This window comes from Podarcis cretensis (assembly GCF_951804945.1).
Source record: "Podarcis cretensis genome assembly, chromosome: 8".
NCBI classification, from domain to species: domain Eukaryota; kingdom Metazoa; phylum Chordata; class Lepidosauria; order Squamata; family Lacertidae; genus Podarcis; species Podarcis cretensis.
This window is the reverse complement of record NC_137177.1, coordinates 65,106,108-65,228,003: the sequence shown is the minus strand read 5'-3', so window position 1 is coordinate 65,228,003 and position 121,896 is coordinate 65,106,108. Positions and strand designations below refer to the sequence as shown.

The 121,896-nt window shown below is 47.7% G+C and overlaps 1 protein-coding gene across 4 annotated transcripts; it reads right to left on the bottom strand.

The window, feature by feature from the left end:
* Positions 1–634: 634 nt before the first annotated feature.
* PHC2 (polyhomeotic homolog 2) lies at positions 635–61,713 on the bottom strand. Of its 4 annotated transcripts, none has more exons than XM_079986861.1 (16): positions 61,659–61,713; positions 44,515–44,737; positions 33,297–33,455; positions 30,937–31,014; positions 30,575–30,739; positions 26,503–26,652; positions 25,902–26,235; positions 23,779–24,200; positions 22,090–22,267; positions 6,706–6,914; positions 5,747–5,902; positions 5,497–5,632; positions 4,759–4,873; positions 3,900–4,041; positions 2,330–2,621; positions 635–1,410 (listed from the first exon to the last, which is right to left on the bottom strand). In XM_079986861.1, the coding sequence occupies exons 1-16, from the start codon at positions 61,673–61,675 to the stop codon at positions 1,256–1,258; spliced, it is 2,931 nt and encodes a 976-aa protein (XP_079842987.1). In that variant the 5' UTR covers positions 61,676–61,713; the 3' UTR covers positions 635–1,255. The 4 variants fall into 4 exon arrangements, with proteins under 4 accessions (XP_079842987.1, XP_079842988.1, XP_079842989.1 ...); XM_079986862.1 differs by having other exon boundaries at positions 26,503–26,586; XM_079986863.1 differs by lacking the exon at positions 5,747–5,902.
* Positions 61,714–121,896: the final 60,183 nt, after the last annotated feature.

Below are 121,896 nucleotides of genomic sequence, written 5' to 3'. Positions count from 1 at the left end.
ACCTGGAGAATCCAGCTGAACGTTCTCCGCCCTAGGAAGCTAAAATGTCCCGGGACCTGCCCCCAACCACCCAGCCCCATAGCAATGAAGCCTTTTAAATACATGGCGTCTTTTTTTTTTTTTTTAATTCCAAAAGGCGTTTATTAAAAAGAGGAGGGGGGGGCAACAGTAGAAAGTCCTTTTGCTTGCAGCCCAGAGGCTGTGGAGAGTGGCCAGCACAAAGAAGGGGGGCACCACACACAAACCGTCAAAAGGGGCAGGGGGGGGTGCAGCTCAGCTGCAATCCCACTCCCCGCAGTTCCTGATCACCCGAGGAAAAAGCCCGTCCACTCTCGACAATCCTGAGGCCAGCCCCATCTTCCAGGGAGAGAGCCGGCTCCTCCTGCCCTGCCTTGATATTATGGGAGGGGGAGAATGGGGGGGGTGAGGTGTTTGTGGCAGGGGCCAAAAGGGCCTTTTATTTAAATTTTTAAGGCAGCTGCAGACCTGGTCCCAAATCAGAATAGAGGCCTCCCCCCAGTAGTCCTGGATGTCAGCCAGCCAGTTTGCACGACTTGCGCTTGGCTACTTACTCCTCCCCTTTTAAAAAAATTGTTTTAAAAAAACCAAAGCAAAACAGTGTGAGGGGGAGCAAAACACCCCTGCGAGACTGGACGGAGATCCCTTCTGCACGATCCCCCATGGGAATCAGGAGATCTATCAGGGCAACTGCTTCCCCCGCTGTGCCTTGGGAAGAGATATAGCAGAAGAGGAAAGGGTGCAGGGAGGGAGGAGGAAACAGGGCACTACCCAGCACCACACGCACGCACACACACGCCTACAAAAAAATTTAAGGCAATGGTCCTGTTTGGCTTTTGAGGTTTCAAGTAGGTGTGTCCGATCCTTGGGGGGGGGGGTCTCTGGGACGCAGGAGAAGCAGCTTCCAGGGCGAGGAAGAGGGTCCTCACCCCCACCACTAAAAAAACAAGGTTGCACGACTCTCTCCATTGCTGCAGGGGGGAAGCTAATGCTACATATTTATGTACAGCCCCGCAACGGCTTTAGCTTACGGTCATCCCACCCGAGTCGGGGTCCCTCCGCGCCCCTCCCGTCGTCGAGGGAGGCTGGGGGTGCTGCCTCTGTGCTCAAGTTGCATTGTGAAGAGTGGGAGGCAGAAGAAAGCAGAGTCCATTTTGTTCCCAGCCCCTCCCAGCCTCCGAGAAAGAAAGCATCCGTTTGCCAGCAGGGCCTCCCACCCGCCCCAGCCTGAAGGCCTCTAGGAGTCTTTCAGCATACAGATGCGGGCGTAGATTTTGAGGGCTGGGCCCAATTTGATGTTCATGGCGCTCATGAGGTGGTCCTCCTTCAGGAGCAGTAGGGCCTGGCCGTCGATCTCTTGCGCCCGGAACTCCTCCGCAATCTCCTGGCAACCTGTGGCAGGAGGAAAGGAAAAGCCCCATCACTGCGAGAAAGTGAGAATACAGGGAAGCAGGCAGAGGGCCTTCTCAGCAGCAGCACCCTCCCTGCGGAACGCCCTCTCGTTGGACGTCAAGCAGATTAAGAATGACACAACTTTTAGAGGAGTTCTGAAATACAGCCCTCTGTCGGGAGTTTTCCATGTTTAATGTTTTATTATGTTTTTAATCATCACCAGAAAACAGTCAGAATTTCTCATAAGAGCTGTTCCAACAGTGGGATAAAGGTAAAGGGACCCCTGACCATTAGGTCCAGTCATGACCGACTCTGGGGTTGCGGCGCTCATCTCGCTTTATTGGCAGAGGGAGCCGGCATACAGCTTCCGGGTCATGGGGCCAGCATGACTAAGCCGCTTCTGGCGAACCAGAGCAGCGCACAGAAACACCATTTACCTTCCCGCTGGAGCGGTACCTATTTATCAACTTGCACTTTGACGTGCTTTCGAACTGCTAGGTTGGCAGGAGCAGGGACCGAGCAACGGGAGCTCACCCCGTCGCGGGGAATCAAACCGCCGACCTTCTGATCGGCAAGCCCTAGGCTCTGTGGTTTAACCCACAGCACCACCCTCAAAAGCTGGTGAGCTCTCCTTGGTTGGAGATTTCTAAGCCGAAGTTGGGTGGCCATCTGCCAATGATGCTTCAGCTGTGGTTCCCAGAATGCAGGGAAGTTAGGGCTAAATGACCCCTGGGATATTTCCGTAACCAAATCAAATCCATCCATAAACTTAACTCCTTAAAGTAGCAACACCGTAAAATATTGGGCTTCCCACCAGACCAGAGAATTGGGAGAGTGGGGGGCAGGCTCACTTCTGCCCAACTTGGACCGCTCCAAGGTTCCCTTCCTAAGCAGGCAGGCGGAAGGCCCTAATCCTTACCGGGCAAGGACCGGATGAACTCGTAGACGTCCTCCACGTTCCACTTGGTGGGCTCGCTGGGCAGGAAGTGGTGCCCAATGCCCACCAGGTCTCGGACGTGCACATCGGGCAGCTCCATGTCGCGCTCGCCCTGGCGCCGGCGGGAGGCGGAGGAGCTGGCCGAGAGGGGCGAGAGGGGCTCTTCATAGCTGGAGTTGTCCGAGCAGCGGCTGGAGTCCTCCTGCACGTGAGCCAGCTGCAGAGACCCAGAGACGGAAATGGGCCCCGAGCCAGGGGGCAGCGATACCGGCGCCTGCAAACACAGAGGAGCACCTCACTTTAGGAGGCTGTGCTATCGCCCCATCCGGCCCAGTGCTGCCTCCTCTGGTTGGCAGCTGCTGTCTGGAGGGCTCAGTCACAACATCTGTATGTTTACTGCGCTAACTCCCTGGGCTCCTCAATTTCTTTGGAGCCACTGCCCCCTTTGGTTCCACAAGCTCATAGAATAGCAGTCTGCATAGCTTATGAGAGGAAGGTAACCACACAATAAAATGCAGAACAGGAACGATTCATTGTTTATTCAGAACCCAACTGGAATTATTTACTTAATTCAACCAAATTGAGAAACCTTTCGAAATTACACTACAATATACCAAAATGTGAATGCAGTACTAATATTAACGAACATCAGCAATGTTAGATTAAGAAAAAAGGGAGAGGAACTCAACTTTAGCAATATCGTCTCCCTTTTGTAATCTTTTTTTGCAGACTGTGCGAAAAGAGCTTCTTCATTTGTCACAAGACAGCTCAGAAGAAACTGAACTGGGTATTCCTGTTCCCACACATCAGCAAGGAAATCTTTCCCTTGGATCTCTGCATAAATTATGGGCAGATTAACATGCAGCAAATAATACCTTTCCCCTGAAGTTGACTCTTGAGATCTTTCAATGATACAAATTTAGTTAAAAAATTATCATTATAACTGAAGCCGGCACTGCCTGAAAGCAAATGTCCACTCTGCAGCTGATAACTCTTCTTCCAAGCATGTGTATCAACCAATTTGTTATCGTGTTCCAGGGGAGACAGTGTGGTGTAGTGGTTAGGGTGCAGGACTAGGACCTGGGAAAGAACTGGGTTTAAGTCCCCTATTCGTTGGTCATGAAGCTCACTGGCCAGTCACTGCTTCTTAGCCTCACCTCTTAGAAAGCCACTTGCTGTGAGGATAACATGGGGGGAAAGTGGTACATGAGACCTGGGTTCAAATCTCCACTTGGTCATGGATAAAGCTTCCTGGATGTGGCCTTGGGCACTTAGCCACTGCCTTCTCACAGCCTAACCTACTTCACAGGGTTTTGAGGAGAGGATTAAATGCTGCAGTTCCTCCATGCAGGACCCTGACAGGGCCCTTTTAGAGGGCAGAAACTGAGGACTCTGGGGAAGAAGAAGAAAGGTAAAACCATGCACTATGCTCCTCTTGGGCCTGTGGCAGGTGTGCTGGAGGGAGGCACAAAGAGATACCTGATGCTCCCAAGTTTCACCTTCGGCATGCGAAAAAGTTCCTTGCCCCTGGATAACTCCAGAAGGCTCTTACCTGCTTCTTGTTCTCTTTGCTGAGCGGGGGAAGGGAGCCCTTGCAGGTCCGACGCCGGCCGTGTGGAGGCGTGTTGGGCTTCTGAAGCTTGCTGCGGTCTGGGTGGAAGAGCCCCACGCGCTTTGTGCAACCCACGTTGTACCTGCGAGAGAGAGACAGAGAGAAGGTCAAAAGCCTGTGCACGGCCAACGTTCCAACCTTGTAATATTAATTATGATTGTTTTTATTTCTACCCCTCCTTCTCCCACCCCGCCAACTCGCAAATTAAAACAACACCGGGCAAAATACAAAAAGCTTAAAAACATACAAGATATTTTATTGGGTTGTTGTTTTTATTTTGATTGTATATTTTGTGGTTTTATGTTTTTATTTTGTTCTGTGAACCGCTCTGAGACCTCCGGGTATAGGGTGGTATATAAATCCAATCAATAATAATAATAATAATAATAATAATAATAATAATAATAATAATAATAATTATTATTATTATTATTATTATTATTATTATTTCTGGAAAGTAATCAGACCCAAACAACACCACAACACTATAAATAGCAACCATGTTAAAATACAGACAATAAAAGCAGTGCAGCCTAGTGTGTGTGTAGAGTAATCAGCTATATAATTTTTTGCTACCCAGCAAAAAATTTGTGGAACGTGGGAATACGCCTTATAATGGAGTCAAACCCTGGGTTCATCTAGCTCAACACTGCCTACTCTGGCTGGCAGTGGCTCTCTGGGTTTTCAGGCAGGGGAGATTCCTAGAGCTGTCAGCCTGGAGATGCTATCAGGACCTTCCGCAAGCAAGGCATCTGCTTTCAAGGAGAAGGGCAGGCAGACGTTTCTGCCAGGGAGGTACCTCTTTGCGCAGGCCATGGAGCAGAACCGCTTTGACCGCTTGAACTTGTAGGCAAAGTCAAGGCGGCCGCAGAGCTCGCATTTCAGCTTCGGGGGTGATCCGTCGTCTTTGGATTCTGGGGAAGGAGAGCAGAGTTTTTTAGGACCCCTCACCTCAAAGCAACAAAAGGCAGCAAAGCCCCCCAAACCCTTGCACCCACATTTAAGAAGCCTTGCTGGATCAGGCACCTCTTAACCACAGAATGGCAGAACCGAATGGGGACCGCAGGGGTCATCTAGCCCGACCCCCAGCAATTGATTGTTGTCTTTCCAGCCAGGTACCTGCGGAACCTGCGGCCACCAGATGTGGCTCCCATCACAGGAACGTCAGGAACTGCAGACCCTTTCTCCCTCCAGCTAACTATTGCCTGCATAGACCGGCAGCGTTTCTCAAGGGTTTTAGACAAGGGACTCTCCCAGTCTGGCTTCCCCCTGGGGCAACTGGTCGGCCACTGTGAGAACAGGCTCATCCAGCAGCCTCTGCTGGTGATCTTATGAGCCCAGAAACATCCACAGGTTCTCCACCTTTGCAGAAGAGGGTTGTGCCAAATATTTGTTCTGCTTTTCTGCACCTTTTGATACGACACCTCTCTGCTGGGAAGCTGCCCCATCAATCCTTGAGGGAGCAAGTGAAAGGCACTCTGCACATGCTCCAGGTCCCCCCCTCTCTCTGCTTACCTAGGCTTTCCGCTGGGCCTACCTTGTAGATAGGGGTCCTCCATTTCGGAGTCGGTGGTGGTGGTTGTGTTGTTGTCCTGGTGCTGGGGTTTCTCGGCCAGGAGGTCCTGGGCATACTTCTGCTTGAGGCTCCCCACCAGCAGCGAAGAGCGCCCCACCTGGCAAAGAACCACAGTCACGTCGAGCAGGAAGGGGACCCCCCGAGCGTCATCTAGTCCAACCCCCTGGAATCGCCTCTGCCGGACGGCCATCCAGACCTCTGTTCTACAAACCTCCAGCGAAGGAGAGATGGGCGAGGGAGGTGCTTCGACAAGGGAGTCGGCGAAAGGCAGCTTGGAAGGCAGCCCCCTCCCCCTTCTCTTCTTCCAGGGAGACCCGGGTGGCCTTGGCCCCGCAGGACGAGGGGAGGGCGAACACTCGACTGACAGCTGCAGCGGGAGAAACGCTTGGCTATATGCACCTTGGAAACAAGAGCGCCAGAAATGGGAGTGCAGGGCTGTGGGTGGGTGGCTCTGGCCTGGCTGGGCAGGGATCTCTGAACAGCGCATTTGGAGGCCACATTCCACGCGACACATTTAAAGCGCTATGGTGCCACCTTGAATTCCCCCCCCCCCAAAGAATCCTGGGATGTGCCGTTTGTTAAGAATTGTTCGGAGACCCTGAATTTCCCTCCCAGAGCTACAGAGTGGTTTAAGAATCAATAGCTCTTCCCAGGGAACTCTGGGAACTGTAGCTGTGAACGGAGGATAAGGGAGTCTCCCCTACAACTTGCAGCACCTGTAACTACGGCTCCTCTAATTATTTGGGGGAAGCCACAGCTGCTTAAAGTGGCATCACAGCACTTGAAACGTGCTTGAGACTTGGTAAGATTTTATATTGCAAGGAGGGACCGGACCCTGGGCTCCCTTGAATCATCCCAACCATGTAAACCACCCCACCACCCCCGGCTCTGTGCTCCGACCAGTTTCTCTGCCCCCCTCCAGTCCCAGCCAAGTTCACTCTCCCCCCACAGCCTTTGTGAAAACAGAAACACCAGGGTGTGGGTGGGTGAAACCCTTTGCCTTCTGCACGTGCCCAAGCACAACCCTCAAGTTTTCTTGCAATGGGATTTCCATGCCCACCCTTCCCAAAGCCGCACAACAAAGGCAGCCCACCAACACCTACCCATGCGCTGCCCTCAGGCTCCCCCACCCCCAACTCACCCCCCCACCCCAGTTTATTGGCTACCTACCGGGAACGGCTCAGCCCCCTCCTGGATCACAAACCCCTCGATGACGTGGGTCAGGATCTGCGGCTTCACGATGGCTTGGGGCGGCTTGTTCTCACCGTTCTGAGGGGCGCCGGCAACGGTGGAGGCAGAGCTGCCGTTGTTCCCCGATGTCATGCCGGGGCTGCCGGGGGCGTCCGGAGGCGTGCGGCGGAGGCTGTCCCGGCCGGCCTCTGCATGGGAGAAGGAGGGAGAGGAGGGAAGCCGAGTGTGACAGGCAAGCTGAGACAAAGGCAGAAGCACCAAGGAGGCTGGACCACCGGCCCTGCCCCTCCGACGCCCTCCCCAACCGCCCGCTCTGCCCATTACCATACAGCTGACTTGCTCCTGCTACAAGCCGCATGGGATGCCTGCCCCCCCCTTCCAACCTCTGTGTGGAGCACACACAGAGAGGGTTGTGGAAGGAAGGAGGAGCACACACACACACACACACAGAGAGAGAGAGAAGGAGTCTGCCAGGCAGTTTGGAGCAGAAGAAATGGCACAGAGGACCCGGCGTGCCCAAGGCAGGGGGGCGCCAACTCTGACGCTCGCAGACCCCTGGCTTTAAATCCATGCCCTCTCTTTCCAACCGGCACAGAAGCCTGGGAAAGACTTGTCTGTGGCATGCGGGAGGTGAGCGGCCGAACTACATACAATCCGTCCCAGGCTTCTACAAATACTTCCCAAGGGAGTTTGCCACCTCCAGTCCTGAACGCCAGATTCTGGAGGGGGCTGCACCAGAGAGCTGCTGCGGTCGCAATTTTATGCGCATGGTGCTTTTCTGTGGAGGGGAAGCCGCACTCAAAGCGGCTCGCGGAGAAAGGAAACGAGGATGCTAAGGGCAAAAGCGATTTCATAAGAACGTGACAAAACAGCAACACAACAGAGAATATAACAATATACCAAAAAAGAGCCCACATACATCCCCTAGCAACCATGATAGGAAGAGAAATATGCTATTGCCCCCTTTTAAATTATTCCTCTGCAATTTGCAAAATGATTTGTGGAGTGGGGGGTTTGGGGGGGATTCACGCTCTCCTCCAATACTCCCCAAACTGCTAACAACTGCAGGGGGTGGGGCTAAGACAAGCACCCTGCCTGGCATAGGTGCCCACTCTGCTGTCCTCATTCTGTCAACAGGTGCCAGGTGGTATAGCCCTTCCTGGACTCTGAAACCACTTTAGAGTCTAAGCACTGGGGGGGGGCTGAGAATTGGACATTACAAGTGCACCCCTTCAAAATGCAATAATTCTGCAACTGTAGAAAGGATTCAGTGGGTGGGGGTCTAGCCCGGACTGACTACAATCAGATACTAGGAGGGAAGGACTGTCTTACAATTAATCTATCAATTGCCTTTTAAACCACCATATCAAGGCAATTTACACAAAAGTTTTAACACCCGCTTCCCCCACCCCCACCCCAAAAATACATTTAAAACAAGTTTAGAAAGCCAGCAGGTAGACACTTGTGGTGAAGACCCTTTTATCCAACTGGGATATTATGCTAGTTTTAATTTGTAGCTAAAAGGTTTCCATTTATGTATCACTCTGGTCGCCTAAATGCCCCCATCACTCCTCACCCAAGAAAGAAAGAGTTGCGAAGTTTGAAAGGTGAAAATTTGTGATTTGTTTATTTTTAATTACGAATCCTTGGACCTTTGCTGCACTAATTCCAGCAAATTAAGCTTTGCATTGAGAATTTTTGGGGGGAGGGATGTACAAGTCCCTTTGCAACATTGTACCAAAGTAAAGATCAACACCCCACCCTCTTCCACTAAGGGAACGGCACAAAAAAACTCAGTAACTAAATAACCTTTCAGCAAAGAATTAGGCTGTCTGCAAATCTGGACAGATTTCCAAGAACCCCTTACGACACACATACGGTCTGTTCAAGAAATGAAAATCAGAGACGTGATGCTATTACCGACAGCATGATCAAATTGGAAGGGACCCCAGGAGCCATCGAGCCCAACTTCCCACAACACAGGAATCACTGTTAATGAAATGACAATGTTGCCCGGACCAGACTGATGCCTTGCACAAACTGGGTGTACACTGATGCCCCAGAATCTTCTGTAACACAGAGAAATTCTTTGGCAGGTAAGTCCATCTGAGAAGGGCTGCTTGTCAACTGAACTCCCTCCAGATGCTTTGGACCATGGGTAGGCAAACTGAGGCCCGGGGGCCAGACCCGGCCCAATCACCTTCTAAATCCAGCCCGCAGACAGTCCGGGAATCAGCGTGTTTTTACATGAGTAGAATGTGTGCTTTTATTTAAAATGCATCTCTGGGTTATTTGTGGGGCATAGGAATTCATTCATTTTTTATTTATTTTTCAAAATCTAGTCCAGCCCCCCACAAGGTCTGAGGGACAGTGGACCGCCCCCCGCCCCCGGCTGAAAAATCTTGCACAGCACAGCCAGCACAGGATGATGGGAGTTGTAGTCCAGAACACTGTATGGGGAGAGAGAGGAGGCTCGGGAAGGCCACATTAAAGTTTTGTAGTGGCTGAATGTGGCAGAAAGCGGCTGAATCCCAGGGACTGTGTGGACAGAGCTAGCAACCCACAAACTTCTCTAGCCAACGCACCTGCACAACACATCATTGCAGGGGCTGGACTAGAAGAGCCTTGGAGTCCCTTCCGACTCTACAATCCTATGATTCTATGATCTGCAAACTCTGGCACGATCGAATGCCGCTCTCAAACAACCAACAGGCAACTAGCAAAGTACATATGCAACACAGGGCTACTTAACACACTGGAAGCAAACGGAGCCTGGACTCCTGTTTTGAGAATCCTTATGTCAACGCATCAAGTTTGTGCTCATGTTGTGCTGAAGAAAAAAAATGTTTCACTGTGGCTATTCCCCTCCTGTATCACTTTGCTTCCCCACCCCAATCTTCTCCACATCTCCTTTTTCATGTCCAAATACGCTACCAGAATCCTAACCGCGACCACCCATAAGCCAAGGCTTTTTACGTGAGAAATACAGAAGGTGGAACAATGAACAAAAGCCAGCTCCACCTCTCCAGCACTTTATATATTTTTCCTTTTCAAAAGATCCTAACGGCTGCTGGAAACTGTCCCACGTAACTTGCTGCCCCTCCCAAGAAGGGCAAGAGCAGAACACACGAAACCAAGCCATAAAATGAACAAGGAACACTCAGTTTTATGCTCTTTCTCGCTCACTCTTGAAGCAGAATCCGGGCCCCCGTTTTTAATCTGCATGTCAACTTCGATTTCGGGGGATGACCAGAGTCGCAGCTTTGCCCGGATGACATCATTTGGAGTGCCAAAGCACTCTGCACACCACAGCTGCCGACCCCACCCACCCCCCGCTAGCACCCCCACACAAGAGGGTCCATAATCCTTGGCTGCTCAGGCGCAGCCGAGAGACAAAACCATTTCTTCCCCACCTCCCACTCCAGACCCCTTTCAATGCCACCTCCTCAGAGACTCTGGGATTTGCGTTCTCTCTCTCTCTTTCCTAGACTGCGGTCCGTTCGCCCAGCCAGCTCTGCATTAAATATTAACCACCCTGGAGGATGTGCTTCGCACGCGGCGCCAAGGATTCAAAGCAAGGCATGCTGGGAGTTGCCGCGCCGAGACCCAACAAAGGGGGAACGCAGCCGCTTCTGACGGCATACAATCCAGCCGCTGGCGGATGAGCAGGGGTGTCAAATGGTACCACAGTGGCAAAACTCAAACCGGCCTCATTTTAATTTGGGGGTTCTGCCTGAGGTCCAAAATGCTTTGTTAGCTTCTGATAAGAGATTTGGTTGGCAGGAACCAGTATTCTGACCCGGCACAAGACATGCTTCCTATGCTCCTGTTTAAATCAGCTATTTATTCAACACCATGAGGACTAGAACCCTGCACATAGCTGTCAACTTTTCCCTTTTCTTGCGAGGATTCCTATTCGGAATAAGGGAATTTCCCTTAAAAAAAGGGAGATGTTGACAGCTATGATCCTGCGTTATGTCGAAAGAAAAGAACCATAACTCACTGACAAGAGCAAAAGGCCCCGTGGTCATCCCCCAGTGGCAGCATCTTCCAGGTAGCACTGGGAGAGAAGCCTGCCTGAAACCCTGGAGACCTATTGCTGCCAGTCTGTGTAGACAACTCTGAGCTGAATGAATGAGAAAGACTGGAAGCTGACTTCGTATTTATTGTAACGGTATGTTCAGTGGGACAGAACATACTTCTGCATATAAAAGGGCTCTCCCTGCTTGCGATTCCAAGAAACTGGTGTTCAGAGGCAGGTTGCCTCCTCCAAGAGTGGAGGCAGAGCGGCCACTGGCCGTGTTAGAAATTAGCCAGGCTCCTGGCGCGTTTTGCAACTGACCGTGTGGAGAACTCTGGATGCCAGGCTGGTGACTGGGGAAAGCAAAATGTCACTTAGAGAAGGATCTGAAATATTCTCCTTGAAGCTCAAATTTGTTTTATCCTGGATTGTTTGATGTTTGAAGGCGTTGCAACCCGCTTTGAGATTTGTTCTTTAAAATATAAAGTGGCACAGAAATGAGTAACAACAACGACAACGCAACTCCACTGTAAAAACAAAACGGCGCCTAGACATTCCATTGTGGTGAACGCAACACAGGTTTAAGGTACCCTATGGCGACTGGCTTATATATCTGAGTTTCTAACACTGGCCACTGGTAGACAAATCCATGGGCAATAAGTTCTACAGTTTAAACTCTGCCCTGAACCCATTGCCCCACGTTTTAGCATTATGAGAGATAGAGAACTTCTCCCTTCACACACAATCTCTCTATGAGAAGGGAGCCTTAAGAAACAAAGGGGTCCTTTCCTATGGCAGGAAACAGCTGAGGGGGAGATGCACACATGATTGAGCAGCTATCCCAGATGACCTGGTCAAGTATTCCAGGCAGAGGGCACAACTGCCAAGTCGCAGGTCAACTGGCACTGCCAAGCGAGAGCTCAACTGATTGCTTCTCATTTGAGCAGGACAAATATTTGGGGGAATCCAAGGCCACTGCGGTGTATTTCAAGTTGGCAGCTCAGCTTCTGAACATTCCCTTGCAGTGTCATTTGCTGGGGAAGGCAGGAGGGCGAGTGGCTCCCCCCCCCCCCGGCAGCAAACAGTACAAACAAAATTCAGGGTTGGAGCCAACCCATTCATATTAATGAACACAGGTCACACCGGCTGACTTCAGCAGGCAATGGGCCTACTCTGAGTAGCAGCAACCCTCAGTGCTGCACTAGGAAGTGAAAATTGGGTTGCAGTTGGTTGCAGGCTTCAAAGAACTGGCCCGATGCCCCTTTTAGAAAAGGCTGTGACACCTGTTTTGCCTGTAGATCTTTTGCCTGCAGAAGATCCTCGAGGTGTCTCCAGCTATATCTGGAAGAGACCCTTGCCTGTATGCATGGAGAGCTGCTGCTAATCCATGCAGGCAACACTGATCTATACCAGGGTTTCCCAAACTTGAGTCTTCAGCTTTTTTTTTTTTGGACTACAACTCCCACCATCCCTAGCTAGCAGGACCAGTCATCAGAGATGATGGGAACTGTAATCCAAAAACAGCTGTAATCCAAAAACAGCTGGAGACCCAAGTTTGGGAAACCCTGATCTAGATGACCAAAGGTGTGACTCAGTAGAAGGCCTCTTCCCACTTAGAGACAGTCCTTTATTCAGAAAAATGAGGACTGGAACCTTGCTTTATTTTTAAGCGAAGGGCCTCTGCTCAGTGGTCGAATAGACACGTTGCATAAAGAAGGTCCCAGGGTCATTCCTTGCAACCTCCGGTTCGGGCCGACAAATTTTCCCTGCCTGAAATCCTGGATAGCTGCTGCCAGTCAGTGTAGCAAATACTGAGGTAGATGGACCACAATGGACTGAGCATCATATACTGCGGTTTCCAAGTTTAAATCAGCCATTTATTTGGAACTGTGCAAATTAGACCCTGGCCATTTTTTGGTAGGGGAAGCAGCAGCTGCTTTTCCCAAGTTCAATCCCCAAACGGCATCTTCAAGTATGACTGGGAATCTCCTGAAAACCCAAAGAGCCACTGCCAGCGCAGGCAGCGTAGACAATGCTGAGATAAATGGGTCATAACGGTCCGACTCTCACATATGGCAGCTTCCTACGTCCCACAAGTGAACAATGCACAGCATGGAAGAGCGCCACCTGCTGTCTATTCCGGAGCTCCTGCCAATCAATCACAAAGGACATGCGACTGATCCTTACAAGGGTTAGAGGAAGGGGGTGGGGAGAGAGAAGAGCAACAGTCCACTCTCCCCCCCCCCCCCATTTCATAATGGGAACAGGCATGGGAACCACCTGACAGGGCATGGACTGCAGTGTGAAACTGGAGCACCTCTCCAGAGAGCGCCTCTTCCCCAGCTGCGCAAGCAGGATCGGGAAAACAGCGCAGAGCAAGCACATGGCATGCATGGGGCGCATGAACACACAAGAGGGGCAAGGCAGGGAAGACAGCAGCTGCTGGAGGAAGAGGAGAAGCTCAGGAGAGAGCAGGCAGGCTCCAAGGCATCAGACAAGGGGCTGCGAAACCCAGGGCTCAAAGTTGGGTTTCTCCCAACCCCCTGAGCAACGGCATCAGGTCTTCTTGCCTGGCTCACCCCCACAGGATCTGCAACAAGGGGGCAGCCAGTAGGATGGCCAGACCTCAAGAAAGCTCTCTCTCTGAGCCACCAAGCTTGCTGGGAGGCCAGCCAGACGTGGGGGGGGGGGGGAGGGATGCATCAGGCACAGCTTCAGTGCTGAGATGAGCTCTCTCCTTCTGCCACAGGAAAAGAGTGGCACAGAAACCCTGGCTGGAATTCTCCCCGCACGGAAGGGAGCTGCCAGCACCATCCAGGCCACCAGAAGGAGAATTCCGAGTGGCTATTTTAAAACCTCCTCAACTCAGCCCAGGCTTTGGAAACTCAGGCCGTCCTACTCATGTGCCAAATAATCTCCTTGCCCCTCCCTCTTTCGCCATGCAAAAACAGAAAACAGCTTATTTTCACATGTTCCTTCTGCGATCTGACAGTTCTCTTCCTCTTTCCACTTATGCGCACCAGGAACACAAACAATTACAGGTATAATGCAGAAAACTGCACGTAATTTGAGATTTCGGCAAGGACTAGAACCTCCATTCGCTTTCTAGGTGATCCGGCATTCCTTTATTGCAGCCTGTTGGATGATGAGGGCTAGAACCCTCTGGACTCGTTTCATATAATTTAGCATTCTTTTATTACAGCAGAACCATTGTTTTCAAAACAACCTTCGTCACATGCCTGGCCAATCTGGAACCACACTTGGTAATTAAATAGCACTAATATGCCTTACTTGTTATTTTAACCCATGTGCAACTGTACTCATTCTGTGTGCCTCTTTCACAGCTTTTTTATTATTATTACTATTATTATTATTATTATTATTATTATTATTATTCCAATTTTCACCTGTTGTTATCAGTGTTCTGCTTTATATACACATTATAAAATGAAACTTAAAAATATTTACCCCAAAACAAAATCACTAATATCCTATCACAATGCTTGTAATCCCAAAGATTAAAGCAAAACCCCTATCTCTGTGCTGAAACACATTCATTACCCTGCACCACCCATAAAAGGGCTTATATTCAAATATCATTTGTACTGGAGATAAAACAGAGGCAGGGGAATAACAGAGACCAGGGGAGAACCACAGCTCAGTGGTTAAGGAGGCATTTGATTTTCATGCAGAGTCCTGGATTCAATCCCTAGCTTCTCCAGGTAGGGCTGGAACAGACCCCTCCAGGAAAGAGCACTGCTGCCAGTCACTGTGTACTGTAGACATCCATGAGCTGGATGGACCAATGGTATGACCTGCTACAAGGAAGCTCTTTTTGTTCCTATTTCAATCAGAACCATGAGGACTAGAATCTTGGCTTGATTTTAAGGGAAGGTCTGTAGCTCAGTGGCAGAGCACCTGCTTTGCACACCGAAGGTCTCAGGTTCAATTCCTGATGTCTCCATGTAGGACTCTTGCCAGCAAAACCCTGCCAGTCAGCGCAGGTAATACTGAGCTGGGTGAACCAGTGGCCCGACTCATAATAAAAGGCAGCTTCCCAAGTTTGGGTGGTGGCAGGGACAGAATGTTTTAAAACCCTTTGTCTGTTCTCAGCCGAGGTTGGCAACTTAGGGTCCCCTTTCAGCCAGGGGATGTCTGGTTGCCAACCTGCTGCATAAGAAATGAGTCACGCGCCAGCCACTCCAGGGAAGTGTCCTTGGAGATGGTACCCAGCTGAAGTGCTGTTATCACAAGCTCCTTAGGCAGCTGCTTTGTTTAGAAAGCACAGCTCATTTGCAGTGGGAGTACGGCAGCGTAGCCAACCCTTTCTGAACATTTCTGTGCTCCATTTCTGGGTCCCAGCCAGCCATTCCTCCCCGCAGAATCCGAGAATCCCACTCCTGCCTTTCTTTTCCAACATTCTGCAGCTACTGAGCATGCTCAGTCACAACTGGGCTTTTGCAAATGAGTAAGCAAGTTCCGTTTATTTTTTGTACTTTAGGGTGATGGAGGGCATGCCATAACCCCACCCCTGGTTTCTCTGTGGCCCCATTTTACACATAGCCCACCTATATGGCTCAAGGAAGTGAGCCAAGCTGCGCCTATTAAAACATTTAAAAACAGAAACAAAACAGAGGTGCAAACATCATTAGGCGACCTTGATAGCCAGGTTTCTTGTGCCTAACCTGTGGCCTACCACCACGTGTTGGCTGACTCCCATCAGGCTTGCCCAGCATGGCAAAAAAGTCAAGGCTCATCATTATTACCATTAATTTATAAATCGCCTTCCAAACCTCCATCTCAAGGAAGTTTATGCATAAAATAACCAAAGAGAGTTAAGAATATAAAAAACAATACATTTAAAATGAAATTAAAACCCCACAGGCTATAGAGTCAGGTGTGGGCAAGCTGTGGGCAAGCTGTCTGGAGGCTTAACAAAAACAACCTCTGGAGGACTGCATTTACTTGTGGGCTAGAGGGACCTGTGATTGGACCAACTTTATTAACGGCCTTCTTATTTTTTCAATATGCATTTAGACCTACAAGTCCCCTAAAGCAACAGTGGCAAGGCCAGCAACCCGCTCCAGTTTGAATGAGGTCAACTATTGCAAAAGTTTCCGCAAAACACTGGTGCAAATGATAACTGGACTTAGGAAACTGAGCCAGGCCACTGGTCCATCTAGCTCAGTATTGCAGGCATTGACTATCAGCAGCTCTCTGGAATTTCAGACATTAAATCTTTCCCAGTCCTAACTGAAGATATTGCCATTGGGGACTGAACCTGGGACCTTCTGCATGGAGAGCAGGTGCTCTAACCATTGAGCAACTGTGCCCTTCCCAATCAGCTTGCTGCCTTGTCAGCAAAAGCGCCTTTTGTTTTCAAAGATTTGCCACCGCTCTGCCTTACTTCTGCTTTTTAAAAGACAAACAAACAACTAAATGACTGTTGACAGAAGTCAATGGGAAGAGCTAGTCAGTCAAATTACATAAATCTACGTAATCAAACTTTTCTGGAAAGTGCAATAATTCATTTCATTTTTTTATTTTAAAAAAAGTTGCTTGGTTTCACAACAGCAGCTAACCAATTTTATGGCTGCAGTGAGGGAAAGCATACTTCGACTGAAATATTTATAAAGCAATATTCTTTTTTGCGATCCAACCGTGCTTCAGAGAACGCAACTGTTGTTTGGTAGCATTTAACAAGTCAACTGACCAAAACCTTTTTCTCTTTGCAAACCGCTTTGAGCTTTTTTAAAAACAAACAAACAATCAATGAACCACCAAAGGCCCACTTGTACTCCAAAGCAGCTAACATCGCATTAAACATTCAGCGGAGCAAGGGAGGGAAACCTGTGGCCCTGCAGATATTGCCTCCAGGCTCCTGACCAGCATGCTCAATAGTCAGGGATGGTGGGGGTTGGGTGTGTGTCCAGCACAGGTAAATGCATGTAGCTTAGTGGTAGAACATTGCCTTGTATGCAAAAGGTCCCAATTTAATGGCACCTCCAGGTAGAACTGGGAGAGACTCCTGCCTGAAACCATGGAGAGCCACTGCTGTCAATCAGTGCAGACAATATTGAGCTAGATGGACCAAGGCAGCTTTCCACAAGTCTCCCAGCCCTGCAATGGAGAATTAAATTTAGGGGATTAAACTCTCTCACACTCATTGTAAGACACAGGAGAGACCCCGAGTGCCCTCCACAAGGCATTCAAAGTCTGGAATCCTGGGAGCAAACCCCACTAAACTCGACAGGACTTGCTTCCAAGAAAACAGGATTGTACTGTTAATGTCTTGTGGATTGGCAGAGGTAGCGCTAGACTCCACAACTCTGGAGAGCTGAGCTGAGAGCCCACCTCCTGCACATGTTTCCTGGGCAGCTTGCGCCCAGCTTTGGCTCTGCTGCTGCCCTCAGTCTGCAGTCTCACCAAAATCAGGACCCATCCCCAACTGGCTGAAATCAGCTCCAGCCCTCAACCGCAAAACAGGAGCGCAAAACAGGAGCTCGCGCATGCTTCTTCTAACTTGACAGGCCAGCCCTCAGTCCCCTTGGGAATCAGTGGGATTAATGTGCAGTTTAAGTACCCCGTGGCTTAGCCATACAGCCAGATCTGATTCAAGAAGTTCAGTGGGGCTTACCCCTGAGTAATCATGCTGCAAACTGCAAGCCTGGGGGGAGGGCAGGGTGGCGGCGGCTGCAAATATTCCTTAAACACATGCTTAGCCCACTTTTATTTAAAAACAGACATGCAACACACTTACAGGTTGATGGTGAAGCAATATAGATTGAATTCATTTTCCATCATTTGAGAGCTGAATTTCAGAAGGGGAGAAAAGATTTGGCCAGACTTACTGGTACTTTCCCAACATGATGGCATCAGGCTATATTTTCTACCATGCCTTCCTGCTTCTGGATTACTCCAGTGCCCAACCTCAACCCCAGGGGGACTCCTACTACTGGGGGGGGAGCTGTTATCCCAGAACAGCCCCTCCTAAAGGGGAAAGTAAGGTAGGAAAGAGCCCCACTGGATCCAAGGCTCATAGAGGCCTGAGTTCACCTTTCCAACAACACTGGATGATCCTGGAAGTCATCCAAGGCAACAAGAGAAGAAGGTCACACACTCCACGGGCTGTCAAATAGCCTGCCCCTGGATATGGAGGTTCTACTGAGCTGTAACAGTTAAGTGCACGATTCTAGACAGCTTTACTAGGAGGCCCATGAGTAGCTTGAGGCAGAGGTCAGAAAGTCAGACTAGGACCTGGACCAGGGTTCAAATCCCCACTCAGCCATGAAGCTGACTGGATAGCCTTGGGCCAGTCACTGCCGCTCAGCCTAACCTGTCTCATAGGGTTGTTGTGAGGTTAAAATGAAGAAGGAGTGCCCTGCACGCCACCTTGAACTCTTTGGAGAAGGTCAGGTATAAATGCTATCAACTGAACAATGGAGCTGACCCCCAAGCCTTACACTCCAGAAAAACAACTCTTACGATAAATAAAAATTACCCCCATAATATTTAGAAGGGAGTTGAGGGAACTCCTTCTTTCTTTGCCTCTAAACCCTGCACAGCCAAGCAATTCCAAACAACACCCTACTTACCCGTCACTTTGACAACAGCCCCTCTCCACCACAAACCCGGGCACAAAGGTCTATTATCTATTTTTGACACACACAAACACCCATCCAAAAAAGGAAACCTCCAATCGCTCCCGCTGAGTGCTTTCCCTTTGGGGACCAGTTCCACTTTCTTGGACTTGGCAACCGTGGATGGGAGAAATATCGTTAATAACAAACAAACAGAGAAGTCTCCACCCCCACCCCCACCCGCCCGCCGCTAACCTGAGTCTCAAGCGCAACAGCAGCAACTCCAAGTCCCATCGGAGGGCGAAGGAACAAAGGCCCCGCGTCCCCGCCGGAGCCCTTACCGTGGCGAGGGCAGCCGGGCACGGCGGCAGGCCGAGGCAGCCTCCGGGCTCCCGCCACGCAGCATCGGGAGTGGGGTGGGGGGGGGAAGAGGCCTGAACAAAGCGGGCAGTCGCGCTCCGCCTCGGCCGCGCTGAGCACCTGTTCGCCCCGGGAGAGGGAGGCGCGCGCGGCGGTGCCAAAAGGGTCCCCTGCTCCGTGCGCCCTGGGCGCGTGCCAAAACGCGCGCCGCTGCGCCCGCCGGGCCTTCCTTCCTGGCTCGCTGGCTCGGGCCGCGCTCTCGCCGCGCCCGGGCTGGCCGGGGAAGGGGAAGCGCAAACAATGCCGCCCGCCGAGGGTGGAGAGGGGGGAGCGGGGGCAGCAGAGGCAGCAGCTGCCGGCCAGCCTCCGCCTCCTTCTGCTCCGCCGCCTCCTGTTTCCCAGGATTGGCTGCGCCAAGAGCCTCCGCCTCCCCGAGCGCGCCTCGGCAGCAGGGAAGGGCCGAGGCCGCAGCCTCCGGAGTGGGGGGCGGGGGAAGGAGGGCTGAGCGGCAGCCACGGGAGGAGCAACCCAGTCTCCAGTTCCCAACAACGGATGGCAAGATGCCCCAGAGAGCCGGGACGGGGAGCTCTCCAGATTTTATAAATTTATTCATTACATATATAGCTCATTTTTCCTCCAAGGTGGTGTACCAACTTGCCCTCTTTTGGGGGCGGAAAGATTTCATTTCTCTTCATAATGTATTTGAATACCACTTTGGGTTGTTGTTTTTAAAAAAGCAATCTAGCAGTGTATACATTTTATGGGATCACAGGCATTGATAAAGGAAAAATGTCGTTTTTGAAATTTTCATTTTATAATGTGTATAAAATGGAACCGTTATAACAATAAATGAAAATTAAAAAGATGAACAACAAAACTATAAAATGGGCACAGAGGAGGAGTACAGCCACACATGGGTTAAAATAACAAAGTCTAAGCAAAGAATATTAGATATCTGATTATCAGCTCCCTCCCCCTTTTCTCCTCACAACAACCCTGTAAGGTAGGCAAGACTGATCTACTGGTTGGCGCAAGGTGACTCCGTGAGCCTTGTGGCTGAGTGGGGATCCACTCTCCCTGGTCTTAGAATCCACCACACTAACCACTACACTTGCTCTCTAGATATTGGGGGAGGGGGAGTCCTGGCAGACATGAAAATTCAGCTCCTCATTCAACTAACAGGATGCCACTGACATCTGGGGAATCCGTGCTGGCTTTTTGTTGTTGTTGTTTATGCAAAAATCACTCTCACTCTCAGTCACTCACTGCTTCCTTTTTTTTTTTTTTTTGACCAGTGCTGAAAAAATAATGGAAAGTGGAAAATCTCTCTCTCTCTCTCTCTCTCTCTCTCTCTCTCTCTCTCTCTCTCTCTCTCTCGTTTCCACTTTCCATTATTTTTTCAGCACTGGACACACAAAAAAGGAAGCAGTGAGAGGGACTGAGAGTGAGAGTGATTTTGAGCAGCTGGGGGGGGGGAGAGAAAGCAGGTGTGTGCTTGTGTGGCCCACCCCCCACCCCACAAAGGGTATGCGGAGGAGAGGGGAGCAGCAGGAGCTGGCCATTGTTCCCGGGGGGGGGGGCGGAATATCCAAGCACCCCCTCCTCTCCCTTGGCCCAAATGCAGATGTGGGGCTCCCCTTCCCCAAAGGAGAAAAGGTTTGCTCCATTTAACTTGATCGAAGGGAATGTGCAGCCAGGTCAAAGATCCAGCTGCAGAGCCTTTTGTCTCTGCAGCAGGCAGGCGGCAAGGGCCTCCCCTCCAGCTTCCCAAGAGTGCAAACAAAAAAAGGAGGGGGCGATCGAACCCTCCCCTCCCCATGGAACTGGGACAAAAAGCAGGCAGGATCAAGTACTACTATGCAAAGATGATGGAGGGAGGGGGGGAGAGAACAAACATTTTCCCTTCTCCAAAACAAGCCCATGCCGAGGGGGACATAAAAGCAGCCCTACCAGGGTTGGAAGACAATAGCCTTAGAATCTCAGAGTAGGAAGGAATCCCAAGGGTCATCTAGTGCAAACCCCTGCAATGCAGGAATCACAGCTAAAGAATCCCTGGCAGGTGGCCCTTCAGATATTTAAATATGGCTCCATCATGTCACATTTCAAAGTTCTCTTCTCCAGGCTAAACACACTCAACTTCTCATGAGACTTGGGTCTCCAGGTCCCCTCGGGAAGCCTAAACCAGTTCTCCTGGTAGAACCAGGTGGGGCAAGCTAAGGAAATTTCAGTTTTTACAGCTTATTTTTCATGAATGTGCATGTTCGGGTGGGGTGGGGGAAATGGAAAACGTGTCTCTCAGAACACTAAAAAAACAGCCCCTGGATCATCAGCGCAGCTCCCCTTTCCTCAACAACAACCGTCTTCCAAGAATGCACAAAATGCCACCCGCACATTTCCATAGCCAGGGGACTAGAAACTTGATCTTTCAAGAGGGAAGCTGAATTTCAAGATTGTCTGAGAAAAGAGTTCCAACCATCTCTATGTAAATCAACCTGTTGCCTTCCCGGTATTTTGGACTACAGCTGCCATCATCCACAGAGAAGAAGGCATAGATGTTTCTGAACTAGGTGGTATCTCCCTAAGGATTCCATACAGTCCAGGATCAACATCCATTCCGTGCACTTCCAGAATTTTTTTTTGGGGGGGAGGGGTTAATCTCAAAGAATACTCTGATTATCTTTTACGTTCATCAAGAGGCAAGTTTCTAGTCCCTGAGATCAGCAACAATAAAACTCTGAGAGGAAAAAAAATTAGTAGCTGGGGGCAGGTAGGGTTTCCAACACCTTCTGGCACAGGGAGAAGATCCGAGGGTTTGGGGTGCTCTCCAGCAGTGTGCCCCTTTCCCAATCAACCAAATCGTAAGAACGACGTTAAGCCAAACCACACACAGAATATATATCAATTAATTCAGCTTGTAGAATTCACCTGTCTTTTAAAAATAGATCCGACAAAGAGGGCTTTGTCTCATCCAGGATACCACTTTCTACAGCAGCCAACAAATAGCATGCTCCCCCACTGCTTGATTCTCTGCAACTGGTACTCAGAGATAGACTGCTCCTGAACACAGAGGCTCCCTTGGAGCCATCATTGTAAACTGCCCACGATTTGGAGCAGCCCTCATAACCCCACAACAACAGATAGGTACGTACAGCACCACTCTGCCCCTGAGTGCCTATTCAGAAGCACTCCTTAGGATTCAGAAGCATTGCTGCAGGCAGAGGCAAGTAGAGTTTGACAACCTTCTCCTTCCTCCAGCTGGAGATTGCAATAAGAAAAACACACCTCTCTGGTTCCTTTTAAAGCAACCCTGCAGGAGAGAAAGGGCTGCAAAGATTCTTCCCCCCCCCCACACACACACATAAAAAGGAAGCACATTTTCCTCCCCAAAGAAAGACCCCTTACCGTGAGGCGGGGTGGTCCCAGTGCCCTCAGAGGCCTGCTGCTCAGGAGGGGCTGCCAGGGGTGGCGTCGTCAAGGCGCCCTGGGGTGGGAGTAGGGGCTGGGTGACTCGTGACTCTGCCGGGGGCTTCTCTGCAGGAAACGGGTCTTTCCTGGAATTCTCCTGGTTGCTGAGTGGCGGCTGCAGAGGAAGGACGAGAGAAGCGAGGGAGGAAAACATCAAGAGCAGGGGGAAATAAGAGGCCCCTGCTTGCCCTGCTGCAGAGGTCTATTTGCTGGAGTTGACAGGAACTGAACCCGGGACCTGCCACAGGCAGAGCACAACCTCAACCCCCTGAAACTGCAGGCTTAGATGCACTGTTGTTTTGCAGGCATTTTGCCCGTCAGAGTGTTTAGTACTTTGCAGAGAAGTGTCACTCCCTAACCATAACAGGAGACAAGCAGGCAGGAGATCTGGAGTGGGGAGGAACTCAGGGGGCACCCCCCACCCCAGCTTGCCAGGGGCCTGGCTACTGGGACAGTGTTCACACCAGGCTGCCAAAGGCAGAACATCAAGTGTGGAGGGGAGCCCCTGTGGAAGCAGCAACCCCCTCAGAGGTAACAGGTCAAGCAGCTCTCCCCAAATGGCTGGTTTCCTTGAGCAAGTGGGTGGCCTCACCCAGAGCAGGATCAAAGACCCATACGTCATCAAAGCAAGGACATCAGAACAGAGGTGCACTTCGTTTGTACTAAAAACTGGGCTTTTAGTGCCACATCTCAAGCCCTCTGGAATCCATGCCCAGCTGAACTTAGACAGGCGTCTCAGCATCATAGCCTTCCCCGAGGCATGACCCAGTCATTAATGAAATAAGAATTGTAACTCTGTAGGGATGTTTTAATTGTTTTTACAACTTACTCCCCCCCCTTTTTTTTTGGTACTGTATTGTATTCCTATGCTACACACTGCTTTCATGGCCTAATTAAGTGGATTCCTAATATGTAAAAATAAATAAATAAAACCAAGAACAGCCCTACTGGATCATGGCCAAAAAGGGCCTATCTAAGTCCTGCATCCTGTTTTCACAGTAGCCAAACAGATGCCTAAAGGGGGAAGCCCACAGGCTTCCAGTTGTTGTTCCCCATCATCTGGTATTCAGAGGTAGGCTGCTCGCAGATGCAAAGGCTCCACTATCACAACAAACATCCATGAGAAGAGCTCTGTTAGATCAGGGGAAGAACAGTCTGAGGCGTTCTGGGGTCAAGGAGGAAACCCAAAGCTAAAAAAGGAGTCAGGGTTTGCCCAACACACCAAAGACATTCTCCTTGCTCTGGGATGTTTTTGTGCGATTCGCAATGCGCTGAGGCGAGGGTGGGGCACTTCCAGCCCAGAGGCTTGCACAGGCCTGACAAGAGTTCTGAATTTGGTCCCTGGGGCTGTTGCCCAAACCACGGCCACCCGTCCCGCATGCAAAGCAGCTTGCCATCGCTCTGAAGCCTGTTTGCAAGCAGCTTATATCAAAACCACTTGCAAGTGGGTTCCCAAAAGACAAGCCCCTTTTGAGTCATCACCTAGCCTCATAAGGGTGACAGGTAGGTGATGGACAGGTGCCTGCCTTGGGAGGAAAGACCGGGGGGAGGGGGGAAAGGATCCAGTTCCACCTCTCTGTCCCAGTCCTCACCCCAAAACGAATGCCCCCCAGAGGCCCAACTCACCGTCCCAACAGCTGGCTGCAGTTGAAGGATGACGGCCGAGGCGTGCTGGAACTTGCGCTGGCCGGCGTGGTTGGGGCAGCCAGCGGGTCTGGCTGGGGAGCCACCTTCCAGCCTCTGGGCCCCCAGCGCTGGGGGCCCAGGGGGATGTGGGATGTGCTGCTGCGAGGGCTGGCTGGCAGCAGGCTTGTGCTGGCTGGGGGCCTGGCAGGCTGGCAGGCTGGTAGCAGGGGCCTGGTTCTGCGAGGGCCCTTGGGCTTGCAGGCTGGGGGGCGCCCCAAGGCTGGGGGTCGGCGGAGGGGGGACCTGCAGCTGCGGAGGCCTGGGCTGGAGGGGTTGATGTGGGTGCTGCTGCTGGATCACAAATTGGTGCTGGATTGGCTTCTGCTGTTGCAACAGCTGGTGGGTCTGTAGCTGGGAATACGCTGGAGGGGAGAAAGGAGCCAGTTAACTAATGCCACTCCAGATGCCCTTTAAATCATCATCATCATCATCAAAATAAGCCAAAGATAAATAACACAAAGAAGTACTGTATCAGCAGGTTGAAAGCAGCATAAGGTTGGACACTGTAACGGAACTTGTAATTCCAATAAAATGCCATTTTCCCCATAAACCTGGTCCATATGTTGTTGTTTTTTTAACAGGTTAGTCAGAGTTACTGTGGACCCAGTTTTCTCAAGCCATCAGTTTTATTTTTACTGGAGGAAATCAAACAAATTGGTAATAAAAAATGAGTATCAATCTGTTTGATTTGCTTCTGTGAGATAAAAATGAATTAATAAAAATAACAGAATAAAGAAAAACACAGTGTGATATATCCACTTAATATTAAGTTAGTAAAGTACTTAAGACTGTTTGGAAACCTTGATTTCTCATTGTCTTGTGGTTAGATGAGTCCTGTGTTTCTGCATTTGTGGTATACAAGATAAAATCCCACCAAACATCATAGACGTTTTCAAGGTCCCTCCTGTCTCTAGCAGCATGTGAGTTTAGCAAATGTTAAACTCCACAAATTTTTATGCTAAAGGGAAAGCCGCGAGCCCTGTAAGGTTTTCCATGTGGAGGCAACTGAGGTTCATGCCAGTGTCCATGTCTAGAGTTCCCGAGAGCTGAAAATTCCTGCAGATATACATCCTCATAAAGCCCTCTCTAGCTAGCATCCAGATGAGCAAGGAGCATTATCAGAGTTCAAGGACGCAGCCCAGCCAGGAGAAAACACTCCAGGAGGAAGCAAAGCAAAATCGGTGAGCTATAAAGTGAGTCAGGAGCTGCCCACAAACAACAGCAAAAGTGGAGAGAAACTCTTAGCCCCAGAGTTGCCGAGAGCTGCTAGGAGACCCCTACAGAAGTGACAATTCCCAGAGTGGTTTAACTATCAATCCCTCTTAGAGTAATAGAGCTGGAAGGGATCAAAAGGGTCATCTGGTCCAAGCCCCTGCAATGCAGGAATCCTTGGTTCAACATGGGGCTCAAACGTATGACCCTGATGAGTCTCATGCTCTACCAACTAAGCCATCTCACATGGAATTCTGAAAAATATAGTAATATAATCACCAGCCAGTTACTAATAAGCGCAAGAAGTAGTCACCAGGTTCCTTGGAATAGCCTTTACCAATCAGCATCCCATTCAGACATTCTGGGTGACGACTCCCATCCGTTGCCACCCAAAACATTTGGAAGGTATCTGGGCTGGCAAAGGCTGCCTTAAGAGTCGGCTTAAGAAATATTACAGTATGATGAATTCATGAGCAGGATTCGAACTATGAGCCACAGTGGGAATTAAGAGATTATTTTATGGTGGTTATGACATAACCATGAGAGAATGTAGGATGCAACAAGGGGGAGAAATTAAAAACACAATGGAAAATGGGAGGGGGAGTCGGGGGAAAAACAAAGAAAAATTTACCATATTTTGGTATTTATGAAATTGTTGATTTTTTTTTTAAAAAAAGAGTCAACTCTAGATGATTTCTCACTCACCCCATGGTTCTCAAAAAGATCCCCCAACCGCAGAAGCAGGGCAAGGGGGCAGCTGACAACCCCCTTCTGCTACTCCACACCCCCAGCTTTGCTCTGCCCCCCCCCCCCGGTGGGCCAGTCCAGTGGAGACAGGGCCAGTGCCTCACCTGGGGCAATGAGCGGGTGAGTCGTGGAGGAGGTCACCGTCCGGTTTGTGGAGCCGCCCCGCCCATCCAGATTCCCAGCTCCCCCGCTGCTGCTGCTGCTGCCACCTCCGCCACCCCCCTCTCCTTTCCGAAGATGCTCCGGGGCATGTTCAGAGACGCCCGCCTTGCCACCGGGAGCCTGCCCAGCCGTCTTGCCCTGAGAAGCTGGAGAGGAGGTGGAGTGGCTGCTGTTGCTCGGGGTGGGCTTCATGGCCAATGTGGGGAGCTGCTGGCTCAGAGAGGGAGCCAGCCCCTGAGCGGCTGCCTGCTGGGTGCGGAGAGATGAGTTTTGTACCTGCAACAAGATGGGAGACGAAAAGAGCTCAGCTGCAGAAGCCTGGTACACCCACAGAGCCTACAGTACTGTCTATACCAACTGGCAGCAGTGCCCCAAGGTTTTGCACCTGGAGGGGAGGGGTCTTCCAGAAGCTGGGGGTTGAACCTGAGATCTTGTGCCTGCAAATCATGCGCCTTAAAACAGTGAGCTGCGGCTTCCCTGCCCTTCTTTCTCCCTGCTAAAACCGCAGAGACACACCCAGACCCTCACCCTCCTGGTTCTTACCTGAGCTGTGGTGGTGGATGGCTGGGTGGTGGTGGCCCCCTCGGGCTGCACCGCAGCAACCGTGGCCGTGGGCGTGAAGATGAGCTGCGGGGAGAGAGGGAGAGCACGGCCTAGGCTCCTAGCTACTTGCACAAGGTTACTCTGCTGAGCCTGGAAATCACAGGAAACGGGTCCCCTTATACATCACCTGTTGCCGTCCCAGCAGAGAGATCATAGCGTGGGGGGGAGCTGGGGGGGTGGAGCAGCCCCAGGAAACCACAACCATGCGGGACGGAGGGGAGGGATGCACCAAGGAGCATGCTCAAGGACTCCATGCGTTGGGGGCTTTGATGCTAGATTACTGCAATGCACTCTATGTGGGGCTGCCCTTGGGCTTGGGTTCAGAAGCTCCAGCTGGTGCAGATTGCTGATGGGGGCATCTAGCCAGCAACACATGGCACCACTGTTGAAGCATCTGCACTGGCTGCCTGTCCACTTCTGAGCCAGGTTCAAGGTCCTTGTCTTAATTTACAAAGCCCTTAGGTCCAGGGTACCTTAGGGATCACCCGAAACCTTCTGTCCCAGCTAGATCACCAAGATCATCTGCTGGAGCATTGTTGGCTATTTCCTGATTTCGCAAAGCTTGTTTGACAACCATGAGAAACCAAGCCTTTAGTGTCGCCAGCCCAGTCCTATGGAACAGCCTGCCACCGGAGATTCAGCAAGCGCCTTCTGCTTCAACTTGTAAACGCCTGGTGAATACTTTTCTATTCCATCAGGTCTATGCAGGCAGTTAAGAATACATCTTTCCATAACAGCTGATTTCCGATGTTAACTTTTTATTATGGCTCTTACTGCATGGTTTTTAGGTACTACTCCACGAATATTTTTTGTGCATAGCGGTATATACTTTCATATCATGTATAAATAAAGTGGTTGCCTCTGAACTTTGGAACACTCTTTCCAAAGTTACACCAAACGGATCAACAGAAATGAAGAATAGGGATTAAAAACGCATATGCTTATTTCTTATATTTTTCCAGGAAGGTGATACAATGGAGCTTAAAATCAGAAACAGATTTTTCACAGACCACCTTAGTTGTGCATTTGGGATGTGCAGTGTTTCTTAAGTTAACAAACCAAGATGCCACCTCACCCAGGAAAGGAAGCAAAAACAGCAAAAGGCTATTAGCTGCTTCAGTAAGACACAGGAGGGGGTAATTTCTCCTGGAGCAGACTGTAAGGGGAAGAGTAAAGCATATACTGCAACACTTCACAAGGCAACACATTTGCAAGGGTAACTAGAGAGGTCATAATTTTGACCATTACCAAAGTGTGACCATATTTTTTTTAAAAAATATGCCAGAATTGGAGTGTACTGACTAGGTTAAAAAAAACCTAGTGTGTGCATGTTCCACATCCAAAAATAGAGGCCCACTGTCCAAATTCAAACCACAGTTTATTCCATTTTAAGAGCATTTTCCCAACTGTTAATTTCTGCATTATATCTGAGCCACTTCAGGAAATATGGTGGAATACTGATACGGAAGGGGGGGCATGTCTTCTTCACCTTCTTCTTCGCTACAACATATCCATTTATTTCCAATTGTCAATGTCAAAAGGGACTAAAATCTATAAAATTCATAGAAACTCAACGTGCCAATTTGCTCAATTTCTCTAGGACTCCATGACACCTCCCCTGTCCTCCATAATCCCTCAAGCAAGGTGTCAAGACCCTAATCCTGTCAAATCACTCTGCCAAGCCTTTCCTCCATGGACCATTGTCTTCTCCTCACCTGTACTGTGCTTATCTGTGCATATCTCCAGCTCTGCATATTCCCCCCTCCCTCCTCCATATGTTAATCCTGTGTAACCCAACCTCTTCTTAATGTATTCATGATGTAACTGGGATGTATTTTGCACTGTATTCTGGGACATGGAGGGAAGTTTCAAAAGTTCATGTCACCCCTTTCTCGCTGTTCAATCTCGCCTTGAACCTGTTGCGCAATAAACTTGGATCTTCTGCAGCTTGCTCCTGTCTCTGGCTGAGCTCATTTTCCTCCGCAGGGACCCGCGGACTTAGTCCGACGAGCTGGGTGGCAGAGCAGCCTCGCACCCAGATTTTACCGTAACAAATACAAAGCAAGCTTAGCACTCATTTCTGTGTTATTTGCAAATTGTCCCGTCCCCCCCCCCCCCCCGAAGCAAATTACACTGAAATAAGAGCTAAACTTGCCCTTATGTGAAAGCTCATATGTATCACAGAAATTAACTGTTAGGGGAAAGTTGGGAAAATGGAATAAACTGCCACATGAAGGAAGCCACTGTGCATGGGAACTTCTGAATGGGCCTCACTGCAAAACCATGCTCTAGAGAGACTCGGAACCAATTCCGACGCCCTCCACCACCTTCTCCATACCACCACCACATCAAAACTGCAGGAAAACCTGAATCACTGCATTGCACACAATGTGGGCCTTCTTTTGTGCTAGATCTGGAAGCGGCATTTAGTGCAGAATGCTGCAACATGGTTGCTGACAGGAGTGAGGCCTTCTCAGAATATAACAACCACACTCAGAAATCTACACTGGTTGCCGATTTGCTACCAGGCAAAGTTCAAGGTGTTACTACGGTGGTACCTCTGGTTATGAACTTAATCCATTCCAGAGGTCCGTTCTTAACCTGAAACTGTTCTTAATCTGAGGTACCACTTTAGCTAATGGGGCCTCCCGCTGCCACCACGCCGCCAGTGCATGATTTCTGTTTTCATCCTGAGGTAAAGTTCTTAACCCAAGGTACTACTTCCAGGTTAGCAGAGTCTGTAACCCGAAGTTTTTGTAACCTGAGGATTTCTCACAGTAGGAGCAGTGATAGGGCTTGACGCCCAGGTGGATGCACAAATGCTGCGCCAGGTAGGAGGCGTTGGCAAAGGACTTGGAGCAGTGGGGGCACTTGTGGGGCTTGGCCTCTGTGTGGGACTTGGAGTGGATCTGCACCTCCGACTTGGTGAAGAAAGTGAGGGGGAAGACTTTACACCTGGAGACGGTCAAGGACAAGAAGGGGGAGGGGGAGGCGTTTCAAAGACACAATTCTGCATCAAAACATAATCACGACCATCATTTATTTCTTTACTTGATATCTTCAATGTCCTGCAGTGCAGCAGCTTGGACAGGATAACCCTTGGCATCCTCTCCAACTCTGCCATTCCATGATTCCATACAGTGGTACCTTAGGTTAAGAACTTAATTCATTCTGAAGATCCGTTCTTAACCTGAAACTGTTCTTAACCTGAAGCACCACTTTAGCTAATAGGGCCTCCCGCTGCCGCTGCGCCACTGGAGCACAATTTCTGTTCTCGTCCTGAAGCAAAGTTCTTAACCTGAGGTAATATTTCGGGCTTAGTGGAGCCTGTAATCTGAAGCGTATGTAACCTGAAGCGTCTGTAACCCGAGGTACCACTGTATTAGTATATAAAGCCCTTAACCTGGGACCAGTTTACGTGTGAGGTTGCCTTACTCCTGCGGTGCTGGCACTGTTACATGTACCCCGTAATACCCACATTTGTTAAGGAAGCCATATTTTAGAGAGGCAGACCCTACCCTCTGGAACTCCCTATCTATTGATGTCAGCCAGGCACCTTCATTGTACTCTATCCAGCGTCTACTAAAAACAATTTTGTTTCAGCAATCCTCCCCAGGAATGTGGATGTGAGGTTTAATCTGTTTTTAGTTTATTGTTGCTTTTATCTTTTGAACATTTTAAAGAAATGTTTTCTACTGATCATTTTCTTCTTTTTTTAAAATTCTCATTGTAAATAGCTTTTGAGGGTATTTCTCTTTTCAACAGACAGGTGGTGTGTAATTCTATTAAATAAAAAAATAAAACGCCCAGGCTGGTGTAGAATGAGCAGAAGAACAGTCAGGGTAGTACCCAAAAGGGTAAGGTTGTTTCAGCACCTCCAGGATGCTGTTCCCTTCCCAGAGTCTCCCCAGATGTACCAGTAAGGCACACACCATCTCCCAATAGGCTGTCAGCTCCCCTGGAGGTACCCAGCTGGCACAAACAGGGGATTCAAGATGCTCTGCCAACTTACCATCTGAGCCCGCAGGTACATCTGGGCCTGGCTGGCGGTCAGGGTGGGGCTGCTGGCGTTGCCCAGGAGTACGGCTTGCTGAGCTATGCCAGAGGCGGCCGCCGAGTTCACGCCCTGGGCCCGGTTGATCAGCTGGGCGGCAGCTGGGGACGTCGCCAGGTTTATCTGGGATTGGGTGGGGAGGAGAGGGAAGACAGAAAGTGGTGCAGTGAATCTGGACAACGGCATGGAGGAGGAGATGGGGACAGACCCATCTGCACCAGCAAAAGTGGAGAGCATCAGGCCCCAAGATGCTCTGGCTCTGTGGGGCAACAGAAACCCCACAGCAGCCCTGCAGAGAGAGGGACAGACTCAAGGCTTACCGTGGACTGCTGAGGCGGGGTCTGCGTGGGCCCATTGTTGCTGGACGAGGTATTCTGCCTGTTGGCTGCCAGGCTTGCCTGGAAGGGCAAGCAGAGGAGGAATTAAGCAGAAATCAGACATACTGAATCCATATTGCCGTGATTCCTGCAATGTGGGGGGAGGAGTTGGACTAGATGACTCTATGATAAGAACATTTGCCCATTTACTTCACCGGTCGGCAGAGGCTCTCCAGGCTTTCTGGTGTGGGGCATTCCCAGCCCTATACCAAGGCTTGAACCTGGGACCTTCCCAGGGTCAGAATGTAAGAAGAGAGCTTGCTGGATCAGACCAAAGGGGGCACATCTAGTCCAGGATCCTGAACCAACAGATGCCCCAATGTGAAATCTGCAAGAGCCCTCTCCCCTCCTGTTTGTGTCAGTTTTGGAGACATTATAAAAGGAAATTTTAAAAAATCTTAATGAACATAAATGGCATGTTGTACCTTATTTTGCCAATGCGCCTTGAGACCTTTTGTTGCACAAAGGAGCTGACAAATGAAATCACTATTCTTATCATTAATAATATTAATAAGAACGGCAATGCAGACGTGTGAACGACCCAGTATAAATGATCCACTGCTCATGTACTATTCTTGCATTTAAAAAAGTTATTTGTTTCCATTTCATATATGCTGCTCAATCGTAAGAACCACAAAGCAGTTCACAGAAAGTATGAAACAATCAAATTATAAACAAAACCAACCTCGAAAACAGATATGTAATAAATTCAAAGAATGGTTAAAATCAAAGATAAACTAAAAAATAGATTAAAGCACATGTCAGCTTCTATATACCTGAACAGGCTTGGCGAAACAAAAATGTTTTTTTGCAGGTACATAAAAGAGGATGGCAAAGGCACCTGCCTGGGGTCAATAGGCATGGAGTTCCAAAGTGTGGGCGCCAACACACTAAGAGATAGATTTCTTACAAATGCAGAACCCTATGTGGCACCTGTATCAATGCCAGTTGATAAGATGACGATTTTTTAAAATCTCGTGAAGATAAAAAAAACCAAACAAAGGCGACTTCCTGATGTCCATTACATGCTGAAAGAAAAACAGCTCGCCAGTCTGGAGGGGCCCTTTGCTATTATGTAATCAATCATAGAATTGTAGAGCTGGAATTGGACCCCAAGGGTTGTCTAGCCCAACGCCTGGTTAATTTAATTATTATGCATTTAACAGTTGAAATACTTTATTGTCACTTGTACAACTTGTATACAGTGAGATTACACGTGCACCCCCCACTCAGCTCTCTTAGTCTTAATTCCCCTCATTTACTGACGCACACCCACCAAACCCAAAAGTCAGTTGCTCTGTTATTATCTTTACCCTGTTGGTGTGACTAATCATGCTTCTATATCTTCTGCCCGAGGGCCGGCCAGGGTGTGAATCATCCCTGAGAATTTTCCTCCTCACTCTCCTGAGACAACGTTCTTCCGCAATGTCATCCAGTGGATTCACAGGACAGCCCATAATATCTTGTGCTGTATTCACCACCCTCTGTAGGCACTGCCTATCAGTTGATATCAAACCAGCGTACCACACCGTGATGCATTATGAAAGGTCACTTTCTATTATGGACTGGTAGAAGGAGATCATCAAATGTTGATTGACATCGTTCTTTCGCAATACTCTGAGATGGAGTCTCTGTTGGGCTTCCTTAACCACCTGGGTTGTATTGATTTTCCAAGTAAGGTCTTCACTGAGATAAGCTCCTAGGAATTTAAGGGAAGAGACTCTCTCCACACAGCCCTCCCCGATGTACAGCGGGGCTAGTTCTCCTCTCTTTCACTGAAAGTCCAACGCCATCTCCTTTGTCTTGCTGATATTTAGGTGCAAGTTGTTCCCTAGGCACCATGTAGATATTTTTTTGGACCTCTCCTCTATACACTGATTCATCTCCACCTGTTATTAAACCCATTATGGTGGTGTCATCCGCAAACTTAATAATTGCAGTAGACGGGTCAGATGATGCACAATCGTATGTATACAATGAATACAGCTAGGGACTGAGCACACATTCCTGTGGTGTGCCAGTGCTGATTTTTAAGGAATTAGATGTCACATGTCCAATCCTCACTGTTTGTGTCCAATCTATCAGAAAGTCTTTAATCCAGTCACAGATGGTAGGAGAAAGGTTCATATCAGTCAGCTTTTTTAATGAGGATGTCCGGAAGGATGGCATTAAAAGCCGAGCTATAATCAATAAACAACATCCTGGCTCAAGCAATAGAACAAAACGACCACCTTCCCTGCCCAGAGGATTCCACTTGGAGCAGGACTCCCTCCAGCCCTCTCCCACCGGCCCCAAAGGCCTACCTGCTGGACGGCAGCCAAGCTCTGGAGCTGGGTGCTGCTGAGGTGCTGCTGCTGCAGGGCTGCCGTCTGGAGCATGAGGTGCTGCTGCTGGGCGGCATACATCTGCTGCAGGTATTGTGCGGCTGTGTTGGGCTGGCGGTGCAAGGCCTGCTGGATCACCTGCCGGGAGAAGGACAGCAGGTAGTGAACAAGCTGAGAGGCAAAGACCCAAACAAGAGGAATTCTTTATCATGGCTGCAGCTGGGAAGGGAAAGGGTTAACCGCTGCCCCGCCTCTGGGTGTGTGTGAAGGGGAAACAGGTCACATTCACACCTTAAGATTAAAGAACTATGAAGACACTTCAAAAGTCATGGCTTCTTCCCCCAGAGGATTCTGGGAGCTGGAGTTTGTTAAGGGTGCTGAGCGTTGTTAGGAGACCCACTTGAAGATACAATTCCCAAAGTTCCCTAGGAAGAAGGATTTTTGGCTGATTTTGACCTTATATTTATTTATTTATAATCTTATTTTTCACCCCCCCCCCCAAAAAAAAAGCAGCTTTGCAAATTTTTAACATAGACCTAAATTTACTTTATCCATTCACTTCCAGTCCTCCCCTTCCATGGTTTTCATATCACCCTTGAATGCTGTATATTTCCCATACACTATTCCATACATCCATTTTAACCTATGTATCTTAATAATGAATGCTGCCACTCGTATTTCGAGTCCTGCTCATGTTTTCATCTCACTTAGTAACTCTTTGAATATTCAGTAAAAGGTCTCCCGTCCTCGATGAATTTTCCCCCATTTTGGTCTCTATAATCTTTTTGCTGTTAATCTCGCTGGTTCTGCATTCTGATCTACAGCCTTTTAAATGTGTTTGGGAGGGGGTTCCTGCAGCTGGCAAAAGGCGGGTTTTAAATATCATAATAACCATGGCATATTGAGTCACACCATTGGTCTATCTGAGCATTGTGGCCACCCTGACAGACAGCTGCTCTCTCCAGGGTCCCAGGCAGAGAGACAGGCAGAAATCTTTCCCAGCCCAGCAACCCAAGATCCTTTTAGAACCGAAAATGACTCCAGGGTGGGGAAAGTGTGCAACTCCACTGAGCTAAGGGACCCTCCCCGAAAGGCTGTGTGCACACCATGTGGGATGGGGAGTTAAGTGCAAAGGCAGCTGTGGGCAAAACGGTTTCCCACCCCCACAGAAAAAATAAGGGGGGTGAATAGAGTCTGGGAAATTCAAGCCCCAGGAAAGCATTACCACACCAGGCGTGAAAGCAGCATGTAATCTACATTCAAAGCAATTTGCCACATGGTGGAAGAAGAGGAGAGATGCATCCCATCTTTCTGTGGCCCTTCTCACTGTCACACATTGGGTTGGGGGGGGCACAAATCCCACCCCCTGGCCCTACAAGCTAAAAGCTGGAGGCACTTTTATGCTCAGAAGAGATTTATGTGGAGGATGCTTAAGAATTATTATGCGTGCACACACACACACACACACACACTCATTCAGTATAAAATTACAAAACAAAAAGTATGAAAACAAATTTGCCCCAGAAAGAAAACTTAGACCTCATATTGCCGCCCAAGAATATGTGGACTCAGATTACTGCAGAGAAAAGAACTGTCAAGTTATGTGCTTCTAAGAATGAGGAAAACCTCAGAAATCTCTGCACTGTTTTGTGGAATTCCATTTCTTACGTGCCAAATACAACCAAATAGTGAAATTTGGCTTTCCTGGTGTGTTTTTCTGCTTTTATCTATCTCCATTATCTGCTCTACCTTTACTTGGAAAACGCAACCTCTGTATTGCTCCTGTATTACGTTTTGTAACATTTGGGTTTTTTTGTTTGTATTTTTTGCAATGTTGATGTTACATTAATGAAAATCTACACACACACACTCTAAAAAACCACCAAGATCCAGGAGGGCATTAGAACATTTAAGGCGAGCTCCAGCGTTGAGCCCACAAATCTGATGGGTTCCAAAACTCTCCAGGGGGTTGGGGGGGGCAGAAGAAATAGGAGACACCCTGTTTGCACAAGCAGGAAGTTTGCTCCACAAGCAAGACAGCACAGTAGGATCTCACCGAGAAGTGCAAATCATCAAAACATTAAAACTGCAGAACAACAACAAAACCCTAAGCAAGTTTGAAATTCACATTTAAAAGGGTAATCAACGAGTACATCAACGAGTAATCAACGAGTAATCAATGAGTAATCAATGAGTACAACAGAAAACAGCAACCTTCTCACTGACACACATCAGCAGAATATAAAAACAAGGATATTCACACTGGAGGGAGACCTATTTACTGAGCTGATAAATAAATCGAGACACTTGAAACTACAAAATTTGCAAAGAGACTGGAATCCTCACACTTGCTCTATAAAATAGAAAGGGTGGGATATTCACTCCTGTTAATAAAATTAAGAGTACCACCAACCTAAAGAAAAGTTTGTTACAGCTACGAAAATATGAAGCCAATATACTCTGTGTGTGTGTGTGGATATATAGATATCTATATACGGAATGGCTTGAACCTGTATAAGCAAGACTCATGATATTAATTATTTTTATTATTTCCTTTTATACTTCTTAACAGTTCATATTTTGTCATAATAATGCAGATCCAATATATTTTCATCTATCTATCTAGCTATCTAGCTATCTATCATCTTGAGAATGACAGAATAAAGGTTTGGATGGGAGTTTAAATACCTCATAGTACTGCCAAGCTTCCACCGAAAGGAGCAGTTTTTTGGGGGGAGAGGTCAAAGGTTAACTGGCATCAGCAAGGGTCTTGAGAACTTTGACCTTGCAGAGAATTTCCAAGCTGCCTGCAAGGAACGAAATCCTCCATCCATCACTTCTGCCCTCTGCCAGCATTCATGGATACCCCAGGGAGTCTTAAGCAAACCTTCTGGGCACTCCCCACAGCCCCTTCCTTGCTGGGGGGGGGGGGACAATAGTGCTAAAGCAATAGAACAAAAAAACAGTTCCTCGGAAGCTTCCTTTTTTAAAAAGAAAGACTTATGTGCACCCAAAACAAGCACCCCACGGAGCTCCAGGGGCATGGCAGACAGTTCTGGAGTTGTTGTAAACCAAAATCTGCCCTTTTTCCCTTTTGGGGTATCCAAGAGCCCATATAGAGTCCTTACGTACGTTCCTTATTGGTAGAAGAAAATAACAGAGGCCAACCAGAGAATATTGAGAAGCAAAGCAGCTAGTAAGCCTGACCTTTATTGATCCGCTGCAACAGGGTGCTCCCCTCACACGCAGGTGAGGAGGAGGAACCCAGAACGAGGAACCCAGAACCACGGTGTGCCCGTCCTTACATAGACATTTTAAATTGCCTGCCCTGGAGTCCAAGACCACCCCCAGAAACATCATACATACATCACAGAAGGGGTGTAACCCAAGACCACCCCCCACATACCTACATCACAGAAAAGATGGTCTAAAACAGAAATTTGAATGTTGTTTTTCCTGTTTGCTGGGTTATCTGATTGCCTTTCCTGATTGTCTTTCCTGATAGTCTGTCACCCATTAAAATGCTGATTACTCAATTCCTCAGACAATGTGATGGCTCCCTGACCCCCCTCCCTCCTTGCAGGGAAAACATTTGGTCAGTTTGGGAATCAAAAATGGTTTCAGGTCAGTCTTCCTGTACTGATCTATGTACGTGATTGGTTGGTACATTTACGAACATTTAATATATATCTAAGATAATATATATCTAAGACGCGGGTGGCGCTGTGGGTTAAAAAGCCTCAGCGCCTAGGACTTGCCGATTGAAAGGTCGGCGGTTCAAATCCCCGCGGCGCGGTGTGCTCCCGTCGCTCAGTCCCAGCGCCTGCCAACCTAGCAGTTCAAAAGCACCCTCGGGTGCAAGTAGATAAATCGGTACCGCTTACTAGCGGGAAGGTAAACGGCATTCCATGTGCTGCGCTGGCTCGCCAGTTGCAGCTTGTCACGCTGGCCACGTGACCCAGAAGTGTCTGCGGACAGCGCTGGCTCCTGGCCTCTAGAGTGAGATGAGCGCACAACCCTAGAGTCTGTCAAGACTGGCCCGTACGGGCAGGGGTACCTTTACCTTTACCTTTTAAGACCTTAAAATTCTTATCACAGGGTACAATGCCCGAAAGGGTGACAATATTTGAAGGTTTTACCTTTAAAGCCAAGGAAGAAGGGACATGCTATAGGTGTGTAAGAGCATGCAGGGCACCGAGAAAGTGGAGGGGGGAAAGGTTTTCTCCCTCTCCTCTCCCATCACACCAGAATCCGTGGACATCCAATGAAGCTGAATGTCAGAAGTTTCAGGACAGGTAAAAAGACAGGACTTCTCTATGCAGCACGTAGTTAAACTAGGAAACGCCCTCCCACTGGCGGCAGTGAGGGTCACCAACTTGGATGGCTTTAAAAGAGGATGGGATAAATTCATGGAGAAGGTTGTCCGTGGCCACAATGGCTCTGCTCTGCCTCCATGGTCAGAGGCAGCAATGCTTTTGAATCTCAGTTGCTGTGAATCACAGGAGGGGTTGGGCACTGTTGTACTCAGGTCCTGCTTGTGGGCTTCCCAATTGGGGCACCTGGTTGGCCACTGTAAGAACAGGATGCTTCTCCATCTATTTACAGAGGCTGCCTGACATGGCCGATTTGGGGCATCACTATGGGATAAGGGGAGGCGCAGAATTGAGCAAATAAAACAGGCTACTTCATCCCATCCCAAACCTCTTTCTGGCTTTTTGCAATTTCATCTCCATATCCGCAGCTGCCGCCTACAAACCAGCCTTTGCAGACATAAAGAGGACTAGAAACTTGCCTCAAAAATTAAACCAGAACAAAAACAAAGACCCTCGCTATGCTGAATTCTGAGCCAAGCAGCTTTTTCAATGCAAAATACACGCACCAAGCGGCAATTTAACTAGAGAGCCAAAGGTGCGAATGGGACATATTTCAACCCAGAAACACAGCCAAAGCTGAGGACACACTTTCCCAACCTCCTCCCACCCTACCCCGGGGGTGCGTGATATACTTCACAAGTGACCCCCACAAAACATAGGCACAAGCAAGCAGGCAAGAAAGCCATAGACACAGCTACACAAACAACTTGGATCTTTAGCTCTGCAACAATAACAGTAATAAACCTTCCTCCCCTGGAAGCATCAACATAAATGGCTTGGGGGACCATGATCTTTTCCCACCCTTATAACCCCTCATCAAGGAAAGAATCACACAGGGGTTGCCCCTTTGGTTCCCTTCCAACTCTACAATGCTACAATTCTCACAAACACAATCTCTCCTGGCAAGATACAACAATGATTTGGTGGGCAGAGTACATAGGAAACTGTTGTGATAGGAATTTGAGGTCTTAGATATATGTTAAATGTTCGTAAGTGTACCAACCCAGCACGTACATACGGTAGATCAGCACAGGAAGACCGACCTGGAACCATTCTTGATTCCCAAACTATCCCAAAAACTGACCAAATGTTTTTTTCTGCAAGGTCAAAGGAAAATGGAAAAGCCTCCCCATTGTCTTTTCCTTCACAAATCCTGTCCTAAGGATATGTCTGTGTTTCAATAGGGTGAGCCTGTAACCTGACTCAGTATTTATCATTACTAAATATTTATCATTACAAAAGACTGGCCAGGCTCCCCATGGTATCTAATCAAGTAAGCAGGCAATCCAATCAAGTGACCATTAAAGAGGTAGCCTGTCAGACAAGATAAACAAGTCACTCAGATTTCTGTTTTGTTGTTGTTGTTTAGTCGTGTCCGACTCTTCGTGACCCCATGGACCAGAGCCCGCCAGGCCCTCCTGTCTTCCACTGCCTCCCGCAGTTTGGCCAGTTTCTGTTTTAGACCACCTTTTCTGTGATGTAGGTGTGTGGGGGTGGTCTTGGGTTACAGCCCTTCTGTGATGTATGTAAGATGTATGGAGGGGTGGTCTTGAGCTCCAGGGCAGGGAATTTAAAATGTCTATATAAGGCCTTGCGCGCCATTGTTCTGGGTTCCTCCTCCTTTCCTGCGTGTGAGGGGAGCACCCTGTTGCAAGAGATCAATAAAGATCAGGCTTACTAGCTGCTTTGCTTCTCAATATTCTCTGGTTGGCCTCTGTTATTTTCTCTTACCAATAGGGAACCTACATAAGGACTCTATATGGGCTCTTGGATACCCCATAATGGAAAAGGGGCAGATTTTGTTTACAACACTGCCTTCCACTGAGCCAAACTGTTGGGTCCTTCTAGCTCAGTACTGTCTACACTGCCTGGCAGAGGCTGTCCGAGATTTCAGGTAGGGACTCTTTCCCACCTCTACCTGGAGATGCTGTTGGGGATGGAACCTGGGACCTTCTACATGCAAAGCCGGGCCTCCATCACTGGGCTCCATCCCTTCCCCATTTGCAAGATACCGTGGAGCTTAAAATAGGAAGGCCAATTCACCCCCCCCCTCACTTTTAAGGCACAGAGCTACTTCCCTGCACCAGTTGCAAGCCTGGGAAGGCAACAAAAGCAAAGAAAGGGTTGAGGGGAGAACCTTTTCCCAGCATCTCGACCATCTTGTGGCAGAGAGTTCCATAGGATGGTGTGGCTGGCATGAACACACACACACACACACACCGCTTTTGTTCATAGGACCTGGGAGAGACCAGGGTTCAAATCCCCACTTGGCCATGAAGCTCACTGGATGACCTTGGGCCAATCACTCGCTCTTAGCCTAACCTACCTCACAACGTTGTTGTGGGGTTTAATTGAGAATTTGGACCTGAGAGACCAAGGTTCAAATCCCCACTTGGCCATGAAGCTCACTCAGGGGCCAGTCACCGCCTCTTTCAGCAAAAACCACCACATATGCCACCTTGAGCTCCTTGAGCAAAAACAAATGGCCTATAAATGCAATAAAAGAAATAAACGAACTCTCTTGGAGCAGGCAGGGAATCACATTTGTGCTTCCAATGCTCACACCCCCCCCCCCACTGGGAAATGCAGGACCCTGGCAGCTTCCAAGCCAAGGGAGGGGACCCCATTCCACCCTTTCCACCCCCCAGAATCATGCAGTCTTCTGGACAGAGAAGCTGTCGAAAGCTCTTGCAGAAAATGAGGGTACTTACGCCCCGTGGGGAAGACCCAGGACAGCTGGGCCTCTTCAAGGACTCCGGGATGAGAGGCCTCGGACGATGGGTGGCCCAGGAGGGTGAAGAGGCAGGCAGACCCAGCAGCAAAAGCTAAGAGCCTCTTTGCACAAGGAGATCCTAACACACAGCTTTGGGGGACATGATACTCAAAGGACGAAGGGAGTTCTCCTGCCCGGCCCCCTTGCTGCCATCCACGCCCCCAATTCCTCTGGCCCCAGATTTCCCCCGCTTTCCAGAGGCTGTCTCCAGGAAATCCCCGCCTCCCTGGGTGAAGACAAAGGTGACCCTTGGCCTTTGGCCTCCGACCCCCACGAGCAAGGGGGGCGGGGAGCTGGAGAGGCGGCCCAGGATAAAGTTTCCATTCAGCACCTCACAAGGATGCAGGAGAATCCGAAGCTTGGCTCGCTTCCCACCCACCTCCAGAAGCAGCCTTGACCAAAGGAAATTCCCATTTTTAGATGAAAGCAAAACCAAGAGAGGGGGGGAATCAAACCCACACAGCATGGAAACAAAGAAGATCTCTGCTCAGCAACAAAATAACGGGGGCATTTTTTAAAGAGAGACTGCAATTTGTTTTCCTTTAACAACACAGGTGTGTATCTAGACAAACTGGGACTGCACAAACTGGAGAAGAATGAAATTGTATACAGTATTTAATCAGATCCTTAAAAAAAAAACAACCACCAGAGAAATAAATAGTTTGAAACCCAGGAAGGCTCCTGGCTGGGACAGCTATATAGGAGGGGTTTTATTTTTATACACACACACACACACACACACACACACACAGACATATATATATATATACACACACACACACACACACACACATACATATATATATATATATACACACACACACACACACACATATATATATATATATATATATATATATATATATATACATACATATATATATATATATATACACACACACACACACACACACACACACACACATTTTCCTGGTATTTTGTTTAACGGTATTAGGGAAGATGGACCCACCCTGGGTTCTTGGAGGGACCCCCTATCATTATGGTTCTACCCAACCCAAACAAAGATGTTGAATAAATGGACACCTACAGTCCAATCTCATTATTAAACATAGATCCAAAGCCTTTTCCCCAGCATCCTGGCTGAGAGACAGGCATTGCTTGCTCCCAGCTGCACACAGGAAGACCAAGTTGTTTCATTTGTAAACGAACCATCTCAAACGGATTTTTAATCCAAAACTTCAAAGCTAAGGAAAAAGCAGGCTCTCGTTGTGTATCAGAAAATGAAGAAAAAAACCCCACTATTGTTATTTTAAAAAGGGGGTGGGGGACTTAAAAGCCTTGGAAGGTGACCAACTCTGCTTCATTGGAGGTTTTTAAGCAGAGTTTGGGTGGCCATCTGTCAGGGATTCTTTAGCTGTGATTCCTGCAATGCAGGGGTTGGACTAGATGACCCTAGTGGGTACCTTCCAAGTCTATGATTCTACTATTTCATCTTACTGCAAACTGCCTTGGTAGATTTGGGCTGGGAAGCGCTTTAGGTAAAGGTAAAGGGACCCCTGACCATTAGGTCCAGTCGCGGACGACTCTGGGGTTGCGGCGCTCATCTCGCTTTATTGGCCGAGGGAGCCGGCATACAGCTTCCGGGTCATGTGGCCAGCATGACTAAGCCGCTTCTGGCGAACCAGAGCAGCGCATGGAAACACCATTTACCTTCCCGCCGAAGCGGTACCTATTTATCAACAGTGGTACCTCGGGTTTAGTACTTATTTCGTTCCGGAGGTCTGTTCTTAACCTGAAACTGTTCTTAACCTGAGGTACCACTTTAGCTAATGGGACCTCCCGCTGCTGCTGCGCTGCCGCCACACAATTTCTGTTCTCATCCTGAAGCAAAGTTCTTAACCCGGGGTACTATTTCTGGGTTAGCGGAGTCTGTAACCTGAAGCGTATGTAACCTGAAGCTTATGTAACCCGAGGTACCACTGTACTTGCACTTTGACATGCTTTTGAACTGATAGGTGGGCAGGAGCAGGGACCGAACAATGGGAGCTCACCCCGTCATGGGGATTCGAACCACCGACCTTCTGATTGGCAAGCCCTAGGCTCTGTGGTTTAGACCACAGCGCCACTCGCATCCCTCCAGTTGGCAGGTAAAAAATAAAAAATAAAAAATCCACAGCTGTTGCCAACCAACCAAAACATCCAGATAACTAAATTAAAACTGGGAGAACAAAGCAAACAAGAGAAAGAGAGAGAGAGAGAAGAGAGAGAGAGAGAGAGAGAGAGAGAGAGAGAGAGAGAGAGAGAGGCGCGGCAGGTGACCCTCCTTCCAGGGCAGAACTTTGGCCCATCGGCTGCTTTTTAGATGGCTCAGCCAGAGACATGGCAGAACGACTTGCTCTCAGAGGAGGCTGCTCATTACACTCCTGAACGAGTCCCTGCTCCAAGGTGGCCATCTCCCAACCAGGAGGCATGCTAAGATGAGCAGCTCATGAAGGAGAAAACTACAGCAGGCTCCTCTTAGGATGGGTTATCTCCCAAATGTCCAACATTTGACAGTCATCAAGGCACAAGTCCCCTTCGGTCATTAATTTTGCATGGAGCATCAGCTGTTCTCTCAAGTCAGAGACAAACACACACACACACACACACACACACTCACTCAAGAGGTTACATGCAACTGCTCTCCAAGATCCACTAGGGGGCGATGCTGCCTCACCGATACCAGATAAAATTGATGCGAGAGGACCAGAGAGAACACACCAATATGCACAATATTTTTTAAATAAAATATTCGGTTCAGATTCCATACATTACAGCACAGCCAATTCTGCAGTTCTTGGTGGTTCATTCATGGAAAGGCTCAATGAGTTCAAACTCGCCTTATTATCCCTTATACACCCAGTAGCTCACTGCAGTTTGCGGGAGAGTTTCCGCAGTCCACTCTGCAATAACTCAGAGCAGGGCTTTTAGTGTGGCTGCCCCTGCCCTGTGGAATAGCATCCCTAGGCGCCCACTAGCTCCACTTTCTGGAAACAGCTGAAGCCGTTTTTGTTCTGACCAGCTTTCCCAGCTGGAAAAAAGGGGTCTTTACCATCAGTCTTGTTTTAAATGGATTATGTTGTTTTTGTGTGTCTCTAACTGCTCTTAAATATCTTATAGGTAAATCGCCTTGAGACAGTGGTTTAGAAAACAATTTAAAAATCAATCATAATAAATAGAATAAGGAGGATGACAACAATGACAACAGGAGTCAATAGTCCAGATTTTCCTTGATATTGTGTGTGTGTGTGTGTGTGTGTGTGTGTGTGTGTGTGTGAAAGTAAGTAGGCATTGCATAGGCCTCCCGAATGGGAGTCAGGTTGCCACGCTGCAAGGACTCTATTGCCCTGACCCATCAGGGATGTTCTTGCATTCGAACAGCCCCAAATGGCCCAGGCTGCCTATGCTTTCACACGCTCCCACTTCTGCAAGAGGCAGCAGCATGGTGTAGTGGTTAGAGCGCTGGGCTAGGAACCAGGAGAGACCAGGGTTCAGATTCCTTCTCATCCACAAGGTTCGCTGGGGGACCTTGGGTAAGTTACTATCTCTCAGCCTAACCTACCTCATAGGACTGTTGTCAGGATGAAAAGAAAGGGGCAGGGCGGGGCAACCAAGTGCTTTGCCTTGAGATACATGGGGGGAAAGGCAGCGTATTAATCTACTATAAGTGAGAGTCAATGTTGTGGGGCTAGTGAGTTGGACTAGGGAGAGCAGGGTTCAAATCCCCACTCATAGGCCGTGAATCTCCCTGGGTGCAACCTCGGGGGCCGGTTGCTGACCTCTCAGGCTAACCTACCTCACAGGGTTGTTGTGAGGACTGACTGAAGAAAGGGAGCGCCTTCTATGCCAAGGGCAAAACGGAGACGGGGGAGAAAAGGTGGGGTATACTGTAAATGTAATAAAACAACAATACAATATGCACAACTTCTCAGCTGGATCAGACACAAAGGCAAGCAGGGAGTGGATTATCCTGGTTCAAGCCTGGGGCGTCTTCTCCCCGTCTGCCTTAGCTCCTCCGAACAGGAGGGCCTTTCCGCCCTCTTCCACTTACCTGAACGGTCTGGCGATCGGGGATCCCTCCGTACACAGAGATTTGTGGCCCTGCCTGGCGTCCATTGCTGGTGGCCGTGGCTGCCGTGGCGCTGCTGGTCGGAGGGGGGGCTGGCAGCTGCTCGTTCTCCATGGTAACCATCCAGGGCACCTGAGAGGTGGCAGAGGACGGGCGGAGGCCAAGATGGCGGGGTGCGTGGGTGCGGGTGGCCAACCGGCTACAGCTGTGAGGAGATGAAAAAGCAGGTTACCAAAGGATCCACCCTGAGAGCAAAGCTCACCTCATAAGAACGTCAGAGGAGCAACTGGGATTCAGAAGCATGGCTGCCTTTGACTGTCAAGGGCATTATGGCGAATAGCCATCGACAGCCCTCTCCCTCCATGCATTTGCCCAATCCTCTTTTAAAGCCATCCAGGTTGGTGACTGTCCCTGTGGCAGTGAGTTCCACAGCTTATGCACCGCGTGACGAAGTCCTTTCCTTTATCAGTGCCAAATCTTCCAACGTTCAGCTTCGTTGGATGTCTGAATTTTAGTGTTATGAGTGAGGGAAATAAATGTTTGCCTGTCCGTTTGCTCCATGCCATGTATCATTTTTAAAGCTTCTGCGATGTTGCCGCCTTTTCTTTAAACTAAAAAGCCCCAAATGCCACAACCTTTCCTCATAGGGGAGTCACTCTCCATCCACTTGAAAATTTCCGTGGCCCTTTTCTGAACCTTTTCCAACTCTACAATAATTCTGAGGTGAGGCAGCCAGAACCGTACACAGTATTCTTCCAAATACGGTCTCACTGTAGATTTGTGTAATGGCGTTGTGATATTGGCACTTTAATTTTCAATTCCTTTCCTGATAATCCCTAGCATGGAATTTGCCTTTTGCCCAGCGGCCACACACCAGGCCAACATATTCGCTGAGCTATCTACTACCTCAGCGATGGTGTTGACGGAAGATTTGTGCTCCAAGGCACAAATCAGTCAGGGGCCGGCCCTCCAGAGCTCCTGGCTTGCCCCTCAGAGCTCTCCCCAAACCCCTCCATGGCCAAGCCTTGCACCCTCCTGGAGTTGTTTTGCCTGACTGGAATATGTCCTTGGACTTGGACAAATTCCTCTTGCTTGCCTGGATGGGACACAGATGTGGGAGTCCTGAGAACTAGCTGGCTACGGAAATGACCGGCAGAATCCGCGACCAAGAGAAAGAGACTGTGGAAGAAGATTGGAAGAAATTTAAGATGTATCTTAAGAACTATTATAAGATTGAGGAGTGCTAAAATGCTGAGGGAAAAGAAGACGTAGAATTGCATCAGCAAATTGTGTTTAATTTTAGGGTGGAATTGAAAAGGAGAATGAATTTACATTTAATTGGTTAAGAAGGGTTGCTGAATAATGGTTTAAAATTAAGGATGCAAAAAGGGAACGGTATGGGGAAGTCCGGGAAAAGAGGGTTATGGAAATAAGGTTAAGAAAATATGATTTTTTGTGTTTGTTTTTATGTTGTTTTTGTTTATGTTAAAAAATTTGGAAATTAATAAAATTTTATTTAAAAAAAAAAAAGAGAACTAGCTGGCTACGCAAAGGTAAAAATTCACACTTGCTGCTCTGCCTATTTTTGCCTCTGCCCCCCCTTCCCCGGCATGTGGACCCTGGAAGGCTGACCAGAAGACAATCCGGCCCTCAGACTGCAGTTTCCCCGCACCGCTGGACTAAAGAAGGGAGCTTCTGGTCCCAACCATTTACGGAGCTTGTTGAGCAGCGTAGGGCACACAACCATCAGGGAGGTTCCGGAAGGACAATGCATAAATTCATAGAATCAAAGAGTTGGAAGGGACCCCCAAAGGTCATCCAGTCCAACCCCTTGCAATCCCAGTGAAAGAATTCCTGACAGGTGGCCATCCAGCCTCTTCTGAGGGAGTCCATTCCACTGTTGAACAGCCCTTGCCCTCAGAAAGTTCTTCTGAGTGTTTACTTTCTTGCAATTTGAACTGAGTGGTTTGGGTCCTGCCCTTTGGGAGCAGCAGAAAACAAGCTTGCTCCTCCTTCCATGGGACAGCCCTTCAGATATTTGAAGGTGGCTATCATATCACATCTCAGTCCCCTCTTCTTCTTCAACTCCCTCAACCGTTTCTCATAAGGCTTTGGGTGGAAAAATGCTTTAGAAAGCGCACAGATGCAACAGCAGTTTGGAAAACAGGTAAGGCGGGGAAATGGTTTGCAATGAGGTAACCGGTGTTATTTCCGCAAAAAGACTCTGCTCCAACTGCCAGCTGTCCTAGGGCTGCCAGGAAGACCATCATGGCAAATCCATCTGCCAACAAAAAACAGGCTGCTCCATAATTCCTTTTTTCTTTTGCATCATGCATCTTGCCCCAACCCCTCTGGTACTCGACTATGGACCTGCAGACAGGGACTGCCTTATTTCTTAATATATGTACAGAGTTTAGAAATTTTCAAAATATTTAAATGATACAGGTTTGAGCACCCATATTAGGACAAAACCTTTGTGAGGCCAAACAAAATGCCGTGAAATAGAGCAGGAAGAATTCTTTATCAGGCTAGGTAGTTTCTTTAAAAGTAGCCGGGGGGGGGGGCAGGCTCTTGGTGCTAGGTGAGCCATTAGTGTATGCTTCCGGAAGTGCTTCATAATAATAAATTTTAAAAAATAGACTGTCAGCGAAACCTTCTGAATGCACACACACTAGGGTCTGGACATATGGCAACACATGTCAGAAGTGTAAATTTTGGTGAATTTTCTTAAAAACAGCTTAAGAACTTCAAATTTTGGGCAAAAACACTGTGTCCAGGTTTTCACTTTTTAAAAGATGGGAACCCTAACACATACAATATCTGTTTAATAGTAAGTCTGTTTAGGATCGCAGCCTGACACATCTAATATTCTGGGCACTAGTAAAATGTCCCTAAGCAATTAAAAAAACTTTTTTAAAAAAGCATAAAACCAAAAGAAAAACACATGACAATTAAAAATAATATCAAAATACCAAAATCCAAAAAACATACCCAATAAACAGCAAAATGCATCCAGCAGCAAAATGCATCATTCAGAAACTCATCTTAATCTGTCCAATGCTTGCGTTTGCTTTGCTTTGCTTTACTTTTTACTTAGAGTCAAAACGTCCCTAAAAGCCTGTTAATTAGAACTCAAGATTCACACAAAGCACAGCACAGACCAATGGAATATGACAATGAGGAAGGCAATTGTACAAACAATTGTAGGCAAAAAGGAAGGAATGAAATGGTATAATCTCACCTGCCCCTTGTGGGGAGGGCTTAGCTATGACCTTTAACACCTGGATGGTTTTTTTGGTTTTTTTAAAAAAGTCTTTTATAAGGAAGAAAAAGCGGAGATTAATAAGGTCTTTGCCCGAAACTGGAGTGAAAGATATAGTGGAGCAGGAAAACTCTGGAAAACCGTAAGACATGATGCGCAAGAAGCTGCCTCATCGTCCCTTCAGCCGACCTAGCTGGGCACCAATCTGTTCTAGCCTTCCCCAGCCTAGTGCCCTCCAAAAGCTTTGAGGCAGCGTTGCATAGTAGTGAGAGTGTTGGACTAGGACCTGGGAGGCCGGGCTTCAAATCCACACTCAGCGGGTGTCCTTGGGCCAATCATTCGCTCTCAGCTTAACCTACCTCACTAGGGTTGCCGTATTTCAAAATGTGAAAACCCGGACACAAAAGTTGAGCTCTTTTTTTCTTTTTCTTTTTCTTTTTGCGAAGTTGTTTTGCAAAATCTCAAAAAAAAGGGGTTTTGAGCTATTTTTAAGGAAATTTGCCCCAACCTCCATATGCCTGGACACTGTTTCCGACTGCCATATTCTGGCTACGTCTGGAAAATTCCAGACGTATGGAAGCCCTACCTCACAGGACTGTTGTGAAGAGAAAATGGGATGTGAGGGATAAGAGCTGAGATCCCTGCATGGCAGGGGGTTGGACTACATGTCCCTTGGGGTCCCTTTCAACTCCTCAATTCTGTGATTCTATGAGGAATCCTAGAGCTCCTTAGGGGAAAGGTGGGATATAAATGTAGTCAAATTGTAAATGAAATAATAACACCCTGTTATTTACCTGCAGCATCTGTTACAGTACTCTGACATAGACTGCAGGTGAACATGGGGGGGGGGGTCGTCTTGCTTACGCATCATTGCTCAGAGTCACTGGCAGATGCCTCCTCTGTGAGTCTATCTCAGGCATAGGCAAACTCGGCCCTCCAAATATTTTTAGGACTACAATTCCCATCATCCCTGACCACTGGTCCTGTTACCTAGGGATCATGGGAGTTGTAGTCCCAAAAACATCTGGAGGGCCAAGTTTGCCTATGCCTGGTCTATCCTTTCCTTTCACAGCTGCCACAGCTACTTCTAGTGAGTTCCACAAGTTTATTACACTTCTTAATTCTCTTTCTCCCTCCCCCTGCCTTTACTTCTAAATCTAGTCGTTGCAGATCTTCATCTCCAAGCCTCTTGACTTGCCATCCACAAGCCTCGTTTAAGACCTCCGGCGATCACTTTCCTCCATCCCAGATATCCACGTGGGTGGAAATAACACAATTATCTAACACGTGAAAGCCTAGGAGCCCACTGGAATCCCACTGCCTGTACACTGCCGCAAAATTCTACTCTGCGACCTTGAGGTCTAGAAACTTGCACTGCCCAATAAGGAAGCCCACCAGGAAGCTAACTGTTTCGGGGCGAGCGCACCAAGTAAGCACAGTCCCGGTCCACAACAGCTTGCTGTCATGCGCACCAAAAAAAAGCCTTCAAAGCCAACAGCACAACCTCTTCCCCCAGTTCACAGTCCACCTCCACAGGCTCTCTGCACCTACCTCCAGGCTACCGGGATTTGTGGCGCAAGTCGGAAAGCGTGCAGAGTCTTCAAAGGGATGGCAGGACCCCTGCCCAGGGGTCCCCAGCCTCAGCTCCACGCTCTGCTCCTTCAATCCTCCACATCCCCCGAAACAGACAAGAGCATCCTCTCCAGATGAACCTCCAGAGCAGGCTTGGAAAAGGACCGTTTTAGGCACCCTGGTAGTGGGGCACAGCCTGAAGCTAAGAGGCGCAAATCAATGCACAGCTCCTGGCGGCAGGAGAAGCGCCACCCGCTCTGCTGTCAGTGGATGTCATTTTGGGGAACCGTGTGCCTGAGATCTCCTCCTGCCGATCTGCCTTTGTTCCGCTACCCCCCCCCCCTTTGCACAGCCCAGCAATCGCACAGATACTCCAGGGTTGGGAGAGAAGGGGGGGAAGAGAGAGAGAGATAAAGAAGAGAGCCTAATTTCCTGATGATTATGATGTCGCTTAGCAACCACCAATCAGGGCCTTGCCGTTTTGCCTGCAGTATTTCATGCAAATAGTTTCAGGGGGCTGGTGGCATGCGCACGTTCCTTTTAATCTCAAAGGGTCAGCCAAGCGGCTTAGCATGACTCCCAAGGGACACGTTAAGAGACTGATACGAGCCTGGGGGGGTGTGCGGAAAGACAGAGTGCCCACCTCACCCAGGAGCTTCCCAGCGCAAGGGAGGACCAAGGACCAAGCTCAAGGTAGGCACAACCGCACCGCGGAAAGGTGGAAAGGGAAGGGATGTCCCCGCAGCGGCCGCAATCTATCCCGGTCCAGCTGGCAACAGCACATCTTGGGGCATGGGCACAGAAACCCACTTCTGCCAACAAAGCGAAGGGACCTCTCCAAGTTCCAAGAGCCTCCCTGAGCAAGAAATTAAGATGTTAAAGTATTCACACACACAGGCTTTGCCAATGCAAACTAAAACCGTAACTCAGAAAAAATGAAGCCAAGCTTTATGAGGAACAGCGGAGGGAGTTGGGAGATAGCCGTCTTCAAATATCTAAAGGGCTGTCCCATGGAAGATGGAGAAAGCTTCTTTTCTGCTGCTCGCAAAGGACAGGACCCGAGTGAGTCGATTCAGATTACGAGAGAGGAGATTCCGACTAGACATTAGGAAGAACTTTCTGAGGGTAAGAGCTGTTCAGCAGCAAAAAAGACTGTGTTGGAAGGTGGAGGTTTTTAATCAGAGGTTTGATGGCCACCTGTCCAGGATTATTGAGCTGTGATTCATGCATTGCAGAGGGTTGGACTAGTTGATCCACTCTACATTCTATGATTCTACGAAATTCTGCAACCTGTATTTAATTTTGCAAAAATAAGCAGCAGCTTGATCAAACTGAACCTCAAACTCTCTGAACACTGAAAAAAGTCTTATTCAGCAACCTCTTTTGCTTTGGAGTTTTCACTGGGTCTTGAATCCAGACTGCCTTGAGTAGAACCTTAAGGTCTAGAAACTTGAGTGGCTCTTTTAAAAAAAGAAAGTGGGGAAAATGCGACCTATCAGAAAATTGAATTCTGTGCTTGCCACTATATTTAGTGTTTGTGTGTCCACACTGCAGCCTTAAGAAAGTAAGAAGAGTCTGATGGAATAGGCCACTGGCCCATCTAATCCAGATCATTCTCACAGTGGCCAACCAGATGTCCCGGGGGAAACCTGCAAGCAGGAACCAAAAACAAGACCGCTCTCTCCCCTCCTGTGGTTTCCAACAAGAGAAGCATGACCATGGAGGCAGAGCATAGCTATCAAGGAGCCCTCAGTTGCTCTCTCCTCCATGAATTTGTCTGATCTTCTTCTGAAGCCATCCAAGCCTTGGCTACTGGGGAGGTTTCTCCAAACCACACAGTTGAAACCTTCTTGAAACCCCCAGGAGAAAATAAAGGCAATCACCGCAGAGGAGGAGGAACCCTCCTACACGAGGGGAGGGGAAGGGGCAATGAACCCATATCACTCAAATATGAGGCACTCAAGTGTTCCCCCTGCCCCCCTCCAGTGGGCCCATTTATCGTCCCCTAATTGTTCCGTTTTCATTGCTGGCGCTGCCTCGAAAGGACTTCCATTAGCCGGCCCTGGTCAATGGTGCCCGTAGGATCCCCTATTGATCGGCAGGCGCCATCGATTTCCATCAGGCTACTTAGCATATAAATTAGCCATTTCTGGGAGGGTGGGGGCGGGCGAGGAGAAAGTATTCAGCACAAATTAATTTGAGTTTGCTAGCCCTTAAAAAAAACCAACACGAAGTCCATCTGCAAAAGCATCAAAAAACACAACTGGGGGTGAGGAAGTCAGGGATAATGGGAACTATAGTCCAATGGCACTTGGAGGGCTGGAGATTCCCCACCTTTCGGGGTCAGATCCAAGGCCTCTCTAGTCCAATATCCCAAGTCCCTCGGTGTTTCCAACTGAATGTTCCTGTCCTGAGAAGCTCACAAACACAGCACGAAAGCAAGAGCTCACAGGGCTAGAGCGTGGTGCTGACAACATCAAGGTTGCAGGTTGTAAGGGGCAAGGGCATATTCTTGCCTTGCAACTAGATAATTCCCACTCTATGATTCTATGAGAACTCTCTGCCCTCCAACCACTGGTACCCCAAGAGCAGCACGGTCAGAAACCTGGAAGTTCAGCTTAGCTAGTGTGGGCTGGAGTAGTGATGTATGGAAGTGAGAACTGGACCATAAAGAAGACTGATCGCCGAAGAATCGATGCTTTTGAATTATTGGTGCTGGAGGAGACTTTTGAGAGTCCCATGGACTGCAAGAAGATCAAACCTATCCATTCTTAATGAAATCAGCCCTGAGTGCTCACTGGAAGGACAGATCCTGAAGCTGAGGCTCCAAGACTTTGGCCACCTCATGAGAAGAGAAGACTCCCCAGAAAAAAAACCTGATGTTGGGAAAGATGGAGGGCACAAGGAGAAGGGGACGACAGAGGACGAGATGGTTGGACAGTGTTCTCGAAGCTACCAGAATGCGGGAGGCAGTGGAAGACAGGAGTGCCTGGCGTGCTCAGGTCCATGGGGTCACGAAGAGGCGGACACAACTAAATGACTAAACAACAACAACAAAATGTGGGCTGGTAGCCGTGGAAAAGCCCATCTCCTATAAAGTAGCTCAATCCCACTTTCATGTCATCTTTAGAAACCTGACATCACCACGGCTTAGGACGGTGAGTTCCACAGGTTAATTTCCTGCCATGCAAAGAAGTCTGCCCTGAATCTATGGCTTGCATGGTGTGCTGGAGTTCTGGTTATCCAGAGTGAGGGAGGAAAGGGTTTCTCTTCCTGCACTCCTAGGAAAATACACCTGATCATAGGTCTTCCTCTGCTTTCTCACTGGTTTAACAAACCAGCACTTCCGCCTTTCCTCACTGAAGTAAAAGGACCACCAAGGCTAAGTGATGGACAGGACCTTCAGAAGACCAGGCCTAAGGGGACCCATCTAGTTCAGCATCCTGTTCTCACACTGACCAACCAGACACCCATTGGAAACCAGCGAACGCAAGAGCCCTCTCCCCTCCTGCAGCTTCCAGTAACAGGTATTCAGAAGCATAACTGCCTCTGGACCGCAAAGCCGGAATCGCAGCCTTGTAGAGTTGGAAGGGACCAGGGGCAGGGTCATCTAGTCCAACCCCCTGCAACGCAGGACTTTTTCGCCCACCCTGGGACTCAAACCCACGACCCTGAGATTAAGAGTCTCATGCACTACCAACTAAGCTATCCCTCAGGGCAGAGCATAGCCACCCTGGCTAGTAGCCATTGATAGTGTTATCCTCCACAAATGTGTCCCATCCTCTTTTAAAGCCACCCAGGTTGATTGACATCACTGCCTCCACTGGCAGGGAGTTCCACAGTTAAACTATGTACTGCATGAAGAAGAGCTTTCTTTTATCTGCATTGTTTTTTACACTTCTATCATGGCACCTCATACTCATCCGGCTCAGTGCTGAGCCCCTCCTTTATATGTGGATGGTCCCAATTCAACCTCCAGCATCTCTAGGTAGGGCAGAGAAACTCCCTCCCAAAACCCTGACTAGTCCTGGCCAGTCAGTACAGACAAAGCTGAACTGGCGGGACCAATGGTCTGGCTCGCTACAAGGCAACTTCCTCTTCAAAATCAGCTCTTTGATTCAGAGAAATAGAACCTTAGCTTAACTTTGGAAGAAGGACCAACACTCTCCACTTGGCTTTGCACTTTGAAGCTCCCAAGTCTAGCCGTCAGCATCTCAAGGTATGGATGGGAAAGACCCCGTCGGAAGCTCTGGTGAGCTGCTGCCAGTCAGTGTGGATGATATAGAGCTAAATGGAGCAGGCGTCTTCCCTTTCGCTCGCCTGCCTCCTCCCCTTATTCCTGCCTCCTGAGATGACTTGACCCTCTGCGCCTTCTGAGCTTTTACCAGGCAATGATGCCCCCATTAACCCTTCCACATTTTTACCTTTGCCTCCATATGGACCGGAAGCTTACTCATTCTCTCTATATATATAAAAAAATTTAGGAGTCAAATATATGTAAGCTTCTATAAAGTGCTATTATGGAGCTTTCCATTAGCCTTCACAAATGGCCTCTGTCTGCTTACAAGCTCCATAGCTGTAAATCTTCCGGAAATAGCGCCGGAATCATGGCAGCCCACTCAGCCTGGTGCATCCGCAGCCGGGGTCCCCCTCCCATTTAGGCATTCCCAGCTGCTGCTGCTGCTGCAACGTTTGCAACTTAATGATGATTAAAAACACGGAAATTTATGACTGCTCCCTGATCTGAGCTGGCTGCCATTTATTTTATCTTTTACAAAAAGACCTGGCAGGCCAACGGCTGCTCTTGACTTTCCTTGGCTGGCATTATGTCACATGGACTTTAAACAAGGTGCACAGCTAGCAAGGCCAGCAGAAGAAACTGCCTCTCTTCTCCCCAATTACACTTGCCCTTTACCCTCACAAGAGCAGCAACCCCTTCGCCGCTCTGGAAGCAAAGCCGTGAGGCCATCTGCCGCCAGCAAACGCAATGGTGTTGCAATGCCCTTCAGCACACATTGCTGTGGTTCAGCTAACTGCAATGCACTCTGTTTGGTAGGAAGGGACTGGCTGGAAGACACTATTTAAAAACACCAAACAGAGGCTCTGTTTCACATTCAGCATGCTCAGAAAAGGCTGCAATGTTGGCTCAACTTGCTGATACACTCCCACAGTGCACAAACTGCTTAATGCAACTTAAGTGCAGAAAATCCCCAAAGGTGGAGGCTTCCTGCTGTATCTCTGTATGAATCACTGCTCTGACCTAAGCCTCCGCTGAGCTCAAATGCTGCTAAACACTTCCTTCCCATCAAGGACGATTAGATCACTCCTGCTGCAGGCACAAAGCCCTTCTTTGAAGGGGAAAAAAGGGCTTCTTTCAGCAACTCATGCAGAGATGCAATTCTGGGCTTGCCTTTTTACAGTCTGGAATCACACCCAGAACACCAATTCAAAACAAATACCGTATTTTTCGCTCTATAAGACGCACCAGACCACAAGATGCACCTAGTTTTTGGAGGAGGAAAACAAGAAAAAAAATATTCTGAATCTCAGGAGTCAGGACAGCAAGAGGGATTGCTGCTCAGTGAAAGCAGCAATCCCTCTTGCTGTTCTGGCTTCTGGGATAGCTGCGCAGCCTGCATTCGCTCCGTAAGACGCACACACATTTCCCCTTACTTTTTAGGAGGGAAAAGGTGAGTCTTATAGAGCAAAAAATACGGTAAAACAGGTTATCTATGGGTTCCTCAGAAGACAGCCAATCCTTACTGTTATAGTCTAGCTATTTTCTGAGAAATTGCAATTTCTAGGATTCTTTTAGCCACATTTTAGGTGTGTAGAGATCTGCTGTATTCCAGGCCGTGGGCTACACCCAATGATAGCCCTATTTAGAACTAGGCCCATTGAAATAAATGAACCTGTTAGTCATGCCTCAGAACTTCCAACGGTTATTGTTGTTTCCTTAGTCCAGTTATATCTGAAAACCATCAAAATATGATAAAAAAGAAAAAGACAGGCTTGATCAGGGGAAGCTTAATAAGTAGCAGAACAAACAACAGAGTTTTTGAAAGTGATCTGTGATTATGTGTTTTCCAGTTGTAGCAATGGGCATTTTTGTGGACTGCAAATAAAGAGAGGAGGACCATTTTAAAAAATAGCAAAAACAAAATGTATGGGTAGAGAAAGAAGAAAAACCGAAATTGGGGCAAGGGTGATGGGGAGAGAAAGGAAATATTACTCCAGATAATGAAGGACTCATCCAGAACTCTTCCAAGGCCTACACAACACACATCCACTGAATATTGAACACTGTTCTGTGTACCCATGAGGGCTAGACCCTTGGTTCTTTGTCTTAACTGAATCCCAAAGAAGCTCAGCTTTCCGTTCCTTCAGCTAAACGCTCCCCAAACCTTCACAGAATTCCACATGCATGAAAGGCTAAGGGCTGCCCACTCGCCTCCTTGCCTTCCCCCTATCCTCCAACAAGGACTAATTGCCTGGAAGACGCCGTCTGATAAACATGGAGCATTTAAAAATGTATTAGGGTTACGGAAGCATCTATTTCCGGCAGGAAACACGGAGAGTTATGAGAGGGGAATGCATGGGGTTGGAGGGGGCTGATGTATTTCCCCTCACACCCAAGGTCAGCCCAGCTCTCCAGTAAAACATCTTTGGAGCAATCCGTCGATTGACACCTGCCATCCATCAAACCCACCCGAAGGCCATTGCAGCCGCAAGGTTCTAAGGAGGCAAGGAAAGAAATCAAAAGAGGAGAGGGCCCCTTCTTCCTTCCTTCCTTTATTACATAAAATTTATACACAGCTTGATTGGTCTTTTAAAAAAACAAAAAGACCTCCAAGTGGTTTACAAAGAGAATAACATATATATTTTTAAAGTAAAAAGCAACTTGTTAAAACATTTGAAAGATAAACTCAATAATAAAGAAAAAAAACAAATTAAAACATACACCAACGTTCTACATGTCTGGGTACGCTTGCCTACACAAAAATGTTTTTGGCATGCGCTGAAAGGAGTACAGCAAAGGAGCCTGCCTGATATCAAGAGGCAGGGAGTTCCACAGTGTAGATGCCACCACAGTAAAAGATCCATGCCTTACAAATACAGGGTGTAGCACTCTTCCGGACTCTAACCGGAAGAGTCCGCGACCAGAAGGAGGAGGAGTATCAGGAAGAATGGAATAAATTTAATGATTATTTAGTTAAATTTGTTAAGTTAAATTAACTGGAAATAGCTTGCAGATACTTAATGGGCTTAGGATTTTATTTATGTTAAGTGATGAAGTAATATGTTTAATTCTATATGGTGAAGATTTAAGGATGTTAATGTTTAAGTTAAATTTCATAAAAATTGGGATTTGGAAAACCGTTAAAAGGACATGCAATGAAATTCAACTAAGGGGAAGCGAGGAAGTCACTTAACAAAGTTAATAACTAATTTTCAATAAGGCTATGATTTATGTTTGTTTTGTTTGTTTGTCTTGTGTGTTTGTTTGTTTTTTATAATATTGTGAAAACCAATAAAATTTTTGGAGGAAAAAAATACAGGGTGTAGCAGGGACAGTTCTGCAGATCAAAGGGGTCAAGTGAGTGCATCTCATAGGTAAGGCGAACTCATAGGTAAACTGGTCCCAAGTTGTTAAGGGCTTTAGATACTAATAGTAACACATTGAACTTGGCCCTGTAGCAGATCAGCGACCAGTGCAGATTTCTGAGCTATAGGAGTTTCCAACTGCCAAAGCCTCACTCCTGTCAGCAAGGGAAGCCCCACATGAAGCGCACTGCAGCAATCCAGTCTTGAAATAACCTGTACATGAACTACTGTGGCAAGGCTTTCTGAAGTTCCTTCCACAAGTTCACTGCTGAACGGCTGGTTAGCAACTGCAAGGCCGACATCCCCCTTCTCTGTGGGTTGGAGAGGATGGGGCATCCCTCTATGGCAGGGGTAGAGAACTTGGGCCCCGTAGAAATCGGGGGCACCAACACAGTGCCCATGAAGGCCTTAACTGGAGCCCCTGACCAGGAGTCCCAGCCAGCGCTGAGCTTTCATTAAATAATAAATAAAATACAAGTCTCTAAGTGACTATTGTGAAGTGAGCCAGCCTGGCTGCTCAGTCTTTTTAGCCAGTGGGTGAAGTCAGGGACCGTAGTGAGCTGCTCTTTTCCTTCCTTTCCATCTCATTTTTTCCCCTAGTCCTTGAAATCTCTCTAGTTTGCCCTTCCTTTTGTTCCTGGCTGCCAGGATGCATTTTTCCTGCGGGACTTTGGTACTCCCGAGAAGCCGTTTTCTGCAGCTACTACTTTACAATAAGTGTTCGAGTCCTCCCTGCAAAACTCAAGGGGAGAAACTTTGCAAAGAGGCTTAGGAACAGTCCCCTGCTGTTGTGCATGGGCTAAAGACCAGGCGCTTGTCAAGAATGGGCCATAGAGCTACCTAACACTACCTAACACGAGTCCACACAGAAATACAATGGTACCTTGGGTTACAGACGCTTCAGGTTACAGATGCTTCAGGTTACAGACTCCGCTAACCCGGAAGTAGTACCTCAGGTTAAAAACTTTACCTCAGGATGAGAACAGAAATCGTGCACTGGTGACACAGTGGCAGTGGGAGGCCCCATTAGCTAAAGTGGTACCTCAGGTTAAGAACAGTTTCAGGTTAAGAACGGACCTCCAGAACGAATTAAGTTCTTAACCTGAGGTACCACTGTACAGTGGTACCTCGATTTAAGAACAGCCCTGTTTACGAACTATTTGGTATACGAACTCCGCAAAACCGGAAGTAGTGTCCCGGTTAGCAAACTTTACCTCGGTTTAAGAATGGCTTTGGTTTAAAAACGGACTTCCGGAATGGATTAAGTTTGTAAACCGAGGTACCACTGTAAGTCTCTTTGTGTGCCATGGGGCTTACTCTCACCTAGTTGGGTACAGGATGGCAGCCCAGGTTTTGGTTTAGGGTGGAACACCAGAGTAAAACAAGCGCACCTTCTGGGCCAACTTTTAAATGCCTGCTGAAAAGTTTCCTATTCCTACTAGAAATACATCTTTCCGCAACATTTAGCCAAATTCTGATTATAACGTTTGAATAGATTTATTGCAGGGGGGAAGGTTATTGAAAATATAAAGCAGTATAGAAATGAAATGAATATTAATGATGATTATGATGCTTCTATTGCTGCAAACCGCTTTGATAGTGGCGTAAACTGCAGCGGTATATAAATGTTTTTTGTAAATGAATAAATAAGGAATGGGAAACCAGGAACCCTATTATGCCACCCTCACAAACCCTGGACTTGGGAGCTACCAGACGCTTCCAGACAAGGAGTCAGAATCCCTTCAGCTCATTGTTTGCCATTAGGGAGCCACAAATTAATCAGCCTGCCATATGGGGGGGGGGGGGGAGTAGAGGGAGGAAAAAAGACATCAAGCAAAAATTAAGAATTCAACCTTCCCCCTGCGCTCAACCCCCCCCCCCCCCAAATGCAGCTTACTCATCTCATCTCCATTTCAAGGCAATTCCTCCCACAAGGGACCTTGGATCTATTCCGTAATAAGGGCTTTAATAGAGAGAGAGCCCCTTTTCAAGGCCGATTGCAGCAGACCTTCCTTCTGTTCCCCGCTCAACCCCCACCACAATGTACACACTGTCTCCTGTCTCCCATCCGCACAATACCGTAATCCTGCAAGGTAGAGAGGGTGGTTGGAGGTAATGAATGGGCTGTTCTTCTGGAAAGCCCAGGAAGCCTTGGAGCCAAGCACAGGATATGAACTCAGGTCTCCCTTTAATAAAGGTAAAGGGACCCCGACCATTAGGTCCAGTCGTGGCCGACTCTGGGGTTGTGCGCTCATCTCACTTTACTGGCCGAGGGAGCCGGCGTACAGCTTCCAGGTCATGTGGCCAGCATGACTAAGCCGCTTCTGGCGAACCAGAGCAGTGCACAGAAACACTGTTAACCTTCCCGCCGGAGCGGTACCTATTTATCTACTTACACTTTGACGTGCTTTCGAACTCCTCGGTTGGCAGGAGCTGGGACTGAGCAATGGGAGCTCACCCCGTCACGGGGATTCGAACCGCCGACCTTCTGATCGGCAAGCCCTAGGCTCTGTGGTTTAACCCACAGCGCCACCCCGTCCCTCCCTTTAATACCAACACTCTAACCACTCCATGACACTGCCTCGCTCTCAATGTGTCGCTGATCCCAGCAAAAAAGGCCACCGTGCGAGACTGGAATCAGGGACTTCCCACTTCTGAGGCGCCATCTTTCAGCCACGATGCCAGGTGGCCTAAATCTTTTTGCAACCGCAACCGATACCCCCAATGCTCAACACCACACCAGCTTACGAGGGGCCAAATGCTTGCTGGAACAAGTGTGGCTTGAGGTCCAAGAGCGGGAGAAGCCCTTCATTCCCTCACGCGGAACCTTCTTCTGAGGGCCACATGCGAGCAGCAGGGGGCTAAATTGGGTGGCGCCAATTTCTTAATCTCAGGAACATTGGTTCGAGTCCCATGTTGAGCTAAAGATTCCTGCATTGCTGGGGTTGGACTAGATGACCCTCGTGGTGCCTGGAACCCACTCTGCAATTCTATGATTCTGTTATTCATGTGACACAGTAAGATGTGGTGATGACCATGGCCTTATCTATTAGATAGCCTTCATGACTAACAGATAAGGGTAACAGATGTGGTCAGGCAGCAGTCTGAAGGGCACCCTGAAGGCATCCATCTGGCCATGTTTGCCACAAAGTGCTAGTCAATGTCCTGCCCTCCCAATGTCACTGGACTCCATTTCCCATCAGCCCCTGCTACAGCAGCCAATGGTCGTGGTGGGAAAGTGCTACAGTCCAGTAACATCTGGATAGGGCAGGGGTCAACCACCTTTTTCAGCCGTGGGCCAGTCCACCGTCCCTCAGGCCATGTGGTGGGCCGGAGTATATATATATATATTTTTTTTGGGGGGGGGGGGAATGAACGAATTCCTATGCCCCACAAATAACCCAGAGATGCATTTTAAATAAAAGCACACCTTCTACTCATGTAAAAGCACCAGGCAGGCCCCACAAATAACCCAGAGATGCATTTTAAATAAAAGGACACATTCTACTCATGTAAAAGCACGCTGATTCCCAGACCGTCTGCGGGCCAGACTGAGAAGGCGATTGGGCTGCATCCGGCCCCCGGGCCTTAGGTTGCCTACCCCTGGGATAGGGTGTTACTTTGGCTATCCCTAAATCGTGTGGCCTGATCCAGAAAAGCCACTCACAGTTTCTGAATTTATTTCTACAGGACTCATCCACATGCATGATGCTGCATAGAGGTCAGTAAAACCTCCATTCTCTGCCCTGAGGGCCTTACAATCTAAAGCAGATACCCCCAAAAAGCGCTCTATGAACATTAAGAGTTAGGACTGTCACCATGACCATGCCGTACCTATGCTTGATAAGAGATATTGAAAAAATCTGAAAACCATCGTCCCACCCAAGAACCCAGGAGTCCAGCTGAGCACATCTCCCTTCCCTATGCAATGTTGCATAGGCTGCAATGGGCTGTAGCTCAAATGGGTAGAGGGTCTGCCTTGCATGCAGGTTCAATCCCCAATGGCGTCTCCAGGTAAGGAGAGACACCCTGCTGCTGCCAGTCAGTGTAGACAAGGGATAGCCAACTCACAAGAGACTGCAATCTACTCACAGAGTTAAAAACTGGCAGTGATCTACCCCCTTTTTTGGGGAGCCAAAGTTGTTCAGCTTCTTTGGGGGGAGCCAATGATCTACCAGTGATCTATCGCAGACGTCCAGTGATCTACTGGTAGATCTTGATCTACCTGTTGGACATGCCTGGTGTAGACAATACTGGGATGGATAGGCCAATGATTTCAGCACAAGGCAGCTTCCCGTGTTCCAGTTTAATTCAGAACCTCGCTTTGCATTTAGGTGAAAGACAACAGCTCAGAGGTGGAGCAGCTGCCTTGGTCCCAGGTTCAAACCCCAATGGCATTTCCAGGTAGGGGCTGCGAATGTCTGGAGAGCCGCTGCCGGTCAGTGCGGCCAGTATTGAGCTAGCTGGACCGATGACCTGCCTCGGGAAGAATGCAGCTTCCCATGTTCCTATTGCAAGAGAGCATCGCAAATGACACCTTCCCGACCACCACCAAAAAGGGGGGGGGGGGGGACACACCATTGCAATGCTCAGGCCTTGGAAGAGAAGCAGCAGGAGGAAGGGGAGACACCCCCTCCGCACCCAACGTCCCCCACCAGCACCCTGACAGGCCGCCCTGCCCCCTTACCTGACCTCCACGTGCATGCGCAGCGACCAGCCAGCCTGCCCCCCCTCCGCGCGCGCGCCACGAGCAGCAAATGCAAAAAAAAAAAACCAGACAGCGCGCGCAAGACGGGAGGGGGGGACAGGATTCATTAGCATTCCTGCATGCGTCACGTGCGCGCCCCCGCCAATGGCAGCTCCGGGCCTTTTTGTCCCCGCCCCTCCCTGGACTCACACCATGAAACCCAGCGAAGCGGGGGGGGGGGGGAGAATGCATGTCCCAGACAGTTGCCATAGCAACTGGGGAGGGGAAACCCCACCCTGTGGATCACGTGGCCTTGGATCTCCCCCCCCTTCCATTTGCACCTCTTGGTGGAGATAGTAAATGGGGGGGGGGATGATGCAGTCAGCCCACCCTCTTCTATTTAGCCAGTGCAATGTATTTGAAATGCAAATATATTTAAAAAGCACGCATGCAGCAATCACAAGATGTGATGTCTGGGTTAAAAAAGGGAAAGAAGAGGGGCGGGATGTCTAGTTTGGAGGTGGCTGAAGATTTAGGATTGGGTTTAGAATACAGTTGCCCTAACTTTCAAAGCAAACGAGTGGTCCTCATTATTGGCACATGCCTTGAAATTCCAAGCTATCCATTGTTTTCGTTAATTGCTCCTGGCACACTGGAAATTCAAATCCGCTACCCATATTTAATACTCATTATTACAGTTTCCTTTCTGCCAAGGAGATGGTGGGGGGGAGGGAGTTCTCCTAGTTTTGCATCCTGTCCTCACAACAGCCCTGTGAGGTAGGCTGGCCGCTTGCTCCTAAGGAGGAATGCATCGTTAAAAGAGGACATAAAAGGTAAAGGGTCTCCTGACCGTTAGGTCCAGTCGCAGACGACTCTGGGGTTGCAGCGTGCATCTCGCTCTATAGGCAGAGGGTGGCCCACTGACAGCATTTCAAATAGAGGACTGTCCTTCGTAAAGTAGGGCACATTGGCATCTTGCAGTAATTGACTCCCCACTCCCCACCACCACCACCCCAAAAAACCCACCCAGTGAATGTGTATTTATTCAAAGCATTCATATGCTGCTCTTCAGCCAGAAAGGCTCCCAGACGAGTGGCTTACATAACAATGAAAAATAGCACCGTCTCTGCCCTCAGGGTTACAATCTGAAGAGACACAACACAAAAGGAAAAGGGAGAAGGAGGGAAGAGGAAAAGAAGCAAACTCAAACACCAGCTTCTTATTGCTATATCATTCTTACAGTATCCAGCTGGGATAGTATTATTAGTATTAAATTCATTACCTGCCCTTCAGCAGCATGTCCCAGGATGGGTTCCAACTATTTAAAATTCAGAATCAGAAACAGTTATAACAAACAGGATGGATCCTAATAAATAATTTTTTTTTTAAAAAAAATGTCCACTAGCACCTTAGAGACCAACTAAGTTTGTTGTGGGTATAAGCTTGCACTTCTTCAGATACATGAAAGCTTATACCCAGAACAAACTTAGTTGGTCTCTAAGGTGCTACTGGACAATTTTTTATTTATTTTGACCAACACAGCTACCTACCTGAATCTAGAAGGATGGATCCTAAAAACACATACCTCCAGTGTCAAAAGCCAGGGTAATGTCTTCTTTGTGGTGAAGGCACCAGACTCAGCTCTGCCAGGGAAGAAGCTCCACAACTTGGGGGCTACCACAGAGAAGGCACTCTCCCAGGCTGCCAACCCTTGAGGAGGAATTACCAAGAAAGCCCCCTCTGCTAATCTTGACACCCAAGAGAGTCTGTAGGGAAAGAAGGGGTTTCAAACCCTCCAAGTGTCCCTATCTTCCAGGGACAGTCCCAGATTCACAGAAGCTGTCTAAGATTCTGATTTGATCCTGGAATGTCCTGCTTTTCCTTAAGTAAAAAGGTAAAGGTACGTCCCTATTTTCTTTGGGGAAATGTTGGAGGGTGTGGCGTTACCTGACACCCCCCCCAAGCCATCTGAAGGCAGCCCTGTATAGGGAAGTTTATTAATGTTTATTAATGTTGGGCCTAAGTCATTTATGTGATATCTCTCTCTCTCTCTCTCTCTCTCTCTCTCTCTCTCACACACACACACACACACACACTTTCTACTAATGTTTAATTGCTTTTTCATGGTTGCTTTTTAATATGTTTTTAGCTGTTTGTATTTTAGCCCGTAAGCCGCCTTGATTCCCTGTCAGGGGGAAAGGCAGGATAGGAATAAATATAACAACAACAGCAGCAGCAACAACAACAACAACCAAACAATAAATTGAAGACTTTAGACCACTCAGTCAGTGGAGCATGTGTGATACAGGTTACTGTAGAGGATATTATTTTGGAGGAACAACATTTAATTTAAGATGACTTTATATAGAGCTGTTTTGGGGAGGTTAATGAATAGGGGTAACTGGAGGGTAATTAAGCTGAATTAGTGGGGGAATTTAATCGGGAATAAATGAATTGAAGAACTGATCTGGAGTAAATTAAGTGGGGTGCAAATTAACTGGAAGATTTCTCTTGGGCGATTTGACTGGGAAATGAGTTGTTTCGCCTCCTGGAACATTTAAATTCTTAATTTGCATCTGTACCACACTTGGGGGGGAATACCCAGATGGGGAGAACCTGCCTTCCTTGCTGGGAGTGGGGCAAGGGTTGGGCATTGGAAGAAGCAACAGCAACAAAAGGCAGATCTCTGCCCCAAGGATGTTACATTCTAATGTTTTTGACAGGGAGAAGAGGAGCAAGGCAAGCAGCTGAGTGTGAACAAATGCACCATTTGCAGGTCGGATCTGAGATTAATTCACAATGTTATGAGGATTATAAGGTCTAAGATATAAAATAAATGTTTGTAAATGTACCAAGCAAACACATGCATAAATATATAAACCACATGTCTGAAACAGTACAGAAAGACAGTCCTAAAGCCATTTTGACTCTTTCAGTGACCTCAGATATTCCTCTGCAGTTTGGATGGAAATGGGAAAAGCCTCCCCATTGTCTTTGTGCTCACAAATCCTGCCCTAAGGGCACATTTGGGTATGAATAGGGTGAGCCTGTGACCTGGACTCAGGAATTAAGTATTTATCATCACAAAAGAATGGCCAGGCTCTCCAGGTAAACCCATTAACAGCCAGGTAAATCCATCAACCAGTTTCCTGCCAGTCAGGATTCTGCTGTAGACCACCAAAAGTCTATATGGGAGCTTGCACACCAATCTTCTGCGTTCCTTTTCCCTCCTGCATGTGGTGAGGACCCTGTTGCAACAGTTGAATAAAGATCAGGCTCACTAGCTGCTTTGCTTCTCAATATTCTCTGGTTGACCTCTGTTATTTTCTCCTACCGATAGAGAACCTACAAAAGGACTCTATATGGGCTCTTAAAGGTAAAGGGTAAAGGGACCCCTGACCGTTAGGTCCAGTTGTGGACGACTCTGAGGTTGCGGCGCTCATCTTGCTTTACTGGCCGTGGGAGCCAGCGTACAGCTTCCAGGTCATGTGGCCAGCATGACTAAGCTGCTTCTGGCGAACCAGAGCAGCACACGGAAACTCTGTTTACATTCCTGCCGGAGTGGTACCTATTTATCTACTTGCACTTTGACGTGCTTTCGAACTGCTAGGTTGGCAGGAGCAGGGAATGAGCAATGGGAACTGCCGACCTTCTGATTGGCAAGCCCTAGGCTCTGTGGTTTAACCCACAGCGCCACCTACCGATAGAGAACCTACAAAAGGACTATATATGGGCTCTTGGGTACCCCATAAGGGAAAGGGAGCAGTTTTTTTTTCTTATAACAACAATCATTTCGTATAACAACAACCATTAATATTATTACTGCTGCTACTATTACTTACCCACCCTTCACCCTAAGGTGCAAAGGCAGGATACAACAATTAAAACACAGCTTAAAACTACAGTGGTATCTCAGGTTAAGTACTTAATTTGTTCCAGAGGTCCATTCTTAACCTGAAACTGTTCTTAACCTGAAGCACCACTTTAGCTAATGGGGCCTCCTGCTGCTGCTGCACTGCCAAAGCACAATTTCTGTTCTCATCCTGAAGCAAAGTTCTTAACCCAAGGTACTATTTCTGGGTTAGCGGAGTCTGTAACCTGAAGCGTATGTAACCCAAGGTACCACAGTACTTACAATCAAAGAAATAGTGTGGGTCCAAAACATACACACACCAAGTTTTGAAAGCCAGGGAGAAGAGATGCCTCTTCAGCATTTGCCGGCAGCGGTACAGTGAAGGTGCTTGGTGTGCCTCTGTGGGGACCTAGCCCCACAACTTAGGGGCTGCCACAGAGAAGGCCACTCATACCAGGGCTTCTCTAGTATTGATTTTAAACAGCAGACAGGAGGAGAAAGGTTTAGGGAGTCTGGCTTCTGGCCCAGCAGGGGTGAAGAAATGGCTGGCCTCCTCTTGACTAGGATCACCATGGCACAACTGCGTGCATAACTCTCTAACTGCCCCAACTTGCTGCAGGACAGTCCCTGTTTTCAGGCACAGGTCCCTCAGAAATTGCTGCCTAGTCTTGCAACACTTCCAGAAGGCCAACAACAGAGGAAATTGAAGGAAGATATTGATGCGCCAAAGTATTGATGCTTTTGAATTATGGTGCTGGAGGAGACTTTTGAGAGTCCCATGGACTGCAAGATCAAACGCATCCATTCTTAAGGAAATTAGCCCTGAGTGCTCACTGGAAGGACAGATCCTGAAGCTGAGGCTCCAATACTTTGGCCACCTCATGAGAAGAAAGACTCCCTGGAAAAGACCCTGATGTTGGGAAAGATGGAGGGCACAAGGAGAAGGGGACGACAGAGGACGAGATGGTTGGATAGTGTCTTCGAGGCTACAAACATGAGTCTGACCAAACTGCGGGAGGCAGTGGAAGACAGCAGTGCCTGGCGTGCTCTGGTCCATGGGGTCACGAAGAGTTGGACACAACTAAACAACAACAATTGATGTGCATGAAATGCCCACATGATCATTTGTGTGGGCAGCTGCAAATTTTAAAATGTTGACTCTAATTTGAATAGGAATGTATTTTACTGTCACGGGGCAAGACTGCGACCAGGTGAGCTGTGCACTTGCTCAGTTTGCGGTATGAATGGGTCCTGCTCCCCTTATGCTCTCCTCTCCTGAGATTGGATGTGAACCAGGCAGACATAGGACAGTCTTCTGCAAAAGACTGAGCTTAACCTGCAGCCGGGAGAGGTTAGGTGGTGACACCAGCTGGTAATAAGAGCTGTCCCCAAACCAGGGGTTAGGGTTAAGTGGCATAGTGTCTGGCCATATGTGCTTAAGTCTCAGCAGTGGTAACCCCGAAGTTCATCTCTATGGGAGACGTTGGGTGCAAAGGTTGTGGATTCCCTCCCAGAAGGCAGCCACCTCTGCGTTTTTCCATCACCTTGGGTTGCTCTGGTGTCTTTAAAAGACCACGGTTGTTATGCTCTGCTTCCACCAGGCGGCAGACCAGCACAAGCTACTGTGGCTAGTTTGAAAGTACAGAACGGATGTCTGGTTTGGAGTTTTTATAATTACTAAGCAGGGGATTTGGCTCAGTTCACGCAGTACCTGAATGAACACAGTAATGGGCCTTTGCCCCCTGCCATGTCACCCACACGTGACTTTCATCAGGGCCTGAGCACCCTGTTGGAAGGCGCTGTTGGAAGAGTGACTAGTGGGGTGCCACAGGGTTCTGCCTTGGGCCCGGTCTTATTCAACATCTTTATCAACGACTTGGATGATGGACTCAAGGGCATCCTGATCAAATTAACAGATGACACCAAACTGGGAGGGGTGGCTAACACCCCAGAGGACAGGATCACACTTCAAAACGACCTTGACAGATTAGAGAACTGGGCCAAAACAAACAAGATGAATTTTAACAGGGAGAAATGTAAAGTATTGCACTTGGGCAAAAAAAATGAGAGGCACAAATACAAGATGGGTGACACCTGGCTTGAGAGCAGTACATGTCTTGGTTGACCACAAACTTGACATGAGCCAACAGTGTGACGCGGCAGCTAAAAAAGCCAATGCAATTCTGGGCTGCATCAATAGGAGTATAGCATCTAGATCAAGGGAAGTAATAGTGCCACTGTATTCTGCTCTGGTCAGACCTCACCTGGAGTACTGTGTCCAGTTCTGGGCACCACAGTTCAAGAAGGACACTGACAAACTGGAACATGTCCAGAGGAGGGCAACCAAAATGGTCAAAGGCCTGGAAACGATGCCTTATGAGGAACGGCTAAGGGAGCTGGGCATGTTTAGAAGAGAAGAGAAGGTTAAGGGGTGATATGATAGCCATGTTCAAATATATAAAAGGAGGGAGGGATATATAGAGGAGGGAGAAAGGTTGTTTTCTGCTGCTCCAGAGAAGCGGACACGGAGCAATGGTTCCAAACTACAAGAAAGAAGATTCCACCTAAACATTAGGAAGAACTTCCTGACAGTAAGAGCTGTTCGACAGTGGAATTTGCTGCCAAGGAGTGTGGTGGAGTCTCCTTCTTTGGAGGTCTTTAAGCAGAGGCTTGACAACCATATGTCAGGAGTGCTCTGATGGTGTTTCCTGTTTGGCAGGGGGTTGGACTCGATGGCCCTTGTGGTCTCTTCCAACTCTATGATTCTATGATTCTATGAAACTCCCGGAGCTCTTCAGGACAGAAAAGGTAGGAATTGAATGTGTGCGAGAAACCCTGGGCACATAATTGGTGCGCATGGTCTTGGATTTCACCACCAGGTGGCGCCAGAAGCCTTTGGGTAACCCCACTAAGGGACTTCAGTTCACGCGGACTTGGAAGCTGCTTACAGCTTTTTGCTTCCGCTGTGCTTGCAGTGAGCCGGCGCCCGACAGCGGGAGATCCAGGATGTCTCTGGCCTGCAGCAACTTCGAGGCACTCCCCCGAATTCAACAGTGCAGTTCTCCAGCCAAGTAAAGTGTAGGGACAAGGGGGAAAAAGCATATTCTGGGGTAAAGTGTGCCTATAAATGCACAGCTGGCTACAAAAATGTGTAAAGCAGGCATATGCAATATATGAATTCAGGCACACAAAAATTGCTGATGAGTTTTCATGAGGACATCATCATCATCATTATTATTATTATTATTATTATTATTGCAAACGGATATGGAAATGTGAAGAATTCAAGTAAAGAGTGGAAAAATGAGAAACGGTGAGATCTGAAACTGGCGGATCCTTGGATCCCTAGAAACGGAAATTGACAGATTCACCCATCCCTAGGCACAGCTCACAGGGGCTGGATTATATGATGTCCTAATCCAGTGTTTCCCAACCTTGGGCCTCCAGCTGTTTTTGAACTACAATTCCCATCATCCCTGACCACTGGCCTTGCTAGCTAGGGATGATGGGAGTTGTAGTCCAAAAACAGCTGGAGGCCCATAGAATAGAATCATAGAGTTGGAAGAGACCACAAGGGCCATCGAGTCCAACCCCTTGCCAAACAGGAAACAGCATCAGAGCACTCCTGACATATGGTTGTCAAGCCTCTGCTTAAAGACCTCCAAAGAAGGAGACTCCACCACACTCCTTGGCAGCAAATTCCACTGTCGAACAGCTCTTACTGTCAGGAAGTTCTTCCTAATGTTTAGGTGGAATCTTCTTTCTTGTAGTTTGGAACCATTGCTCCGTGTCCGCTTCTCTGGAGCAGCAGAAAACAACCTTTCTCCCTCCTCTATATATCCCTCCCTCCTTTTATATATTTGAACATGGCTATCATATCACCCCTTAACCTTCTCTTCTCTTCTAAACATGCCCAGCTCCCTTAGCCGTTCCTCATAAGGCATCGTTTCCAGGCCTTTGACCATTTTGGTTGCCCTCCTCTGGACATGTTCCAGTTTGTCAGTGTCCTTCTTGAACTGTGGTGCCCAGAACTGGACACAGTACTCCAGGTGAGGTCTGACCAGAGCAGAATACAGTGGCACTATTACTTCCCTTGATCTAGATGCTATACTCCTATTGATGCAGCCCAGAATTGCATTGGCTTTTTTAGCTGCCGCGTCACACTGTTGGCTCATGTTCCCAAGGTTGGGAAACACTGCCTAATCTATACCTTCTAAAGATGACGCATGACACGTTTCTGCAAAGTCCTAACTATGTCATTTAAAATACAAAGAGATCAGTAAAAGAGCATAACTGCGCAGTCAGATGGATCCCAGTGGCAATCTGCCCCCTTAATGTCAGATGCTGGGAATCACAAGTTGTGGGGGAGCTGCTGTTGTGCTCAGGTCCTGTATTCAAGTCTTCCCACTGGGGCTTCTGGCTGGCCAATGTGAGAACAAGGTGCTGGGCTAGATGGGCCCCCTTTGACTTGTTCCAGCACCAGGGCTCTTCCTACAGTCTTAGGGAAGATTTGCCACAGCTCAGGAGCGGACAATTTGCTTTGCAGGCAAGATGTTTTGGGTTCAATCGCTGACTCAAACTCTCAGGTGCCTGCAGGACTGGAGAGGCCAAAGAGGTGGTTACAAGGCAGCTTTGTGCTTCGTCTGATGTGCAATGCACTCACTTACACATGGGGGCCACCGGGTGATGCGCCCGTATGAGTGGCAGGGTTTTGCAAAGCCGGACAGCAAGTCCAACTCAGGAACCTCCTGGAAGAAAGCTACTACGTGTGTCCCACCAGTGGGTCAAAACCGTTTCGAACAGGATTAACCTTTTTCATAATCGCCACCATCGCTCAGGTGCAAGCATTTCTGCATAAAGGTCGCCGGGGGAAGCAGGGGGTGGAAAACGTGCTGCGTCCTCAGCATCTGCTCAGCGAAAGCACATCTTGTGTGTTTGGGGAGGGAATCATTGCCCGTGTTACGGAAGTTGTAACACTGCTGCTGTTCAGGGGACCCCCACCCCACCCCAAATAATAATATTGCGGTCTTTTCAAAGGAAGAACATCCCTTGCGACAGAGGGCCTCTGTGAACCTTCCCTGTGGTGGCACGACTTGGGTGGCCTGGGCTCTAATGAGAACACCATTGCGCATTAAAACTGCATCAGTATCGCTGCCGCATGGCCGCATTTCGGGCTGACTTGCCACTTATCGCAGCCATGTGCCCGCTCGACAAAGTCTCCAGAAATCCGGAGCGACCTCAGATGATTTCCTGGCGTTAGCAAGGGCGGACTTGGCTAATCTTTTGTAATACAGCACCCTGCACAAGGCCAAACTTTGGTGCCCCAAAATGGATCTTCTCAGTTATGGATCTTCTCAGTTTTGCGCCCCCTCAGCTCAGTGCCTTGTGCGAGGGAATGGTCCCAACCATTCTAAACCCAGTGCTGGGGTTAAGGTGAGTGTGGATGCAGCCCAAAGGTCTGATTCCTGGCCAGGAGAGGCAGAGGTGCTTTGTGCAAATTGCTAAAGGAGAAATAGATTACCACCCCTCTATAGTGGGTTAACCTTCCCTAAATGTTCATCCTGGGCTCCTTTGGGAGGAAGGGTGGGATAATGATAATAATTCATATTCATGAGCCATGCCATGAATATTCATGAGGCCTCCCGCCCACTTCATTGTGATCACATGACCCTTTTATAGCCCCCATCTTCATTGCTGCCATCCGTTAATATTAATTGATAGCAGCTGACAAATGGTCCTTATGCACCCAGCTGCTTATCAATATTTATTGCTTGGCTGCACATCCGTGAATAATAAGTGGCCAAACCCTCCAGAATATGCACATCTAAGAGTTCTCCACCTTTGAATCTGGCTTTTTCCCATTGTTGTGTCTGGATGAAGCTTTGCTTTCAAGAGACACAATGTGAATTTAATTATTATTGTTATTAGGTTTTTATTTCGTATCTGCTTCGCACACACTTCCTCACCTGAGAAAAGCGGTTTACAGATCTTTTAATAAAATAAATATTTGAAACGTTATCCAGATAAGGTGCAATCTGACCTACCCCAGACATCCCATCTGTGTTCCTTTTCTTCTGCCCCAACAATAAATTACTGCAAAATCTTTCCTTTTAAACTTTGTGGCCAGGCTGAGCCTGGGGCTCAGCTGTGTCTAAACAGAAAATCTGTGGCCTTCTCACTCCTTCTCCTTTCCACCACAATTCCCTGTCGACTGCAGCAGATATTTTCGTGCTTGTTTTGGGTTGCAGCCATTCGATCTCAAGCACCATCAGCTTCAGGTGAGTTTATTCTGAGGCACTGGTGTTGCTGCTCTGGCTTCCTAAATATCCAGTGCGTTGCAACCTGATTCAATTCAAGTTTACTCCAAAGTAAACTCTGCTGTGCCAAGCAAGCGTGAGTAGAGTGGCAGACTGACAGCGCAACCTTACACGCATGACTACGCAGAAGCAGCCCCCGCGACCCTCTGCATGTGGCTCCCATCATCGCTGACCATTGACCATCATCTCTGAGGCTAGTGGGAGTTGGGGTCACAGGCTCTCCTTCCCTTCAAAGAGGATGGGACACAGACAGAGGAGTCTTCAGCATCATCACGGCAGTTTATTCTGTTTCCCTCATTGTTAATTTCCGTATTCTACATCAGCTTTCACAGGAGCTAAAAGCCACTTCCAGAAAACTGATGGAGCAGAGTGCAAGTTTGGAGCTCATTTCTGTGATATTTGATTCCGGGGGGAGGGAATTAGTTTGCAGCCCCCCCGAACTGGGAAATCGCAGGAGTAAAGTATCAAAACTTCACGCCATCCGGGTCTTTCCTGATGTTTTCAGGGAGGAACAAGTGTGCAGAAAGCTGCACCCGCTGGTCTGAGTGAAATTTAACGTGAAGTGCTAGTGTATCACAAGAACAGCAGAAATGGCTGGATCAGGCCAATGGCCCATCTAGGCCAGCATCCTGTTCTCAAAGCGGCTGAACAGTTGCTTGTGGGAAACCAGCAAGTGGCACTTGAGCACAGCAACAACTCTCCCCTACTGTGGTTTCGAACAACTGCTATTCAGAACATTGCTGCCTCTGATCACAGAGGCAGAGCCGAATTGTCATGACTGGTAGCTGTTGTCTAACCCTCTTTTAAAGTCCTTCAAGTCGATAGCCATTCATGGCTCCTGTGGGAGCGAGTTCCACAGTTGAACTCCGCCTTGCGTGAATAGGTCCTTTTTTAAAAATCCATCCCGAATCTGCCAACGTTCAGCTTCATTGGATATCCACTGGGTATCGTCCCAAAAGCCACAGTTCCATAACACAGCAGGCACTGCAGAGCGAAAGGAACATTAGAAAACGAGAGGAACGTAGCTCACAAAAGTTTTGCCAACCACATTTTCAGAGGTGCCCTTATAGAAATATGGGATAGGTACCAAAATATTTTGGAACCAAATGTACCTCATTGGTTATCCCCACTGGAGGTCATGAGTGTTAAAAAGATAAACATGAGAGAGGATTGGATGACTTATGGAGACATTGTAATTAAAGAAGGGGGGAAATGGAAATTGAAGCCATATGAACAAGTTAAAAAATATGTATATGATTGGTTGCACTACTTCCAAACAAATGAAATGTTTAAGAAGGATTGTAAAGAGAGGAAATATATTGAAGGAGAGTCTAGATTCCAGAAAGAGATAATAAATAATGATTATAAGGTATTGTCAAAAATGTATAAAATGCTACTGGAATGGCAAACAAAGGACGAAGAAGTTAAATCAGTTATGATACATTGGGCCAGGGATTTTGGTTATAATATACAGTTAGCAGATTGGGAGAAGGTATGGAAGGAAAATATGAAATTCACTGCATGCATGACGATAAAGGAAAATATTATGAAAATGGTATATAGATGATATATCACTCCCGTAAAATTAGCAAAAATGTATAAGACATGTAACAAATGTTGGAAATGTAAGGAAAGGGAAGGGACATTTTATCATATGTGGTGGGAGTGCAAGAAAGTAAAAGGCTTCTGGGAAATGATATATAATGAGTTGAAAAAGATGTTTAAATATACGTTTGTGAAGAAACCAGAAGCCTTCCTGTTAGGAATTACAGGAAGAGAAATTAATAGAAGTGATTATAAACTTTTTCAATATGCAGTGACTGCGGCAAGAATTTTAATGGCTCAAAAATGGAAACAAGAAGAATTACCAACATTGGAAGAATGGAGACGGAAACTGATGGATTTTGCTGAACTAGACAAACTGACAGGAAAAATTAGATATCAGAAAGATCACAAGTTCACACAGGACTGGAGAAAGTTTACGATTTATCTGGAAAATATTTGTGATGAACAGACAACGCTAGTTGGATTTAAAGAGGCTTTGTGATGAGAAAGGGTATTGTGAGAGGGATAAGAGCTGTAAAGATTAATCAACTGGCAATACAATCATAAAGGAAATGTGAAATAAATTCAAAATTATGAGGATTGTGGAGGGAGCGGGGGGAAGTCCAAAAGAATTTGGTATTATAGTGGATATGAATGTGTCATTTAAATCTGTAAAAGAAAATTTTTCTAAAAAATTAATAAAAAAAAAGAAAACGAGAGGAACGCATGTGCACTATGCTCAGGGAAACTAACATTACTATTCCCTGTGTTTGAATGCAGTCTCAGTCAGCAGGAAGGGTGAGAGTGGGCTTTCAGCACCAAGGACAGCTTCAGCCTTGCCAGTCGCTCTCCGGAGAGGCCTTATTTAAGACCAGCATGGGCACAGGGAGGGAGGCCACTGCTAAGAAGCCCCTGCCCTCAACATAGTGTGTGCTGACTGGCCCTAGAAGTGACAACAGGATTTTATGGGCTCAGTACTCTTTTCATGGATTGAGCCTTCTACACATTTGCACAACCTTTTTTCGTTCTTTGTCTGATGCAAATATACACCCTTCTTACCTACTTGCAGGTGGGAGCGGAGGACCCGGAAATAAAGCAGGGAACCACCCACAAATAATAAGATGACAGGCAGCCTGTCAACAGGTGAAGCTTTCCCCATAATTGTATTTCCATACCAAAAAAAGGCTTGCCTTGTTTTGACCTCTCGGCAGCCGTAACCAACCCTGCTTCTGGGTCTGCATGTACAGTGGAAGATTCAGGACAGATAAAAAAACAGGACTTCTGCATGCAGGTCACACTTAAACTATGGAACTCACTGCCACAGGAGGCAGTGATGGCCACTAGCTTAGATGGCTTTGTAAGAGGATCTGATCTCTGTTTAAAAACTGTTCCACTGTGAACCAGCTCTTAGGCTCAGAAGGCTCTTCCTAATGTTTAGTTGGAGTTAGATTGGGGTTCTAGTCCCCACTCTGCCACAAAGCTCACTGGGAAATATAGGAAATAGGAAATAAATAACCTCAAGGTCCCCGGTTACCCCAGAGTAAACAGCAGCAGGCTGGGAGGCCTGGGCATCCGAGGACGCCGCTCCCCCTGCAGTTCCCCCTAACTCACTAAATTATTCTGCCCCGTTGGAGCTTGGCAGCGAGTCCACCCCACACAGTCTCCCCCTGAGGCTCTGCAGCCAAGGCATAGAAGGCGGGCCTCTAATAGGCCTCGACAGGCTCTCCTGTTCTGCAGCCAGCCCAGAAAGTTTTGCAAACAGGCAGGAGACGGGAGCTTTGCTAATGAGTAGTAATGAGGGCGAGGATCCCACGGTGGTGGCAGGACAAAGTGATGCCGGGTGCAGGGAGGGCAGGAGACAACAACGAGGATTGCCAGCTTTGCAGTCCTCTACCTTAAGCAGCTGGCTGGTCTGCAGGTGTGACTCAGTGAGCCTGACTATCTGAACAAGCACAGAGCTGGTCAGTTGGCAACCCTGCAAATGAAACTTTTTCCCCCCTTCCCTCTCCCCCTGAAAGATCAGGACCTGATGTTGCCAACTTTTTCCTTGAGTTATTCCTGTGCACTGAGCTGATGTTGCCAACTTTTTCCTTGAGTTGCTCCTGTGCACTGAGCTGATGTTGCCAACTTTTTCCTTGAGTTGCTCTTGTGCACTCCCACCCGAAATGGCCAAGGGGATGGAGCGATTCCCCTATGTAGAAAGTTTGCAGAGTTTGAGGCTTCTTCGTTTAGAGTAAAGGCGAGTTAGAAGGTGATAGGATAGAAGCTTATCAAATTATGCACGGAGCGTGGAGAAAGTAGAGAGAGAAAAGGGTTTCTCCCTCCCTCACAACACTAGAACTCATGGGCATCCCACCTACCCGAATGTTGGAAGATTCAGGACAGATAACAGAAAGGCCTGGGGAACTCTCACCCACTGGAAGCAGTGATGGCCACCAACTTGGTTGACTTGAAAAAAGGATTAGACAAATTCATGGAGGAGAGTTCTGTCAATGGCTGCTAGCCAGGATGGTTATATTTTGCCTTCACAGTCAGTGGTAGCACTATTTCTAAATACCTGTGGCTGGAAACCACAGGAGGGAAGATTGCTGCTAGAATCCTGCTTGCGGGTTTCCCATTGAGGCATCTGGTTGGCCACTGTGAGACCAGGATGCTGGACTAGATGGGCTATTGATCTGATCCAGCAGGCTATTATTATTATCTTCCTATATGTCAGGATTCCAAGGAGGGCATCCTTTTCAAGAATCAAAGTGTATCTGCCTGGGATGCTTCCTATTTGGGGGGGGAGGGGCGTCAGGGTTCCTCCAAGAGGGGGACCCCCAGACCCCCAGCCTTCCTCCTCGCCCCCACCTTCTTCTCCTCCTCTCTCCCACAAAGTGTCACGCTATGGGTGGGCACCTTGGGCCTCCCCCTGGCCCTCCTCCACAGCCTCATCCCAGAGATTACGCTCCCCCGAGGAACCAAGCCCGTGCCAAGAATTCGTTAATTCCCAAGTAATTAAAAAGCAAGGGCAGGGAAGAAGGGAGGCTGGCAGCCCAAGCACTCTCTGCCCAAGCAAAGCCTGTTGGTTCCCACACAGCCAGTCCAGCTGATTCACAGAACTGCAGGGCATGGTAGGGTGGCAATGATGGAGAGCGAACCCAGGTCTGAGTTGGCCAGGCTGGGGTGGGGTAAGGTGGGGCAAGTCTCGCTTGGTGGCAGAGTTGCCAGGGCTGGCTTGTTTTTCTTCACCAGCCTGACTCCTGTGCCTTTAACCACAGCCTTGACACTCAGCAAGTTAGCTAGTGGGCATCTATAAAACAACAGAATTTCAGAGTTAGGAAGGGACCCCAAAGGACCCCATTGCAGTCCAGCCCCCTGCAATGCAGGAATCACAACCAGAGGATCTCTGGCAGGTATTCACCCAACCTCTCTTTAAAAGTCTCCAAGGAAGGAGAGTAATGAGCCTCACACCCCAGCTCAGATTATCGCCTTTCCAAATCATAGAATTGTAGAGGAGAGTCCACCCCCTTCTCCAAGGAATCCCTCCCACTGTTGAACAGCTCTTGCAAGAAAGGAAGTTACAAATAAACACCAGGAAGAACATCAGGAGCAGAGAGATACCTCTTCTGTTTGGGTTTCTGCTTGCAGGCTTTCCTTTGGGTTCCAAAGCCCTAAACGGCCTCAGTCCAGTATACCTGAAAGAGCGTCTCCACCCCCATCATTCTGCCCAGACACTGAGGTCCAGTGCCAAGGGCTTTCTGGCAGTTCCCTCGCTGCAAGAAGCCAAGTTACAGGGAACCAGGCAGAGGGCCTTCTCGGTAGTGGCACCCACCCTGTGGAACGCCCTCCCACCAGATGTCAAAGAGAAAAACAACTACCAGACTTTTAGAAGACATCTGAAGGCAGTTTAGGGAAGCTTTTAATGTTTAATAGGTTATGGTGTTTTAGTGTTCTGTTGGAAGCCGCCCAGAGTGGCTGGGGAAACCCAGCCAGATGGGTGGGGTATCATTATTATTATTATTCTATCTGGTTAGCCCCTGTGAGAACAGGATGCTGGACCAATGAGCCATTGACCTGGTCCAGCGGGCTCTTCTTATGATCCTTGGCTGTCCTGCATTGGTGACACAAGGCGGGGCTTCCCCTGGCGATACTCTGCGCAGCACCACCAGGCAAGCTCCGCCCTGGGTCAACCTGTCTGCCTTGAATGCCAAGGCGGCTGATTCAATATTTACCTTTTGTCATTTGGAGCTAAGAATTCACCAGGCAAATGGATGTCACTGCCCCCAAATACCTCAGGTGACCCATCGGAGTGGCTGGCAAACTGCCCTGTGGAACAACCAGGGGTGGCGCTGCTGTTCCTCCTTGCTCTCTCAACAACCATGCCAAGGGTGGTGTGGACCGGGAAGGCAGAAATGCGTGATCCTCAAAATTAGGATGCCAGTTGGTAGGTTTTTCCTAACAGGTGAACAGCGGTCCTGAGTGTCTCAGAGATGTTGGAGATTAGAAGCTCAGTTGCCCAGTTTTACTTGAGATACTCTTGATTCAAGTAACGAAAAAAAGAGAGAGAAGGAACTGCAGAAAGAAGTCAGCACCCCTGATTTTGTTTGCTTTCAAGACATCTACTTGTAGACCACAAGAACACAAATGCAGGTTTGGAAGTTGTGTGGGCACTAAGGGGAACCCTTTATAGCTAGGAGTGGTGGTCATTTATTTGCTTGCTTATTTATTTATTTCCTGCCTTTTCCTCCAAAGTTCGAGGTGACATCCATGGTTCCTATTAGAACGGCAGAACTGCAGACTTGAAAGGGACTCCAAAGGTCATTTAGTCCGGCCCGCTGCAATGCAGGAATCGCAGCTAAAGCATCCCTGCCAGATGGCCATCCAACCTCTTGAGGAAGTCTGTCCCACTGTCAAACAGCTCTTACCTTCAGAAAGTTTTTCCCAATATTCGGTCACAATCTCCTCCTTTGCCTTTTGGAATCCATTGGTTCGCGTCATCAACCCATGAAGCAGCTGCTCCATCTTCCATGTGACTGGCCTTTAGATACTGGAAGATTGCTATCAGATTGCCTCTCGGGTCTTCTCTTTTCCAGGCTAAGCCTACTCAATTCCCTTGACCCTTCCTCGTAAGGCTTGGTTTCTCAACTCTTAATCATCTTGGTCAACCTCTTCTGCACACCTTCCAGCTTTTCAATCTCTTTCTTAAACTGTGGTTCCCAGAATGGGACACAGGACTCCAGGTGGGGTTTGACCAAGGCAGAAAAGAGAGGTACTCTTTCTTCCCTGGACCTCTGCACATGCAGCCTAGAATTGCATTAGCTTTTCTTTCTTTTTCGCTGCTGCTGCATCACACTATTGACTCACGTTAAACTTGTGGCCTACTAAGAAGACCCTGAAATCCTTTTCACATGGACTGCTGTCAATCAAACATAAATGTAATTTGCAGGACATTCTTTTTTTCTTGGTAATCATAATATTCATAAACTCATAAAACATATATTACAGAATGAAAATAATAACTTTTGTTTAACATCAACAAGAATTCTGGATATACAGCGGCTGCAAGTCTCTTCTTATACCTTAAGTCTTAATGGACTTTGATTAACTTTTTTTAATTAAGCAACAACAGTTTTTATTTATGCAGGCCCAGCGATCAGTCGTATTGATCCATAATACTAGCAAATGGATACCTCTGTGTTTCACTATGAAATTAGGGAAGTTAGAAATATCAGATTAATAGGTAATGATGCAATCTAAAAAATTTAAAATGTATGTTTTATGCATGAAGCAAAATAATCTACAGTAGCATTGTAACCAATTTCTTCAGCACTCACACTTTTAGTAGAGAATATTGCAAGATTTGAAATGACCAACATTCAGCCCATGGGTTCTAGTCTTATGAGAGAGGGAGAGAAACTTTTCTCTATCCACTTTTCTCCATGTCGTGCTATGAACTTTCATCATGTCTTCTCTAAATTGCTTTTTCTCTAAACCAGCCTTTCTCAACCTGTGGGTCCCCAGATGTTGTTGAACTACAACTCCCATCACCCCTAGCTAGCAAAGCCAGAGCTCAAGGATGATGAGAGTTGTAGTCCAACAACATCTGGGGACCCACAGCTTGAGAACCGCTGCGAGTCTAAACTAAAATGTCCCAAATGCTGCAACCTTTCCTCATAGGTGAATACCCTCCTTCTCCTTGATCATTTTGCTTGCCTTTTCCTGAACCTTTTTTCCAGCTCCTTTTTGAGATGAGGCAACCAGAACCGTACACAGGATTCCAAACATGGCCACACCATAGATTTCAGTGAGGCTAGCTCCTGAATATACGTGCATAAAGCCAGGCTAAAAGTGAAGACAGAGTGGAACTTCAGACCAACCAGTGGGCCTGTGATTGTGTCAGGATTTGAACCAAGGTCTCCCATGGGATCACCCTGGGTGGAGGGAAATGTAGCAGCGGCAAGACTCAGCTTTGGGGTGTTGATCCTTATCAGAAATGTCTGAGGCCCTGCAGAAGCTGTGGGGAGGAATGTTTATCCGGTGTAAGGGCTGCCGAGTGTGCTGATCTGCCAAGGAGGGGAGGGAACAAATGCTTCCTTTATATTTCTGAGATCAGTTCATTACTGACGTTAAGTAGGTTTCAACAACAACAAACAGAAGACAAAGGAGTTTGAACAATGCCCCCGGAGCACCACTCAGCTAATTAGTGTCAGAAAATATCCCGCATTCCCGCAAAGCATGAAGCCACTGGGCCCTTTCCGACATTCGACTGTTCCAGTTACCGGAGGACAATGAATTTTACTTCCCCCCACCCCACCCCAACACCAACAAATGTCTCTCTTCCCGGTTGACGTAAGGAGTCGTTATCAACAAGATGGTGGGCAAGCAGTGGATTGGATCCAGCATCAGTCTGACTCAGAGTAGGCCCAAAGTGGGCATGACAGGCATGTTAACTTCAGAGGAGGAGAACGTGGTTGGATACAACCCAATATCTGCAGTGCATTGTTGTAAACAAAAATTGCCCTTTTCCCCTTCCCATCACAGCATGCAACCCTATGGTGCATCTATCGATGGCTGGTCTGAGACATTTTGGTGCCTGAGGTGCTATAAGAATTTTAAGGTCTTAGATATAAAATAAATGTTCATAAATGTACCAAGGAAACGCGTACATAAATATATAAACCACATATCTGAAGCAGCACAGGAAGACAGTCCTGAAACCATTTTGACTCCCAAGCTGGCCAAATGTTTCTCTGCAGGGAGGGAGGAGGTGAAAGCAGTCTTCCTTGTTACAGGAATTGGGTAATCACCATTTCAAAGGAATGGGCAGACTACCAGGAAAGGCAATCAGATAAGGCATTATCAGATAACTTGGCAGACAGGAAAAACAACAACATTCAAATTTCTGTTGTAGACCACCTTTTCTGTGATGTAGGTAGGATGTATGTGGGGGGTGGTCTTGGGTTACAGCCCTTCTGTGATGTATGTATAATGTATGGAGGGGTGGTCTTGAGCTCCAGGGCAGGGAATTTAAAATGTCTATATAAGGGCAGGCACACCTTTGTTCTGGGTCCTCCTCTGTCCTCCTGTGTGTGAGGGGAGCACCCTGTTGCAACAGATCAATAAAGATCAGGCTTACTAGCTGCTTTGCTTCTCAATATTCTCTGGTTGGCCTCTGTTATTTTCTCCTACCAATAGGGAACCCACACAAGGACTCTATATGGGCTCTTGGATACCCCATAAGGGGGGTTTTGTTTACAACAGAGGCAAACCACAAAATGGCACCTCCCCTGCCCGGCCAGGGAAGAAGGAGGGAATGAAGATCTATAGTTCAGTTGGTAGAGCATGAGTCTATTGATCTCAGTGCGATGTGTTTGAGCCGCACGTTGGGCGAAAGATTCCGGCATTTCAGGGGGTTGCACAAAATGAACCTTGTGTTCCTTTCCAACTCTATGATTCTATTTATCGATTCAGGGGCGTTGGAAGGGGGGGGGCGGGCCACCCTAAGTGCCACCCATGGGGGGGTGACAAAAAGGCACGCCGCGGGGGGCTCACCCAGCCAACCCCATGCCCGGCGGCTCGGCCACGCATGGCGGATGACCCCGCTGCTGCCACGCCCTGTTTCTGCAGAGATCAGCTGGGCAAGAGGCCTACCTAGCTTCATAACTCTACCTGGCATGACATATGGTGTCCAGTTTAGGGAAAGTGGGTGTGGTTTGGGAAAAACGAACCCCTGGGCTAATGAGGTTTGACAGGCTAGATTGGGCCTGTGAGCTGGAGTTTCCCCACCTTGGAGCTGTAGAGTTGCCTGCCACCACATAACCACAGCAACCCAAATAGCGCCCCCTTCAGGTGTCTTCCGCAGTCATTTGCGCTCCACCCACAAATGAATGAACTACCCTCATACTCTAAGCAGGGGGAAAGGGGGCAAACTTCCCAGAAGATCCTGGGGCGCAGTTTTGGGCCTCACCCCCAGATCTTCAGCGTCATGAGTTTCTGAGCTTCTCCTGACTCCAGGGGGGGAAATGTCACAGCGCTGTAGCGACATTCCCCAGCTGCAAGGCAAACAAGGAGCGGAAACCTGTTGCATTCTTAGGATTATCTCATTTCTAGTCTCAGGAAGCTTTGCCAGCAGACCAGAGGGTTGTCACAGATGCCCTGGGGGGCTGACGGTAACCCTTTGAAATCAGGACATTTTGTTTGCCATGCACTTCCTCGTCTAGTCCCCGACCCCTGCAGAGAGGAGGCTAGAGCACCGGCCTCAGAAATGGACAAATTTCTCGGATTTGGTTTCGCCTCCTTCCTTTTTCTGTTTTCCCCGTTCTTCAATTCAGTTCCCTGTATTTCTACAGCAATTTGTGATTCAAACAAACACTCAGGAAAATTTGTGGGCATTTTCATGGCATTCTTTGCGTTGCAGAGGGTTGGACTACTAGATGATAACTAGTCAAAATTGCATGGAAACATGCATACATTAGGTAACATGCACCCAAAAATGTGCTGAAATGTTCATGTGAACTTAAAAAATATATATGATGCAAATGTATGCAGCAAACTGAATTGAAGCATGGAAGAATTAGAAATTGAGAAACCAAAACTGACAGATTTTTTCCCCTTTCCTAGTGAAGGCTGTAGCTCTGCCTCACCATTGCTTTGTAATTATGGGATTTGCTTCCATAAAGTCCAAACCTGAGCACGTTTTGGAAGTGTTTGCTAGAATTGCCTGTGGACTTGCCTCAGTTTGTGGCTCAGAGGCAAGGAGGAAATCCCATGAGACAATAACTTTGTTCTATTTTACAGATCCCTCGTTCAAGCCTTTGCATGAACCTCCCCACCCCAAACACACACTGCTTTGAAATGCCTAGCAATGCATGTTGCCCCCTCGCCCCGTAAGCCATGAACCAAATTCCTAGCAGTCCATGAATTTATATGAATACATTTGACTATTTTTGTCATAATATACGAGAGGTCCTCCATCACTGCCAGGCATGAGATTGTCCAGAGCCAGTGTCCTTATCTGTAAAACGCCACTATTTTTGGATCCCTCTGAGAGCGATGGGATGGAACAGAAGAACATTTTGAACAGACCAGACCATTGAAAAAGCTGCCGTTTGATTTGTGGCTTCGACTTTGGTTTGGTGCCTTCGTAATAAACATGACCCCCAATGCTGGACAAACAAACCCAGGGAACATGATTGTCACATGCCTGTTCCTAGGCCACAGATCTCTGCATGATCAACACTTGCTCCCGCCTCTGGCATGCTGCCCACAGTCCTTCACTGCTTGCTGGTGTCCCTGGCGTCCCCGACACAAAGTCCACAGGATTGTGCTGGCAGAGAGAGAGGCCCACCCTTGGAAATGTAGCTCACAAACATGGAGTAGCAGCAGAAAAATACACTGAGCTAAGAAAAGTCAGGTGACAGCAGCCACGAAATTAAAAGATGGCTGCTTCTTGGTAGAAACGCAATGACAAACCTAGACAGCATCTTAAAAAGTAGAGACATCAACTTGCCAACAAAGGTCCGTATAGTAAAAGCTATGGTTTTCCCAGTAGTGATATATGGAAGTGAGAGCTGGACCATAAAGAAGGCTGATCGCCGAAGAATTGATGCTTTTGAATTATGGTGCTGGAGGAGACTCTTGAGAGTCCCATGGACTGCAAGAAGATCCAGCCTCTCCATTCTTAAGGAAATCAGCCCTGAGTGCTCACTGGAAGGACAGATCGTGAAGCTGAGGCTCCAATACTTTGGCCACCTCATGAGAAGAGAAGACTCCCTGGAAAAGACCCTGATTCTGGGAAAGATGGAGAAGGAGAAGGGGACGACAGAGGACAAGATGGTTGGACAGTGTTCTCGAAGCTACCAACATGAGTTTGTCCAAACTGCGGGAGGCAGTGGAAGACAGAAGTGCCTGGCGTGTTCTGGTCCATGGGGTCACGAAGAGTCGGACACAACTAAACAACTGAACAACAACAAAGAAAAGCCTCTTGAAACAGAATCCGGGTGGAGGATTAGACCATATGAAGAAATAAAAAATAAGTTGACTGGTTGGATTCAATATCACCAAATTAATTCCATGTGGACGGAAGACAAAAAGACTGGGATAAGTGAGAAGAAATCTAGATTTCAGATTGAAATAATAGAAAGTAAAACAAAATTATTATCAAAAATGTACAACCAGTTGCTTGAGTGGGACACCAAGGATGAGGAAGTGAAGGAGGTGATGGTGAAGTGGGCGGTGGATTTAGGATATAACATAGAGTTTGACAAATGGAAGGCATTATGGTGTAAAGATATGAATTTTTCGGCATGCACGACACTTAAGGAAAATATGTACAAGATGATGTACAGATGGTACATAACGCCGGTAAAATTGGATAAAATCTATAAAACAGGTGATAAAATGTGTTGGAAATGCAAGAGCAAGAAGGGCGAATTTATTCACATGTGGTGGACGTGTGAGATACTTAAAAAATTTTGGGAATCTATTTATAATGAATTAAAAAAAATTCTTAAAGACACTTTTATTAAAAAAACCCGAAGCCTTCCTGTTGGGGATAATTGGTGAAGAAATCAAAAAAGAAGATAAAACCTTTTTCCAATACGCAACAGTGGCTGCCAGAACCCTCATAGCACAGTACTGGAAAACATCAAAAACCCCAACATTAAAAGAGTGGCAATTTAAATTATTTGATTATTTGGAATTGGCAAAATTGACACAGAAAATAAGAAATCAAAAAAGCACAAAATTTAATAATGAATGGGATAAATTTAGGATATATATGGAAACTGAGATAAAGGGAAAGTCAAAATGCTGATAAGAAATATATATGTATACATAAATATCACAGTAGGCATGAGATAACGCTTACTACGCAAACAGTTTTTTAAGGAAAAGATACAGCAGATAGATAAATAAGATAACATTTTCCAAAATCGAGATAAAGGGAAGTCGATCAATGTTATTGTTGAGTTAATATAAGTTGAGTTATTCATGTTTTACGTATTTTATGTTTCTTTTTTCTTTTTCTTTTTGTCTTTTTTTTGTAAGTTGTATGTTTGTGGTATGTATGTATGTTAAAACCTAATAAAAATAAAGAAAAAGAAAAAACAAAACAAAGAAAAGCCTGCTGGATCGGGCCAAAGGGAGCCTATCGACTCCTGCAGATCTTCTTCTCAACAGCAGCCAACCAGATGCCACTGTGAGAAACCAGCAAGCAGGATTTGAGCACATGAGCAAATCTCTCCCCTCCTGAGGTTTCCAGCAACTGGTATTCAGAAGCATGGCTGCCTCCAGCTGTGGAGGCTGAGCAAAGACCCTCCAAGTATCCCTATTTTCCAAGGACAGCCCCAGATTTACAGAATCTGTCCTGGTTTCTGATTTGACCTTGGAATGTCCCGCTTTTCCTTAGGACTATTTTCATCAGAGAAACGTTGGAGGGTATGGAGTTATGTGACCCCCTGAGCCAAGGAGATAAGCAACTATACAACCTTTAGAAGACCTCTGAAGCAGATCTGTATGGGGAAGTTTTTCAATGTTTAACGTGTGTGTGTGTGCGCGCGGGCGGGCGCATGTGTGTGTGTGTGTGTGTGTGTGTGTGTGTGTGTGTGTGTTGGAAGCCACCCATAGTGGCTGGGGCAACCCAGTCAGATGGGTGGGGTACAAATAAAATCATTATTATGATTATTATGGAATAGGACATCTGCTTTGGTTCGCCAGAACCGGCTTAGTCATGTTGGCTACATGACGCGGAAACTGTACGCCGGCTCCCTCGGCCAGTAAAGCGAGATGAGCGCCGCAACCCCAGAGTCGTCCGCGACTGGACCTAATGGTCAGGGGTCCCTTTATTTTCATCAGAGAAATGTTGGAGGGTATGAGAGCATAGCCGCTGTCCTAAAGTCACCACAGTCTCCAATGACCTTCATTCCAGGGAGCTGAATGTTGGGTAAGAGTGTGTTAAGATTTCTCCGTTAACAAGTGGAGTCTCCCACCACTTGGAGATGTGAGCAACAGTGTTTTTACAGGAGATTTTCTCCTCCCCCCCCCCCCCATATTAAATATTGAGACAATTTGCACCTGTCCCTGGCAAGTCAGGACAGTTATAGTCCGTGAAGGGCCAGCGGCTTCTCAACCAACTACCTGGCTTGAGTGTCTTCTCCTCCTTAGATGTGAAAGGAGCTGTCTCCTCGGATGTCGGCTGTCCTGACACGCCAAGGAATGATGTAATGCCTGGCACAGCTCGCCCGGCCACAGCTGGGGAAATCCGCTTGGGCTGCTCCGCTAGAGAAAAGCTGTGTCACAGAGAACACCCTTCCTGCGAGCTATTGGCAAGTTAGGTAGAAGAAGGCAAGCAGGCCTGCTTGCCTGATCACGAAACCCCAAGCTCATTATGATCCAAGGAAAGCTGTTCCACCCCATCTGATGGCCAACCATCTGCAGTGCAGCAGGGGACCAGACACAGTAGCAAAAAGAACCATAAGGACATCAAAAGAGTCCTGCTGGATCAGGCCAATGGTCCATCTACTCCAGTATCCTCTTCTCAGACCCTCCAAGTGTCCCTATTTTCCAGGGACAGTCTCAGATTTACAGAAGCCATCCCAGTTTCTGATTTGATCCCAGAATGTCCTGCTTTTCCTTAGTAAAGGTAAAGGGACTCCTGACCATGAGGTCCAGTCGTGTCCGACTCTGGGGTTGCGGTGCTCATCTCGCTTTATTGGCCAAGGGAGCCGGTGTACAGCTTCTGGGTCATGTGGCCAGCATGACTAAGCACTTCTGGTGAACCAGAGCAGTGCATGGAAACGCCGTTTACCTTCCCGCCAGAGCGGTATCTATTTATCTACTTGCACTTTGACATGCTTTTGAACTGCTAGGTTGGCAGGAGCAGGGACCGAGCAACGGAAGCTCACCCCATCGTGGGGATTCGAACTGCTGACTTTCTGATCGGCAAGTCCTAGGCTCTGTGGTTTAACCTGTCCCTATTTTCATTGGCAAAATATTGGAGGGTATGGTAGGATGTCCCTATTTTCAACTGAAAAATGTTGGAGTTATGTGACCCCCGAACCAAGGAGATAAGTAACTATAAAACATTTAGAAGACTTCTGAAGGCAGGTTTTTTAAAATGTTTTCATCAGTGCTATTTTTCTGGAAAAAGAGGTGCCGGAACTCACCATGAACGCCTCCCTTGTTCTCTTATAATTAGGGTTGCCGTATTCCCAAAAATGAAAATCCAGACAAATTTGTTGAGCTTTTGTTTGCTTGTTTTTGGTCAAAGTTGTTGAGCATCTCCCCCCCCCCCAAAAAAAAAACCCTCACACACATTTTGGGGCTTTTCTGGGGATTTTTTTAGCATCCTGCTTGACATACACCCTGGTTTTCCCAGACATTTTGCTGATTCACCGATAATCTGGATGCCATTTTCAAGCCTGATTCCCGGATGCGTCCAGGAAAACCCAGACATATGGCAGCCCTACTTATAATGGCAATGGTACCCACCTGAGAGACACCAGAAATGAGTTCCAGTGAGTTCTGTCTGGAAAAAAAGCCCTTGTTTTTATATACAGTGGTACCTCGTGTTACAGACGCTTCAGGTTACATACGCTTCAGGTTACAGACTCCGCTAACCCAGAAATAGTACCTCGGGTTAAGAACTTTGCTTCAGGATGAGAACAGAAATTGTGCTCCTGCGGCGCGGCAACAGCAGGAGGCCCCATTAGTTAAAGTGGTGCTTCAGGTTAAGAACGGGCCTCCGGAACGAATTAAGTATTTAACCCGAGGTACCACTGTATGTTGGAAGCTGCACAGAGTGACTGTGGCAACCCAGTCAGATGGGCAGGAAATAGATGTTGTTGTTACTGTTCAATAGGATACCCCTATTTTCATCAGAGAAATGTTGGAGGGTTTGTGTTCTCACAGTGGCCAACCAGATGCCCCCGTGGGAAACCCTCCAGCAGGATTTGAGCACAAGAGCCCTCTCCCCAACTGGGATTCAGAAGCATTGCTGCCTCCAGCTGGGGAGCGCAGAGCGTAGGCATCATACCTAGTAGCCAACGCTAGCCTTATCCTATTGTTGAACAACGGAGAGGCGGCGTCATCCTCCAAGAAGGAACTGTGGCTCATTTAGCCGATGTGAGCTGCCTAAACTGGGGAATTAGGCCCTTCCTGCCCCACAGCCCCCAGCTGATCAGTTTTACTAAATCCCCCATCCCAAGGACAACACAAACACCAATGCCACTTTCTCCCAAAAAAGCAGCTCAGCTCCCAGCCTCCATGTCATGCGCTTCTCTGCGCATAGATGCTGACCTTTCTCAGTAATGCCAAGCTGGGGCTAAAGTGCTTAGCCGATTATGTGCAGGGATAAAAAAGAAAGGCTGAGGGAGGGGGTGGTGTTTGTGCAATTAGCTCGTTTCCCAAGTGGGGTGGGGTCCAGTTTTAGCGGTAATTCCAGACAGTTTTTGCAACAGCAAGGGAAGCAAAGCCAAGCTTCACCAGAAAATTGCTTTCGTGTTCTCTACTCTACCCCTTTTCTCTGGCCTGGGTTAATTCAGAGCATCGCCTCTTAGATCGTGGGTCCTCTGACTGTCCCTGTTGGGACTGAGCTCTCTGGGAGTTTTGCATTCCCTTGTTTTTATAAAAAAGATTCCATGTGCAGGATCAGCTCGTAAAGTTATTCATTTGGGGGAGATGCTGGGCGTGGTCTTAACATGCTCTTAAGGTGTGCCTGTGATGCCCCAGACTTCTCTTGGGTCCTCAGCTCTGCTAAGGCAGGGGTGGGGACCCTCAGGCTGAATGTGCCCCCACCCAGTGCTGGCTGGCTGGTCCTCCAAATGTTTGCCAGGTCACACGCCCTCTCCAGCTGTACTCCCACTGGTCTGGCTTCTCCCATGTCTTGGGTGCTGCAATGTACACCCATAAACCCCAATTGTGCCACTTGCCCACCTGGACAGAGGGTCAAGATGGGTGTCCAGGCAAGTGTTAAAGGGACACGGGTGGCACTGTGGTCTAAACCACTGAGCCTCTTAGGCTTGCCGATCGGAAGGTCGGCGGTTCGAATCCCCGCGATGGAGTGAGCTCCCATTGCTCTGTCCCAGCTCCTGCCAACCTAGCAGTTCGAAAGCACGCTAGTGCAAGTAGATAAATAGGTAAAACTGTGGCAGGAAGGTAAATGGTGTTTCCATGTGCTCTGGTTTCTGTCATGGTGTTCCATTGCACCAGAAGCAGTTTAGTCATGCTGGCCACATGACCCAGGAAGCTGTCTGTGGACAAACGCCAGCTCTCTCGGCTTGAAAATGAGATGAGTGCCACAACCCCATAGTCGCTTTTGACTGGACTTAACCGTCCAGGGGTCCTTTACCTTACCTTTACCTTTACCTTTACCTTTACCTTTACCTTTACCTTTACCTTTACCTGGCAAGTGTGTTTCAGGACTGGAATTGAACCAAAGCCAACCATTGCATTCGCTGCTCTGCCCAGTTTTACCCCTGGCATGTGGAAGGTTGTCTAGAAGGAAACGTGTCCCTTGTGTCTTTCGATATAAAATTGATTGGCTGTGTTCCTGTACAGCTTGGCTCTAGTTTGGAGTCATGCAAACACACACTAGCATGTGCAACATTGCGCTGGGCTGCTTCTCTTTCTTTCCTTCCTTCCTCCTTCCTGTATCACTAGGATTTGCTCCCTTCCAACTCTATGGTTCTATGATTCCCTCCCATAACTGCGCTGGATCAGACGATACTCTTTTCCATCGCTCCCTTGTGGTGTGAGAACGCCCTTCTCATTCCCAACCACACAGTGCGCCTTCCCCACCATTTGGGGAGGGCCATATCTTAAAATGTGCATGCGCGCAATCTTATGAATTCTTGTATTCTCCCAGTCTCTGAGCATGTCTCAGACTCCAGGGGTGTCTGTGCTTCTCCAGGGTTCAGTTTCCTCTGAATAAAGGTCTATGGAGATTGTGGCATCGTTAGGAAATATGGTATTTACACATATACGCAACCTGAGCATAGGATGGAGGGGCTCACAGCATTAACACCCTGGCAGATCTTACAAATTCAGCTGTTGGGTCCAGCGCAAAGTGTGTCCCCAGCTTCTAGCATCGGTATTTCTCTTGCACAGCCTTCTTTGGCCTATTTTGTTTCCAAACTAGGTCCAGGTAGCTCTAGAAACAGAGGACTGTTATCTGCAAAGCAGAGTGAAGGGACACCCTCACCAGAGTCCTTACTGATGTGTAATGGGAGGTGAGGAAGTGTCCAGCAATGAGCAGAGTTCCATTTGAAGTGCACAAGAGTGTTGCTATTTTAACCACTGGGACATGAATCAAGTTAAATTTAATCTGCTGCCAGACCCTTATCACTCTCCTGAAGAGCTTAAGAGTCACCCTAGCTGAATCAGAGGGGAGTCACTTAGAGTGGATCGTCCTGTTTCCCACAGTGGTTGACTAGAGGCCTCTGAGAACCCAAGAGCAGAAAAGAATAGCAACAGCCACCACCCCTTATGTTCACCAGTGACTGGTATTCAAAGACACGGTGCTTCTGCTCCTGGGAGCAGGATGTAGCCATCATGACTAGCTGCCAATGAGAGCCCTTTCCTCCATTGTTAAGTTGTGGGTGAACATATCAGATGACACAGCGATTCTTCAAACAGCTCTTGTTTATTCACAGGCCAGAACAGAACTGAACTGAAGGGGTCAGCCAGCCTGCTTATATAGAGCTCCACTACAACAAACTGTAACAACTTTCTGTAACTATCCAATCACTGAACGTCACTTTCAATCACTTCTTTGCATATGTGGACCTGAGTGAAAACTATCTACAGTATCCCCCTGCTGGCCCAGGGTGAGAACTTCAGTACATAACATCCATGAATTTGCCCACCCCAGTCCAAAGTCAGCCATGTCAGTGGCCATTATGAGGTCCTGTGGCTACAGATTCCGTACTGAGTCTAGTTCTGGACACCCCAGATATTGACCAGCTGGAAGGTATGTAAAGGAAGGTGCAGATCAAGGGTCTGGAAGCCAAAACTTATGAGGAACAGTTGAGGGAGATGTTTAGTCTGGATAAGAGGAGATTGAGAGGAGATATGATATGGAGCAATCTTCTTTTCTGCTGCTGCCTGTCATTGAGGCCCATAGTTGGTAAATGTTCTAGGATGAGATCCCTTTCCAGAGACATTAGTCTGTTAAATTGCAGTGTGATTGGCACTAGGTATGTGACTCATTTGAGGTGGCCTTTTTGACAGAGGGTCTATGGAGCAATTTAGGGGTATGTGGGTAAAAGCAAACAATGAATCTGGGCAGATGAGCGAGAGGGTTTCAATTAATCAATTAATCTCAGCATAAAAAAAACTCATTCCTAATTTGAGCTGCATGGCTCCAGGATTCAGCCGTTTTACTGCATGTTTGCAGCATAAACTAGCTCTGCACAGCTCTGACTGGCTGTAACCTGTGATGTCACAAAACATCTTCACCTTGTACCCCTGCTCTGCACATGGACACACACACACACACACACACACACAATTCTGAAGCACATTATCCAACTATTTTACAAGGTGATTCATGGCCTGGGTAAATAGGGATGGGAGGGAAAGATGAGCCAACAGTCATTTAAAGGGAAATCTACCTAATTCATACCCCGTCGCAGGGATTCGAACTGCCGACCTTCTGATCGGCAAGTCCTGGGCTCTGTGGTTTAACCCACAGCGCCACCCGCGTCCCTCTATGCATGGCATAGAGAAAGTGGATAGAGAAAAGTTTTTCTCCCTCTCATGTAACACGAGGACTCAAAGGCATCCATTGAAGCTGAATGTTGGAAGATTCAGGGCAGATAAAATTAAGTCCTTCTCGCAGCACATAGTTAATCTATGGAACTCACTCCCACAGGGAGCAGTGATGGCTATCAGCCTTGATGACTGTAAAAGAGGGTTGGACCAATTCATGCAGGAGATGGCTACTGATGGCTACTAGCCACAACGGCTATGCTCTGCCCTCCACAGTTGGAGGCAGCGATGCTTCCGAATCCTAGTTGCTGGAAACCACAGGAGGGGAGAGGGTTCCGGGGCTCAAATCCTGCTTGCAGGCTTCCCACTGGGTCACCTGGCTGGCTGCTGAGAGAACAGGCTGCTGGACTAGATGGGCCATTGGCCTGATCCAGCAGGCTCTCCTTGCGTTCTTATGTCTATAGCAGGAGAAATATGTGCTAAAACACCGATCGATTTCCTCTTCTTGAAAAACAATTGCACACTGATGTGGAATTTCAGTTAGCAAGGGGCTAATGAGACTCTTTCCTTAATTACCCATGTAGGGAGCACACAGGAGATCTCTAAGCGATGGTAAATTTAAACTCTCCTCTCAGAGGAAGCTTTGCCGGGAAAGTACAGCGGCTCCGTTTTGGGAGCAGAGCTTCTGTTCTCGGGAGAGGGACCCAAGGATGTTCTCTCTCTCTCCACACAACCTGGATCAACCTTTTTCTAATTAGCTGTAATCCCAGCGGGGGATTGTTTTTCCCCCTCCCCTTTTCCCCATCCTGGGCATTAAAATTTTGGGCCCTGTGCCTCAGCCGCAACCTGATTGAAGGAGACATTCCGAGGGCTTTCGGGTGCCAAACTTCTTGCCCCTTTCAGGAATGCACCTTTTTGGAAGTCCAGCGACAGGCAGACTGGAAAGTTACAAGAGGGGGTTGTGGCAGCGAGATACCTGGGGGCGGATGAGCAGCAGGGCATGTGAAGGCACCTTCTACCATCTTTGGTGGACCTGCCCAAAGGTTAAAGCTTTCTGGGAAATGATCTATAATGAAATTAAGAAGGTCCTTAAGTGGACTTTTCCTAAGAAACCAGAGGCTTTCCTTTTGGGCATGGTTGGCCAAGTGGTGTTAAGGAAGGATAGGATTTTTTTTATGTACTCCACTACAGCAGCAAGAATTCTACTGGCAAAGTATTGGAAGACGCAAGAACTACCTACTCTGGAAGAATGGCAAACAAAGGTGATTGACTTTATGGGACTGGCCGAGATGACGGGCAGAATCCGTGACCAGGGGAAAGAGACAGTGGAAGAGGACTGGAAGAAATTTAAAATATATCTTAAGAACAATTGCAAAATTGATGAATGTTAAGATGTCAGGGGGTAAGAGGTAAAGAAATTGCAGCAGTAATCAAAAAAAAACTAAAGGAACTTTTATGAAAGGGAATTAAGATAATGGACCTAAGGGTTGCTAAAGAACCATTAAACAAGGATGCAGGGATGGGGAGGTATGGGGAAGTCAAAAGAAAGAAGGGTATGAAACGATGAGTTGGAAACTGTGTTGTTTTGTGTTGCTTTTGTTATCTGTTTGAAAAACGAATAAAAATTATTATAAAAAAAAAAAAAAGATGAGCAGCAGGGCATGAAAACACAGCAATTTATTTGTTTGTTTCATTTCTATACCACCTTTCCTCCAATAATCTCAAGGCGGCAAATGTGGTTCTCCCGTTCCACGTTTTATCCTCACAACAACCCTGTGAGTTCCTGACTCTGAGCCTGGTGTTCAGGGGGCCACTGGACTCAAGGCCTATGGGGTGGGCAGGCACCCCCTGAACCAGCAGAGTTGGGACCCCCACAGATGCCTTGTCCTGGGCCCACTCCAGGTCCCAAAAAGGGAGTGCAGCCCATGGAAGGTGGATCAGAAGCAGAGGTTGTGGTGCATGCATCTCAAGATGGGTATGGTTAGGCTGGAGAAGAGAAAGGAGAGCCATCCTCAAATAGCTGAAGAGGGAAGATGGAGCAAGCTTGTTTTGTGATGCTCCAGTGGATTTGAGTGACAAGAAAGGAGATTCTGACCAAACATTAGGAAGACCTTTCTGACAGTAAGAGCGTTCACCAGTGGAATGGACAACCCCAGGAGGTGGTGGACTCTCCTTCTTTGGAGGTTGTTAAGCAGAGGATGGGTGGCCATTTGCCGGAGATTCTTTAGCTGCGATTCCTGCATTGCAGCAGATTGAACTAAATGACGCTTGGGGTCCCTATCAACCCTATGATTCTAGAACCAGCTTACTTGAGAGATCGTCTTATCCCTTCTACAGCCAGTAGTTTGTTGCAGTCTGAGAGAGTGTGTCTTCTGCAAGTTCTAAAGATCTCAGAAGCTCACTCTGCAGTAACTCAAAGGGCTTTTTAGTGTGGCTGACCCTGTGGAATAGCATTCCTGTCAAGACACAATGAGGCCCTCTTGAAGATTTGAACATGAAACATGAACATGAAGGTTTGAACATGAAACGAAGAACAGGGCTCTTCAAGAGATGTGCCGTGTTTGAAATCATATGTTTCCTTTTGACTGCTTAAAGTAGTATTGTAATAATAATAATAATATGATTTATACTCACCCATATTATTTATACCCTGACCCACCCACTCCGGGTTGCTTATAGTATATATAAAAAACATAGTAAAACATCAAACATAAAAAACTTCTTTAAATGCATTGTAGGGACGTGTCCTGAAATTAATGGACATGATTCAGTTAAGCCCCTCAGTTTTAATGGGTTCTCTCTGAGTAGGACTTACTTGGACCACACATAGCCCAGCTCCCAAGGGTTCTCTCCAACTTGTGAAAGCTCATCAGAGTTGTGCTTTCCATTTCCATAACTAGAGCATCAGCACACACACACACACACACACACCCTATTCCAGGACTCTGCATAGTGAAGAACACTCATGTTGCCTCCTCTGCTCATCTGGACTTTGGATGGTTGTTATGGGAAGAGGCATCCCCTCAAGTAGCCTAAGAAGATAGGAACATAGAAAACTGCCTTATACTGAGTCAGACTGTTGGCCCATCTAGGCTAGCAATGTCTGCACTGACTGGCAGCATCTCCCCTGAGCTCCAGGCAGGGGACATCCCCAGCCAGCCTTGAGGTGCCACTGGGAACTGAATGCAGGGCCTTCTTTAGGCACAGCAGATGCTTCACCGCTGAGCTGTCGTCCTTCCCTGAAAAATAAAGTAAGATTCTAGTCTTCTTGTGTCTGATCAAAGGCTGATTTAAACAGACCTTCCTTAATCTAGCTCATTCTTGCCCACACTGACTGGCAGCAGCGGATTGCAGGTGGGGCACATTCCTGGCTCTACCTAGAGATACCACTGAGGATTGAACCTGCGACCTTCTGCATGCAAGGAAGATGCTCTGTCATTCATCTCTAGCCCTTAACTCCTACATAACCGTGTTGCTCTCCTGTGGATTTTGAAACACACCCAGAGTAAGGATATCATAAGTGGAGAGCCTTGTTCCTTAAACCTGAATTATGAAGCCTTGCGGTCATTGCACAAAGCTGTTTCTGTCCTGCTTGCTATGAAACCCAATATAGCGACCTGTGCCAGGCTGGGTTGGCACTGCCACATGCAAAGGGCACTCGCTCCGTCTTCCCCTCTGTTGAAAAGGTTGCTGTCCTTCGGCCTGTGCTAGGCAACTGGATCCCCTGCACGCTTTTCCGCCTGTGCAGATGAGACCCGCCGAGGTCGCTCTCTCCTGCAGTTCCTCGCAGCGAAAAATGCAATTAAAGAAAGGAAATTGCACAGAGAGCGAGCCTCAGCTGGAACAATGGAAGCCCGAGCCCTAATGAGCAATTGATTAAATACAAAGCCTGCAAAGATGGAAGGTGCTCTACTCACTACAAAGAAGATGAATGGGAAAGGAGGTCAGGGAGGGGGGAAATCACAGGGCCGGACTGGCCATGAGACAAATGGGACATTTGTCCCAGGCATCAACCCTGTAGGGGGCGCCAATCTGACAAGCCAAGATCCAAGGTTCCCTCTGCTAGGTTCTTGTAGCTGCCTGCCTGACTACTGCTGCCGCCATTTCCCCCAAAGGGGGGCTCCCTGCCTTTAACATCCGCCATGTGGCAGGTGGATATTCAACAGGTTTGCATGTCATGGTGAGGAAAGCTTGGCCTGTTTGATTTCTTCCTGCTAAGATCAAGGAAAGCTTTTCTAGGAATGTGAGCTGGACTCCTGGAAGTGCTTTTTAGGCAGGAGAAAAGAAGGCACAAAGGGATCAGGAGACTGTTTAATGGGCAAAGGATAAAAGTGATAAGCCATCGCGTTTGATTTCATGGAAACAGGTTTGTCGCAATCATGCACACACACACACTCCACCAGGTGACCTGTTTACTGAACATTTCATCCCAATCTGTTTGCACAAAGCTTATTGGAGGTTCGGCTATGTCCAGCCTGTATTCTGATTGGTTTGAGGGGTGGTCATACGACAACAAGCCTTCTTCCTGATTTGCTGATGGGGTCCTCCCTCCCTCCCACCAATCAGTCATTTATCCCACACTTTTTAGAGCATTTTCCTGAAGCAAAAAAGAAAAAAGAAAGCCTGGGTTATTGTTGCTTTCCCCCCTTGCCTGCTTTCAAAGTGGATATCTTCTGCTTAGCTGACAGAGCACTTTAATCCGCTTTAATTGCACACACCTAAATTTCCAAGGATGTGCTTAGAGCCCTCCCACAAAATACATCCTGGAGGCGGCCAATAAAACTGACAAGTAGAGCCTGTGAGAAAGCATTGCAAAATCTGAAGGGCTCCTGCTCCAGAGGTGTGGCCCGTTCCAGCATACTCCATTCCACCCTGTGTTAATTTTTAATTTTTTAATTACCGGTACATTTATAGCCCATTTTTTTTCTCCAAGGAACTCAAGGTGGTACATGCTGTTTCTCCCTCTCCTCATTTAACCCCCTTAACAAGCCTGCAAGGTCAGTTAGACTGAGAGGCAGTGACTTGCCCAAAGTTGTGTCAGTGAGCTTTGTGGCCAATAAGTAGGGATTTGAACCCAGGTCTCACCCAGGTCCTAATGCAACACTCTAACCACTATACCAGTGGGGGGAGTCAAGAGTCAACCATTTCCCAACAGTCTGTCTCAGCATTTCATACCTGCTTAGCAGGTTTGGTCCATCTTGGGCTGCTTAGAGTTGCTAGATCGTTTTGTTTCTTAACAAAATTTTGTACTTGGATGGTTCCCCAGAAGCGGCTGATGCCTTTTTCTTCTCTGCAGCTGATGCTGTTTCAACCACGTAAGGATTTGTGCTCGGAGAATGAGTTTGCTATTAGTGTAAATGTTGTCTGCTTACACTATAAATGATCATAGCAAACAGGATATGGCACTGGGAGAACATCCATCAGCCTTGACTGCAGGCAGCAGCAGCAGCAGCAACAACAACAGTGTTGGGTTCTGGTCTGACACCAGATCTTGCAGGGCAAGACTGGCCCGCGGCTGTAGCACCACGGAGAGAGCCAAGAGGAAATTTGCTCTGAAGGAGGTTGCGAGGAGGCTGAGGCTTTTTATGTCTCTGGCCCAGAGTCCCATCAGACTCCACCCCTTTGTGGAGAACTACACCATCTTAAAGGGGGTCAGGCCTCAGGCAACCCTACTCCGTTCCAAACTCTCCCTGCAAATCGAGCCAGGTTCAAGGCCCTTGCATTGCATAAGAACAGGAGAAGAGTCCTATTGGATCAGGCCAATGGACCCTCTAGTCCAACACCCTGTTCTTACAGTGGACAACACAGCAATCAGGATTCGAATACAAGACCCATCTCCCCTCCTGCAGTTCCCAGCACCTGATCCTCAGAAGCACTGCTGCCTCCAACTGTGGAGGTAGGATAGAGAATTCATTGCTACTGGCCACCGAGAGCCAACTCCTCCATGAATTTGTCCAATCCACTTTTAAAGTCGTTGAAGTTGGTGGTCATTGCTGCCTCCTGCAAGAACAAGTTTATATGTAAAAAGCCCAATCCCAGCTCAATCACCGATATCACCTGCACTGGTTGTTCTCCGAGTTGGTGAATGTTGCTGTGTTATTATCTCCCTTAGTGGGTTGTACAAAATGATATTCTAAGTAATGGAATGTGATATATTGTAATAGTTGAGAGTGGTTTTCTGTTTAATAATTATTTGCTGATAATTTGAGAGTTAATTTTGTTGCGTAACATTGTATTCCAAAAGACTTATTAAATACTACTTTATTTGATGTAAGGTTTATCTTAAAGTGTTTTTTTTTTTGTTTGCACTAAATTAGACTGCTATAGGATGTGTGATCTTGGTTGTATATTTTGTCGTTCATTCAGCTTGTAAACCACCTTGAGTATCGCAATCTAGAAAGAAGGAATTTTACAAATTAAAAGTGAAAAGAAATCAGTGTTTTTATAGGGCAGGGGGCACTGGGGATGAGTTTATAGAACTGAGGGGGCAGTGACTCCCCCCCCCAGCAGTTTGGTAAGCAGTGGGGTTAGCTCACTCCCTATGGCCACTTTTAGGATGGGAGGGTTAGGGTTTCCGTTTCTCCACCCCTTCCCGTCTTCCAGAATTTATGCATAAAAGCATCTGCTAGGAATCAAGGTGGCAACTCAACCCATTTTGGAGAGAGAGAGAGAGTGGGGAGATTTGTACCAACAGTGGCAGGAGGGAAAAAAATGGGGCATCAGCCTTGGGCAATTGGCTGGTGCAGATTCCAACCCCACCCCTCAGGCCCAGTGGAAAATGTGGCATCTGTTGGAGGATTAGGCAAGCATTTCCAGTTGCAGGAGCTCATTCAGGTTTTTAAAAAAATTATTTTCCTTCCATGTGGTTGATCATATTTGCTGCTTTCCCTCAGCATCCTTTCCAGTTCAGCAACTGCTGTGCGGCGGTCCACAGCGAAGCAAGAGGGCTCTGGACTGTGCAAATTTATTAATTCACACAAAGCCCGAGGGATGGGGCGTGGAGGGAGACAGGCCTGGTGCATTGCAAGGTGGGCGGGTGGTTGTGTCACTGGAACAAAGGGAGCTGCCTTATGTCTAGTCAAAAGATTGGTCCATTTAACTCTGTAGTGTCTACACTGACTGGCAGGAGCTCACCAGGATCTCTGCCCAGGAGGCCAGGAAAAAAAACCACCCAATTTTATCCCTCTGCATTCAATAAAGGTTTGATCTGGAGAACTCAGGAGGTGATTTTTATTAGGAACAGAGGACGCTGCCTTATAGTGAGTCAGACCATTGGGATCCAATTGGCACAGTATTGGCTACTCTGTTTGGCAGCTGCTCTCGAGGGTTTCAGAGAAGGAGTTTCTCCTAGCCCTTCCTGCAGATGCCAGGGTCTAAACCTGGGACCTTCTGCATGCAAGACAGAAGCTCTACCATTGAGCTATGGTCACGCATTGGTAAGAACTTTCTGAGGGCAAGCAACCATTCAAAAATGTAAAAGGCACTACCAGGGAAGATGGTTTTTCAACAGAGGTTGGAGGGCTGTCTGCCATGGGATTCTTTAGCTGCACTTTCTTCTTGTAATTGTGCTGTTTCGTTTATTTTTTTAGTTGTTTTGCTGAGGGTGCTTTATGGATCGTAATTACTTTACTGACGATTTGTTAATTGTGCTATATGATTTGTGCTACATTTGTGATGTTCTCTTTTGTTGTTCACCATCATCATAAACTTTATTGCGCTAGCCAAAGGCCATGGCATCATTCACAAAGGAAACAAAAAGAAAAACAACAATAACCATAAAAACATCAGGCACTGCAAGTACAATAAACCATGGTCACTTCTCCTAGAAATTATTTGTTGCATACGATAGAATAGCAGGGGGTTCTCAGATAGAATGTGCCAGCTTAAATGTCCAAATCACCTTTGCAATTGACTGCTATTTTCTCTAGTTCTTTTCTCCTGATTTTCTTAGCTGCCAATGCATATAGTGCTACTTTATAAGTTACAAAGTCATCAGGATCATTCAGCAGCCATTTCACCCTTTCCGCCCTGTTCGAGTGTGTTCCATTCGTAAGCAGGGGTTTTATAAATTGGTCTCTTGGTTCTATACAGTCATAGGTAAAGGTAAAGGTAAAGGTAAAGGTAAAGGACCCCTGACCATTAGTTCCAGTCATGACCGACTCTGGGGTTGCGGCGCTCATCTCCCTTTATTGACCGAGGGAACCGGTGTACAGCTTCTGGATCATGTGGCCAGCATGACTAAGCCACTTCTGGAGAACCAGAGCAGCGCACGGAAATGCCATTTACCTTTCTGCTGGAGCGGTACCTATTTATCTACTTGCACTTTGACGTACTTTCAAACTGCTAGGTTGGGAGTTGTCATACCTTGTGTTAATGTCGCTTCAGGTTGAACATTTTCAGGTTGCTTCCCATGGCGACCTCGAAGTAACGGAACAGATTACTTCAGGGTTTTGCCGCTCATGCATGCACAGACGCTCAGAATGACGTCACGCGCATGCGCAGACGCGGTGAATCGCGATCCGCGCACACGCAGACGCGGGTTGCAATCTGCTCATGATGCGAACGGGGCTCCGGAATGGATCCCATTCGCATCCAGAGGTACCACTGTATATAGCGGGCATTGCAATAAATAGTGGTACAGGTCCTCTACGTAAGGTTGCCCACACAGACAGAGTCTCTCCATGTACCGTACTATTATTGTGTTGTTGTTATTTATTGTTTGTATGCTGCTTAGTGATTCATTCGAATGAAAAGCGGCACAGAGATACAGTATAATAGATCACTCCTATGGTCCCTTCCAACTCTACAATTCAATGATTATATTACCTGGGAGGCTGCTTGTTTTCCGTGACTGGTTGCGTCCCTCTGCATTGTCTTCTGCTGTTTATGCACAAACACAATACAAGCTGGGTTAGTGACAAGTCACACTTTATTCTTGATGAGGCCTGGGAGCCTGCAAATGGTAGGCATTAACTGTTGATGCCAGGCCACGCCTTTGGGCCAGCTCTCCAGGTGCTGGCTTTTTACACAACAAAAAAGCCACTTCTGGAAACCTAGTGGAAGTTTAGGGCTCATTTCCATGTTAATTGTTTCCAAGGGGGGGGGGGAATACTTTTGCCACCTACTTAACTTGGGAAATGACAGGGAGGTGGGTTGCATTGAGTTGAGGAAATTTGGGGCAGTATTTAGTGCAAATTTCTCCTAATAAACACATTTTTGTCTAAGGTTTTGACTAATGTGCACATTTTTGCAAGTAATTGCTCCTAATCTAATGCATTTTAATATATTATTTTCCCAATATCTTCATTTTTATGCATACTGTAACACGACACGTGCATTTTTGTAAACATGGTTCGGTTGGAAAACTGCACTGCAAAATTCAGAAATGGTGATGACTAATGTCAAATAATTCTCTGGCCTCTTTTAAAGTTGGAGAACCAGTGTACAAATGAAGCAATCGTCAGAAATCGGCCAGTTTTGTTTTGCATGTGACAGTGAGAGAGCAGCAGTGTGAAGGGTTATTGGCAGTGAAAAAACAAGTATGTCTTCTCAAAAGTCAGTTGTATTGAATTCAGTTAGGGTTACTGCAAGGTTAGGACTGCAGCCCTAGTTCATGCTTAGGGATAGGAGACCTGTCAATTTCACTAAATTTCTCATTTTTCCAATACTGAATTCAGTTTTTCACATTTTGCAGCAATTTGTGGATTTAAAAAATCCTCATGAAAAACCTTCCCCATTTAGTACAAATTTCTCCTGATAAACACATTTTTGTCTGTAGTTTTGAATAATGTACACATTTTTGCAAAGAATTGCTCTGAATCTAATGCATTTTTATACATCATTTTCATCAATATCTTCATTTTTATGCACACACAACGTGCATTTTTGGTGACAATATCTCAAGAAGCAGCTGAACCCAAGGCCAAAAAAATGACGAATTCATGCCACGGTCATGTTTCAGTTCTCCAACTCAATTCAAAAAGGGTGTCTAGAATGGAAACCTTGACAAAAATTATCACCCCGACCGAGAAAACCCTTGTGCCAACTTTGAAAGTGATGTCTTGTCAGGTGTCCAAACCCAAAGAAAACAGACAGACAAACCAATTCCCCAAATATAGTGTAAATTTGCAGCTGTGCTTGACAATTTTTAAAAAAGATTTTGTATCTGTGTACTGTTTCCCCCCTCCCAGTGTTTTCTCCTTTATATTTTTATACTGCTGTTCTTATAAATATATGTTTTTTAATTATGTATTATGTATTTTTTTCTTCTTGCTGTAATTGTATTCATGTAACTGCTTTGGTTTTTTATCTTGAATGAATATTTGCGTATTGATATTGCGTATTGATATTTGTGTTCTAGGTTGTGTTCTTTGCTATATACTGCCCTTTGATCTTTTGATGAAGGGAAGTGTATGAATTTAATAAATGGATGAAAATGAATGAATGAAGTTACACATGTCTTTGTTCTCTTTCATCCTCTTCTCCTCCCACCCCAAAGAACATAAGAAGAGCCTGCAGGATCAGGCCAGGGGCCCATCTAGCCCAGCATCCTGTTCTCACAGTGCTCAAACAGATGCCCCAATGAGAAGACTGCAGGCAGGATTCGAGCGCAAGAGCACTCTCCCCTCCTGTGGTTTCCAGCAACTGGTATTCAGAAGCATTGCTGCCTCCCAACCCCATAAATAGATACCGCTCTGGCGGGAAGGTAAACGGCATTTCCGTGTGCTGCTCTGGTTTGCCAGAAGCAGCTTAATCATGCTGGCCACATGACCCGGAAGCTGTACGCCGGCTCCCTCGGCCTATAGAGCGAGATGAGTGCTGCAACCCCAGAGTCATCCACGACTAGACCTAATGGTCAGGGGTCCCTTTTTTTAAGTTGTGGGTGAACATATCAGACAACACAGCGATTCTTCAAACAGCTCTTGTTTATTCACAGGCCAGAACAGAACTGAACTGAAGGGTTCAGCCAGCCTGCTTATATAGAGCTCCAGCAAAATGCAACTGTAACAACTTTCTGTAACTATCCAATCACTGAAGTCACTTTCAATCCCTTCTTTGCATATGTGGACCTGAGTGAAAACTATCTACAGTATCCCCCTGCTGGCCCAGGGTGAGAACTTCAGTACATAACACCTTTACCTTTTACAAGCTCCCAAACCCAGCAGGTACCTGCAGAATCCCTGACAGGAGCCAGAACAACAGCAATGGGGGGGGGGCAGACTGTTGTGGTGAGCTCATCCTTTGCATGTTGGAAAGACCTATCTGGCTCTGTCCCCACACACTGCAAACAGACGCCAACTTGCTCTGGGTCCTGGCGCATCTTGCAGCCAGCCTCCTCTTGAGCGCTGATTCATGTGAGCACACCCAGGTTGCAGGTCCCATCTGAAAGAGTGTGGTCAGGTTTGGCCATGCTCCACGGCCTGCCCGGGCCTGCAATCCTGCCCCAAGCAGTCAAAGGAGAAGCCAGTCAGAGAAGAAAAAAAAGCCTCCTGTTTTCTGGCACACGGTTAGCGTCTCCATCAGCCAGGGCAAAGTTCAGGCATGCTGGTCCTCCAGGCATCCCCCTGCCCTGGTGCCTTCTCTGGAGAGGCTGCGTTGCGGTTTGGGGTGGCACCGCTGGGCTTGTATTGGCAATGTTGCTCCATCGTCATCCAGGGACAGCGGGGCGAAGAGGGCTGATTCCGTCAAGGAGAGAGAGAGATAGTGGGGAAGCGGTTACAGAGAATTTCACAGGAGAGCGGTTCCCAAGGCTGACTCAGCAGAGCGTAGCCAGCCTACGTGATAGAGAGGACGACACTTTTAACGCTTCTACAAACTGACGATACTTTTGAGCTGCCCTCAGCAGGAATCAAAAGGGGCACCTCTTGGCAAGGCCTCCAGTGAGGAAGGAATGAAAAGAGGCCCTTCTTGGTTCTTATTTTATTTCATTAATTGATTTTCTATCTCACATTTTTCCCCCTCGAAGGAGCTCAAGGTGGACTATGTGGTTCTTCTGCCCCTCGGCATTTGATCCCCACAGCAACCCTGTGAGGCAGTGACTGGCCCAAGGTTACGCTGGGTGAGTTTCATGGCCAAGCAGGGATTTGATCCCTGGTCCTAGCCCGACACCCAAACCTCTAACCACTACACCAGGCATCCCCAATCTGCTGCCCTCCAGATGTTTTGGCCTACATCTCCCATGATCCCTAGCTAACAGGACCAGTGGTCAGGGATGATGGGAATTGTAGTCCAAAACATCTGGAGGGATGAAGGTTGGGGATGCCTGTACTACACCATGCTGGCGAGGCCTCCTGTGAGGAAGGCGTCCGTTCCAATGGATGATGATCGCGGTTGGCTTGACTGAACTTATGAAAAAGTCCTGGTAGGATTTACAACAAGAGTAAAACATGGTGTATCCAGTGATAGTCCCTACTCAGAGTAGGTCCACTGAAATTAATGAACATGGCTAACTTAGGTCCATTAATTTCAGTGGGTCTGCTCCAAGTAAAACTTTGGCCACACTCACACCATACATTTAGAACACTATCATGCTATTTTAAACAAACATGGCTTCCCCCAAAGGATTCTGGGAGCTGCAGTTTGCTAAGGGTGCAGAGAACCCTTATTCTTCTCCTAGAGCTACAATTCTCACAGTTCCCTGTGAAGAGGGATTGTTAAACTACTCCGGAAATTGTAGCTCTGGGAGGGGGTGGTAGAGGGGTCTCTGGACAACTCTCAGCACCCTGAATGAATTTTAACTCCCAGAATTCTTTGGGGGAAGCCATTCCTCTTTAAAATAGTATCATAGCACTATAAATGTTTTGTGTGGATTTGGCCTGGGTGAAATGCCCCTCACCCCAATTTCTCTGCCCTCCCATGGGCTGGAGAAGTCTGGGAGACACCATTTGCAGACACCTCCTAGCCTTATGAGCACAGGATTAAAATCTGCTCGCTACACAACACACACACAACACACACACACACACACACACACACCAGTTCTGGAATCTGGTCCTTGACCCAAAATGCTACGCAGCAGGGCTTCCCTTGACCCTGAGGGCACTGAGGATTAACTGGCCAGCTGCAGAGTTCATACCCAGTCCGCCTGCCCCTTCTGTCTGCACCGCTGCCTGTTTTATGAATGGCTTCCCCCAACCATGTTTATTTTACCTTTTCAGAAAAAAGATGACCATCACCCTCAGTTATACAATCATGCCTAGAGGGAAGAGGCAGCCTTTCTGTCATTCTAAGCTATCCACTGTGTTATCATAGCTCTGGGCCTGAACAGCCAGCCAGCCACTCCTCCTGTCTAGGGATGGATTATTTTGGGGGTGGGAGGCTAAGAATTAAATATACTTTGCCCACCCCCACCCCAGTTTAGCTTATTCCACTGTCAGCATAGGAGCAATTGGTGGCTCGCTTTAAGCTCACATACACAGTCACGTGTGGGTCAAGCGGGAGTGCTCTTTGGAGGAAACTGCCTACCGTGAGTCAGTGAAGTTTATTGTACATAGCGAAAGGCCTTCACAAGCAATAAAATACAAAATATCCAAAGCAATGCACAAGGCTTATGAGTGATGGTTGAGGGAGCTGGGTATGTTTATTTAGCCCAGAGAAGAGAAGACTGAGAGGTGATATGAGAGACACCTACAAATACCTAAAGGGCCGCCCCGTGGAAGATGGAGCAAGGTTGTTTTCCGTTGCTTCAGAGGGCAGAACTAAAGCATTCAAATGACAAGGAAAGAGATTCCAACTCAACTTCAGGAAGAACTTTCTGATGGCAAGAGCTGCTCAGCAATGGACTGGACTCCCTCAGAAGGACTCTCCTTCTGTGGAGGCTTCGAGGTAGAGGTCCTGGATGCTTTAGCTGAGATCCCTGCATTGCAGGAAGTTGGCCTGGATAACCCTTTGGGTCCCTTCCAACTCTAGACACCCAAAGTGGACACTCATGGTAAAGACCCATTTATCCAGCTGGGGAAAACTTGTCCCAACAAAAACATCTCCAGTTGTTTCTGGAAAGGGCAGATCATGGGCACCTGCCGTATCTTGACAGGGATGCTGTTCCACAGAATGTTACCGTGGAAGATGCCCACTTTAAAAACAAAAATGCAGACTGTTGTGGTTAGGAAAGTGAAGGGAAGATGCACTGGTGTGGGATGAACAAATGATGAATGGGAAGGTGGATAAACATACCAGAAGCAAACTAGGACGAGCAACAGACTGGCTCAGAGCCAGCGTGTTGTGTTAAATGTGTTGCCTCTATGGCTCAGCAGAATATGATGATGCTGATGCTTTTATATCCCACATTTTTCTCCAAGGAGCTCAAGGTGGCCTCCTCCTCATTTTATCCCCACAACAACCCTCTGAAGGAGGCTACGCTGAGAGGCAGTAACTGGTCCAAGGTCACCCAGTGAGCTCAATAGCCAATTGGGGATTTGAACCCTGGTTTCCAAGGTCCTAGTCCAACACTCTAACCACTACACTATGCTGCTAGTAATTTATTATTATTTTTAACCTTTAGGAAAGGCCATTTCAAGGATGGGAGGCACGCTGCGTTCTTGAGTCTGCAGCAAAACTAATGTGTGTCATGAAGAATTGTGCCACATATTGGGAAAGTGCATCCGAGCAGAAAAAACTGTTGCCATCTGCAGAAGCCCTTGAGGGAATAGCAGAAATAGGTCAGGCTCATCCACCCTGATTCAGAAGTAATGGGGTGTTTTTTTGCTCCCTGGTAGAAGAATGAACCTCCTGATGATTCTTAACTGAGAGCCCTGTGTGCAAATTCAGTGTGGGTGGACTGGTTAATTCTCGTTCACCTTAATGGGCAAGGATGGCCTAACTGTGTGGAAATGAAATCTATAGGCCTGCCTCTCCCCACCACCCCATATGCATGAAATAAAATGCAGGAAGCTGTCTTGCACTAAGTCAGACAATGGGTCCCTCTCACCAGGAAAGGGGGAACAAGTGGCTTCAGTGGCGTAGCGTGGGGGTGCAGGGGGGGCCGGCTGCACCGGGCGCAACATCTGGGGGTTAGGGTTAGGGGGCGCAAATCCACGGGTTAGGGGGCGCAAATCCACGGGTTAGGGGGCGCAAATTACTTGCCTTGCCCCGGGTGCTGACAACCCACACTACGCCACTGAGTGGCTTTCCAGCTGTTGTTCGACTCCCAACTCCCATCACCCCCAAAAGAGCATGGGGTGATGGGATATCTGGAGGACACCACATCCACCCACCCTGATCTACAGTGTATTGAGAACTGTAAGATGTTGTGGTTGATCTTGCCTTTTCCTCTTCCCTCCCTTTCCTTTTTCCTCATATGTTATGTCTTTTTTCTTGTTTGTTTTTTTTTTAGATTGGGAGCCAGGGGGCCAGGGCCATCTAAGCATTAATTTCCATGAGCTGCTCTGAGAGTCCTTTTTTGGTTCAAAGGCAGGGCATAACTGTTTCAAACAAACAGACAGACAGAAAGACAGACAGACAGACAGCACATATTTTCTAGACAATGACTGGCTGCCCATTTGGGGTTTAAGGCAGGCAGGTCTTTCCTAGCTCCACCTGGAGATACCAGGGGTTGAACCCAAGCCCTTCTGCATGCAAGGCAGGTGCTCTAACCACTGAGCCCATCCTGTCCAGCCTCCCGCTCTCAGAGTGACCAACCAGATGCCCCAAATGGGGAGCCCCAAAGAAGGACCCGAGTGCAATATGTTTCTATAACAACATCAGAAGAGCCTGCTGGCCAGTGGCTCATCTAGACGGCATCCTGTCCTCACAGGGACCAAATGCCCCAAACAACCTAGGAATCTGGATAGACTGCCTTGGGACCTGGAGGTTCCATAAGACCATCAAAACAGCCTTGCTGGACCAGTCGAGTGGTCCATCTAAGTCCAGCATCCTGCTGTCACAGTGGTCAGCCAGGTGTCTGTGGAAAACCAGCAAGCAGGAGTCGAGCACAAGAGCCTTCTCTCCCCTCCTGTGGCTTCCAGCCACTGGTATTCAGAAGCATTGCTGCCTCCAGCCTGCTCAATAAGTAGGCTGTCTGGATGCACCACCCTCACTTGGCAAGAGGCAGGCAATTCTTTCACCAGTCCCCTAAGTACTGCATCCTTCCATACTTGCCCCAGAAGCGAAGCAGTAATCTAGAAGCTCCTGCTTTTTCCCCCAAGTGAGGGTTGCATGAGAACTGAATACTGATAGCTGAAATTGGCAGCCCCAAACGGATGGCCCCACCTCAGCTTACAAAAAGCACTTAACTGACCAAATGGCTTTTCATTATGTAGTTTAAGAAGCATCCTCTCTGCGGCTATAGATCCATCCCAGCCTCCACTGCCTGTGGGTCTGGCACAGCATCAAATGTCCCATTGCCAGGAGTTTGTTTTGTGCCAGAGAGGCAGGCATTGAAGAGGTTTGGCAGCCCGGCTTCCAGGAGGTTTTGGGTGGAAGGATGCCATTGATAGGCCTAGGAACAGCGAGATGAGAGTTGGCCGAGAGTCAATGCGAGAGGCGCAGGGAAGAAGGCTGCTGCTGGCAACTTGAGGCAAAGCCACAGCAAGCGAGGATTTGCATGGGCAGGTTCTGCCCTGGTCCGCATCCAGATTACTATGTGCACTGTAGTGTGAGAATGCATGTTTCTAAATGTTAAGTGCACTGCTGCCTGTGCTCAAAAGATGATCACTGTTTGGCTCGTCTGCATGTAAATATTCATCTGCAGCAAATGAAGACTTATGAACTGGGTTAGGAAGGACCTGGGTTCAAATTGCCCCTCTTCTGTGAACTCAAGAACACAATCCTATAGCGAGGTGAAAACGCGAGCAGCGTTTGAAATACGAGCATCAGTGTTAATTATTAAGATAAATAGGTTAAAATGGATGTATTGAATAGTATGTGTAAAATATGCAGCATCCAAGGGCTTAGCTGTCAACTTTTCCCTTTTTTAAAAGGGAAATTCCCTTATTCCGAATAGGATTCCTCACAAGAAAAGGGAAATGTTGACAGCTATGTCCAAGGGTAAATACTGAAACCATGGATGAGGAGGACGGGAAGTCAATGGATAAAGTAATTTATGGTCTTTCTTGTTTTTTTTTGTTTCTTATGTGTACAACAAATCAATAAATAAGATATATTTTAAAAAAAGAAGGCAGCAAGCCTATATACATACTCATGTGCTGGAGCTCATGCCTTAAACTCAGTTGAGTTTACTTCTGGGAAGACACATAGGGGATTGTACTGGAAGTCTGGTTTTATGACGATTTTAAATAATTTGCTTGACTGCCCATATTATAAACTACATCAAGAATGCTTTGCCCAAACCCTGTTTGTTTATACACACACCACCCTAAATGTATGAGGAATGTCGGAAGATTTGGGACAGGCAAAAGAAAGGACCTTTTCACTCAGCACGTAGTTAAACTGTGGAACTCACTGCTGCAGGAGGAAGTAAAGTGATGTAAGAGAACTTCAGCAGTGCCAATGAAGCCCAACCCTCAGTCCTGCAGCCTCGACTCATCCCATTTTAGTTCAGACACCTTCATTGATTGTTATGTCTAAGTCCCATGTAATGCGATTACAAACACGCACCCACATAGAGCAACCCGACTCTTCTGGATGCATTGAGAAATCCAGGAGAAAGTTCAATCAGCTGATTTCTCGGCCTGCCTCTGCGGTGCTGTGGGGGTGGGGGGTGGGGAGGGTGGCGGCAAGGGACAGTCTGGTCTGATGCAATCGAGACGGATGACTCGGCTGCTGCCAGACTCCTTGTCAGGTGGTCAAGGTGTTGAATGGAAGGCCGGGTGTGGGAGGAGGAGGAAGCAGATATCGATGCAGCTGCACTTGGCCAAAGAAGGGCAAATGGCACACACGCCCAACGCCCTGGGACTACACCTGCCGCCTGGCTGGAAAGTCAGCTTCATTCCGTTGCCGCGGGGTGAGATTTCACAAGGCGATGCTGGTGGCAGTGGCTGCTTTTTGCCCTCCCTGGTCTCCTGGCTCATCTTCTGTGTTACTGATGGGGTGCGTGTGTGTGTGTGTGTGTGTGTGTTGTGGCCTTTGCAGCCCGCTGGACAGATTTTCAAATGAGAGAGCCAGGGAGTATAATGCAGAGGTGCAGAATACACACCCCTGATCTGCCTTCTCCTTGAAACCTATTTGGCTGGCTGGAAGGTGTCCTTAACTGCTATTGGATTTGACTCGCGTTTGTAATAACAACAACAATAATAATAATTTTGTATTTGTATGCCGCCCGTCTGGCTGGGTTTCCCCAGACACTGTGGGCGGCTTCCGACACTCATAAAAATAATAATAAAATACCAAACATTAATAGTAACAATCTGATCCAATATAAAAAGTCACAATAACTTTAAAATAAACAGCTTCTAACAAATAGTATGATCCCCACAACAACCCTGTGAGGTAGGTGAGGCTGAGGGTGAGTGACTGTGAGCATCCTGGCTGAGAGGGGATTTGAATTCTGGCCTGCTACGTCCTAGTCCAGCACTCTAACCACTACACCACACTGGCTCTCTTGTTGATGATGCTTCTTGTTTGTTGGGATGGATGGAGAGATTTGTGTTTGCCTGCTGTGCCAAAGGTAAGAGGGACATCCATTGCCCCGCCATGTAGGGGTTTCCATAGGGGGAACTCCCCCCGCCCAATGAATCTTAAATATGTGTATTTGTTTTAATGCACAGAGGCACAACCAGCTAGTCAAAAGAGAGGATTGAGTGCTTGTTCTGATCTAACAATGCTGCTTTTGCAAATGTTACAAGATCCGGAAATCCTAGAAAAAGAATAATAATTGTATTTGCAGACCCAGCAAGTCTGCCGGAAAAACCGGGATATCCCGTGTGTCCCCCACCCCCAAGAGTATGGCAGTCATTTCATGGCATGATCTTGTCCCAAAGAAAGTCCTTTTTTGCGGGCAGCGATCTCACGTGGCGCTCCAAAACACGCGTTTCTGGGTGCTGCGAGAGCATGGTCTCGAAAAAGCACATCTTCTGGGCTCCGTGATCTCATGCAGGTCATGTGACTCACATGGAAGCACAGCCAGGAAGACACGCACCCTAGTTTTGAGGCTCAACGTGTTGGAGGGTATTAGTTGGACTCAATGCACACCCTTTGGCCTGATCCATTAGGACACTTCTGATGTTCTGATGCAAAGTTCTGTGCCAGGGAAGCCAGCCAGCCAACAACTTAATTTGCCTAGAGGCACATTTTTTGCATGTGCGCAGAACCCTTAGAACTGTAAGATGCGGCCATACTGTGCATAGACATTGGTTCTTCCTAACAGATGACAGGAGGATTGTGGGCCAGGTCCACATACAACACCCTGGCCCCAGAAAATCTTGTTGGGCACCTCAAAGCCCAGACCAAGCCCAGATCAGCATGAGCTAAAATTTTATTTTCGTCTCTGAAAGCTAAACTGCATGAGGAGAGGAAGAACCACCTATGCCACCTTCAGCTCATTGGATAAAAAATGTGGGATGCAAATACAGTAACTAAATAAGCAGAACCTCCCTTGGCAGAGGCAGTCTACCACCGACCTGATACCAAGTATAAACTGTAGAAGAGCACCCACCCAACTTGCTCTTCCAAGACAGAAATGGACTCCCTCCAAAGGTGGTGGATTCTCCTTCCTTGGAGGTTTTTAAGTAGTGGTTGACTGGCCCTCTGTCATGGATGCTTTAGTTGAGATTCTTGCATTGCAGGGGGTTGGACTAGAAGGCCCTTAGGGTCCCTTCCAACTTTACAATTCTATTATTCTATTAGAAACCTAGACAGCATCTTAAAAAGCAGAGACATCACCTTGCCGACAAAGGTCTGAATAGTTAAAGCCATGGTTTTCCCAGTAGTGATGTATGGAAATGAGAGCTGGACCATAAAGAAGGCTGATCGCCAAAGAATTGATGCTTTTGAATTGTGGTGCTGGACGAGACTCTTGAGAGTCCCAAGGACTGCAAGAAGAACAAACCTATACATTCTGAAGGAAATCAGCCCTGAGTGCACACTGGAAGGATAGATCCTGAAGCTGAGACTCCAATACTTTGGCCACCTCATGAGAAGAGAAGACTCTCTGGAAAAGACCCTGATGTTGGGAAGGATGGAAGGCACAAGGAGAAGGGGACGACAGAGGACGAGATGGTTGGACACTGTTCTCGAAGCTACCAGCATGAGTTTGACCAAACTGCGGGAGGCAGTGGAAGACAGGAGTGCCTGGCGTGCTCTGGTCCATGGGGTCACAAAGAGTCGGGCACGACTAAACGACTAAACAACAACAAACATTATCTGTACATATAAATCAGCCTATACAGATTTATGTCCTCATGGGTTAGTGCCTTATAAGCTGCTAGCAATAATGCCCTCTGCATGGACTTCTGCCTTTGGATTTGCTCTCTTTAACCTGAACTTGGGCCGGACAGTCCTTCAACCAAGGACACCCTTCAAACAGGAGCCTGTATTCTTGAAAGCCCTTCAGAGAGAGGACTGTTGCCTATAAAGACAGACACGTGGTCACTCCGTTGCCCAGCCGTTGTGGAAAAGCACGAGTTGTGGGTGCAGTAGTGACCTTCTGAAGGATCTCGGCTCACTTCAAAAAAGGCTTTTTTAAAAAGCAAGTTCTCTTGCTGTTATTATGTCTGCAAAGATACACTTGGCAGTGTTTGCACAGGTGACACAAGCAGGCAGGCATCAGTATAAAGGTGAAGCAAGTGAAACAAGAGATGAGTAACTGCATAGATTGCCTTTGAAGTCGGAAAACCAGATTGCTGCTGTCAAGTGCAGGAGTGAAGCAATCGGGAGAAATCAGCTGATCTGGTTTTGTGCGTCACAGTGAGGGAGCAGCGGTATGCAGGGGTTATTAACATTGGAAACAGAACTATGTCTATTCAGAAATAAGTCCTGTAGAATTCAACAAGCCTTATTCCCAGGTATGTGGGGTTAGGACTGTAGCCTTAGTTCCTGACTTGTGGGGGGTGGGGGGGTGGAAGGATTGGTCCATTTCCATCCTCCCAGTTCCTCGTTTTTTCCAGTTCTTTGCATTTTGCAGCAATTCGCAGTTCTGATTTTTTTTTTTTTTTAAAAAAAACCTTATGAAAATTCACAAGCATTTTAGTGAAAATTTCTCCTTATATGCACATTACTTTTGACAAATGCACAGTACACATTTCTGCAAGCGATTTTTTCTAAAACAATGCCTTTTTGTGCATTATTTTCACCAACGCCTTTGTTTTTAGGCACACTTTTACATAATATATGCATTGTCGGTAAGCGTTGTTTGGCCAAAGAACTGCATTGCAAAATTTGGCTATGTGCAAATTCTGAAGGGTGTCTGTTCTTCGGTTCTCACATTGTTTAGGAAAGCACAAAATCGATTGATTTGCTTTAAAATATGAGCTGAATTAGATTTCTTCACCATCTCTAGCACTGGTCAAGAGCATAAACTGGGACCTAGAGAATTTTGAAGGATAGCTGTGCTTCAGTTCACATATTGTTCTAGAAATCGGATGGGTTCATCTGCAAATGCCTACTGAATCAAATTTGTCCTGCATTCCTAGTAAATACGCACACCAGAAGGTTATGCTTATCTTTCTCCAGGTGATTAGGCAGCCGAGAAGGGGGTCTTTCCAGTTTGTTGTGCCCCTTGCCAGAGAGGCCCAGCAGTTCCCAGATTTGAGGAGTTTTAAGCGACCTGTTTTTTGAACATCTTGATATGTTTGCTGGGACATCAGACAATGTTGGTTGTTTAATGAGAATTCAGCTTGCCTGGTGCTGCATTGAAACAAGCATTAGCCCACATGCTCCCGTGCATTGCATTCCGTACTGCAAAAAGTCTTAACTTTCATGATTGCACAAGACCTCCACATCAACTATAAATGTGCAAGCTGAATTTTCCTGTATGTAATTGAATATCATGGCAGTTGGAAGTACCCAGTGAGTGCTTCCTTTCATCAAAGGTATTTTGTATTGTTGTGTGCATCCCAATCTGCAAGTGGTGAGAGATCCCAGGCATGCCAGAATTTACCTGTGGAGACTGTGGTGCCTTTAGGATATATGGTTTTATTTACACCTGCCTATAACCTGAGCATAGGATTGAAGAGGAGCTCACAGCATTAACACCCCAGGAGGTTTTGCTTCCCTATTAGATTTCCAGGGAAGCAGGAAGCCACACCTTTGGGCCAGCACAGAGCAAGACAAGCCTGTGTCTCCGGCTTCCAGCACCAGCCAAAAACTTTATCATGCAGCCTTGCTTGATCTATTGTGCTCCATCCTAGGATGATTTGGTCAGGTGAGGTAGGAATAGGTCTATTCATTTGTCTCCATGGCAACTTGTAAGTGGTGGTACTTAACTGGCAGGCAAAGGCCATTACCTTAACAAAGGAACTAGTTTAGCAGGTTTCTTCTTATACATTCTACCCTCATGGATACAGGATCATAGGCTCTAAGAAGTCATACAGACTGACACTTGGAAGCAACTTTTCTTCCTGTCCCAGCTAAAGTTTAGATACCACTTTGCTGTTTTTATAGGAAAAACCAGATGCAAACGAGGGAAATTTGCAGGTGAAAGGCATTCGTATAATTTGCATCTTTCCTTGGCGGAGGTTTTGAATGCAGAGCTTGAGTTTGTTTTTAGGCAGGACCTGATGGGCATTAAAAGTCATCTCTGCTCCAAGTACTGACAGAAGAAGCAGATAAAAATGGCATAGGGTACCCTGAGAGAAGCAGGGGAGGAGGAAGGGGGTGCGGTGGGGGCGGACCGCCCTGAGTATCTTCACTGAGGGGGGTGACATTTGGCAGTTGTAGGCAGGCGGGCGGTGCTGGCTGCAGGGTGCGTGTTCCACTCCATGCACCTGAGCAACTATCCCGCACCTGGGAGGGTACCCTCCGTGCCCCACCCCCCTTGGGAGCACACCCACCCTGGGCAGCGCGGGCATATGCTCTGCCACTGGAGAGAAGGGTCTCCGCTCCTCCACATGCAGCTGCTGGGTGACCTTGGGCTAGTCACACTTCTCTGAAGTCTCTCAGCCTCACTCACCTCACAGAGTGTTTGTTGTGGGGGAGGAAGGGAAAGGAGAATGTTAGCCTCTTTGAGACTCCTTTGGGTAGTGATAAACAGGGATATCAAATCCAAATTCTTCTTCTTCTTCTTCCTCCTCCTCCTCCTCCTCCTCCTCCACTTCCCTTGTTACTAAGCACTGCATGGCAGGGAGAAAGCAGACAGAGAAAAGTTTTTCTCCGTCTCTCAGAACACTGGGTGCTTCCAGACAATTTATGAAAAAGGAACTACTTCCCAGCACCTTTTCACCCAGTTGGAGGACCCTTTGGCTCCCTTCCAACTCTACAATCCTATGATTTTACTCCAAGCTGCAGCTCTGATTCCAGATTTCTGAGGTCCACGTTAACATTCTGCATCCAGGTGAGCAAGTCTCCCCATCTCGTCTTCTCGGATCTCATGGGATAAGAAGTCTAAGGAGCACTTTTCATTCCCCCATACTGCGCCTTGTGTCTGGGGCTTTCGAGTCCTGAGGGTTCTTGCTAAACCTCCATCCCACCCCCTGAGTGAGCCTCTGGCCCTGTCTGAAAGGAAACTGCTACTTCCTTTGCAAGTCTAAGCCTCTCTAGTCTTCCCCCCACCCCCCACCCCCACCCCGGCAGACAGCCTCACTAAGGCTTTCCTCAAAAGGCAATGGATTTGAGATTTCCTGGAAAGGTTGAGAGCCTCACTTTGCATTATCGCTGGGGGGGGGGGAAGTGCTTCACTCCAGACTCGCCTTCTGGGGCGCACATGGCCCACAGACAGAATCGTGCACCACGGCACGCACCCTCTGTGTGCGACAGCCTCCCCCTCCTCCTTCACCCCCAGCTCTCACACGCCCCTTTCTGCTGAGTTGATGAGCTGTAGCAAAGGCCACTGTGGACTTAAAGGCTTGTTTGATCTTGGTGTGTGTGTTTTAAGCCATTTGAAGAGAGCTGTTGCAACTTCACTGTCCTGTACTGCTCTATTTGTCTTTGGTCAGACCCTGCTTGGAGTCCTGGTCCAGTTCTGGGCTGATAAGAAGCAGAGGGGGCAGAAAGCCGATACGAATTATTTGGGTCCAGTAGGGCCCTGACTGTCTCGTATACGTTTTTTATTATTATTATTAAATTTATAAACCGCCCTTCATCATAAGATCCCAGGGCGGTTCACAGAATAAAATACAAGATCGATAATTCACACACACACATTCAGTCATAGGTGCCAACTCCCTGGAGCCCTGGGTGCCCAAGCACCCACAAAATTCCCCGTAAAGGGGTCGGGCACCCACAAATTTCAGTGCCAGGGCCATGTACGTTGAATGGCACCCACGGCCCCAGGCACCCATCATTGCAGGGCCAAGCTGGCACTCCTGCATTCAATGCAGGGGTCAACAAACGTTTTCTGCAGGGAGCCGTCCACTGTCCCTCAGACCTTGTGGGGGGCCAGATTATATTTTTTTGGGGGGAATACCCCTCACGACTCTCCCCTCCCCTCTCCACAGCACCCGACGAGCCCCGGTGGCTGCTTACCTGTGCTTTGCGAGCAGCAGGGGCTGGCGGCAGCGGTGGAGGGACAATGAGCGGCGCAAAAGGGCTGGCTCCAGAGAGAGGCTGCTTAAAATGGCGCTCAGCCAATCGCGGCTCAACAAAGTCCAGCCACCTTCCTCCTCTAGGCAGGGCGGGGAGAAGCCAGGAGGAGGGAGGCAGGAGGCACCACCATAATGTGTGTGGGGGGGTGGGGGAATGGCACAGCCCGAATGATCAGGATCCACACAGCAATTCCCAGACCATCCGCGGGCCACATCCAGAAGGCAATAGGGCCGGATCCAGCCCCTGGGCCTTAGTTTGCCGACCCATGATTCAATGCATGCACAGCTCTGAATAACTGCTTGCAAACTTGACTAACTCTCTACAAACTTTCTCACCTGCACATTGACAGTGAAACAACGCAGACAACTCTAGTTATTCGCAGCCGCATTTGTTGGTTTTTGTAACTGAACACCAGGTGGATACAGCAGGTAAAACTTTTCCGACCATCTCCCTACTTTGCTTTGCTACTGCTCCCCCAAAGGGAAACGGAATATGCTGGCCCATTCCTGTAGGACGCTGGATCCGCCCACCCCTGTTTTGCTGTGAAAATTACCATCATTGGGTGCTGATAGCCAATGTTAATTTCACACTCAGACTAGGCCCGTTGAAATCAACGGCGTGACCCACTCCCCTCCATTGATTTCAGTGGGCCTTCTCTGGGACTTAGAATGATAGCACCCAATATTTTTAAACAAATAAATCAGCACATGAAAACCATATGCTAATACAGTGGTACCTCAGGTTACAGATGCTTCAGGTTACAGACGCTTCAGGTTACAGACTCCGCTAACCCAGAAATAGTACCTCAGGAACAAATTACGGTAAGTTCTTAACCCGAGGTACCACTGTACATGCCCTCTTTTTTGGTGATACGTTAAGTCTGAGGCTTTCAACCTTTCTGAGTCCACAGCTCCCTTGACCAACTACATTCTTTCTGTGGCACATCTGCGGTGTTCAGGAGCCCAGTTACGTCTCCCCTTGCCTGCAGAGCTGGCAGCCTCTTGCCCTTTTTCGAATACCCTCCCTTGTGCAGTGTTCCCTCAGCCTCCTCTCCTCTCCCCTCTCTTTGGGAGTCCTCTGGGCAGCTACAGCTGCCACCCCTGGTCTCTGATCTACACCCCCCACTGCCACACAGAGAGGTGCCTCCTCACACTGCCCAACAGCGGCCTGGGAAGAGGTTGCCCACAGCCTTAGGGGCCCAGTGGAGACTGGCCAAAGGTGAACGTGAGGCCAGTACCTTAACGTGGGGGGCACCAGTGGCAGCAGCAGGTGCTGCTGATTTTATAATGAAATGATTTTAGAATGTTGTATCATTTTAGAGACATCACCTTGCCAACAAATTTTAGAATGATTTTAGAATGCTGTATCATTTCAGAGACATCACCTTGCCAACAAAGGTCCGTATAGTTAAAGCCATGGTTTTCCCAGTAGTGATGTATGAAAGTGAGAGCTGGACCATAAAGAAGGCTGATCACCGAAGAATTGATGCTTTTGAATTATGGTGCTGGAGGAGACTCTTGAGAGTCCCATGGACTGCAAGAAGATCAAACCTCTCCATTCTGAAGGAAATCAGCCCTGAGTGCTCACTGGAAGGGCAGATCGAGAAGCTGAGGCTCCAATACTTTGGCCAGCTCATGAGAAGAGAAGACTCCCTGGAAAAGACCCTGATGTTGGGAAAGATGGAGGGCACAAGGAGAAGGGGACGACAGAGGACGAGATGGTTGGACACTGTTCTCGAAGCTACCAACATGAGTTTGTCCAAACTGCGGGAGGCAGTGGAAGACAGGAGTGCCTGGCGTGCTCTGGTCCATGGGGTCACGAAGAGTCAGACATGACTAAACAACTAAACAACAACAACAATCATTTTACTGTTGTTAGCCGCTCTGAGCCCAGTTTCAGCTGGGCAGGGCAGGATATAAATAAAATGTTGTTGTTGTTGTTGTTGTTGTTATGCATGGCAAAAAGGCTCCCCTTTGGCACTGGGCACTCATTTCCCAGTCAGGCATTGCACACAGGAAGCACAAGAAAGGACAGTGGGGCACCTGCCTGCCTGCCTGCCCAGCCCCCCACTTTTCTGTCCATTCCCAACAGCAAGGGCTGGAGGACTGCCTGCCTGAGCTCCCTCAGTCACCCACTTGCTTGCCTAGTCCGGGGTCACAGTTCCTGGAAAGCAGCACCCCCTGCCCACCCCCAGAGGCACCATTCACTTGGGGAGCTTGCAGCCAGGGCTGCTGCACCAAACAGCCATGCAAGCCTTTGGGAGGCAGAGATGAGAGACAGCATCTGAGTAAGGGAGGGAAGGAAAGAGGGACGGAGGTCAGTGTTGTCCGCGGCATCCCAACCATCATTCAAGGCACCCCAGGGTGCCACGGCACACTGCTTGAAAACCACTGCATTAAGTGATCATCCTGATGGAGGGTGAAGCCATTCTGCACTTCATTTTTAGTTTGCTCCTGCTCTTATTTTTTATTTAGAATTACTGAATTATTCCTTGCCCTTTCCCTAACTGTCCAATTCCGTGTTACATTTGAGCTTTCACACAATGCAGCAGACCACAGCGCAGGTTTGGCACATGTTTCTGTTACTTGCAAATGTATCTCAGCTACCAATTTTTAGTCTCGGCTAGCAATTAAATTGATTAATTAAAAGCAACTGAATTTAATGAATGCCCTCTTCATGAATACTCCATTCCATTCTCCATGATTTTTCCATCACCATCCCCTTCCAGCAACAGTCAACCAGTGGTCATTAGGTTTTTTTGGAGTTTTAAACCCAATGTTTCTGTGTACTTCTTCCCACTGAAGTGCACCCCGCCCCCTCCACACTTACAAAGCTGCAGGCACCTATCCCCCCCCCATTTGTGTACAGGTAGCATTTGAAGAAATAGGCCTATTAATAGAATATATGATTGCTGGTGATTCATTTCTGTCCCTCCCTCTTCTGATAAATTCCACAGAAGACAGGCGGCACACATGCTTGCAATGCGTGCAGGAAACCTTGATTCAGGGCAAGTGGGTACCTTACATTCACTTAGAATCACGCGTCCATGCCAAACTGACCCCCTCTGCACCTCTGCCACGACTGTGCATGTGTGAACTTTGCTCCAGAAATCAAGTCCATGTCATGTTTGTTGAAGCTCACCAGACAAACACAAGCATGAACACACGGTGTGAGCAGTTGCAAAATCTTGTCTCTTATTGCTGATTTCTCTCTTGAAATTGAATGACTTTCTAACCATCCTATGCATCTGATCAGGGCCAATACTCATCAGGTAAACCCTAATTTGACCAAAGGGTTTGTTTTAAAATAAGGAGCTATGACTGGCTGCAACTCCCAGGTTTGACTTCATGTCCTGTGTGAGCTGACCTGATATGATTATGATTACTACTATTATTTTTACACACCCCCTTCCCCCTTCCCAGGGAAACAATTTAAAAATGGAACTTTGAAAACCATTTAAAAAACTTACAATTGTGAACAAAATGCAATCACAAAAAACACCTAATAAAAAAAAGCGTAGCATCTAATTTAAAAAGTAGCCACGGCTCATACAATCAGTTATATTTAGATTTCCAATCTTTTTGCATTAGGAATCCTCAAGGCCATTTTCTAAAAAGAGGTTTTATTTCCCCATGTCATGGGATGCATCTTAGAGGATGCATTTGGATTTGCAAATTTATTCATTTATATATTTGTTTTCCTTCTTCCTTCCTCCCCCCACCTCATTTGTTATGATGCTAGAACCTTTGAGACCCCGAATCGTGGGTTGCGCTGAGATATTCTACGCAAACCTACTTGCTATGTTTAAGGACAGCAAGCAAGCCCCACTGTGTTTTGTCTTTTCGCGTGCAGCCCAGGGGCCACCACAATGGGAGGAGGCAGGAGCCGACGCGCCAGGCGTGGATAAACTTTGTATATCATCCCTGGACAGCTCAGGAGGCTCTGTGAGTCCTGCCAAGGAAGCTGAAAAACAAGTTGAACGTCTTAATGTCATCAGACAATTGATGTTAGAAAAAAGGCCTTCCTGGCTCAAGACAAGGGGGTTGGTTGGTTGCAATACAAGCAAGATAGTAAAAAGCTGCTGCTGCAAGGGTTGGGGGCATTTGGACAAAGGCGCCCCCCCCCCCCGTTTATCTCCATCTGGCTCCCAGAATAAGGTTACCAGACATCCCCGTTTCCTGGGGACAGTCCCCGGATTTACAAATCAGTCTCCATACAAAATCCATTGAAGTTGAAAAGCGTCCCCGGATTCATTGAAAAAAATATGGTAACCTTATCCCAGAACTTTATCCAGGCTGCACCCCTCAATGGCCTGTGGGGATCCAGGGCACAGTCCTTCAATGGCTGCGCTCGTTTCTCTCTGGTCGGAGACAGAGGGTGGCGCTTGGGGGTGAATTGTCATCCCGCCACTCCTTGATGTGCAGAGTACCTCAGGGTGCGATACTCTCCCCGATGTTTTTTAACATCTTTATGCGCCCCCTCGCCCAGCTTGTCCGGAGTTTTGGGCTGGGTTGCCACCAGTATGCCAATGACACCCAACTCTATCTGTTGATGGATGGCCATCCTGACTCGGCCCCAGACACACTGACCAGATGTCTGGAAGCTGCGGCTGGATGGTTACGTGGGAGCCGGTTGAAGTTAAATCCTTCGAAGACAGAGGCCTCTGGCTGGGTTGGGATGATATGGGATTGAGGGGGCAACTCCCATCTCTTGCGGGGGTGCAATTAGTGCCAGCACCGTCCGTTAAGAGTTTGGGTGTAATCTTCGATACCTCCCTCTCTATGGAGGTACAGATTACAGCTATAACAAAGGCGGCATTTTTTCATCTCCGCCAAGCTAAGCAGTTGGCTCCTTATCTCTCTCGCCCTGACCTAGCCACTGTGATCCATGTGACGGTCACCTCCAGACTGGATTATTGTAACTCGCTCTACGTGGGGCTGCCCTTGAGACTGACCCAGAAACTCCAGCAGGTGCAGAATGCCACAGCGAGACTCCTTATGGGGTCTTCGCTGCAAGATCACATTCATCCGGTACTATACCAGCTGCACTGGCTCCCGGTGGAGTACAGGATCAGGTTTAAGGTGCTGGTTTTAACCTTTAAAGCCCTATACGGCCTAGGACCCTCATACCTATGGGACCGCCTCTCCTGGTATGCCCCACAGAGGAACCTACGGTCTGCAAATAAAAACATCTTGAAGGTCCCAGGCCACAGAGAGGTTAGGCTGGCCTAGAGCCAGGGCTTTTTCGGCTGCGGCTCCAGTTTGGTGGAACACTCTGTCACAAGAGACTAGGGCCCTGCGGGACCTGACATCTTCCCGCAGGGCCTGCAAGACAGAGTTGTTCCACCAGGCCTTTGGTCAGGGCGCAGCCTGACTCCCTCCTCTGGCAACCTGCACAGAATTTTGCTTAATGGTTGCCATTAATTTGATTTCAATTAATTTTTATAATGAAATGTTTTTAGAATGTTGGATTATTTGATTGTTTGATTATTTGATTGTTGTTAGCCGCCCTGAGCCCGGCTTCTGCTGGGGAGGGCGGGATATAAATAAAATTTATTATTATTATTATTATTATACCTTCTGCTTTTGCCTGTCTGGAAATGTGTCCTTGAACTCCAATACTGCTTCTTGCTTGCCTAGGTGAAAGACAGAGAGGGATGTGTGAGTTTGCGTAGAAACTCTCCTAGGAACAAAGGTAAGATTGATGCTCATGGCTCCACCCACTTTTTGCCTCTGGCCCTGCCCACTGCTATCATACAGTC

What these genes read in the sequence shown, in the direction of transcription:
- PHC2 (XM_079986861.1), bottom strand. An exon ending in GCTTGGCTGCCGTCCAGCAG is followed by an intron (nt 31,015 to 33,296) that starts GTAGGCCTTTGG and finishes TTGCCCTTCCAG; the next exon opens with GCAAGCCTGGCAGCCAACAG. An exon ending in GCAAAGAGAACAAGAAGCAG is followed by an intron (nt 2,622 to 3,899) that starts GTAAGAGCCTTC and finishes CTGTGTTTGCAG; the next exon opens with GCGCCGGTATCGCTGCCCCC.